Genomic DNA, 138,024 nt, shown 5'->3' on the forward strand with positions numbered 1-138,024 from the left:
GTAATTAATAGAATTTTAGTATATATTTAATATATTATAAGTACATTGCAGCTATTTTACTGTGTTACAAATACATGATTAATATACTATGAGTAGATTCTTGTTGCAGCAGTAGGTGTTATCCTTCTGGTCAATTACAAATACTAAAAAGTACACTGTGAGGTTAATACAAATATACTTTTTTGTATCATACAGTACATAAAGCCTTCTATACTACAGTATTGCAAATGTATTACCAGTACACTAAAGGTGTTTAGGATAATTTACAAATGTTAAAATGTTTTTTCTACACTATAACTTGTTTTTAAAAAGCATTACAGTACATCAGTAAGTAGGAGGGAGATTTAATTCATGAGTTCAACAGATTTAATTTGCACAAGGTTACAAAAAAGCACTACTATAGTTAATTTGTGTTCAATAAAATGTGTTAACAGACACACAAACTAAAATTTAAACTGTTGTGTGAACACAGACAGACATTAGTATTAGAATATACAGGTACAGTATTAGTTCAAACCTGGTGTGTTGATTCTAGCTGTTACACAGAGACTGAAAACAGGCTGAGAGCTACGGAGCCATTATACCACAAGCAAAGTACATAAGATTTAGCAACAACACATTAGACAATATATAAGGTAATATAAGGTAAATATTAAAGATTTAACTTATGCTGATGAAAATAAAATAATAAAGATATGAACTAACGCGCGCAATGATGCAGCTTCCAGCCATTAATTCAAACTAGAAGCGGAGGCCTGTTGGGAGCCAATCAGGAAACAGATGATTGGCTGGTGTGGCGCCGATTTTAGTCTCTGGTTGGCTAGAATAGTTGCAGAGTTCTAACACTGCTGCAGTTTGTGCAAGTGTAGCTTTATGACAGTGAGCGCACAGAAGAGTGAGAGAGTGCAAACATCAATTATCAATTATTAGAGAGATTCAGCGTGCAAAAACGAGTCTAAAAGTGTGCACGCGAGAGTAGTTAACTAAGTATAAGTACATATGAATAAAGTACATTTAAATTTAACTGATAATATACTGAGACTACCATATGTTAAAAATTGTATTCTAATGTATACTTTCTGTACATTTGTACAATGATTATTTCAAGCATATTTTTTTTAAACATACCAAAAATACATTAAAAAAACGAAGTTTGAATAAATATCCTTTGAAAATTAGACCAACTTTTCACTTAAAGTATATTTTAAAATAATATATGTTTGGAAAGTGTACTATAATACAATTATTTTGAAGTATATTTAAAGTTTAATTTCAAAAATTGGTAAAAGCATGATGTTAGTATACTTTTTATATATTAACTGATGGTACAACTTTTTGTTAGTATATTTGCAATGTACTATCAAGGATTTAAACATATTTGTAATACACTAAAGCGTATTTTTTTACTAGGGGGTATAGAATCTAATATACAGGTTGATGAATTTGCAGAAGAGATGAGTGAAATTAGTTAATTCTCTTCAAGTGGAGTAAAGTATTCTAGGTTCTGATCTGACATGGTTAGTTTAACATCTGCATCAATTACATTGTCCGGTTTCAAAGCCTCAATTTTAGGCCTAATATTTAAAATTTTATTATTAAAAAAGTTAATGAAGTCCTCACTATTGCATGATGTTGTTGTGGAGATTTCTTTAGTGGTCTTCTTTTCTTATATTTGTATTAGATATAATTATAACGGTATTAAATAAAAATATAGCATTATTTTTGTTATTTTCTATAAGAGTGGAGAGATAGGTTGATTTAGCTACACTAAGAGCTTTTCTATAGTTCAGGATGCTCTCCTTCAATGCTATTTGAAGTACTAATACTTTAGTTTGACGCCATTTACGTGCTACTGTAAGTTCAGAGCAGTCTGTTTTAAAGTGCACGTGTGGTTGTTATACCAGGGAGAGAGTTTTTTTTTATCTCTAATCTAAATTTTCTGTTAACTGGAGCTATATTATCTAAGGTATAGAGAAATGTCGACTCTAAATATTCAGTCGCCTGATCGAGTTCTGTGGGGTCAGACGGTGATCCAATCAACGTTGGTAACTCTGGGAGAATACTGATAAAACTCTGTTTGGTAGTTGATGTGAATGTACATTTAATACGGTAGCGCGGCGCTGTGCATACATTATTACTATGACACACTTTCATTGAGACAAGATGGTGATCTGAGATAACTTCAGACAGTGGAATTGTGAATAAATTTCGTATACTTAATCTAAAGACTATCAATAAATCCAAAGTGTGACCTGCTTTATGAGTGGGTCCTACTACACTGATTTACTTCTGGATAGAAGAGGGTCTTCTGGATTCTCAAAATGAATATTAAAATTTCACTTCGCACTTTGCAATTAACGTTGTGTCTACAGAAATGACTAGGTTTAAGAGGAAATCCGCAAATTCACAAAGAAATTCAGAGTACGGTCCTGGGGGTCTGTAAATGACTAATAAGCTGACTTCATATTTGTAGCTACGAAACCTAGCTTTTTATATTACTATATAGAACTTCAGATGCATAAAATTTGTGTCCGTGTTTTTGTACGATAGACAGATTATCGTTGTAAATAACTGAGACGCCTCCTCCAATACCAGTTAGCCGAGGCTGGTGTATGTAGCTGTATCCATGAGGACTAGCTTCATTTAAAGCTACATACTCGTCCTGTTTAATCCAGGGTTCTGTTAAACAGAGTATATCTATATAACTCCTGATCCGTAATAATTTCATTAACAATAACTGCTTTAGATGCGAGAGATCTAATATTTAACAGTCCCAGCTTCAGAGAGTTTGTGGTCTGTATGTTAATTAAATTATTAAAACAGACTTTTTGAGACTTTCTTAATTTGTGTTTAGCTCGGGGAACAGACACAGTTTCAATATAGTGAACCATGTAGTGTATCTGGTTTGTACAGTATCATTTCTCTGGAGCAAAGTAGTTGATTGAAAGGCAACTATTCAGTCTCAGTAACATAGTGTGCTGTTAGTTAACAGATTATTGGCCAAACTTCGCTCAGTAATGATGGTGGCATAATTCACTTGTAAACACTTGTAAATCAAACCGAATTCCCCCTTAAGAAATAATAGGAACTTAAATTTTTCATTTTACAGCCCAAAAAAATAAACACATAAAAATAATTAATACAAAATATAAAATAAAAATAAAACAAATTAACCAGCATTTTACCTTTGAAAAAAGTAAAATTAAATCATAAGCTTTTTTGTTAGTGTTTGTATGCGCATGTGCTGTCTGTGTGTGTGTGTGTGTGTGTGTGTGTGTGTGTGTGCGCGCGCGCACGCAGGTGCTGTGTAACTGTGTGTTTGTGTGTGAGGCTAAAGTAAGTGGAGGAATTTGACCCTCCCCTCTCCCTCTTCTGATCTTACAGAGTAACCCTTCGTCCTCTCTTATTTGAGTTTCACACACACACACACACACACACACACACACACAAACGGAAACACTCATTTATTGGAAAAGTTAACAAAAAACATTGCTAATGACACTCGAGTGAGCATAGAGTAAAAATAAAACAAATTAACCTGCATTTTACCTTTAAAAAGAATCGTGACAGAGCAGTGTTTCCATTGATAGTGTGTGTGTGTAGGCGAGAGAAAGGCGGGTGTGTAAAGGTGAGAGGAGGGGGGAACGAGCATGCTGTCCAATGATGCGCGCGCACACACAAAGTGCAGGCTAACACAGAGTGAGAGAAAATGAATCTCTAACCTGTCCAATGAGACTTGCTTTTGTTTTATGCACACACGTGTGTGATAATAATCAGTACACGTCAAAATTTATTTTAAAAAAATGTTTTGTGAAATGCTCGCAAACCACGGCTTGCAATCCGAGGTTTCACTGTAATTATAAAGGTTTAGACAAAAACAACATGCATCATTTTCTGCAGTGGAAAAGTACTCGAACTAGTTACTTTTATCAGATGAGAATGCTTTAATGTAACTGATTACTTTGTAATGACTGTAATTTTGCAATGTTAGTTTTTTATTAATGTTGTAAAAATTAGTTGCGTTAAAAAAGTAACGTCCTCCAACCAGTTAGGCCTGTGCTTTCTTACACTAAATGTGTTTTGCTCATTGGTTTATGTGATATGTAATATGATTTATTATGTATAATATATTTTCAGGTAAAACACCATATTTCCATAACACCACAGCATCATCATAACAGCTTTAGTCCACCATTGACTTAATGAAGAAAAAAAGCAATGAGTCAGTTACATGACTGACTGATATACTGTACAGTGTAACCTCAGATTGCGAGTAACGCAGTTTGCGAGTGTTCCGCATGACGAGCAAAGGTTTTGATACATAGTTCATTAGTGTATTTTTTTTTAACTCTCATAACTGTTCTGCTATTTTGCATAATCAAAAGTCCCAGTTTGTCTTGAAACATAATTTTGTATTGTGAAAAAAAATAATACTTTTATCAACCAAAGACATTTTTATTAATTGCTGACATTCTGAATATTGATTGTGTCATTACTGACATTTGAAATATTGATTGTATTGTTACAGACATGTGGAATATTAATTGTGTCATTATTGACATTTGAAATATTGGCTGTGTTTTTTACTGACATTTAAAATATTGATTGTGTTTTTACTGACATTTGATATATTAATTGTGTTGTGTTTATGAATGGATTGTTGCCCATTTTTCTGACTATGCTGGGTTTCACCAAGGAAGCAAAAATCACAGTAGCTTTTAAACTTAAAAAAAGCCAGTAAAAAACAATATTTGATTAGTTCGATTATTTATTGCTTTATATGCTCAAAATCTGCCCATTTTTTCTGCAAAATGGAAAGGAAGTGCAGAATAATTTATCAGAATGAAACAGGGACTGCCACTAAGTTCAGGGCCTTTTAAATGCTTTTCCAATATTTGTTATTATTTACTCTTTTCATTAAACATGTTGTTGGTAAATAATTAGATTGTCCTGGAAATATACCATTAATACATTATACCATAAATGTACCAACATTTAACAATATCATGTAAATTTTTCAATGTACTAACAAAATATTACAATATATTCCATTTCATTAAGTATTCTTCTTGTTTCCGTTTTATTTTTTTTATTCCTTTTTATCCTTCTAGCATGATCCAGTGTTTTGCCTGTACTCGTGCAACCTGGAAGCACACATGTAAAAGATACCTGCAATGCAAACATACACAGCAAAAAAAAAAACAATAGGAACATTTATGGTATTCATGAAACATGGCCTGTGTAATTAATATTTACATATTTTCCTATACCTACAATGAAGGTAATTAGCATAGCAACCCAGGTAAGTATAAAGGACCAGGAAAAGCGCCAGACAGAAAAGAGCTTTCCCAGAAGGTTATATTATCAAATGTCAAAATCTTAAAAAAAAGTGCTCAACATTGTGCTTTCATGGATTTTTACCTGCACTTTGGGTTGACCGATATATTTTTAGATAAAACACCATATTTCCACAACACCACAACATCATCATAACAGCTTTAGTCCACCATTGACTTAATGAAGAAAAAAAGCAATGAGTCAGTTACATGACTGATATACTGTACAGTGTAACCTCAGATTGCGAGTTACGCAGTTTGCGAGTGTTCCGCATAACGAGGAAAGATTTGGAATAAATTTTGACTTGGAAACGAACAAGTCTTGGTTTACGAGTACCGAGTATCATGTATCCCGTGCTCACAACTGAGCCATCGGTTTTTCTCTCTTTTGTGCTGCTGAATTGTGGGTAATCGCCTCCCCTGCTGGGTCTTAGTGCGCGTCTCTTACTGGTATAATCAGCATCCGTGCACGTGTGTACTGTTTTTTATAACACTGTGACCCCGTCTGTGCGCGTAAAACATCTTTCATTTTGTGTCTGTATGCGTGTGTGTGCAGCCGTGTGATGAATAAAGCAAAAGCAAGTCTCATTAGAGAGATTAAAAATCCATTTTCTTTTTCTGCTCAAGGCTCAGCCTGCTCTTTGACACACACACACACACTCTCTCTCTCTCTGCACTACACAGAAACACTGCTCTGTCGAGATTCTTTTTAAACGTAAAGTGCAGGTAAATTTGTTTTATTTTTACTTTACAGCAGTGATTCCGTTAGTTTGTCGCTCAATCGAGTGTCAGAGAGATTTTTTGTTTATTTTTCCGAATAAACAGTGCTTTCATTGTGAAAAGAGTGGAGGAAGTGTAACTGTGTAAGATGAAAAGGGGGAGAGGGGGGCTTACTTTAGATTTACACACACACACACACATACACAGCGCCTGCGCGAACTACCGGAAAAACTTATCTGTCGCTTCCAGAACGAATTATGCTCGTAATCCAAGGTTCCACTGTATATGTGTGCATGTACCATATATACGTAGACGAATACACTCCATGTGCTGCATGATGTTTTTTATTTTTGTTCCACCAGTGTTCTGCAGTCATTAAAAAGAGAGGCCGCCAGATGACAACCACCCAGAATATAATCCCCCAGGTGCTTCTTGCTGCCTACATTATAACCTTCTTAATCGGCCTACCAGCTAATATCCTGGCAATGTACGCTTTTATTATAAAGCTCATCAAAAAGCCCACACCCACAGATGTCCTCCTGCTGAATCTGACTCTCTCTGATCTCCTCTTCTTGGTTTTCCTACCACTGAAGATGTATGAGGCGGCATCGGGCATGAAGTGGTACCTTTCCCAGGACTTGTGTGCTATCATGTCATTTGTCTTTTTCAGCACCATCTATGTCAGCTCACTGTTACTGATGGCTATTAGTATTGACCGCTACTTGGGAGTGGCTTTTCCATTGACCTACAGAAAATTTCGCAAGATTCTTTATGCCATCTCTGTCAGTTTTTTTATCTGGCTGTTCGGTGGTGCACACTGCACAATTGTGTTTTTTGGCATCTATATGAGACATGACAACAACACTACAAACAATCAAACCTGCTATGAGAACTTCAGCAATGAACAGAAAAAGAAAGTACTTCCAGTGCGCTTGGAGCTTTTTGTAGTTCTATTTTTGGTACCTTTAGCTATATGCATGTTCTGTTATTTTAAATGCATCTGGATCCTTTACCATAAGCCCTGCATTACGAAGGAGAAGAAGCAAAGGGCCATTGGAATGGCGCTGGGTACCTTAATTGTCTACTTGATTTGCTTTTTGCCTTACAACACCTCTCATTTGGTGGGCTTTCTCGAAAATCACAGCCCAGAGTGGAGGTACTACACGCTGCTCTTAAGCACCTTGAACGCCTGCCTTGACCCTATTATCTTCTATTTCTCATCTACCATGTTTCGCAACACAGCTAAATTTTATTTCTGGAAAGTTTTTTCATTTAAGTGCACACTAGGCTTAAACACCCCTCACATCCCTCACACCCCACATACCCCTCACAATTTGAGCATTGAGCGAGATTCTGTCTCTAATCATGACCATGACCATGACAATAGCAGCAACAGAAACTTAAAATATATTACATAATTGTACAATGATTTTACTCTTTATTTTTTAAAGTTCTGAATGTTTTAGCTAAGTTCATGAGCTGAGACACATCCTAATAATCCTAATATATTTTTCTTTCTTTTTGCTTGATTTAATATATATACATATTTATATATAATACAGAGCTGTATTTTTCTAGTCCTAAACCATTTCTCTTTGATTTGCCTTACAGTTACTCTTACAATTGTAGGCCAAAATTTTATGAATTATAACCAATTTTCTTAAAATAATGTAATCTTCAGATGTCAAGCTATATACATTTTCTGACACAGAAAGGTTTTTAAGAAACATCTTTTCTTTTATGAGACCAGAAAACAATTTCACTTTGCGATGAGCTGCATTACAATACACAAATATAGCTATTTCTATTTCTAGCTATATAGGACTTCAAGCACAGTATGATTATGAGATTCTAAGTCACAGTACATTTGCATGGTGAAAACATTTTTTTTTTAAAAAGCCTTTAAAAAAGAAGTTTCTGACATGAAACCATCATGACTCTGGCATTCTGAGAAAACTTTCTACCTTGACCTTTCTACCAAGAACTAGTTAAACACTGGGATAAATTCAATAGCGTATTTTTTTAACTCTCATAACTGTTCTGCTATTTTGCATAATCAAAAGTCCCAGTTTGGCTCGAAACATAATTTTTTTATTGTGAAAAAAATAATCCTTTTATCAACCAAAGACATTTTTATTAATTGCTGACATTCGGAATATTGATTGTGTCATTACTGGCATTTTATGTACTGATTGTGTTTTTACTGTCAATTGAAATATTGATTGTATTGTTACAGACATGTGGAATATTAAATGTGTCATTAATGACATTTGAAATATTGATTGTGTTTTTACTGACATTTGATATAGTAATTGTGTTGTGTTTATGAATGGGTTATTATGCTGGGTTTTACCAAGGAAGCAAAAATCACACAGTATCTTTTAAACTTAAAAAAGCCAGTAAAAAACAATATTTGATTAGTTTGATTATTTATTGCTTTATATGCTCAAAATCTGCCCATTTTGAATGCAAAATGGAAAGGAAGTGCAGAATAATTTATCAGAATGAAACAGGGACTGCCATTAAGTTCAGGGCCTTTTAAATGCTTTTCCAATATTTGTTATTATTTACTCTTTTTATTAAACATGTTGTTGGTAAATAATTAGATTTTCCTGGAAAGAGGTTTTCTAATGGCTTATTTGTGTCCTTCATATACCATTAATACATTATATCATAAAATGTACCAACATTTAACAATATCATGTAAATTTTTCAATGTACTAACAAGATATTACAATATATTCCATTTCATTAAGTATTCTTCTTGTTTCAGTTTTTTTTATTCCTTTTTATCCTTCTAGCATGATCCAGTGTCTTGCCTGTACTCGTGCAACCTGGAAGCACACATGTAAAAGATACCTGCAATGCAAACATACACAGCAAAAAAAAAAAACAATAGGGACATTTATGGTATTCATAAAACATGGCCTGTGTAATTAATATTTACATATTTTCCTATACCTACAATAAAGGTAATTAGCATAGCAACCCAGGTAAGTATAAAGGACCAGGAAAAGCGCCAGACAGAAAAGAGCTTTCCCAGGAAATTATAATATCAAATGTGCTGCATAATAATTTCTTTTTTTTTTCCACCAGTGTCCTGCAGTTAGCAAAACGATAGACTTCCAGATGATAGACCACCGGGTGCTTCTACATTATAACCTTCTTAATTGGCCTACCAGCTAATATCCTGGCCATGTATGCTCTCACCATGAAGCTTACCAAAAAGCCCACTCCAACAGCCGTCCTCCTGCTGAACCTAACTCTCTCTGATCTCCTCTTCTTGGTTTTCCTACCACTGAAGATGTACAGTATGAGGCGGCATTGGGCATGAAGTGGTACTTTTCCTGTCACGTGTGTGCTATTATGTCATATGTCTTTTTCACCACCATTTACGTCAGCTCACTGCTGCTGATGGCTATTAGTATTGACCGTTACTTGGGAGTGGCTTTCCCAGTGACCCACAGGAAATTTCGCAGGATTCTCTATACAGTATGCCATGATTGACAGTATTTTCATCTGGCTGTTCAGTGGCGCATACTGGATGATTATGTTTTTCGTTGTCTATGGGAAAAACACTGCCAAATCGGCTCTGAGCAAAGTTTTCTCAATTAAGTGTAAACTGGGCTTTGACACCCCTCACTATAACAATAGTAGCAACAGAATTTAAAAGAAATATAATTACTTTTCTAATATAAAAATATTTTTTTGCATGTTTTTGTTATTCTGGTATTAAAATTTGCTTTTGACTAACCTTACACTTAGTTCTCTTACTATGAACCAAACCAATTTTCATAAAATGTAACCAAGCTTCTTAAAACAATGTTTTTTTATTTGCCTTTATACCACAGAATTCTCAAATCTGATCAGACTGTGTTGCCTAGCTGAATAACAGGTTTATAATTCATGTACTAGTTCTCATTTTTATGATGAAGCAATAATCAGAGTAATATTCAGATGTATATCTGTGTAAGATTTCAGACACAAGAAAGTTATTTTCTTTAAGACCAGAAAATGATTTCACTTCCAATGCGCTGCATTACACATACACAGATATGGCCATTTACAGTAACTACTATTTATGAGGTTGTTCAAGTCAAACTGCAACTTGTAAAATTCTTGAAATCTCTGATGAGTAGAAGCCTAAAACCGATTGACATTTACAAAAGACTTTAAGCATGATGCGAGTGCAAGATGCAGTAATGCAATTGTACAATGCAAACATATTAAAGAAGGCAGTACATCTGTGAATAACGATCACGGTTGAGGTATCTCTGAGCCCAGTGCAGTCTGAACATCATGAACATTCAGCAAGTTGAACGCCTGATCTTGGAAAATTGACATGTAACTTGTCACTTGCTAAGCAGATGCATCTGTCTGTGAGAACTGTACAGTCATTCACCAACACCACTTGCACATTACAGAAACTCATCTGGGAGTACTCAACTGTAAAAGCTCTGTACAGTCCCTACCTCACTTCAAGCCATTTCTACATGTATGGAACATTAAAGGAGTTCCTACTGTAGGAGGCTGAAGTTTCAGCATGCAGTGTGATCATCGCTACAGCATACGGATGTGACTAGAACTGGCACTTTTGATTGTGTGAACCAATACCCCTTATATCAACCTAAGACTTTTTTTTTTTTTTTTTTTTTTGATGACTGACCCTTGGAATGTTCAGGCAAACATTACATAATTCCCAGCATGTAAAATTTAATATGCATTATTAAAAACCACAGATTAGCTTTTAAATAAAATTTAAAAGCTAATAAAATATAATAAAAAGCCAATAAAAAATGTAATTAATTTAATGTAAATAAAAATTTTAGTTTGATGTCATTTCATTCAGCAGAATAATTTAATTTTGCTTAAAAACTGCTCATTTTAAATGCACATTTATAACTTATTTACATCTTTCTCTTTGCCATTTAAATTTCTACTACACTTACATTTCTCCTGATATCGACAATGTTGTTGTTGCTGAAAGGAAAATGCAGAATCATTGTCAGAGTGAAACTGACATTAATTTCAGGACATTTTTAATGCTTTTCCACTATTTAATCTCATTTACTCTTGTGGCTAATGCTGGTAAATAATTAGATTTTCCTGAATGGGGTTTCCTAATTGCTTATTCTTGACCTTCCTATACCATAAATTTATTGTACTACAATATCGTTTATTCACATTTAGCAATGTACTAATATTAAGAAATATAATTACATTAATAATACAGCAGTTTCCGAACAAAATATTACAGTACATTGTATATTATTTCAGTATGGATTCTTCTTGTCTTTTTGTTTAAATTCCTTTTATCCTTTTTTCATCCAGCAACTTGCCTAAACTTGCATCCTGTAAGCACAAATGTAAAAGATACCTGTAAGGCAATCACAAAAGAAAACAATAAATACAATGATGGTTGTCACAAAACTTGACATGTTTAATTATTACTTACAGAACATATGTTCCCACCTGCAAAGAAGGTCATTAGCATAGCGACTCAGTCATGTATGTAAGACCAGGAAAAGTGCTAGTCTAACATATGGATACATTTATAGGTCAGTATCCACAGTTTAGCAGGCATGCTGATGTGTACAGTCTGAGAGAGAGCATCAACTTTATACCCAGGGGTTGAGGGGAAAGTCCCACAGGGAGTGTTTATACAGATGTGTGATACACTCTGGTCTGGTCTGTTTCCTGGTATATAAGCGAGATATATAGATGGAAAAAAAACATGACAGTTTTAAAACCATTCTTTTAGGGATATATTAAACAAAAAGAAAGGACAAGATATTTTTTTTTTTCAGATAAGGCTAAGCTTAGTAAATCATAACTCTGTATAAAAAGGCAGATAGTTAAAATAAATCTGAATCTAAACATAGATATTGTGGCGTGGGCGGGGGTGGCGCCATTGTAGACCATCAAGGAGGGTTTTATCTATATGTTCACCCTGTTGGGGAAGGGTGTTTGGGTTGGTGGCTTCGGCCAGAATGGAGATAATATATAGAGAATAGAGATAATAATAGAGAAATAACTATAATTACATTTAATTAATAATTTAACTAAAATAAAAAATAGACACGTAATATTGCTTAAAAAACAGCTGTCTAGACAACTTATAGATTAGAAAGAGCAGTATTTTTACAAATCAGCACAAAAAAGTACAGCTGTGAGTATTACTGGAAAGATCACATGACGATGTACAAGCTCTATAGGCATGTATCAGTTCTCTGTAACAGAATAGTTGATTGGATGATCACTATAGATTCTCAGTAGTACCATAGGGTGCGCAGTAAGCACAGGAAGTCATGCTCTGCAGGCTGCCGCCATGGAATGCTCCATGGCCAATTTGACTGATTTACAAATTTGGTTGATACAGTATTACCTGGGACAGAAAACCCAAGGTTGTCCACAAGTTTACACGATGGTCATCTGGCCAGCAACTTATTGAGTGTAAGCCAATTGCCTGAGCAAACAGTTCAACTATAATTTTTCCCCATTTTTCAGAAACATATGTTGCCCTTCTTACAGTATGATTCAACCATTTAGGCCTGTGCTTTTTATGCGAAATGTGTTTTGCTTACATCAGTGATTCAATTTATTACATATAATATATTTTCAGGTGAAACACTTGGCCACCAGTGTGCTTCTCGCTGCCTACATTATAACCTTCTTAATCGGCCTTCCAGCTAATATCCTGGCCATGTATGCTTTCATTATGAAGCTTATCAAAAAGGCCACACCCACAGATGTCCTCCTGCTGAACCTAACTCTCTCTGATCTCCTCTTCCTGTTTATACTAACACTGAAGATGTACAGTATAGAGAAGCATCAGGCATGCAGTAATACCTTTTCTAGGACGTGTGTACTATCATGTCATATGTTTTTTTTCAGCCCCATCTACGTCACCACTTTGTTGCTGATGGCTATATTAGCATTGACCGCGTCTTGGCGGTGGCTTTTCCAGTGACCTACAAGAAATTTCGCAAGATTCTCTAAGCCATCATTGGCAGTATTTTTCATCTGGCTGTTCGGTGGTGCACACTGCACAATTGTGTTTTTTGGCATCTAGGCCTATATGGGAAATAACAACAGCACTACACGCAACCACACCTGCTATGAGAAATTTAGCAATCACAAGCAAAGTGTTGTAATTCCAGTGCGCCTGGTGTTATTTATAGTTCTGTTTTTTATTCATTTAGCTATATCCATGTTCTATTACCTTGACTGCATCTGGATCCTTTACCATAAGCCTTGCATTACACAGGAGAAGAAGCAGAGGGCCATCGGAATGGCGCTGGGTATCTTGATGGTCTACTTGATTATTTTTATGATGAAGCAATGATCAGAATATTTAGATGTTAAGTTGTGTATGTTTTTAAGTAAAGTCTTCTTCAAAACCAGAAAATTATTTCACTTTCCATTATGCTGCATTATACATACACACATATAGCCAAACAGAGTAACCACTATGAGGGGTGTTCAATTAAACTAGGACTAGTGATGAATTTCTGTTTATTAAATGCGTAGAAACGATTGACATTTACAGAAGACTTAGTATTAGTGTCTTCTCTTTTGAGCGCTGATGACGGTTTATCCTCCTTGTGCATTTAAGGGAAGATTACGTTAAATACAAGGTCTGTATACACATGTTCACTCACCTAAGTCACATATGACAAAAAAAATATTACTATATGTAAGATTTATTACTGTTACCGTGTTAAGGTTACACTCAAACTTTCAGGCTGGTCTGAGGTAAGATAATTTAGCTGACAATAGCTGCTAGTTAGCCAAAGAACCCCACCTGTGTACAGTATGAAAGAAGCGGCTAAGATGTCTGAGCTTTTTATCTTTCTCTGTAGAATGTTTGCAGGGTGACGAAGATGGTGAATTGATGAATGAATGCTAAACTGTTAACTGTAGTATTAGCATGACGTAGACATTTAGTTAGGTTGCTAGCATTAGCAACCACATTAACATTAGAACTTTATTAATCTCACTGCTTAAGACAATAAAATGCCGGGGTGTAACAAAACACTGACCCTCTTACAAATATGCAGACCTGCTTACCCCTTCCGTTTTTCACCAACTAGTAATTTACTCCGCGGTCAGATTTCTCCTGCGTTTCTCCTGAGTTATAACAATATTTGACACCTTTCCCCCTTTGGCAAATTTCTCAATAACTTTATCCCTGTCCTGTCTGGTGTGTTCTTTGGACTTCATGGTGTTGTTGCTCCCAATATTCTCTTAGACAACCTCTGAAGCCGTTACAGAGCAGCTGTATTTGTACTGACATTAGATTACACACAGGTGCACTCTATTTAGTCATTAGCACTCATCAATCAATGTCTATGGGCAACTGACTGCAATCAGACCATGGGGGCTGAATAATTACGCACACCCCTTTGCAGTTATTTATTTGTAAAACAATGTTTGGAATCATGTATGATGAAGTGTATACCACTTTGTATTGGTCTTTCACGTGGAATTCCAATAAAATTGATTCATGTTTGTGGCTGTAATGTGACAAAATGTGGAAAAGTTCAAGGGGGCCAAATACTTTTGCAAGCCACTGTATGTTCATCTGTGTCCCCTCTTTCCTTAGTCCCTGTACATTTTCTCAGGGTGTAGGAGTAGACTTAACAAACCTTACACCGTGAATTATCTTCCTGATAACAGTTGTTGTTTTTTTGCACAGTTCTTACACGTAATTTATGTGTAATTTGTGATAACAGCGTTATTTTCTGTTATAGTGACGGCAGTAATGCTGCTAAAAAGTCAACATTGATTGTTCCTAATAAACTGTTTAACTGAACTCGCAAGTGAATCTCAAGGTTTTTTTTGTGTGTCAAATACATTCTCAAATAACCTAAACAATGAAAATATATAAACTTATTTTGTCCTTTCTTGTAACTCTCCTCTCTCATACCTGTCTGATGGCTCATTATGCAGCTCATTATGCAGACCTTTGTCCTCTCAGGTGTGAATCACTGCATTAGTAATGATAAATCACGCCTTCTTGCATAGACCCTTTACACTCAAAAAGTGACTTAAAAATGTTAATCACTATATTGTTTTCTGTGAGCAAGTAAACACATAATTTTGAAGCAAAAACCCTAGTCCACCAGCCCAGTTCTCAAAAGTCTTGTGAACAAATGTTCTGTATGAGTTTCTTGGCCTTATTTCAGCTACTTTTATTTTCACAAAACTTACTAACCATGCATAATAAAAAATGCAACCACATACATTTATTTTGGTCACATATTATTGTAGAACAGTTTGTGCTGATTACAAGAAAAATACAGGTTGGTCAATTATATATTATAAGTAGCCGAAAAAAAGCACAAATATCAGAGCATGTCGAAACATCTCAAGGGGTCCAAAATCACCTCGGACCCCAGAGGGTTAACTGCTGCATGTAAGCTAACCAGGTAGCCCTCTTTAACCAAGGTTGCTCAGGCTAAATTAACTATCAGTCAACACGCCAACTACAGAAAAAAGTACCACAGCTGTACAGATAACTACTAGATGGAAGTATTAATATTTGGGTGACTGTAATGTGCCAGTATGACCCCAGCTATGACAATGCATTTCCTCGGTAATTAGCTTAAAATTAACATGGACCACAATATCAACTAGTCTGACTAAAAAAACAAACAAAAAAAATTATATATATATATATATATATATATATATATATATGCTTTATCCCAAAAGCCATGCTTATTTTATTTTTGATAGTAGCTGTCTCCATGTTTTTCAGGTTACCTATACCCTAGCTTTGTCATTTTTATTTAGTATAAATCCTATTACACACTAAATTGATAGTCTTATTCAGTTTAATATTTGTTATTCAACAAAATCAAATCAAGGCCGTACCCCTACATCCTGACGTTGGGAGATACTGTAATGACCAGCACTGCTCTCAGGCATTCGTCATTCTGGTGGGACAGGCTATTCAGCAATGCACACTACTTGGGGCGGTTGATGTGTGCTTCAAGGCATTTTATATTTTTGACATCAACTATCCAAAGCAGCGTGCTCCTGTAGAGGACTTTTTTAAATGTTGCTATAAAATAGCAAGGCCTAAAAATTCACTAAAATTGGACAGTTTAGGACTGGAAAAATGTTGCCTGGTCTGATGAGTCTCGATTTTATGAGACATTCAAATGGTAAAAAATTGGCATAAATAGAATGAGAACATGGATCCATACCACTGTGCAGGCTGGTGGTGGTGTAATGGTGTGGGGGATGTTTTCTTGGCACACTTTAGGCCCCTTAGTGTCAATTGGGCATTGTTTAAATGCCACGGGCTACCTGAGCATTGTTTCTGACCATGTCCATCTCTTTATGACCACCATGTACCCATCCTCTGATGGCTACTTCCAGCAGGATAATGCGTCTCCGAGATAAACCTTTTATTATTTTTCAAAAACAAAAAATTTATTGAAGGAGTTTTGAAAAATTACACAAATTATATCAAGCTATCACTAAAAATAATGTTTATATGTGTATTAAGAAACATTTTGTCATGAAAATATTAAATTAAAGACTCCCTCTATACCTATTTTTGACTGTCAGCTTCAATTATCATGAAATAATTATGTCTAATTTTATTCTTTTTTGTGTGTTTACTCTACTAATTTATGTAAACAGTTGCATAAAACATCTATTTTCTGTATTATTTGTCATTTTAGTAATTAAAAAATACATTTTGTGTCTGTCCCTACGTTCTGGTCAACTCTGTTAACTTTGTTATAAAAAGGCACAACAATCTTTAAAGCACTGATAAAAAAAAGGATGTGACTTGCTCCAAGTGATGTCGCTTCCTCTGGTGGGAAAATCTGGAAGGCACTGAGGTATGTCATTATTCCTCTCTCATTAATTTGTACAAAATGTGTAGGATACACCAATAGTAGAATAATTATTTGTCAAATCTGTTATTGTGATATTTCAGTAGATCTCTCATTCACTTTTTTAAAAACAATAATATGATGAAAATACATAAATTTCCGTTTTATACATGCCATGTGGTATCTGGTTTGAGGTTAGCATCTTGAGCTAAAGCACAAAATGGTGGAAAATGTCAACTCTGTTATTGTCAACTCTGTTAGTGGTTGACAGATTTTTTTTGTTCGTACATTGATTTTCAGAATAATTTCTAAAAATCTTACAAGTTTAAGATCAGCAAATATTGAAAATATTAAATTTGAAGTGTGTTCTATAAAAATAAATAAAAAGAAAATACTATTTTTTGTCTTCTTTTTCTATTTGAAATGTACCCGTAATTCTAGAATGACCCATGTATGGTTTGCAAAACTTGGAATTTTTTTGTAATAGACCAGTATATTAAAGTAATTTTACTGTTTAATAGACATGGGTAGTTTTTTTTATTATTATTACAGATTCACTGTAAAACATAAAAATAATAATAACCTATTTGTGAGGTAGAATTAACCCAACATTCCAGTTTAAATTAACCAACATCTGGGTAGAACATTTGACCAATTTATGTGGTAGAATTAACCCAGCATTATAGTTAAATATTACCAAGCATTTAGGTTGAATATCTAACCCATTTTACTGGGTTAAACAAAAAAACCATTTTGCTGGGTTAAATTAACTAAGTCCAATATTTACCCAGCAGCATTTTTAAGGTGTATGGTGATGACAGAGGCAGTAATATATTATTAAGGATTTAAAATGTTTTAAACAAGGCCGTACATCTATGAATGATGATTTCAGCTGAGGTGGCTTGGAGCACACTGCAGTTGGTCCCGTGACCATTCAGCCAGTGGAACAGATGATCCTTAAAAAAATCCACATATAACTTGAGGAAGAAATGCATCTGTCTGTGGGACCTGTACACACAATCATTCATCAACACCCCTTGCTCATTAAAGAAACTTTGCTGGGAGTTATTGCTACATCCCTTGTAATTTTGGGGCAATAAAGGATATCCTGAGGGGCCAGCATTTCAAACATGAAGCAGGCAGTTCAATCATGTCTACAACATTCTACTTTGTTATTCAAGCACTAGTGAAATGCTGGGATTTGACTTGAACCAGGATTTTAACTGTTAAAAGTTTACTTTTAAGTACCAAAAACTTCCAACTTTTTTCAGTTCCATATTTCATGTATTGATTGTGGTTTTGTTATAATAAATTAGTTGTTTTTCATTTTTTTTAATTATTGCTAGTTTTGACCAAGGAAGCAGCCCATTTGTTTTTGATGTTCAGGCAAATTTTAGTTAGTTTAGTTCTTGATATTGAATGGCGAATGAAATAAACTGTCAGTAAAAACAATGCAAATAAAAAATATACAACAGTCAGTAAAAAACTGAATAGACTGATCATTTATTCTGCTCTAAATCTGCCCATATTGATTGCAATATAACATCTTATCTATACATCTTTCACTTTTTCAATGTTGTTCTTGCTAAAAGGAAAGTGCAGAATTATTTGTCAGAGTAAAACAGGCAAACCCATTCATTTTAGAACATCTGAAATGATTTTCTACAATTTGTTCTGTGATGTTTACTTTTTTTACATTTACTTTGATGTTGGTAAATAGTTAGATTTTGCTGGAAAGAGGTTCCCTAATTTTTTATTCCTGTCCTTTCTATACCATAAATATACAATGCTATAAGATATAATATCTTTCATTTACATCTAGTAGTGTTCTGACAACATATTCTATTTCAGTACGAATTGTTTTTTCTTTACTTTTCTTTTTTTTTCTTTAAATCCTTTTTATCCTTCTAGCGTGATCCAGCGACTCGCCTGCTCTCGTGCATTCTGTAGGCACACATGTAAAAGATACCTGCAATGCAATCACAAAAGAAAACAATTGAAACGCTGATGGTTATCACAAAACATGGCATTTGTAATTAATGTTTACTTATTTTCCCACCTGCAAAGAAGGTCATTAGCATAGCAACCCAGCCGAGTATGTAGGACCAGGAAAAGCGCCAGTCACCAAAACGCTTTCCCAGGAAGTTCACGGTAACCCCGGTGTAGATCGCCATGGCCAGGAAAATAAAGAGAGCTAAAGAAGATATTAGATTTTATTAGATTAGTGTCTGATGCTCACAATTAGCTCCATGTATCACCCTAAACTAAAATATCTGCAGTCTGAGGTTAATTAAATAAATTTTACAGGTTTAGTGCTATTATTTTCTATTTATTTTTATGATTATTTTCTTCTCTCTTATGTAAAGCACTTTGAATTACCATTGTGTATGAAATGTGCTATACAAATAAACTTGATTTGCCTTGCCTCATAACAGTCTGGCCCTTCTTTGGCTAACTGACCTGAATCATCTATACAGTTAGAGATCTGGATTCCCTGAAGGGTTTTCTGATGGGGTTTGACTTAGATCCATTTCTAAATGTTCATTAAACCCATATTCAGAGTTAGCAACCTGTGCTAAAAAGTTACCTCCTCAACCTGTTCAGTTTGTAGAAACTAACTCAGACTTTTTTAAAAATAGATATGACAAAGAGGGTTTAGTAATACCATGTTCACTTTAAACAGTTGTTATTTTTCAGCTGCTCTGGTCAAGGGGTCTAAAAAGCAGACTATTTGATCCATGTTTTGGTCTTTGGCTGTGAACCGAATCCAGGCCTTCAGCATGGCAAGTGATCAAACTCATCTGAGTTTTTTCCCCAAAGTTTTCATGGGAGCACACAATTATATAGAATGTTTCTTCTTTAGAACTAAGCAGCTCAAACCTAAAACATAACAATGTCCCAAATAAGCACATGGTTTGCCAAGGACACAAAGGAAAAAAAATCCAATGACCCTATGTCCCAGACTCCACCCAATATCACTGCCTGACCTCACCAATGTTTTTGTGGCTGAATGAACACAAATCCACAAAAGCTACACCTCTAAATCTATTGGAAAGCCTTTTCTAAAGTGTAACAGGAAAAAACAATGTATAAAAACCAAACAGGCATGTGATGGTCAGGTGTTCAGAAACTTGTGTATTTCTAATAATCTCTGTATAATAATGTGAGGTTTACATATTTTATCACTAAATAAAAGAGGAACCCTTTATGGGGCAAGATGGCTGTTTTTCTCTTTGAGCAATTTTAAATAAAGAGTGTGTTAAGAGCAGATATGGAACTAACTCGAAACAAAAAACATGATTCCTGCAGCAAAGGAACGACTGAATCTCTCAAATCCAGAGAAGTGGGTGAAGGAAAGAATGCCGGCGATGATTCCTGCGAAGCATGACATCGAAGACAGGATCATGAAGGCCCTTGTAGCGTTCCAGTATGCTACAGCAATCGCAAGAGAGAAAAACAAAAGAAAGGATAAGATTTTATTAACCTGAAGCTTTATATAGTATTTTTAGAACTGGTGTGAAATTCAAAAAGTTGTAAAATTACTTATGAAACCTTTATTTTTAAAAGGTAACTTTAACCCTTAAACCTTCATTTCTTCACATTGAATAAAATTAAATGCTATAGATTAAATGAAAGAAATTGGAACAAACAAGTGCCTAAAGATACAATTTAAGAATTGATTGTTTATGTACAGTAACAACCTCAGCAACCTCATTTCCCCTCTTATCTGTTCCAACCACTCAGCATTCAGCATCACCAATATACAGTACTACTTACCGATCTATATACTAATCACTAATCATGTGTCATCATCTGCACCTGTTTCTTACTCGTTTATGCCCTAAGTTAGATGCTTTTTATGCTTGAGTGATTCATAGTCGGCTAAATAAATAATATATATATATATATATATATATATATATATATATTTTTTTTTTTTTTTTTTTATTAATCAGGATCAGGGACTGGTCTGAAAATGAGATCTAAAAAAAAAAAACATCCTTCAGGATGCCTGAAGAACAACTACTGTACCTCAAGACTACCCTGATTTGATTATTTTCCAATAACATCATGTCCTGAAATGTTTTATTTTTCTTACACCTTAGCAAAATTGCCAATACTTCCAATAATATATATTCTTAAACAATGCCATTTTGTAGATTATATCTATTAACTGTCTTATTTAATTAAATCTAATTGAATAGCTAACTGATCCAGACCGATACTGACTTACCGATACTGTCCGTCTGCATGTAGCACTTGCCCGACATGCAGTAACGCCACAGGCCCTGGTGAGCGAAGCCACCTGATAGCCGATACTGCATCCAGTAATCAGTGGCTGTGGACAGCACCAGGAGGACATTGGCCATGATGGCACAGAAAAGACCTCCTCCCATGAAGCTGTACATCTTAAATGGTGCTCACGACACTACACGCAGATCAGAAGGCAAAGTTAGCAAGCAGAATTTACAGCAGCAAGAACACATATGGCATACACCTGCAGGGGTGTGGAGCTTTACTGCAAATGACGAGCACTTTTAAAAAAAGTAAGTTGGTTACATTATTTTATGGTTTATGTACTGTACTGTATATACATTAGCAGGCAGAATTGAGGTACCAGTGAGATTAGGGTTAGACAAAATAAGAATATATTATGACTATCACTTGTTTAAAAATAAAAAATATTAAGCAGTTTTGGGCTTTATTTTACTAGTAATATTTTAAATATAGAAAAAAATATATAAATATAAAAAAATAAAGTGGCAATATTTTTACAATAGGCAAGTAGCTCAAACCCCACCCCCTTCTATATATGCATATTGAAAATGATAGGCTCTTATTTTTGTAAAAAAAAAAAAAAAAAAAAAAAAAACATTTTATCATTTGTTTCCCTATTGTCTTTTTTTGGGGGGAACCAGCATGTTAAGCATTTTTTTATGAATTATTAACGTTGTTGTCTTACTTAACCAGTGAAAAATAAATAAAACAATTTTGGTGTTTAATAATTAACATTAAGGTGTTTTTAATAAAGTCTTTTTTTTTTAGATCACCTGAATATTTTATTACTACACATAATATGGCTTATTGTATTATGCATAATATGTATTTTTGATATGTATCATTCCACCATACATATCTAGTATTTTATCTAGCTTTATTATTATTATTATTATTATTATTATTATTATTATTATTATTATTATTATACAGATATGTATGCTGTATTTTTTGCTATGTATGCTGGAGATTTTGGAAAATAGAAAAAAAAAATTCAAGATATGGTAAAATATTTAAACACCTCATATTATGTATGTATTTCTTTTTTTATTTATTTATTTTTATTATTTTTTTTATTTTACAGGGTAATTACTCAAAGTGTAAGTATTTTCTGTGTGTTTGAGAAAATTCCAAAGCTTAAGACTGTATAATTAAAGAATAAATAAAAAAAAATCTCTTGACTTTTGTTTAGATTTTGTCAGCAACATGTACTTTCCTATTTGGAGCTAAACGGTAGGTTGAGGGTAGGAGATGAACTCACTTTTTAAATGACCTTAAAATACTATAAGCTGCATCATAGACTCTTAATACTATTAAAACTTACTTACTATTTTAATGTTAAGGAAATATGTTACTGGTAAATGTCATCTACACACCATCTAATCAAATGTCACTGAAATTCCGCAGGAAGTCACACCTAGTGTACGTTCATGTTTGTCTTTAAAACACGTCTACATTTAATTTCTGTCTAGTTATAAAGTAATTTGTAAAAAACTGCAGGTTAAATTGAGATCTTTCGTTTTACAGCGTCACAACCAATCAACAAGGAACGAGGGCTGATTCCTAGAACTGTAATCGCATTAAACAGGAAAAGCAAGGTTCATTCAAGTGGTAAGACATATCATGTACAGACCTAAGATCTGTAACTTTATTTTAGTTTAGTTTAGCTTATTAGTTGAAGTTAACTTTTTAAAATTCCTAGCAACACATATTATTATGTAGTCAATGTTTTGGCACTGTTGAATCGATCTAAAGCCTAGCTTTTTGTGTCTCAGCCATTCTGATGTCTGGAAAAGTTTGAAACATCGTCCATTTGCATCTACAGATAATATCAATTATATGAAAATGATCCTGGCTGGCGTCAATAGCCGGCACAGTAATATTATTTGCATGAACACAGGAAACAGTGGCTATTACATAATAATAATAATAATAATAATAATAATAATAATAATAATAAATAAAGCATAATTTCTTAATTCTGAATATTACACAATTTTGTAAAAACAAAAAATTAACTCTTACCTGAGTTCTTAAGGATAAAAGAAAACTCTAATTTTTAACACAAGGGAAATAAGGAAAGAGGTAAGAAAGAGGAGATGCAGTGAGAAGCTTGCAGTGAGCGTAACACCAAAGAGGACCTCATAGGCCAAATTCCAAAAGGTTATCCCGGCTTTTCTGTCGATGGTGGCAAAAGCCTTTTAAAAACACTCATTTGCCCACACCGAACAAATACAGCTGGGGCCAAGGCCACGTGATGCGCGGTCAGTATATGGGCCTGGGGTCATGGAAGTTGGATGGGATGGGTGTGTGTGATGGCCTCTTTTTTTGTTCTTGTATGGGTTTTTTTCTAGAACGGTGGATGTGCAGAGGCTTGCAGTAACGCTGCTCTTCTGTCAATGCAACATGCTGAAGCTCACACTTTCTTTTAGGATCTGGCTGGAAGTGCTGTTTGAACATGAGGGTGCCATGTTTATAGCAGATATATGAGCAATGATGTGAGTGTTGTGTTTTTAGATCCCCCCTTCACATCTAGATTACTGTACTGGAGGCTATTCTACAACTAAAATCAACACAACTCCAGAAACCTCAAAAATTTATAAATAAAAAAAAAAGTAAAAGTTTACTACCAAGATAAAAAAAAAAAACGCTTTATCCTGCATTCAGGGTTGCGGGGACCTGGAGCCCATCCCAGAAGGCTTACGGCACGAGACAGGGTACACCCTGGACAGGGTGCCAATCCATCGCAGAGCATGGAACTATAGCAGAATTATAGTAAAACTTGTTGTAAATTATTATTATTATTATTATTGTTATTATTATTAGTATATTTCTAGCTACAGTTTTTTCCAGATGTTTTTATAGACTCAAAATCAACGTGAATAGAATTGGCAGAATGAGTATACAGCACACATTTTTAGTACAGGAACGCCTCATTTTTGGGGTTTATACGTTATATCTACACATGTTCAAAATCATACATGCAGCACACCTAATATTTAGTTGAATGTCCCTTAGCAAGTTTCTTTTGGTAGCCATCACCATCTTGGCAGAATTCCTGGCACAGACCCAGCATGGTCCACAAATCTTAAATAACATCAGCCCTTATTTAACTATTCCACATCCAGCTTTGATCTGTGATGGGGATCTTTGTCCTGTTGAAAGACTTAATTTTGTCTAAGTTCCAAACGTCTAGCTGATAATTTGAGGTTATAATGAATGCCGCTGTGTTACTCCTCCTTCTTTATTCATCTATCCCCTTTGTGAAGTGCAGCAGTTTCACTGTCAGCACAATAGTGCCAAAGCACTTTGGGTTGAATGCCGCACCTTTATCCCTCCAAACATACCACTGGTCAAAATGTTTTTTGTTGTCGGCTTGAGCTTGAAGGTGTTGATTCTGGAGCAACGGTGCCTTTCTTGGATGATTTCCTTTCAGTCCACTGTGAAGTTAAAACTTCAGCCTGTGGCTTGGTGGTTCCTGTGTTGTTCTTGATTATCTGTGAACTGGTTTCCTGTCAGTTGAGGGTGACAATTTGAGTCTTATTCCAGACTTTAAAAAAGGTGCCTCAGCCTCCAAATAACTTCTACTTACATACTGTACATAAATTTGAACTGATTTTAAAATCTGCTGTTTTATTTAAAGAAATGGCTCCAAGTAAATCTACTTCCCTTTAATTCTGATCTGGACTGAGCTCTTTGGACTTTCTACTGGGAAAGTTTAATCCAATGAGCGTCGTCAAACAAACCCTTTTTATGTTGCACAGTGAATCTCAGTTTTAGTTAATTATTATCACAAATATAACATTTTTAGCAGCACTGAATAAATAAGCTAAGTGGGTGTGTGTATAATTTTGATTTTCAGGCCTGACTTCGATTCCCGTCCAGGTTCGATTCCCACCTCTGTGTGCATGGAGTTTGCATGTTCTCCGTGTGTTTGATGGGTTTCCTCCGGGTACTCCAGTTCCTCCTACAGACCAAATAGATGCAGATTAGGTTAATTGGCGTTCCCAAGTTGCTTGGAGTGTGTGAGTGTATGTGTGTGTGTGCTCCTGGTGATGTTCCCTAAGTCTCCTGGGATAGGCTCCAGGCTCCCTAGTAAGTGAGTGTCCCCAATAAATAAAATAGTTTACTCCAAATTCTTGGGACTGTATGTGCAAAAATGAAAACATTAAAAATAAAAATGTAATTCCTTTGGCCTTTTTGTAGCCTTTTTTGGCTGTAATCACAGGTGAAATCTGTGCAGACAGATTAAAAGAATAAAACACGTATAAAAAAACATTTGTTTCATTGACTTCGCCCTATTTAGATAAAGATCTCGCAAGTCAGTTAAAGGAAATGAATCACACACGTTATCACCTCCTACTGAATATTATAGGAAGTTCAAGTTTAAGTTCAAGTAGGCTTTATTGTCATTACAACCATATACAGTTAGTACACAGTGAAACGAAACAACGTTCCTCCAGGACCAAGGTGCTACATGCAACATAAACTTACAACATAAATTAACAGAGAGGCCTACTTAGCTGGCTAGCAGAGACAGGACAGAAAGACCTAACATAAATTACAACATAAATTAACAAAAACTAACTAGCTAAGTATAATTACAGGTTTTATAGACAACATAAAGTGCACGTGCAAATGTGCAAACAAGAGCAACAACAAAGTGTCAACCATAACATAACAGAACATAAAATGTGCACTTGTGCAAAAGCAAGTTTTGCTGTTTTTGTTTTTTTATTACTAGCTAGATTTATTTTTTCCTGAAATAAATGGATGATTTTTGCATACACAGAATTATGGGAAATACAGTACATATTCACCATGATATAGAGGTACAAAAAGATACATATTAAGGCTGAGGAATTTATGGTGTTTCTGTTCAGAAAGAGTATTCTGCAAATACTTCATGGAAGAAGCAAGCGGTTTTCAGTAATTGTAAAAAGTATTAATTAATTCTAAATTTATAAACTGGCCCATTGAATCAAAGAATCAAATCAACGAAGATAAAATCAATCAAATTGTAAAAAAAAGAAAAAAAAATTTAATTGCACAGCTTTAATACCTGGTTGTCAATTGTAAAGGCATGAAGACTAGACCATATTACTGGGGAACATTATGATATTTATCCCAGATTTGTTATAATAAATTAACAAAAAAAGACTTTATATGACTAAAACTTTAGTGAAATTATACTTGGCTTAAAAACCTTACATCCGTGGGATGTGTCTGGTTGCAAACTTTACCCATTGCTTCACAGGATATGCAAATATGCAGACATGAGTTGGCTTTTTTAATGTGTTGTTTACAAATCTCATCTTACATGCAGTGAATAAATGGCTGAGTTGTAGGTACTAAGATCTCCATGATTAAGAAGCTTTTAGGTGTTTGTCTTTTTCAGCTTTCGTTATCTCTATTCTACAGGGGTGAGGATGAAGACATTCTCTTTCCTGTTTAAACTGCAACATAGAAAACAGAAAGATGTTTGATCAAAAGTGTCAAAGTTGTAGTACTTTAGGAATCAGCGAGAAGAGGATAATGGCAAGGTAACACACTAGTAAAAAAAACTAAACATAGGAATCTTTGCAAGATTTAAGAAAATAAATAATATAGCATGAAGGACTAGATTTGAATTTAACCTATGAGAGCCAGATTTCATAAGTGCTGAGATAAAGATGAGTTTTAGGCCTTTTCTTAAAAGAGATGTTATCACAAAGTAAGCCTAAACCTTAACCTTAAAAACATCTTTGTTTGCGATTGAGAATTATGGCGATCAGGAAGACTGATGCCGCAAGTCCACACACTACTGGTATGAAGGTAGAGCAAGAATTCATTACAAGAATACAGAAATTGGATTCTAACATGGACATGGATACTAACTTGTGGTAATTTCATTCCTGAGAGTTATTTAATTCAGTTAAACAATAAGTTAAGTCATAACTGATAGCTCATAATTATGAAGTCAGTAACAACATAACTTACATTAGAGCTTTTTTAAAAAAAAAAAAGAAAAAAGAAAACAAAGAAAGAAAACTTTTTTAGGGAAAATGAAAGTGTTATTGATTTGAATAACTGAGCCGCTCCAGGAGTCGGCCATTTACTGTTCATATCTCTGTTGAAACAACCAGTGTGACTGGGAGAAAAGCCATTCAAATTTGTGGAATCCTCAAGTTCAAGTAGGCTTTATTGTCATTACAACCATATACAGTTAGTACTCCTGAATTACCGCCCAACATGTTTTCCAACTTTGTCTCTAGAAACAGCATCTGTGGCCATTAGTGCGCTAATTATAGTACACTGTCTCAGTTGTACTATGTCTACACTTGTCAATTACAGCCAATCCAAGGCATCTGTGAGCTTATATTTGTGATAGAGGGTAGAAAGTGCTTTTTCTAAGTGTGTTGCACTGGCTTGTATGAATAGCCATGTAAAAACATTTGCTTGAAGTCTTCAGTAAATGTAAATCAGTTTTACACCTTGATTTATGAAAATATGTTCCAGTTTGACTTGATTTGGAATGTATTCTGGGAAGCACAGTGTATAAAATCAATCATAAAGACAAAGTTTACCTATCTCTGTGGAAATCACATACTTAATCACTTAGTTAATTGCAAATGTATTGAGAACAATCATATATATATACACACACACACACACATTTGTAATTTTGTACATAATTGAAATTTATCATCATTCTGGCCTAATCTGACGCTCATAATATATATTTATATATAATATACACAGTGCAATTATATACAAAATTTGCAACGTTAAAATGAACACCCTGTGCTTTGTTCTTTTGGAGTTTTTCTCGAGTTATTTGCCATACAGATACTGTACACTGAGTAACTGAATTAAGCATGCCCATATTCTTGGAAAATACACATTTACTTTGGAAACAAGCTGTGCAATTTAGAATCTTAAAAGTTTTATATTGTAAGTCTATCAGTGTCTGAGTTTTCTCATACCAAAATTTCATCTGTTTTCTGTGCTGAAGTTGCAATGTTCACAAAAGGTGTTTACCCAGCAGAGACTGGCATACTCTTACTCAAAGCAAAAATGTATAATATTAATAATAATAAAAAGAAGAATAAATTCAACTACTCATTAAAACAGAAACGTTGTTACAGAAATTAACCATACCATTAAAATATCTGAAAAAAATTTCAGGCACAAAATAAAATTTTAAGTACACCACTGCATACACATACAAAATTAATTAATATGTATTTTATTTAGCATATGTACAAATAAAAAAATCACTTAAAAAATAGTAATAAAAATACAAAGTTCACAAGATAAAAGTTTGTATTAACTGTTTTTCAGCTTATTTCTTAACAAATAAGTTACAAATTGTTCAAAATGTAAGTCAGGAGTGTGTTAACTGACCATTAAGTAAGCTAGCTAACTTGTTGCAATTTTAAATAGTTAAATAAAAAAAAAAACTAAATTAGAATTATTAATGTAGGAAATGATTAAAACGTTGGCTGATGATGGATAGTGTGTGAGGTAGATTTGAAAACTTCCAAACCTCTTGAGTTTCTCACGCGAGTTTAGAACACGGAAAAGTATTATCATCAAGTGTGTTACACTGTCGTGGCCATTCTGACAGGGGGAACCGCTAAAGGCAGCAAGCCCGGACGTTCGCTCGGTGCCTGAAAAGCAAATGACTAATTAAACACAGCAATGCATTGTAAGATTTCCACTTTTTATAATTTTGCTTTGAGAGAAAGACCTTAACATTGAAATTTTGGAGCAACTTCTTAACTTCTTAAAAAATAAGAGTAACAGCTCAAGGGTAAATTTAGCACCTGTTGACACTGGTGATTATAGGCTGGAGGGTGTTTCATCCCTCTGGTCAGCAGGTGGTGAGGTTTGGTCAGATCAGGCTGAATTAAGACAGCCTACAGGAGAGAACACAAAAAGGTTAACACCTGGTTTCTTTAAATTTTTGTAGATCTTTAGGATTTTAATTACCTGCTTATAATTTGTGGTTGCAGCCTAATTCACTGTGTCTACAAAAATTATAATTATTGCACTGTAAAAAAAGTCCTAATTTTACAGAAAAGAATAAAAAATTTTTATAGTAGTTTTCCTCTTTTAAAAAAACTACATACAAATCTCTGTAAAATTAGACATTATCTGTAAATTATTAAGTCAACTGTTATTTTAACTATAATTCCGATACTGAAAAAGTTTTTTTTTACATTTTTAACAGTAAAAAAAAACAATATTTTTACTGTGTTTTCGTAAATTACGTACAACTTCATGTAAAATTACAATAATACATTTTAATTAAATATTAAACTTATTAGATAAAGGTTAATGTTCGTACAAAATTTATGTTTTTCTTTGTAATTTTGAGGTAAATCCTATTAGTTTTATAATACTTTAACACAAGTTCTTGATGCAAGTTTAGAATTTTTTCATGACTTTTAAAAAGATTATCCACAGGAAGTGGCACAGATAAAGCAGCAGAAGTCTCACACTTATATGTAGGCTATAGAATCTTTTATGCCTTCAACAAATGTAAAGGTAATGTAGGAGACTGATACTCAGTGCAGCAATCATGCACACATTGTTAACGGCACAAATATTTTTGTTTCAATTACATTTGTTCTGAAAAATCACCATGGCAATCTGGCCATCAGCTTTCTTAATATAGGCCTGCATATTCTAACACATGGATAATGTATTTGCTGTGTAGCTGTTTTAAAGCAGTGCAAGTTGTGGGGTTTTCAGTTCTACTGTAGTTCCAGTCCACATTTTGGTGATTGTAATGAAATTTTTTTAGCATTTAACTATAACTAAGTAAAGCGGGGGGATGATATGTCGAGGAGTTACATTTTGATATTTTGCTTGTATGAAGGGAACCATAGTGTTACAGTGAAACCTTGGATTACGAGCATAATTCGTTCTGGAAGTGGGCTCGTATTCCAAAACACTTGTAAACCAAATTAAAATTTCCCATAAGAAATAAGGGAAACTCAAACTATTCGTTCTACAGCCTAAAAAAAAATACCTAAAAATAACTAATATTTTAACTTTATCTTTTGTATAACAAACACAATAAATTAAAATATGTTTCACACACACACACGTGGTTACAGTGTTATAGTAAACAGTACACAGGTGCACGGATGTTGATTATACCAGTAAAAGACCCAGCAGGGAAGACAATTACCTACAATTCCGCAGTGCAAGAGAGAGAAAAACTGTTGGCTCAGTTGTGATCACGTGATGCTCAGCGTCAAAACAAGAAGCGTATGCGTGATACATGATACTCGGCTCATAAACCAAGACAATGCTTGTTTTTCGAGGCCAAATATACTTAAAAAAATCTTTGCTCGCCTTGCGGAACACCCGCAAACCGCGTTACTCGCAATCTGAAGTTCCACTGTATTTTTGTACCAAAAACTTTAGTGGAAACCCTTTCACGTTTACTTTCACAGCTAATCAGATGCTGGAGGCGGGAACATTCTAATTTTTAACCTGGTTTCTAATTGGCTGATCAGCAGCTGGAGGCGGGGATATTCTAATTATCTGATTGGCACATTTAAATAAGCGGAACCTGAAGCAAATTACGCCTACTCAGGTATTACAGTAGGCGTACTTATTGCTTAAATACTTATTGCGTAAATGAAATTGCGTGATATGAACCAGCCAATGAAAAAGGGGCATCCTTCAAATGTTTAGCGCGCAGAGGTGGTCTGCAGCCGGTAAACGGTTTCTGTGTAAATTCAGGGGAGTGAAGACCTGATGGTGAGCTACAGGTGGAGAGAAAAACTGTCTTTGAGGGACAGAGGAGGAGACTCTGAAATGGCATTGTGTTTCAGTGGGAGAAAAAAATACCTGCAAACTCAATAAATTATTGTTATTTAAATTCTTATTGTTGTTGCTGTAAAGCTCATTTATTAATATTGCCAAGTTCATCTATCGTAAATCTCAGACGAGTCACAGAACATCTCAGACGAGAACATTACTTCGCCATGTCACTGCTGAGAAGCTGCAGGAATTCACTACACCTATAAGGGTAAAGGAGTCAGATGAACAGGGAGCGTTAGCGGGCTCTTTAAGAACATGTGCATTAGGAATTTCGAGAGAGAGTCAGTGGGTGTACATATATAAGTATAAATATAAGTATAAGTGTCTGACACCATTAGCCTGACTGGGTCAGAGATGACTTATGTTACATTAACAGCTGCGTTTAGAATTTTTTCATGACTTTTAAAAAGATTATCCACAGGAAGTGGCACAGACATTGTGTTTGTATTTTTAAATGACTCATTCCATTCAGTAAATTAATGTAAAAATAAATGTACCATAGAGGTCATCAGTATATATACTAGTATGTTTGTTGAACACCTCTATGTATATGTAGCTGCCTGCTTCTGTGTGATATATACATTAACATTTTCCAGCTCAGATTACTGCCGGTGATGATGAAACTTGCTTAGATTTTTAAATCAAACATTGAACATGGGAGAAGAGGCATCCAGTAGAGAGACAAGTCTACAAAATTATACAAGTATACAAAATAAGTATGGAGTGCAATATAAGACTACTTTGAATCTTTTCATGATGATTTAAAAGGGAACTCCTTTAACCTCGGATCATTTTAAGTCCAATTTTTTACTGTGTAGAGATCCTTTCTGACTTACTTGTCTCACTTACAACGTTTATGAGCCTGTTGGTGGTGAAACGTTATTTACACTGAGCACATGCTTGTCCTCTTGGATTAAATTGCATAAGCTTTTTGTCAATGCTGGTTGTAGCGTTCAAACTTGATACTGGACTAATTATGTTTTATCATACTAAAAAAAAGTTGTTGAAAAGTTCTTGAGTTTCTCTTTAACATATGTAGTTTTAAAGTACAGTGGAACCTCGGATTACGAGCTTAATTCGTTCCGGAAGTGGGCTCGTATTCCAAAACACTCTTAAACCAAATTTAATTTTCCCATAGGAAATAATGGAAACTTAAATTATTCGTTCTACAGCCCAAAAAAATAAATACATAAATATAATTAATACAAAATATAAAGTAAAAATAAAACAAATTAACCTGTACTTTACCTTAAAAAAATGTAAAATTAAACCCCGACAGATAAGGGTTTTCGTTTGTGCACGCAGAGTGTATGTGTGTAAAATGTGCGCGCGCACACACACACACACACACATTAACGGATAGACCGTTTTTAAATCCATTTAAAAATTATCAAGGAACATTCCTAGTCACACTCACGTGAGCGCATACTAACAGGATCACTACTGTAAGTAAAACAACAACAACAAAAAACAAATTAAACAGCTCCTCACCTTTGAAAACAATCGCGACAGAAAGGAGTTTGTGTGTTTATTTGGCAACCTGAGAGGAGGGGGGATGAAGGGGGGCTCGCTCGCGTTTACAGCCCCCTTCTCTCAGGTTGCCAAACAAACACACAAACTCCCTGCCTTACACAGACACAAACACGCGCACTCAAAAACACTGCAAGCACTAAGACCCAGCAGGGGAGACGATAGGTCTCGGCTTTACAGCTCCCCTTCTCTCAGGTTGCCAAATAAACACACAAACTCTTCTCTGTCGCGACTGTTTTCAAAGGTGAGGAGCTGTTTAATTTTTGTTGTTGTTGTTGTTGTTGTTGTTTTACTTTACAGTAGTAATCCCCACACTCACGCGAGTGTGACTAGCGATGTTCCTTGCTAATTTTTAAACGGTTTTAAAAACGGTCTCTCCGTTAATGTGTGTGTGTGTGTGTGTGTGCGCGCGCGCACGCACATCTCACACACACACACACACACACACACACACACAGCGCGTGTGTGTATTCACCCAGCAGGAGAGACGATTACCTACAATTCTGCTGCGAGAGAGAAAAACCGTTGGCTCACTTGTGATGACGTAACGCTTGTTGTTAAAACAAGAAGCGCATGCGTGAAACATGATACTCGGTGCTCGTTAACTAAGACAATGCTCGTTTTTCAAGTAAAGAATTATTAAAAATTGTTGCTCGTCTTGCAAAACACTCGTAAACCACGTTACTCGTAATCCGAGGTTCCACTGTACTTTTTGATTTCAAGTACTTTGTTAATCTGTTTCTTGGGAAACAGAAAACTTTTTTCTTTTGAATCTAAGATCTTAATGTGTTCTTTTTTTCTCTCTTCCAATCCACCCTAATGAACCAGTTGTTTGCTGCCTGTTTGGGAGAAGATTGTTTTTTCTTGGATACACTGGACCATTTTGCTATGTTTTAGATTTTACTTACTCGCACTAAGGCATTAGGATTCTGAACTTAAAGGTAAAGTTATTTGTATGCAAATATTATAAGAACAATAGAGCTTTTTTTTTTTTTTAATGGACCACATTGTATCTTATTTGTAATAAGGTTTCCAGTCCAATTTTAATTAGTCAAGGATATTTTACAGCAATGTTTAAATCTGAGAGAATGTTCCACTGGTATAGAACAGTAGTCTAAATATTTCATTTTGTTTTTTATTTTAGTATTTTACTGTAATGCTATTAAACTGAACTTTCTAATTGTATTTTGCATCATACTTGTACTATACTGTGTAGTAGTTCTTCAGGCCATTTTACAAATATTATAATCTTGAGTTTGTGTTAACACTTTATTGAACATGTGTGTCATAAAAAATCCACTCATGTGAGTCATGAAATTAGTAAAATAACAGGGTTTTTTTCTGATTCATTTGAAAATGTTTAATCTTAAATGTAGGAAAAATCCCTGCTAAATGTTTAATGCTGTTGCTTTATTGAAGGTGTTTAATTGTAATAATTTTTGAAAAAAATTATGTAATGTAAAATAAGATTTTTCTGCTACATGTCTAGTGCTGTATTAATGAAGGTGTTAAATCGTATAAACGGGAAAAATCTGTGAATAAGTGTTTCACTGCTAAACTTATAGTGCTGGTGCTTCAATGGAGTTCTTTAATCGTATAAATTTAGCAAAAATCTGTAAATTAACAGTGTTTTACTGCTAAAGTTCTAGTGCTGTTGCTTTCATGGAGGAGTATAATCGTATAAATTTAGAAAAAAATCCATAAAATATTTTTTATCTGCCAAACTCCTCATGTAAGTTTATTTTATAAATCCTATAAATATAGATTTTTTTTTTTAATATAACAGTGTTTCTCTGTAAAAGATTAAATAATTTCTGTAAATTTAATGTTTTTGAACATAATATGAACTAGAGTATTTTACATTTATTTTATGACTTTGGTTTGGCAGCCATGGCTACCAGTCAGTTTTTTTTTTTTTTTACTATTTTTTTTTTTAACAGTGTGCAATATTTTCCTTTCTTTGGGTGTGTCTATGTAGGCTATTTTATAAACAAATACATGTCATTTCAGAAAGAAAATTATTGGCCTGCTTTAATCAAAGAAAAACACTGGGTTAAGAACTGTCTAGCACATTAGCTAGACATCAGTGCTAAACGTCATGGAAGAATTGTAGGAGGAAAAAATCTCTAATGTCCATGATTGGAGATCACTTAAATGCTTGGTAAAGTTGGATTATTAAAAAGGGACAGGAGCTATGTTTAATAATGATAGTACAGTGGAACCTCGGATTACGAGTAACGTGGTTTACGAGTGTTTTGCAAGACGAGCAACAATTTTTAATAATTCTTTACTTGAAAAACGAGCATTGTCTTAGTTAACGAGCACCGAGTATCATGTTTCACGCATGCGCTTCTTGTTTTAACAACAAGCGTTACGTCATCACAAGTGAGCCAACGGTTTTTCTCTCCCTCGCAGCAGAATTGTAGGTAATCGTCTCTCCTGCTGGGTGAATACACACACGCGCTGTGTGTGTGTGTGTGTGAGATGTGCGTGCGCGCGCGCGCACACACACACACACATTAACAGAGAGACCGTTTTTAAAACCGTTTAAAAATTAGCAAGGAACATCGCTAGTCACACTCGCGTGAGTGTGGGGATTACTACTGTAAAGTAAAACAACAACAACAAAAATTAAACAGCTCCTCACCTTTGAAAACAGTCGCGACAGAGAAGAGTTTGTGTGTTTATTTGGCAACCTGAGAGAAGGGGAGCTGTAAAGCCGAGACCTATCGTCTCCCCTGCTGGGTCTTAGTGCTTGCAGTGTTTTTGAGTGCGCGTGTTTGTGTCTGTGTAAGGCAGAGAGTTTGTGTGTTTGTTTGGCAACCTGAGAGAAGGGGGGGCTGTAAACGCGAGCGAGCCCCCCTTCATCCCCCCTCCTCTCAGGTTGCCAAATAAACACACAAACTCCTCTCTGTCGCAATTGTTTTCAAAGGTGAGGAGCTGTTTAATTTGTTTTTTGTTGTTGTTGTTTTACTTACAGTAGTGATCCTGTTAGTATGCGCTCACGTGAGTGTGACTAGGAATGTTCCTTGATAATTTTTAAATGGTCTTAAAAACGGTCTATCCGTTAATGTGTGTGTGTGTGTGTGTGCGCGCACATTTTACACACATACACTCTGCGTGCACAAACGAAAACCCTTATCTGTCGGGGTTTAATTTTACATTTTTTTAAGGTAAAGTACAGGTTAATTTGTTTTATTTTTACTTTATATTTTGTATTAATTATATTTATGTATTTATTTTTTGGGGCTGTAGAACGAATAATTTAAGTTTCCATTATTTCCTATGGGAAAATTAAATTTGGTTTAAGAGTGTTTTGAAATACGAGCCCACTTCCGGAACGAATTAAGCTCGTAATCCGAGGTTCCACTGTACATAAGAAAACTACTTGTGAGATTAATCTGAAAAAAGATTACAAATTCATAGTGAGCATAAAGATTGGAATTTGAAGCAATGAAAAAAGGTAATATTCTGATGTGTCCTGATTGACCCTATTCCTATGGGAGCATCAGGGTAAGAAGGAAAATACAAGAAGCGGTGTCCCCATCTTGCATAGTTCCCTGTGTATATCCCTCTGGAAGCAGTGTTATGATCTGGGGTTACTCCAGTTGGTTGGGTCTAGACTCAGCAACATTACGTTCAGTTATAAAATGAAGTCAGCTGATGACCTGAATAAATTTATTACATCTATTGAGTGTTCTCCCACATGGCACAGACATATTCCAGGACTTTAAATGTGAAAGAGTGGCTATGGGAGGATGAGAAATAATTTTCATTTGACTTAACCACTAGATTTTGCACCATAATCAAAGCTAAAGGCAGTTGAAAAAAATATTAGTGTGACAATTTAATTACATTTAGCTGCCAGTATATATAAAGAAATTATCTTATATGAGCAGATGAAATTAAAGCTTAAAGAAATGTATAATAAATAGCATTCCAGTTGCTGTTATATTTTTCCCATTTAATATATATACTTAAAGAATACAATATTAGACGGCACCACGAAACGAAGCATGCTAACTTCAAGGTTGCGTTCCCTCAGAAGACAGAGGCACGAAAGCGCAAGATCGAAGCCCTGAAAGGTGCTTATGCACACAGCAACAGGATCTTGGTGCGAGGGCTCACATCCCAACAGAAGGTAACTAGCGCATCTCTAAAAGCGTCCTGGGTGCTCGCAAAGCACAACAAGACGTCATTTGTTTTTGCATGTTGAGCGTTCGCTCTGCACCTCGCTGATGCGCTTATTCACCCTCGTATCCAGATATAACAAATAAGAATTTAGATCGATTGAAATATTTCTGTTCTAAATATTCTCTAGTTCAAACAATCTCAAATGCCAGATGTTTTGGCTTGCGGGCCACATGTGGCCCGGGGGCCGCTAATTGCCGACCTATGCTCTAGAACATCAATAAATATAAACTTACCAAGTCAGCAAGATGTTTGCATAATGTTAACTCTCTCTGCTCACTTTTATTTGCTCTCAGGTACATTAAGATAGTTCAGGAAAAACCTTGTGAACTTACTTTCTTCACTGCTCCTGCGACAGGATACTTGGGATTTCGACCAGTTGCTGCATATGAGGAGTTAAAGACTTAATCAGTTAAAAAAAAAACATGAATGGATGAATTTATAAGACAAAATTGATGAGTAGTTATGTCCCTTACTTTTTTTTTTATGGCAGTAGTAACAGAGGAAGATGAGACCTGTGAGGAGCAGGAGCAGGAGGACAGCACAAGGGATTCCAGCAGCTATCCCAGCAATGACTGCCCCACTAAGGCCTGCGTCAAATACATACAAGTCTTTAAACTATTTTATTGGGGAGTTTTATTAATTGGATATTGACAGTATATTTTTTTTAATCCATGTATAGTTATATTTAATGTCGAGAAGCATTTCAGACAAAGCTTTTATCATTACATTGTCGAAGCTATGTGCAGGGTCCACTAATGGAGGAAATCATCTCTGCATGGAACAGCATCAGTTTTGATACACTATGAGATGTTCAGCATTCTTGTGATCAGCGTATTCACAAGTGCAAGGAAGTCATCGGCTGTTTTTGTTGTTTGTCGTCGGCTGTCAAGTATTTGTTGTCATTTATGCTTTTATGGTATATACATTTTAATATATATATTTTAGCTTGTTATTACAGAAATACAGTAGCATAGTAATATAATCCTGTAAACATTGTGAATCACACACAGATCTACTGCCAAAGCTGCTGTTATGGAAGATTAATTATCACTTTTTTACAGATCAAACTCAAAAGAACTGCTGTGGTATAATGATTAATACTGAATTTAACACACTAGTGTACAGTACAACCATTTAGTTTGTCTTAAAATATATAGATTAACTAAAATGGTTAGATCATTTACAGCAGCAGCAGTGCCTCAAGACTTTTCTCAAATTACTTGCTGAATCATCAACAAAACCACTACAACTAGCTCACAGTGTTTACACCAATAACACGTCTCTTCATCGTTATCACTTCACATCAGAGCACAAAAATGGGCAAGGAAAGTGATGATTAGAAAAACATAGCTGTTCGCTCATTTTAATGAGCGCAGTGTAACCGGAGTTCCCTCTGAGTCCTTCTCTTGGCTGGCAGGAGTGAGATCCAGAGCAACTTACATTTGACATTCATCTGAGCAACTGAGTGTTAAGGGCCTTGCTCAAGGGCCAAGACGTTTAGGATGTAGTAGTGCTTATGGTAGTAAATTTTATGGATTATCTAAGATATTATATGAAAATAACACATCCTGCCGATTTACCCTAATTTGTAAATATTGTCTGAGTCTTACCCTGAATATTTATGGAGATGTTCCTCATGACCTGCATGTTCGTCCTGCTGTTAACCAGAACGCACTTGTAATCGCCGCTCTGGCTTGGCTTAACGTTGGTGAGCTTCAGCGTGCCATTGACACTCGGCAGCGCTTGTCCGTTAAACACCCATGAGACTGATGGAGGCGGTTCACCTTCAGCTCGGCACGAAAGAGACACAGTCTCTCCAGAAACAAAGGCTGCTTTTGTAGGACTGACCTCCAAAACTGGCTGATCTGGTCCATCTGCAGGAGGGAGACAACAAAATGAAAACGTTACGCATTAAGCTAAGCTAGCTTGTTAATGAAGGCAGGAAGCTAGGGTTTGTTGTTGCAAAGCAGGCAACATTGTGCTAACTGGTCCTCAGGTTTGTTAGCTACATTACTGTGTATATTTTTTTTTGTAACAAGTAGCCGTTTTTGTTTTTTTTTTGTTTAGTTTTTTTAAAAAGGCTATTTAAGAAATAAAATGTATTTAGTTAAAATGTATATAGTTATTTAGCTAAAAAAAAATATAGCTATTGTCTAATAAATGACATTTTAATTAGCGATTAGCAAAATATCATACATTATTCAAATCAGTTCACAAAACCCTGTCAGAAAGGTGTTCTTAAAAAGATATTACTTTTTGCTAAGTGTTTTATATAAATGTAATTTGTAATGTAATGCAATTGTTTATTTATAAATTTGTTTGATAGAGCCTTTGTCATGTTTATTTTTAAAGGCTAATACTTCAGTAACTACATACAAATGCTAGCCTTTGTGAGCAAACAAAAAAGTCTCGTTACGTACCCTAACCGTTCAAAGTTTTAGCTAAAGGACAAGCCAAATAACAATTGGCGAGATGTTGTACACAAATCATTAACTTAACATAGGATGGATGCTAAATAGTTAGGTTAACTAGCTAAATGTTAGAGATGCTGATATGCTATCAAAACTGATTTTTGATATGCTACAAAATGTATTTTAAGAATGCTTTAAAAAATGCCCATCAAAATGTCTTTCCTGAAAGGTAGCTGATACATATGAAATGCGCGCACACACACACATAAATACATACTTTCCGCCATATTTGCCACAGATTCCGTGCTTCAAGTTTTCTTTTACTTCCGGTTACACTAAAATGCCTTCCGGTTACACTGAGAAGTTTGTATGTGTATGTGTACATATATTTCCCTAGAATCAGTTCCATACGAATTTACCATGGTATGTACTATAGGATACTATGGTGAACTATACTACGTATAATAACATATCATAGTATTGCCATGATTCTTCAGACATTACCGTGGTAGACACCATAGGACTGTGGCACTGGGTACCAAATTGGCTGGCAAGTATCTAATATGGTACGTTTGTATATACCGTACCATATTAGATATGTTACCACAGACTACTCGTATGGTATAGTACAGGCACTACCATATTAACACAGAAAATATTAAGAGTTTCAACATACATTATGGTAACTAATTAATGTTACATACATACAGTACTGTACAGTGTACTATATAAATATTACCATTATGGCATGTAAACATGTATAATATTTTCTGATTAATATCCTGTGTTGCACAGTGCATGTAGTGTTGTACCAATATATGTACCATGGTAGAACCGTGTTCCCTAGTGTGGTACATTTACTATATCAGCAAATAAGTATTAAATAACTATTCTATGGTAAAGTTTCTTATTGAAGGCTAAATGAAGGCAAACTATTCAAACAAATATTACACTTACCCTATTTAATCCTTAAACAAACAAACAAAAAAAATGAATTAGCCAAGTAGCGTTTGGTGCCTAAAATTTTCTTTAGTTTGTGTCCTTATGAAATAATAAATGCTTACAGCAGCACCTGCATTGTCACTCACTTGCCTAAAAACAACCCATGTATTACAAACAGACTTGTTGATGTGGGTTCTGGCACTGTATACCATCATCTACTAAAAAAAAAAAAAGATGTCATAGGAAAATAAAAGTATTTGGTTTTTATATAATGTAGTTTCACCCTCTTCGAGGATACACTTACACAGCACTTTGACGTACATGCTCCGCGTCACATTACAGTAGGGATTTGCCAGCATTACACTGTAGAGCCCTGTGTCGTTGCGGTGCGGCTGATTTATGGTCAGGCTCTTTTGAGTTATCAGGTACCGAGAGCCGTTCACCAAGTCCATGCTATTATAATACCAGGTTGCAGTCAGAACCGGTCCTTGCGTTGAGCTGTAAGATAGAGTGAACGGCGCTCCTCCCTCTACAGCGTTTTGCGAGACTGCGACCACAGAGACGTCTTTGATGATGTCTGTGAAGGAAAGCCATTTCCAGATGAAAATAGAGGTAGAAAAATCATTAATTTCTTGGCTACCCGTCTAGATAAGTTAAAGCTCTACGCACTATTGTGGCAAATATTTTAGGCTTAAAAATTTCTGTAGCAAGATGTTTTGCTTGGTTGTTAAATTAAGTAAATATAAAAAAAGGAAAAACCCTCTGAGCAACTAGTAAAAAATAAACTGTTTTTACATATGGAAACCAAGTTTTTAAAAACAAATTAACCTTAAGATTTCTACTCACTGTACACTAATAGTGTAAAGTTGACCAAGGCCTCACGAGTCCCGGGCTTCACCACTTGCGCGGTGTATGTGCCACTGTAGCTGACAGGAACGTTCTGGAATGCCAGAGATCCGGTCTCATCCACGGATAAGACATTACTATATGCCGGGGCGATGTCTGGAGGAGTGCTGAGGCCTATATTCCATGTAGCCAGAATCAGCGTCCTGTTTAGCCATGTCACTAGAGGGTTGGTGACACCGCTATATGAAATGCCAAGTGTCAGGTTGGTGCCCACAAAAGCATTAACAAACACAGGTCCAGTGGCCCAGAGGACGAGAGAACAATCGATGCCTGGGATTGCACAAAAAAGAAAGAAAGGAAGGAAAAAAGAAAGATTTTTTTTCACTGAATTGCACAACAGAGATGTAAATCATAAGCAGCTTGTCAATTTGATAAAATTTTGGGGTATTGTATATGAATTAATTTTATTAAAAATTCACATCCAAGCTTAATTCTAATTTAAATGAATTAAGTGTCTGATTGGTTTTAAGCAGCTATATCTCTTAAAGTATTAAAAACTAACCAACTATTGAAACGCAAAAACAATTCCTGTTTTTTTGTTTCTTTAAATGTCATGTCTCAAGCAAAGTGATCATCTTTTTCCTGCTAATCCTCTGCTCCACACTCCAGTCCAGTAGGTAGCAGTATAGCATTATTCACCCATAAACTTAAAAGAATAAGAAAAGGACAGTCGTACAAAACATACGTATTTGCAAAATACTGTATGGAAGCGGTTTTTATTTTCTGAAAAAAGTCTTTGTAATTTTTACAAATATTACAGTATATATAATTTTATGCCATTTAACACAAGTAGTTTACCTAAATACACTTTAAAAGCCTAAATCTATTCTGAATTAAAAACAGACCTATTAAATCAACAAATCAATTGTATTATGCACAATGCTAAAATCCCTGCAGTCTTCAGAGCAAGTCTGAATTCAAACTATTTTTCTTTATCCCAAGATAAATGAAAAAATAATAAATAAAAATTAAATTAACAATTTTAGAAATTAAGCTTCTTTCTTCTAACATTTTACAAACTTTTAGTCTTAGCATTAAAGAAAAGAAAAATTGAGTTCAGTGAGATTATTCTTTTATTCGTTGACAAAAAATTATTCTCTCTCTCTCTCTCTCTCTCTCTCTCTCGTGCGCTCATTTCTAAACTGGTATGCATTTCCCAGATCAGGTGAAGCTGGACCTACATTTGGAACACGAAACCTATTCATGGCCAAAGGAATTTTTTTTTTTTTTTTTTAGTTTGTTAGTTCAAGGGAGCAAATCAGCTTTCCCCCTCGAGCCCCTTATTCCAAGTTATTTATTTTTCTACATAAATGTACGATGTGTACTATGTATTTATGTACTAATGTACATAAATGTGCTATGTACTTGAATGTATTTCTACCTTATATATAACAGACACACCTAGTAAAGTGGAAAAAATTAAATATGCCTCTATAATATTTCTGTTTAAATTGTTTTTTTTTAAAAAGTAAATTACACATTGATTATATTATTAGTAAAATTTAATTTCAGAATATTTTTCTTAGAAAAAAAAAGGGTAATAATTTGCATTTTCCATTGTTGCTAAAGGCTAAGGTGACATTCTTAATGAAGGCTTTTACAGCTTTTATACCTTTTGGTATGTAGCTTTCGCGTGCAAAAATATGTATATAGTTATGCTTCTTCTTCTAGATTTACTGTAAAAGCAGACAGTCTATTTATGTACCTTAAATCTTTAAATAGACAGTATATCCTAGTCTTCTGGTAAAATGCAGTATGCATTTACATTTCTGTTGACAAAAGAGACAACCTACAGTAACATGCCATGTCTTGCTAAGTTTGTACTTAACTGTAGTAAATTTTCTACTTAGATGTTTCTACCAACTCAATTTTTCTAACCCCGCCCCCCAAGCTTGATAGTTGCATATCAATTCTAAGTTAAGTGAATATTAATATTAGAATATTCTAATATAAAGATAATCTGGTATATTTGCTACCTCTCAGTTCTTGCAAAAACAAGTATTGTGTTAAATGCAATTGCGAAACCATGATGAAACTGACTCTCATGAAGACCATCCCAGGAAAGCAAGACCAAAATGTACCTCTGCTGCAGAGAAGTTGTTCATTTAAAGTTACCAGCCTTAGAAATTACCAAATAACAAACAGCACCTCAGAGCCATTATGAAGGCTGTACAGCTCATAAGTAGCAGAGACATCTTAATATCAACAGACCCGAAAATTAGAAGGCGTGTCCAAACCTTTGTCTGGTAGTGTACAGCAAAAAAAAAATTTCAGACAATTTTTTCTTTTACTGCAGACATGTTTTCATAGGTTCACGACAGCCTATTATTAATAATACAATCACAGAAGTCAATTAGATCAATATTTAAAAAAAATATTAAATAAAAAGGTTTTACCATTAAACAACACCAAACACCACTCCTGTAGCACGTTTAAAAATGTTTTCAGTATATAATATGTTTTCACAATAAATAAATTATTTCAAATGATGAGTGTTTAAATAAATAAAATAATATTTAGGTAGTTAAAAGTATTTGTGTAGTGTGACAAACGACGTTTGAAAGTCGTTTCAATATGGTAAGTTCCCACAAACAATTTAAAAAGGCATAAAAAGACCCAAAGATTTGCAAAGATAGGTCACATGACCTGTTTTTCATTCATTTTCATTACTGCATTTCCTGTACAGGGTGGTAGGGGTCTAGGGCTCCTATCCGAGGAGACCATGGGCATGCGACATGGTACATGGTACATGAAACATGGTGCCAGTCCATCTCAGATTAAAACAGAAATTAAACCCTCAACCCTTTGAGGTGCGAGGCCACAGTGCTAAACACTCTGGCACTGTGCTGCCCCGCATGACTAGTGCTTGTTATAATATTTAAGCAAATGTTATGTGGCACCAAACGCTGTTTAATCAAAGAGTTCACATAGGACAGCAGTTTGCAAAGACCATACGATCATATAAATGTTACATACTTTGCATAAATTCATCTTATTTATGCAAAGAATTTAAGAATGAATTCATGTTTCAAAACAAACTTTTATATTTTTACATAATGATTATTTTGTAACTTTACAGTCCCAAAAGGTTTTTATTTATTTATTTAGTCTTATATCATTAGATCTTAAAGAAGCGAAAGCCTTAGACGATTAAAACAATTGTCTAAGCTAAAAACAATTTTAAATTCCATTAACATCCTATTTTAAAAGTGGTTTCTGCGTCTAGTCAAAGGGCCAGTCATTTAAATTTACAGTTACAGCAGTGAAAAATCACAACTCCTAATAGTAAGTATAATTAATTTATATATTATTATTATTTTTTTTTTTCCCCAAACCTTATAATTATTATTAGCTACTATTTTTGGTCTTTTAAAATACCCATAACTTTTTGTTTTATTTATATAAAAAAGTGTGCAGTGATTTATAATAATAATAATAGTAATTATTTATAATTGGAATTTTACTTGCAATTTAACTGAATTAGAATCTAGAACAAAAAAATACATTGAGACAAAGGAGACTCTGAATACAACTTACAAAGTAACTCACCTGTTAAGCTGCATGTGAGCAGAAGAGCCAAACTGGCCACTAAACAATGAGACATTGATGCCCAGAAGTTTGCCCTGAACTAAAGAAAGAACATCATGGTTCAGGATTTTTAAATAAAATAAATAAATAAAAAATAAATAAATAAAATACACCAATGATTTTAGTCTAACTTAAGATGATAACACTTCAAAAGAAACGATGTGAAATGAAAAACAGCCAGGTGAAAAATACCCACGTTTTCTTCAGGCAAGGGCAGATGAGTGCGCCTGATAAGAGCTTCTCCAGCGTATCGGTTACTCTAAGCGACTCTTTAGGAGTGAGTCGAACATGAGAGTCGATTCTCAAACCCGAGAACCGAATCCTTTGTTTGTTGTATTAGTTTGCACACAAGATAAATGTATACTTGATATTAGTTATTATCTAGATACTTATAGAGTATGTGATCACAAAAGTGAGGTATTGTGTAGGGTGGAATATTCTTTAAAGGTGAATCAAATGAATTGTAATTAGAATGATCTGATTCATTCAATTCAATTCAATTTTATTTGTATAGTGCTTTTAATGATTTACATCATCACAAAGCAGCTTTACACAATCAAAAGAACTATGAAATGTGAATGTGTATGAATCAAAATGATATGATTGTCACTGATTGTCCCTGGTGAGCAAGCCTAGGACGACGGCGACAGTGGCAAGGAAAAACTCCCTGAGATGGTAATAGGAAGAAACCTTGAGAGGAACCAGACTCAACAGGGAACCCATCCTCATCTGGGTGAAAACAGATAGCAGGGATTGATGTGCATAATAATATGCGAGACTGGAAGTTCAGTATAAAAAGAGATGTGTAAGATTAAAGTCCAGTTTGTTCCTGGAGGCTCAGGTAGACTGTGAAAAATTTCAGTCCTGAACTATTGAGCGACTGAAGTCACAGGTCCACAGAGAACAGCTGTCTGCATCAGTCGAGGACAGGACCACCTTCATGGAAAAGTGGAACCAACCCCAGTCATCACACGCATTCCAGGCAGACCACAAAGGGCATCCATGTGATGAGATCTCCAACCAGAAGCAGGACTCCAGGATGAGTTAGAGAGGTCCAGCGGGCAGAGGGGGTCTGGATCACTGGCAGCTCAGGAATGACATGTATAGCTCGACAGAGAGATAGGTAGAGGAAAAAGGTAAGAGGGAGAGAGAGAGAGAGAGGAGAGAGCAAAAAAGGAGAGAGCAAAGAGATGGAGAAATAACAGTTAGGTATGGTCACAGTCGAACAATGTATAAGGTGAATGTATATTTAGTGCAGAGTGCAAGCAGAGACTCCGGCAGGACTAACTATGACAGCATAACTAAAAAGGGAGAGCCAGAAGGAAACACAAACATGAGGGCTTCCTGAGATGTAAGGCAACCAATCACCTCACCGTCAGCAAACCTGAGTGATCAATGAGAGTGGGGAAGACAGCATCCAAACATACCAGTTCACCTAATACTCTACGTCCATGAGTCCCCCAGATCTGCTCCTTTACCTAAGGCAAATCTATTTATAAAAATGCTTGGCTAAATAAATAGGTTTTTAGCCTGGACTAAAACACTGAGACTGTGTCTGAGTCCCGAACACTATTTGGAAGACTATTCCATAACTTTGGGGCTGTAAGAAAAAGCTCTGCCCCCTGCTGTAGTTTTAATAATACGCGGTACTGACAAGCAGCCTGCATCCTTTGATCGAAGTAGGCGTGGCGGATTGTAAGACACTAGCAGTTCACTCAGATACTGCGGCGCGAGACTGTTTAATGCTTTATACGTCAAGAGTAGTATTTTAAAATCGATGCGAAATTTCACAGGGAGCCAATGGAGTGAGGATAAGATAGGGGTGATGTGCTCATATCTTCTGGTTCGAGTGAGGACTCTCGCTGCTGCATTCTGGACTAGCTGAAGCTTGTTTAAGCACCTAGTTGAACAACCAGACAGTAAGGCATTACAATAATCCAACCTAGAGGTGATAAAAGCATGAACTAGTTTTTCTGCATCGTTTAGCGACAATATATTTCTTATCTTGGCAATATTTCTGAGGTGAAAGAATGCTATCCTGGTAATATTATCTACATGTGCTTCAAATGAAAGGCTTGAATCTATAATCACACCAAGGTCTTTCACTGTTGCACTTGATGGAACAGAAAGGCCATTTAAAATCACAGTGTGATCAAAAAGCTTACTTCTAGCTGCTTGTGGTCCTATGACTAGAACTTCTGTCTTATCAGGATTAAGCAGAAGGAAATTAATTAACATCCAATCTCTTATGTCCTGCACACATTGCTCAACTTTAGTAAGCTGGTTTTTCTCATCTGGTTTTGCTGAAACGTATACTTGTATGTCATCAGCATAACATTCATCTATGTTTGATGGCAAAAGAATCAAAGAATCAAACATAGTGAACAATGCGTGGGAATGAGAAAAGTGTTACAAGCCTCCATTCAGTAGTTAGTTTATATTATTATTTATTATTTATGTAAGTTAAAAAATATATATTATTTGTAGTAGTATTTAAATTTTTTATTATTTATATTATATTATTTGACATTTATAAATGTATGATTTTAACAAAGATAAAAATGCATCATTTATTCATAATATAACTATTGAGATTGAATTTCAGAAAATTTTAGCACAATAAAATAAAATAATTTTTTTTCACTCCTTTAATTTTCATAGTAAATCAATACTCATCTTGTTAATATTTACTCTCTCACCTAGACCACTTTATCCTTTATACAGGGTAATTTCACACGGGCCGGGAGCCTATCCCACACAGACACACACGCGCGTACATTCCCACACTACGGGCAATTTGGGAATTACCCTAATCTGCAAGTATTTGGACTGTGGGATTAAACCGGAGCACCAGGGGGAAATCCATCAAACATAGGGAAGAACATGCAAACTCCATGCACACAGACCCCAAGGCCACAATGCTGCCTTTTAGCATTATATATAGCATGTTCTTAAATAAACAATGGAAGCAGCTCATATGCTTAAATTGTGATGTATAGTATGGAACATTCTAGAAAACCACACACACTGCTTTATTTTTCACTTTCCAGTGTGTAGGTGTGAGCCCGTATGCAATGTAGCTTCAGATTCCTGTTCTGCATGTCAGCTTGAACCAGTCTCACTATTTCTCTCTTTATCAACAATTTATTTCTGGCCACAAAACTTCCAATCAAATTAAGTTTTTTTTTTTCTTCTTTTTGGATGTTTACCTAAGCAATCATTGGAGTGTGAAAATCTGATAAGATTAGCGGTTTCTGAATAACTCAAACCTTGCACCAGCAATCAATCATATCATGCGGAACCTCTTTCACTTCGACACTTTTTCCACCTATGCTTATGTTTGATGCGAACAATTATTGAACCACTGTACTGCTAAATCATGATTGGCTGACTGGATAATCACAAACATCTAGGGTTACTGGTGTATGATGCTTTAAAATGGCTTTGCTGGGGTAAACAAATTTTTATCATGTCAGCAAGCGTAAAACTTTCTCTAATCTTTGTATGTAAAACCATTTGCAAACAAATAACCCTGATACCTGATATCAAAAGGGAGAGATACAGAAAGTTGAGATGATGTGCTCTGCTGTACTCTATTCAAACATGTTATTTACACATCAGCAGGGTGTCTGAATGTAGTGTATACAACTAAACAACCCTGGTGTACACATCAATACAACAACTAACAGACGGAATACACTGGAATTTTTAGAATACAATGACGTCATTTCATCAGGTGTAGCATTATTAAGAGGTTATGTTGTGCAATGAAAAAAGTAAAGTAAAAACATGACCTATATGGTAACTGGAAAAGGGCAGGTACAAGAAATAAAAGGTACAAGGCAGGTACATGTAATAAACTCAGTGTTTATATATATACAAGATGTACCTCTAGAGGTGAGGAAATGTGACACACAAAACAAACTGAGTTTTATCGGTTTTATTTTCAAAGTTGGATACTGTACAATCAAAAACACAACCAGAGCTCATTTCTTCTGACCTGGTCCGTGCTAAGAGATGCTAACTGTTCCACCTAAAATGTGATTCATCTACATTAAAATGGTGTTGTTGTTGTTTTTTTTTTTTTAAATAAAGAATGTAGGATCAAAGACACCCTGATATCATAAAAATCTGTTGTATGACGGATAAGCCAGCAGCAAACAGAACTGTTTCGTGCTTACATCTTGGGGCTAATTAGGAAAAGTTAACTATGCTGAAAGCACCATAAATTTTCCCTGTTTCAACATCGGCAGTCCGTCAGAGATAAACAAGATCTCTTAGAATTTTAACTATTCCACATTATATAATCAAACAGGAAGCAAAAAGTGATTCTAGGTCAGCACTCTGACTCAACATGTGGAAAAAATGAGTCTCTCTACACCAGACGGTGTAGGTGTATATACAGCAGATAAATTGCCAGAAGGACCAGGAGTTGAAATAAAGATGGTTTGTGTATTCAGAGATGAGCAGACGCTGCGACGGCTGGCTGATCAGAGAGAAGGTGGAGGTACTGTAAGGACCTCGGCGGAGGGTGGAGTTCAAGGAAATTGTGGCGACACCAAAAAAAAATAATAAAGAGAGAGAGAGAGAGAGCGAGAAAAGACCTGGAAATGATAGAGTCACATGATCAGAAAACATGTTAGCGAATTTATTTTATTTGAATGCAAACATCGGTTTCTTAGATGAGATGAGAGGTGAGTGAGATATGGAAGAAAGTTAAAGTTCAGTCTCTTACATGTTCTTTGATTGGATTTATATACTGGCTGGGCCAATAAGTAAATTAATACATAAAATAATTAAATAAATTACTGTTTAAGATGGGTCAAGTTGGTCATACTGGCCAGCAACAAAAAAAAAAAAAAAAAAAAGGAAAAATAGGGACATTTAAGGGATAGTGTGGATTTTTACAAGTCCGTCTTAAATTAACATGAGTACACTGTAAATAATCAGGGCCACACTCCACAACCCTTGTCTCAAAAAGTTGAGACACATGCAGCTTCTGCAGTCCCACACAGCTAAATCGTGTTGGTGCCTTACAAAGTTACTGTGTATTTCTTACAGATGTACACATTTTCGTTCCATATGGCACTTTACATTGTACACGTTGTTCATGTGTGTTGCATTTGGTTACTCAGTGTATTTTAAGTTTCACTGCAGATTCTATATAATTATCATATTTATATCAATATTTCACACTGATACAATCGTTCTAACTTTCTTACCCCAGGAAGTATGCGCACTGCTCCGCCTGCTCCCTCGGCGCTTATATTGTTCCTGCCTCCTTCAGTTTGCTCACCAGCTCCTCTACTGACTCTACTTTCGCCCCGGCCTGCCTCTGGGGAGGATCGTCCACCCGCAGCACCTCCACCCGAGAGCTCACGTCCACTCCCAGGTCACCTGGCTTCATGTTGGTGATCTTCTTTTTCTTGGCTTTCTATATAGTTCATAAAAAAAAAGCTTTAAAAAATCTGAGCCATTATAATATGAAGCTTATAATAATAATAATAATAATAATAAACATAAACAGTACTTTCTTGGGATTATATTCTTTTGAAGTGCAAAACCCAACCTTAACCACCAGATGCTAATCTAGCTATGTTTAAAAATGTGAGGAGGTAAAAAAGAAAAAAAAAAAAAACTCCACTTGACACTTTTTACTTTAAGGAGACAAAAAGCAGACACTTTTAAAAGGTGCTGCTGGCATTTTTTGTTGCAGCAGGGCATCCGGTGCTTAAAAAGTTTCCAGGGAACCCGTGTAACATCATCTGACTTTTTTTTGTCCAGCGGAAATATGTGAAGATGTCTTCTTGATACACGTTATGCATTATATGAAATCTTGCAAAGGTTTTGCCAACTGTGCGTTAACAATAGCCACTACAGGATTAAAGCTTTTTTTTTTTTTTTTACCAGTATTTAGAAGAATTATGAGGTAACATACAGAGGAGACACTATATAGACAAAAGTATTCGGCCAAACTTGCAATGACACTGTATTCAAATACCTCTACGTTAATATAAAGTCGGCGCCCCTTTTGCAGCTTCCACTCTTCTTCGAAGGCTGTCCACAAACGTTTGGAGTGTTTGTGGTAATTTGTGCCCATTCAGGGCTCTGTGTTAGTGCCAGTTAAGTTCCTTCATACCGAACTCATCAAACCATATCTTTATGGCCTTTGTTTTGTGCTCTGGGGCTCAGTCGTGTTGGAATAGAAAACGACCTTCCCCAAACTTCTCCACTGTCCAAGATATCTTGGTGTGTCTTTCTTTCTTTTTAACGCCATGCCAGCTTCTATGGCTATATTCATGGCGAGAGTCTGTTTTTGTTATTCAATAATAAAACTAGATTAGATATTTAAAATAAAACTTTTAAAGAACTTTAAAACTTAATTTGGATTTACTTGTTTTTAAAAGTGTCAACAGAATAAAAAGTTCCTCAAAAGGTGTAGTCAAATAAAATATTTTTGATGGACAGAAGCGATTTACATGATGACCACTGTGGTGAATTTTCTCTTGATAGTAAATATTTGTGTGTAGCTTTTAAGTTTCCTATTCTGCATCATGTACAAGTGACTTAATCCCAACGATTATTAAAGGAAATGTATGTTTTGATACAACATCAGGATTTATTTCATGTAGGTTGTTTATTGGACACTGTTCCCATTCTAATTGCCATTTTCATGTATACATTTATAATTGGTTTTAAATCTGTGAAGAGTAAAGAGCATTGAAACGTTTTTTTTTTTTTTTAGATAATGTTTCTTTGGCAGTTAAGATAAGGATTGCCATTCATTGGGGATAAGGAGCCTGATTGAAACACCTGAATTTAATGATTAACATTTTTGGCTAAATACGTTTGTCCATAGTGTACTTTTAATCACACACATATATACTGCAATATTTTCTAGATTAATCTTGTACTCCCTGTAAGAAGTGTGAAAGAAACCAAGATTCTGTACCATGATGTTAGGCAGTGTGGCGTATCGGGGGGTGTTAAGGCGCAGGTCGGCAGTCACCACAGCAGGCGTGTTAATTTTAATCGTCTCCAGTCCTCCATCGATCTCTCGCACCACTTTCAGTTTCTCTCCCTCGAAGGTCACCTCGGAGGCGAAGGTCCCCTGCAGTAAAGAAATTACATGTTCACTTGTCCTGATGATAAACCCCGTTTCTCTTTATTTCCCTCATAAGCTACAGGCGTACAATTGCTCCGCTCTGACATCTGCTGGAGGATCTACATAAATACATTCAGGCCAAAACAGGGATACAAATACTAAATTGTAAATAGAAAGAATAAAGGTCACAATTTTCTGAAAACTAACACAGAAAATAAGTACTTTTCTTTCAATCAGGTACGACAGGTTCTCTGTACCATACTACATGTTTATGTTTAGTTTCTCCTAGACATTGAAAGATCTTATAATGTGTAATGTGACATATTTCCCATCATATATAAGATTACTGCCATAGTTGAACTGCAAGAAAGACCAATGATATTGTATCTACACTATAAATTTTCACATTGTAGCTGAATGCTCAAATCTGATTGGTCAGACTGTGGAGTGTTTAATTATAAAAGAACAGGCAGTTCTGGCTGAAGATAAAGAAACGATTGTTTATCACAGCATTAACATAAGCAAAAACAAGATCTAATACATCTCTTGGATGTTCAACATTAAGTCAACCCATATATTGTTAAAAAATGCTATGTACACATAAATAACTTATGCACTCTTTCGCAAATTGCTGTGGTATAAAAATAATACCACACCCAAGAGTGTGCTGTTATATGAAAATAATACATCCGTCACATCCCACCACACCAGACTGCATCATTGTTGTGTAAACAGCTCATGCCTACTTCCTTAAATATAAGGCATGTGCATGCACACATGACACACAAAATTAAAATAAATTACTGCCTGGATTTAACTATGCAAATATGCAAGAGGCTTTAGAATGGTTCAGCTAACAAAAAGTTATTTCACCCTAACTGATGAAGGGAGCACGTTCTCATTTTCTAAACAACCCTATCAAAAGACATGGCAAAGATGTTACTCTGATTCAGAAGGTTTAAATCAGCCTGCATCAAGCAAAGAAAAAAGAAAATTGTGATAAGAGAGTGTACGGTGAAAATGTTCAAATTAGCGCTGGAGCGATTCCTCGAGTAATTCGATTACAAAAAATGATCGAGGCAAAACCTTTTGCGTCGAAGCTTCTTTTAATTAAATTTAAAAGCTTGCTTGCTTAAAAGCTATGTTTTTTTTGGCGTGACAGCACACGAAAAATTAAACATGTTTATACTGAATTTTTAAACGATGATTTTTGCAGTTTTTTGTGGAAGCTTGCGGACCTTGCAGTACTTTGCGGAACATTAGCGGAACGTTGGCGGGCAATCGCTGCAGCTAACACCGCATCCCACCGTGTGTCAAACCGCTAGGTGAGGGGTATTAAGCTATTCCTTGTATTATGAATTATGACAAAATTTATTTTTGATAAAATGCTGTATGCATTTAAAAAATAAAAGTTGATTTTTCTGAAAATTAAACCAATTAATCTTTGTTTCTCTTATATATGTACATTGCTGTTTAATTATGCAAAAGTACATTTTATCCGATTACTCGATTAATTTTCGATTATTTATTACTAAAATATTCAATAGCTACAGCCCTAGTTCAAATCAATTTGTTTATAAAAAATGAAAAATTTCACACTCACAGCTGTGTAGCCTTAAAAAAACCACTCATCAGTGAGACTAATCGGGAAAGTAAGGACTGTGGAGCATTAGAAAAAAAAGTCATGTGGTCTGATGAGTCCAGATTGACCCTGCTCCTGAGTGATGGATGCATCAGGGTAAGAAAATCATCATGCCTAGTGCCCACTGTACAGGCCTATGGAGGCAGTGTAATGATCTGGGGTTACTTCAGTGGGTCAGGTCTGGACTTAGCAATGTGACCAAAAAAATGAGGTTAGTCGATGACCTGAATGTACACAATGACAGTCATATTCCATGATGACAATGCCATCATTCATCAGTATCACTTAAATTGTAAAAGTGATTCAGGGAGCATAAAACATCACTTTCACACATTGATCGGCCACCACAGGGCTCACAACTTAATTGAGAACTGAGAATATTAGGGATGTGCTTGAGAATGCTTTATACAGCGGTCCGACTTTGCCATCATCAAATTTGAGATCTTGGAGAGAAATGAATGCGATCCTGGATGAAAATAAAATGTTGCAACATTTTGCATAAGCTGATGGAAACAATGCCACGCTGAATACGTGCCGAAATCAAAAGCAGCTAAAAGCGGTCCAACGCAAAATTATTCAAATCTTATTTGTCAAATTTAAATTTTATTTGTCACGTACACAACCATACACAGTATGATGTGCAGTTAAATGCTTTAACGGCTGTCCGCGAGCTAAAAGAAGGAAAGATGGGATAGAAAAAAGAAGATAGAACGATAGATAGATTTTCAAAGTTAAATTAAAAGTAAGTAATGTAAATTTACAGTTGTAAAAAAATGAAATCTATAACATAAAATGTATAAATTGTTTACAAATAAAAGTGTACATTTTTTTTTCTTCATTTTGGCCAGGCTGTACAAGTATCCTACCACTGCGACTGTGTTCAACAATTTTGTCTTATGTAATAAACAGCAACTACACAAGTAAAAATCTAACATAAAAAAATAATGATATGAAGTTTCCTCATGTTGTAAACAACAGAGAAATTAAGATATTGTGTGTGTGTGTGTAAAAGGGAGAGAGAGAGAGCAAACAAAGAAAAAAAAAAGGGGGGGGGGGGCATATACACACCTGGGGCCAGTCCAACAGAGCAGCCGTCATCTGGCCCGTCTGATTACAGTCATCGTCAATGGCCTGTTCAACAACAAACAGAGATCAGTCCATATAAACCTCACTGTGAGCCACGGCGGGATCATAATCAATATTAATGACTTATTACTCATTACATCATGGAAGAATTAATTTACCCTGCACATGCTGTAAAGATAAAGTCTCTATAATAAACTTGTATACCTGGCGAGAGACCATGCTAGCAATTCCAGGAATTATATTATATGCCATAACACTGTGTAAATGCACACAAAATGTTATAATGTAATGTAATGAACTTGTAAAATATAGCCTTTCGCATCACACGTCATAAAAACACTCACTTTTTCATAAGCCTTGGACCTGCTTTACTTGGAAGCTTAAATATTATGAATGTGTAATGATATGATTCATTGTTGATTTGTTTTAATACTATGAAGGAAGGTGAAATCGGTTTATTGCAATATGTCTGTGATTTTGACATCTCCATTTTGCTTAATACTAGAAAAGAAATTAATTTAATTTATGCTCCAGTTTTATGGCCGGCCACGTCATGATGAATGTTTAAAAGAGAAACAGAGATCATGGTTGTGTAATGTCCACTAAACGTTACAGTCTGACTTGTAAAATCCAGCCAATGACGCGAGATGCTTTAGCTCAGGTGTACTGCGACATCTAGTGGCATGATGATGCAAGTATTTCTGCTCCTTTTCAGAAGCTAGAATGTAAAGCCAAGGACACTTTTGCACTATTAGCACCCAAACCTTACCTGTTTCCCGAGAATAACGAGGGACGCTTCCTCTTTTTTCGCTAACGCAGCAAGGATCTTGGAGACCTGCAGAGGGCCGAGAGACTCGTAGTCCTTTCCGGAAACCTCCACGTGAATGCCGCGGTCTGCCCCCATCGCCAGAGCTGTGCGGATGGTCTCCTGAACACACACACATCAGCAGTGGATTAGTTACACGAGTCTGAGGGAACAGGTGCAATTAGTCTGATGGTTCCAAGAACATTAAAAAGATAAAAAGTTTATTTTTTTTTTTTATTCACTTTTTACTTATAACACTAAAAGTTATTATTTTCCAACATCACATCCTTTATGTTTTGCTGTGTTTAAATTTCAGTGTCATCTAGTTTTCTTTATACACCCGTGTACATTGGTCGCCCAGAAATTACATCGTGACCCTTGTGGTGCAGCTTACTTAGCATTTAGTGACACCCACAACAATCCATAAAAGGTTCTGCTGGGAGGACAGGCTAAAAGTCAAAAGTGGATGCAAGTTTAATTCGCTTCCATGGCAATAAAAACATTTCATAAATATAAAATGGCTGTGTTACATCATTTCCTTCATGGTGCTCTAAATGCCTGACCTACTGGACTAACACCAGGATGATCGAGACTCCAAAACACTTCTGCAAGTCTCTCAGGATAATGGAGTTGGCAAAGTGCTGTAATAAAACATTTCTGATGGTGTGTTTCATATTTAAAATTAATAACCTATACGCTTTAAAAAAATTATGTAGTCATGTCAAGGATTTTCATTAAATACTAAACATTATGTAAATGCTTTAAGATTTAGTAATATATTTGCTTGTATCAAGTTAGATTAAAAGAGCCATAAACATTACTTGGACACTTAGTCAAGGTGTCATGAATGAAGTAGGAATTTCTTCTACTACAGTAATGGAATAAATTGTAGAAGATTATAGTTTTTGTTTATCTGGGATTAACTCTGGTGATCTCTGTGATGAAGAACTACTGATAAAAAAAAAAAAGTTAATAAAAATTTTGGTTACATGTGCCTAATTTAAAGATATTAAAATTCCTTAAACACTGGGATAAGCGCATTAATGGAGCAGAGGATTCTATAGAGGGAGCTGCTCTCATAACGGTGTTCTGTTATACTGCACAGCCATAAATCCTGGTTTAACCTGAACGGCCTCATCAAAAAAATTTTTTTTAACACAAAACGGGTTCAAGTTTAAATATAAAATTATCATCTGCAAGTATTATCTCAGCTGACCAGGTGTTACCTGCACTTGCTGAGGTCCACAGCTCACAGCCACAATCTCATTCACCAGCTTCTTCTCCTTCAGCCTGACAGCCTCCTCCACTGCGATCTCGCAGAAAGGATTCATCGAGTGTTTCACACCATCTGTAACAACGCCGGTGTTGTCAGGCTTCACTCGGATCTGAGAGAACGAGACGGGAAAAGTATAGATCAAAAAAGTTCTCATGCACAGCAATTTTGACATTGATACTTTATTGTTTCTATAGGCACAACTGCAAAAAAACAAATCATTTTATATATATATATATATATATATATATATATATATATATATCTCTAAAGCCACCTTATACCAGAAACTACTGTTATAACAGTACATGCAGCTATTCCATATTTTAATTATTGTGTTGCATATTTGATCATGTCGTATAAAACTGATTGTCGTCTTGTGTCCAAGGTCCAGGCTGACTATGATCATGAGCCGATTTCATCACAAAGTGTGACAATGTTGACTCAGGCAGCAGAGGATCAAAAGAAAAAAAAATCCACTCTGGAAAGCAGATAATGACCTACCTGCAGACTGGAGGAAAATCAAGAGCCAGTAGAAGGATCGAAGAATCACGTAAACAATCATCTATACAACTTAAATGTGGGCTGTGGTAAGGATCACCTGTTTATCATTTATACAATAGGTATGTGTATTAGTTTTTTGTATTATTAATATTCTATGGTGCATTTGAATTCTCCATGCTGATAGTTTTCTATAACAGCATTTCTGATTTTAGAAAACTAATTCTTGGTGTTTACCAGTGGTTGGCATCCACTATGATGCATTATCGCCCTCTTCTGGTCTTGATCTCCCTCATCTCGCTTAGATTAAATCCTAGCCCTGTCACCAAAGAGATCGCCCTCTTCTGGTCTTGATCTCCCTCATCTCGCTTAGATTAAATCCTAGCCCTGTCACCAAAGAGACCGATCAAATACTTTCTTCCCTGCCACTGTTCTCCATTTTTTAACATTGTACTCAACCTTCCCAAATTCCCATTCCGATCTCATTCTCTCTTGTTTTCAGGCTGGGACATCTAATTCTTTCTTTCATGACTTTGTCTTGACTTGTTCTGTGTTTTTGGCTGCTTTATCTGGCACGTCCACACTTCCATTCTTCTCTACATGTTTCTTACCAGGCCCCCTTTGCACCCTTAGTGTTCTGAAGGTTGCATCACTGGCACCTATAGATCTCATGTTCCTCAGCTTCCTCAGAGTCCTCCTCAAAAACAATATCGATTGCCTTTTTCCCCGATCAGTGACTTTCCATTCTGTCACTTGGTTGGGTGTTTACCAACGGTAAGTAAAATGCTATTAAGGTTGCTGTGTCAAATTCTTAGTTTACTAATTAATACTGCCATTTTCCAATTTCTACCCCTTCTCGTCAACATCTACTTTGTCTAAATTTTTTGCTTTTGTTTCATTATCTCACTTCTGTTGCGACTGTTGTTCTGCCTTACTCTATCCTTTTCTCCCCCCTTTTGATCATTTCTATAGTAACAACTTGCATTATTATATCAATTTACTTTATTATGAGGGCAATTAGTAACTGTTGGCAAACTGATGTTGTAGAAACAGTGCTTTAAAAAAAGTTTCAAAGTGATATAAGTCAACTCGCTTCACACACTGATTATTTTCCCATAACCGCACAACATGCACTGTTTATGACTAAATTATTTAGTCTATACTAATCAGGATAAATTGTTCAACAAGTTAATGCATGATTTTAGACGATTTTGTTGCCAGGTTGGCAACGACCCCCTCTAAAGATAGTCTCTCTAGTTACCAATTTCACACTAGACAGAAAGGAAACATATGCAGAGACAGACTGTAAGTATTAGCAATTGCATGACGAATATTTTCTAAAATGTTAATAAGTGTACTCCGAGTTATATATTTTTTAAAACTGTTTAAAAAGTATTAATCGCAATCTGGCAACGCATCTGTATGGAAGTATAATAGTGTCAAAATCCCCCAAAGCAAAATAGCAGGTTGAATTACATGAACTGAAAAAAACGTGTTGCAATAAATATGTTTGAATTTTTCTGCATTGCAATTTGATCTGAATTGAAAAAAATCCTTAGAGCATTTACAATGTTTGAAATTTTTGCCACTGCAATTTATTGTGGTTGTATATTTCAAGTAAAAATGTAATCCAAGCATTTAAAATTCAATGCAAAAAGATTCAAGTTACTAAATTGCAGTTCAAAAATATTTTCAAGTGTTAAAAATACAATCTTCATTATTTTTCAATCTTACAAATTCAGGTCGATAAAATTCAGGTAACAAAATTCAGGTTGCAAAAATTCAGGTAACAAAATTCAGGTTGCAAAAATTCAGGTAATAAAATTCGGGTTGCAAAAATTCAGGTAACAAAATTCAGGTCACAAAATTCAAGTCGCTAAAATGCAGGTCTTTACATCCGGGATATCACAGGCAGAGCAGTGGAGAGCCGATTGCTGCTGTCCGTGCCGCAGTGTACTTTAAAGTGTGCTTCCTGCTCCCTGTGCAGTCTACTTCTCAGAAACTACTTACCGATCGGAACGCAGCCCTCTTAACTAACAGGCCGGGTTGCCAGTTTCACAATAAAGTGTGTATGTGTTAAAATTACTCCTCTGCCGTAAACACTATATTCAAAGCAAAGCCAGCGCTCTTTCATTCACACGCGAGAGCGATGGGTTTCCCGCCCCTGAGCTCGGTAATGTTACAGTCACATTCAGTAACCAGATGTGATTAATTTCCTCAGCAGCAGCAACAACATACATGCTGTTTAGACTTTGTTAAATTTATATTGCTTATAAATAAAGGTAAACACAAAAACTTTGTAATTAAGAAAAACGTAAAGTGTGGATAGTACGGTTTAATGTCAGTCTGATTAAAATATAATATAAATAAATTATATAAATTATTTTATGCAATGCAATTACAACATTTCAGTTTAATATTTAGTATGAAGTCATAAGTCTTCATGTAGTTATTCAAACAGTTAGTAGTATATATGTATATGTGACGGTTTCATATGTGTGTGCATGAGTGAAGTTTGATTTAAGCTTTATACGGCGACTCATAAATACCTGTCGCACTGTGACTTTGTCACATATAACATTGTACATCAATAGCTGCACTGCAATTAACCCCATTTCTATTTTTATTGTAATTTATATTTATTATCTTTATATACTTTTTATATATAGTTTTTGTCCATCATTGCACTAGTAACTCTGGTCAGTTCCCACATTACCCTGTGTATACTGACTGTATACTGACTGTAAGATATACAGTGTGGAGTCTATAACCTGTCTTACTGTTACTGTCTCTATTGCTGTTGGATATCTGGAATTTCCTTCGGGATCAATAAAGTATCTATCTATCTATCTATCTATCGTATATATCTGTCTTTATTCTTTGTCTGGAATTGTCCCTATCAGTTTATTTGCACAGAGTCAGACTTCTGCAGTTACTCTGGTGTCACGCGCTGAACTCATGCTGTTTGACTGCTTCCTAAATTTGTTTCTGCTGCTGTACAGAATTTTTCCACAGACTGTAACATTACCGAGCTCAGGGGCGGGAAACCCATCGCTCGCGCGTGTGAATGAAAGAGCGCTGGCTTTGCTTTGAATATAGTGTTTACGGAGGAGGAGTAATTTTAACACATACACACTTTATTGTGAAACTGGCAACCCGGCCTGTTAGTTAAGAGGGCTGCGTTCCGATCGGTAAGTAGTTTCTGAGAAGTAGACTGCACAGGGAGCAGGAAGCACACTTTAAAGTACACTGCGGCACGGACAGCAGCAATCGGCTCTCCACTGCTCTGCCTGTGATATCCCGGATGTAAAGACCTGCATTTTAGCGACTTGAATTTTGTGACCTGAATTTTGTTACCTGAATTTTTGCAACCCGAATTTTATTACCTGAATTTTTGCAACCTGAATTTTGTTACCTGAATTTTTGCAACCTGAATTTTGTTACCTGAATTTTATCGACCTGAATTTGTAAGATTGAAAAATAATGAAGACTGTATTTTTAACACTTGAAAATATTTTTGAACTGCAATTTAGTAACTTGAATCTTTTTGCATTAAATTTTAAATGCTTGGATTACATTTTTACTTGAAATATACAACCACAATAAATTGCAGTGGCAAAAATTTCAAACATTGTAAATGCTCTAAGGATTTTTTTCAATTCAGATCAAATTGCAATGCAGAAAAATTCAAACATATTTATTGCAACACGTTTTTTTCAGTTCATGTAATTCAACCTGCTATTTTGCTTTGAGGAATTTTGGCACTATTATACTTCCATACATCTGCAAAATTAATCAGCTAGCAAGAACTGCTGGCCAAATGTGAGAAGCATGAAAAACTATAATAATAATAAAACATTTAAGCATTGATGATTTTAAGTTAATAATACTAAATATGAATATACATCTTTTTTTTGTTAACTTTTTGTTCAGAAACGTTTCTATCCGTGCTGACCTTGATTTGAAGTTCTTGCTTCTTAGCAAAAAATAGGCTAGGGTTCAATCTCAAATCACCCGCTACCTGCCAAAACGAGTCCCCTTCATGTTTGAGAAAGCAGCAGCAAATGCGCCCTTCGTAACGCACTAGGTTAGTTTTTGGAATACACCCCGGGGTGAAGTCAGATAACCCGTCAAACAGCTGGGCTATTAAAGTCAATGAAATAAAATAATTAAACATTCACGCATTAAAAACAGAGAAGACGCATACCTTTACTGCGTAGTCAATAACCCGCTTAACTCCGACTAGAACACGACCAGTCATGGTGTTAACCGTCGGAGAGCTTATGAATCACAAACCGGTGTACAGACGTGGTCGGAGGAATATCAGTGCGACACCAAATGAGAGGCAGGCCCATGAAACGAAGGTTAAGCCAATCAAATTCGAGGACGTCGAAAGGACGCCAATCACATGGCGTGACTGTGACTGTAAAATGTGACTGTAAAAACGATTACTACGTGTTTCAGGCTACAGAGTTCGGACAAAACGAGATTCTGGTTCAAGTTCCGAGTCTAGTAACTAGGGTAAAGGTTATCGGTGGCGTTTTTATGCTGTAATGAAAGAAACTGTGGTATTAATTATATAATTGGGATTGATAAAGTGATTAAGAAATAAAACACATGCAGTATTAATGTATACCCCAGCCCGCCCCCCTCCAAAAAAAAAAAAAAGTTTCCCTAATCTAATATTTAGTTCCCCTTTAGGTATTTGGGAAATCGTTACATGACATTTTGGAAGCAATTTCCATTTGTGAAACGTTGGATTTTAAGACAATTTGGGAACTAAGTAAACCACTGTTTTTTTTTTTTATAGGCAAATGACAACTAAGCTTGTTGTAGATTGGTAACTGTAGATATAATAACAGTTTTGCTGCAGTCGGGGGTCCTCAACCTTTCGAATCTTCATAAAATCCTTGATAACATTACAGATTTATTTTTATGAACAGTAATATTTTGTATATTTACAATATAAGGGCTATGGAGAATTTTTAATTTATTCATATAGCACTTTTACCAATGATTATTGTCACAAATGAGCTTAATATAATATAATGAAATTGAAATGAGTTTGAGCAAATATGTATAAATAATGATTATCAGATTGTCCCTGAAGAGCAAGCCAAGGCCGACAGCGGAAAGGGAAAACTTCCTTGAGATGGCAATCTATCACTCAAATGAGGATGCGTTCCCTGTTGATTATAGTACCTTCCTATAGCCATTTGTCATATGGTCTGATGAGTCCAGATTGACCCTATTCCAGGGTGATGGAATGTCAGAGTAAGAAGGGAAGTGCATTAATTGATGCACCCCCCACAAAGGGCATATTTCAGGACTGTGAAAGAGTGATTCTGGTAGCTTAAAGAATTTTTTTCGCACATGACCACACCATAATCAATTTGACTCTGTATGCAGGAAAAGAGTTTGTAGAAATAGTTTAAAGGCTGTACTTCATTCATCATCAGCCATATACACTTCCTGCTCAGAAATCAGAGAGTGAATCACAGATGAGGAATCAAAAAAGTAGATTGGATAATAATTAAGTTTAGTCATAAAATGACTCCAGCGTGTTAAAATTCACTTATTCGCCACTTCAGTGCAGTTATTTTAGCGGTGAAAATATTAACTAATCCCAGTAAAAATATTCAGTTTAGCTTCTTTAATTAATATCTATTGATGTTAATATTGAGCCAGTAGCTTTACATTGAGCAAATAGCGTATTGATAGCTTATTCATTAAATTCTGTCCAGACAGTGTTGCACAATGCTATATAAAAATCTGTCTGGCCAGCCATACAGACAGATTTTTTTTTTCTGAGACTTGTTTATGAAAAGATATCTCTTTCAATAAGTTCGGACAAATGTGCAGAAAAAAAAAACTTAAATAAGAGCTGGATAAATAGCTAAAATGTTGTATTAAAAAGAAAACACACTACATTGTCTCAGAAAAAGTCTCCTTGCATAAGGGGGAACTAAACACTTCAGACAGCTTCCTGATTTAGCCAGGAGACTGATTTTTAATACATTCTTCTTTTGAAGTTTTATTTATAAAATACATATGTATTAGTCTTATAAACTAAATATGGAGAATTCTGAAAGACATAGTTTCTATAGTAGGTCATTTTTCTCTATAGTATGCACATAGTATCTATAGTAAGTTTAAGAACAGTTAAGAAAATGCACAGCCTAGATTACACACTGCGCATGCGCACGAAGAACCCAACGGGCTGATTCCAAACAGTGCTTCACTTCCTGCATTAGGACGCGAACATTACGTGTGAAAATAACGGTTTGTGCGCACTACCTAGTGCACTTAGTGAGAAAAGGAAGCGGATTGGAGAACATCCCCAACGCCTGTCTCCGGTGTTTCTCCGGACTCTCACATGACCCGTGTGTTTGTTCCCGTGATCAGCAGTTCCATAAGAACTGTTCTGGAGTTAAAGGCAGATGGATGTGCTGCAGCAGGTTCTGGACCCCTCCATGAGGTACAGCGTCAGGGTTCTTTTTAAATTAAAATATATATTTTAAATAATAAGTAATTCTTTTCACTTTATTGGCAGGACACTAAAAGTGAATAGGGCTATCATTATTATTATTATTATTATTATTATTATTATTAATAATATTATAGTGCCAGTTTTTCATATTTTTATATATTTTCTATATTTTAAAAAATTATAATCAGTATTAATGCAAATCAAACTTGCCCTCATTATAGATTGCATATACTTTTTACAGAATTTAAATCTTTCTTTCATTTCAAAGGGAAGACTTTCATTCTAAAAAAAACTTTAAGAGAACAGTAAAAAGTTGTTAAAGACAATATTTATCAAGTTTCATTAATCTTTAGCTTAGTGGTTAACCCTGCACCTCCAGGGTCTGGGTTCGAGTCCCGCCTCAGTTCTGTGTGTGGAGTTTGCTTGTTCCCCTCATGCTTATGGGGTTTCCAATAAGACAGTGTGTGTCCTACCACGGTTCTCAAAATAAAAATAAAAAGTGTGTATAAGTAAGAGAAAAATGTGTTTAGATAATAATGAGATTGTGAGATTGTCCCTGGTGAGCAAGCCGAGGGTGACAGTGGCAAGGAAAAACTGCCTGAGATGGTAATAGGAAGAAACCCTGAGAGGAACCAGACTCAACAGGGAACCCATCCTCATTTAGGTGACTTCAATGGGGTCCTAATGTACATGGATGGTTATAAATCTCTAGACTATTTCATGTCATTTTTTGTGAATAGTCAATCAAAAGTAATTAAATATACAGTGTACAATTGTTATTATGTTATTAGTATAACATTATTTGCTTTGTGTGGTTTGTATGGTTTATAAAGGAAAGAGATATGTTGACATAATAATACATAAGTAAAAGACATAAGGAGGTGAGAAAATGGGTGGAGCTAAAAACATTTATCGAAGTTGCTTCTTTATAGTTCTTAATTCTCATATCTTTACATATTTTTTTTATTTGTCTGATTTTCATAGAAATTTTTTTTATCTATAAAATTATCTTAAAATTAAAGCTTTTTAAATAGTTTTTTAATAGTTTTTTTTATATTTATGGGTGTGTTTGAGACATGAGCAGGTGATAAAGTGAGCAAGGCTTAAAGCAATTGATTTAACTTGATGAAAGATTCCTTATTGAAATTTTGTGTTTAGTGACTTTTACTACTATGGTTTAAAATATAGAATTAATTAAAAAAAAATGCATGTGATAAATTAGGCGGAGCTGAATTTATAGTTAATATCCATCTATAAATATCTTTGTAAATATCTTTACCAAAGATATTTATAAATAGAATTTATTTTAACAAATCAGCAAAAATAATTAAATGATATATGGATGTGTTTATTAATGTATTTATTCATGTAACATGCCCAACCTGTTATATTTTGTGTTTGTCATTCCCTTTTTCTAAAAATATAATAATAATAATTATAAAGATATTAATTGTTGAACAGTATAATATGTACTTTTATAATCATGTTTTTGACTTAATTATTTTTAGGCAAACAAAACAAGAAAAGGAATCATTACAGATAACTGAAGGTATGGAGAATTTATATAACAAAATCATAAGTAAATTGTAATTTTTTTGTGCATGTTAGGTTTTTATAATGTGTGTGTGTGCAATGTAATATATACAGTATACCTCAACTTTAAAGTAAGTTGTAAGGATGTGGTTAGAAAGCTTTAGTGTGGTTAGTAGCTAAATTGTAGCTAAATTGCTCAAAGTTTAGTGCAGGTAATAGGCTGAACAAATCAACTGTTTTTATTTTATTAACATAACTTTTACTTGTTGCATTTTTTTGTCAAGGCTAGTGATTGTTTCTGTTTTAATTTTATAAAAGATATATAAGACAAGATCTCAGATTTACAGTGGTGACCAAATGTATTGGGACAAAAGTGAAATACAAGGTAGGATCGAACTTATAAGGGTAGTGACATCAGCAGGTTTGTGAATACACAGTATGTGTCTGTGGTAAATAATCAAGAAGCTAAAGTCATAACAGTTAAATGGCTTAGCCGCCAAAATTAAATTAATTATTTAAAAATAAATAAATAAATAAATAAATGAATAAACCCGGAGTATGGAAGGATTGTCACTTTTCCAAATGTTTTGTGCCAAATGTTACTTGTTGTTTTTATGATATAAAGCATATTAGTCCTTTGATATTAAATAATTAAATCATTTTCCTCTATTAATTATATTCACTTTCAGGATTAATCCTTTATCCATTGGCATTCTTGGGAATTAAACGCACAAGCTTCTTAAATAAATCATCGTCTCCTTTTGTTACAGACACTTCGAGGGGAGGTGAAGGAGCTGCATTTCCTCACACTTCAGCTTTCACTGACCGGAGCGTCCAGTATCAGTTTCTTTCCGACCGCGGCAGCACGCAGGTGTTTTTTTTATTTATTAAATTTTTTTTAAGTGTGCTTTGGGTCTCCAATTACCCCGAAAGCAATCGATCAGCAAAGACAGGGTGGGTGTCCAGCATTCGTTCTGCTCGAGAGGGTAATGAAACTTAGATAGAAAAGGCAGGTTTGCACAGAGTAATCACAAGACACTTAGAAAATTTTAATTATACAAATCATACATTGTAAAATTTATTTAATAAATTAAATGCCGTTTCAGCTGTCCATATTAGTTATAAAATGTACTGTTTTTTGTTATTAGCGTCAGGCTTATTTTTGCATTGCAGACAAAAGGGTGCTGTGTGTTGTGTCTTTTCTAATGAATAAAAGATTCTCTCTCTGTCTCTCTGTCCCCTGTATAAATGCTTCATAAATCTAAGTATTAAAAAATAATAACGCTCACATGACGCATTAAGAACAAGTGCCGTAGGCCGAACAGATGCCGAAGAAAAGGATGCAGTATGCTCTGTTGCAGTTATTGCAGCCGGTCATGTGACTGTGTTTCCTCACTGAGACTGGAAGTGAGCCCAGGTCACATGTCGGTCAGTAAGAAAGTCACATGATAGCACCGAGGCGGGTTGGGGGAGGTTGGGGAAGGAGGGGAACTTACAAATATCTATTCTTCAGGGTAAACTCAATAAGAGTTAGTGCTGTTGTTGAGCCGTGGATTAAATTAGCTCACACACCTCAACTATCTGCATGGTTAAGGCATGACTGCTGACCGCGCTAAGAGACACGTGGTTTCACTCTCAGGGGAGGTTTGGAAATATTAAGTTAAACCTCTGTGGGAATTGGAGGCTAAAGTGGAAGTGGTCTGCTCCACCAGATTGGTCCTAGATTTATAAATCATGTTATTATTTCTTGGGCATCATGTGACGTAATATGTTTTACATCCAAAATCAAACCTTTTCACAGTTTTTTTTTTATACAATTGCTTTTACCTTTTATATTGATTGTGTAAGTCTAATTTAGTCCATTAAATTTAGTCCATTACACAAGGCTTTTTCCTCCCTCTTTTCTCTTGGTTCATGATCAGTGGTAATGTTCTTAAAAATCCTATTTTGCTGACTGCAGATTTTTTTAACAGCTTGTCATGGTGACAAGACACAAGCCCACGTCCAAACCATGACATCACCCATACTTGTTTCTAGGCCGACAGCTCTTTCATGCTGGGAGCGACCGAGTCGATGTCTCAGCACTATCACTTTACACGCTCACTCTCCTAGTTAAGACGAGCCCCAGTTTTCCTGAGAACCTGCAGAGAAAATAGGTGGAATGGTTCGAATTTAGGCATCGTTTAGGCAAAGTTTGCTATGTGTATTTAAGAATTGTATGCTTTCTTTTTCCAGGTAACCTATCAGGTTGTTCAGTTGACTAACCAGTCATTGGTGGGTGGGGCGGTGGGCGTGGTCTCGTCTGCTTCATTCGCTGGAGCCCAGCAGGTACAGAATCAGTGAACATCGAACAGTGCCTGATACACTGGGACTGACAGAGATCCATAAGCCACGCCTCTTTTTTTAGGACTGAGATTTAAAGGCTACTCCGCCTTCACTAGGACTGACAGATCTATAGGCCACATATGTTCACTGGGATTGACAGATTTAAAGGTTATGCCTCTTTCACTTGGACTGAGAGATCCATAGACCAAACCTGTTACAGGAACAGATTAAGATGTCATTACTCCATCAATGATAGACCCGTAGTCCTTAGATCTTAGACTGACAGATCCAGAGGTCATACTAGAAGGGAAAGATTTAAAGGCTATGCCATTGTCCTGCAGACTGAAGGATCCATAGGTCAGACATCTTTCACTAGGATTAACAGATCTAGAGTCCAGTGTCAATAACAGATTCAGAAATCCTTCCTCTGTCAGTGATAGATGCAGAGTTCATGGATCATTTACAAGGATTGACAGATTCAAAGGTCATTCAGATCCAGAGGTAAAACAGATCTACATCATGCCTTTTCACAGATATAGTATAAAGTATACTCCTTTTCACTTGACGGTTGACAGAAATTCATAATCAGAGCTATTACACAGCTATTAACGAATAAAGACTTTCTATATAATAACCGTCCCGAAACATTGCTGATGCAGCACATCTGTTTACATTGCATGTGCTTACAATTACCAACAGCTTGTGTAAAATGCGGCTGCTTTGTCTATGTCAGCTCAGTAGACTTAGTGATAAAAGCAGTGTGTGTGTGTGTGTTTGTGTGAATATCAGGCTGTGATCCAGAGTCCCTTCAGTAATGATGGCAGTCCTGCAGCAGAGACGATCGGAGGCGAGGCACGCTTCTCCTACATCCCACCAGCTGCTGTAAGTGATGCGACAGCCACTGGAGTTTCAGCCCATCCGGCCGAACCTACACGCTCTCACACAGCAGGTGAGCTAGACAGTGTGCACACTGATGCCAAGAGATGTGACAGCAACTGCAGGAACAAGAAATTCATAAAAACAAGACAGTTTGAGATCTAGTCTTTGGCAAGGAAAATAATACTGAACAAAAGAAGCCTGAGAGCAGAGAACTTTTAACCTTAGAACATAAAACTTTATATGCCTTATAGGAAAAAATCCATCACTAAGCACATCACACACATAACAAACATATTTACTGTAGTGTCTTTTAAAGTTGGATGTCCCTTTCAGTGGTTTTATTGGTGATTTTCTTCTTCCACTGCTGCAGTAACTCCTGTGTTTTATATCCAGATGTGAGGATGCCAACAGAGGTAGTTTTAAAGCTGCGTCTTCAGGAACTCTCCTCTGGTCGAACAGACTGCATGTGGGTCCTTAAATTAGAAATACTGAAATGATATACGAGCTCGGTCTCACACAGTTTGCAAAGTACTTTAATCTTGTTGGCGGGCCCAAATATATATATATATATAAAAAAGCAAACAGCACTTTCAGTGAAAAAAAAAATTGGCTTCAGTCTCACAGTACTAATGAGGAATATTTGAGCTATTAATTATTCATATGTGTTAATGAAGGAAGATTGCGTTCAAACATGCAAAATTTGTTTTTACCAACCTGCTGTGAATCCTTGATTCTGATTGGTCAGGGCAGAGGTGAGCGAAGTACACAAATCCTGCATTTAAGTAAAGGTGGAGATTGCCTAGGGCAAATATTACTCAAGTAAAAGTAGAAGTCCTCCATTCAGATGTGTACTTGAGTAAAAGTATGGGAGTACTTAATTTAAAGTATCAAAAGTACAGAGCTTGTATTAGCTCACAGTAGCCTTTTTCATAGAGAACAAGCTCTCTCTCCTTAATTAAAAACATGCTGTTTCTCTCCTTAAGTTAACCCCCTCATGCAATATTAGACGTGTCTCAACGGAAAGGCAAGTCACACACTTACACATAATAGTCAGCAGGGGGTGACATTCCTACTTCAAAGATTACACACCAACACAACACCATGCAGGAATGTAGTTAAGTAGGTGCACAGATATTTGCTGTACTTTTAAGCAAAATACAGTATAAAGTATCTTAAAGTACATATACGTAAAATTAGTTACATCTCACCTTCTCTCAGGCAGATTGCAAAACGCAAGTTTCAACAAATTCACTTTATAATATGTTTTCGCTTCTATTAAAATGGCTGGTTCTCAGGTATGTTTCATTTAAACTGATTTGAAATGTGAACATATTGTATAATTGTTGAAATGGAAGGAGTCTCCAGTGCCAGTGCCTTGTAACAGTCTAAGATAATGGGGTAACTGAAATTAAGAGGAAAAAAAGCTAAAAAGAGAAGAAATACATTAAAAAAATAGCTGTCCTAATATAAGTGATAACAGGAACTAACTTGTAAAAAATGTTTTATTCCCTCCTTTTTTTTGTCTTTTGTGTCATTTGCATTTACAGTATGGAAACCAATTGTTCTCCCTGTTTCTATTACTCCCTTAGGTCAGTTCTACGTGATGAGCGCGCCAGACGTTCTTCAGACGGATGTATCACGTACCATAGCTCCTCACTCTCACCCATATACAGCGTAAGTTTCTGGGTGCTAAAGATAGCAGCCTTGTTTCTGGTTGTATATTTACATCACTCACTACTTCCAAACCTTGCAACAGAATAACTACATATGTTTTTTACATTGGGAAAAAACGATTCAGTTATGTATCATGATTCTGTTTCAATTAATGTATCGCCACTGACTCAAAAATTGTGTTTGTAATACAGTAAAACCCTTAGATTGCGAGTAACGTGGTTTGCGAGAGTTCCGCAAGGCGAGCAAAGATTTTAAATCAATTTTGATTTGGAAAGCGAACAAGTCTCGGTTTACGAGTACTGAGTATCATGTATCAGGCATGCACTTCTTGTTTTGATGCCGAACGTCACGTGATCACAACTGAGTCAACGGTTTTTCTCTTTCTTGTGCTGCGAAATTGTAGGTAATCGTCTCCCCTGCTGGGTCTCTTACTGGTTTAATCAACATCTGTGCATGTGTGTACTGTTTGTATAACATATTATAGTACATATGTAAAGCAAAAGCAAGTCTCATTAGAGAGGTTAAAGATCCATTTCCTCTCTCTGTATCAGCCTGCTCTTTGTGTCTGTCTGCGCACGCATCATTGGACACACACACACACACACACACACACACACACACACACACACACACACACACACACACAGACCCCTTCTACTTTCTCATTCACAAGACACACACACTTACTTTACAGCAGTGATTCGTGTGTCGCTCAATCGAGTGCCAGAGAGATTTCTTGTTTATTTTTCCACACGTGTGTGTGTGTGTGAAAACAGTGGAGGAAGGGTAACTGTGTAAGATGAGAAAGGGGAGAGGGGAGCTTACTTTAGATTCACACACACACATATGAACACACACATATATGTGCCTGCGCACACATACGGAAAGACTTATCTGTCGGGATTATTTTTTTTTTTTTATGTACAGTGGAGGTTAATTTTTTTTTATTTTTACTTTAAATTTTATGTTAATTATTTTTATGGATTTTATTTTTTTGGGCTGTGGAACGAATAATTAAAGTTTCCATTATTTCTTATAGGAATTTTCTTTTATTTGGTTTACGAGTGTTTTGAAATACAAGCCCGCTTCCGGGAATGAATTATGCTCGTAATCCAAGGTTCCACTGTATATATTTTTTATTTACAAATGTTTGAATAGAAGATGGTTGTAGTTCCGCTATATTTCTACATGTGGTGTGCACTCTAGACTAAACTGTATGGAAGGAGCAAATTATTTGCTAAGTTTGTTTAGAATTGTAACAAAATCTAAAACAATTATATTAAATCGGGATATTTATAAAAGATCCATAGGAGATCCATGGGACACATCTGTTACAGGAACAGATTGAGATGTCATTACTATGTCAATGATAGATCCGTAGTCCTTAGACCTTAGACTGACAGATCCTGAGGACACTATAAGTGACAGATTTAAAAACAAGAAGAGGCCATGCCTTTTTCAATAAAACTGAAAGATTAATAAGTCACACCTCTTTCACTAGAACTGAAAGATCTGTAGGTCACACCTCTTTAACTAGGATTAACAGATTTAGAGTCAGTGGATGTACAATAGATTTTTATTCCTAATGCATTTCTTCCTTTGCTGCTGAGTTTTAAGACACATTTTCACAGCTCAGTGCGGCTCAGAAAAAGGTGTTTAATTCACCTCGTTTGTGAACTAAACCATTGAATTTGCCATCAAAAAGAAAAGTTATAATATCGTAACATTATATAATGGTATAACATAAAACATGCATCCAAAACACAACTTAAGGGGCCTGCTTTTTGTCCTTTTTCTGTTTTTTTTTTTTTTTATTGGCCAGGCCTTAAACAAACCAATTTGATATCCCCCATAATGTGATGTCATATTAGAAGAGCCCCACCACCAGCTTGTTGCTCAACTCAGCTGCTATACGGAGAGGCGTGGCTCAGGAGTAGCTTATTTACATAAACACAGAAATGGCACATTCGGTATTGGAGTGAAATGTGGAATCCAGCAGCACACAGGCAAAAAAACACATTAAGATTGTTCTTCAGTCAGAAAGCTTACACGTGTGATGTCACTGATAGTGATGATGATGATGATGATGATGTTACCGCAGTGTTTAGGCAGCTGATCTACAGCTATGGAAACCTTTAAATGAGTTTCATTTAAAACAGTGTGCAGGTTACTGTAAGATTGTGCTCAATTTAGTCTCCAGTGTGAGGGCTTCGTATGTGCTTAGAAAACAAAAATGTAATCCGGTTAACACCTTGTCTGGAGTGACATTTGCTGTGCTTGTGTTTTTTTTCACCTGGGTAACCTTTGTGTCCGTGTATTAAATATAGATTCGATAATGAAATGTTAAATCTTAATGCTCTATTAATGCTTAATGCTCTAATGTTCTATTGTTTTGGGTTCGGGTGAGGTTTCATTTATGCTTAGGGAAATTGATTTTTCTACAGTTCTTTAATAAAGGATAAATACTTAAAGACCCAAGACAGATCTGAGTCAAAATTATTCACGTTGGCGTAAATTATTCAGATTGTTTGTATTTGAGGGAACCTGCAAAATAGGGTTTAGTTAAAGTTGTACTTCAGCCAAGCAGCTTGATATGGATAAACAAAAGCCAACAAAGGGCCCATGAGACCTGTTAGAGTCTAAAAGTATTTAACATATTGCTTTAATGTTCGCAAGCATCTGTTTATTTCGTAATTTCAGATTATTTCATTTTGTACTGGAAAAGGATTGAAACAGGTTTAAGACGTAGTGGCAATGAAATCAGCACGATTCTTGAACTGTCCTTTCTGACATGATATTCTGCTAAACTCACAGTTATAGCATATAAAAAAAAAAAAATGATTTATTTTGTTTTACAAATATATAATAGATATTTTATGTTAAAAAAGAAGAAATACGAATAATTAGAAGACGATAAGAGCCATTATCCGCTCTACTGTATATCTGATCTGTTAAAAGCAAAGTCAAATTGTAGGTATAATTTTGATATAAAATAAGATTTAGATAACATTTAGGAAGGGAAATTATCATATGTGCTAATGTATCTTTGTATAAAATTTCTGGGGTGTCAAAACTTTTGTACTACTAAACTTTAACAAACACAAACACTGAGACGGTTTATAACAGAGAATGCTTTTACATGTCTGTATCTGAATAAAGTCTTACATCGGATGTCTCGTCTTCTAAATTTCTATACAAAACACACTAATGAATAGAGGACCAGTGATATTTAATGTAGGACTCGTGGTGGCTAATTATCACCTCAGTGAAAATGTCTAAACACCCACTGTCACACTGTGCTCCTGAAAGCTTGTCACACATTGTAGCCTGAAGGTTCAAACCCAGGCAACGTTGAATAAATCAATTTAGCATAAAAAAAAAAAACTCGCTAATTTTCATCAGAAAACTAAGTAAGCATTACAGAAGGGTCTGACGCCGTTACCGCCAGCTGTCTGTCTTTCATCAATCAGAAATTCATGATGAAAATTGCCCTCTTGTTATTTAAGGATAGATTATTTAAACTCCAAGCACTTTGTCTCGAGCTGGGAGGAATCCTCGTCGCTGAACCTGAACCTCTTGTTTGCACACTACGTTTGCAGAGTGGTTTATTTAAATACTACTACATCTACGCTACTTGTCGACTCCTAACATCTAAATCCTGATATTGACTCTGCATGTGAGATATTTCCACTATGTTCAGCAAGTGAGAATCGGATATGTTTGCACATTCAGTCAAGCTGACTAGAAATACTATATCCTGATGTCTTTTGTTTGTATTATACTGAAGCTAGCTGAGAACTTGGATTACTTTTTTGATGTAACGAGTAATCTAACGCGTTAGGTCCGCCATTTAAGTACTCACTTATTTAGTTAAATTTTCTATATATTTTCTATATATTATATAAGTTTAATCCGTTATTTAGCAAATTTATGTAATCCGTGAGCCAGACAGCAGTCATTCCCAATCCGTTAGTGTGTGTTTGTGTGTGAAAGTCGTCCTGCAAGCCCCCCTCGGAAAAAAAGCGGAAGAACGGAAAGAAACATGCACACAAACCCCGAGATGGGAATCAAACCCAGATCCTGGTGGTGCAAGATCACAGTGCTATTCACTAAGCCAACCGTGCCGCCCACAATTACATTATTTATATGTATTTAAGTACAGCACATAGACATACAGTACTGGGCAAAGTCTTGAGCCACCTCTGAATTCTTCATATTTAGCATTTTGCAAAGAGCCATACTTTAATTAGCTTTCATTTTCTGTCCACTCTCTGTACCTGAGCAGTTTCAGTGGAATTTTTTCTAAGACACATATTGATCTATGTATTTTTCAAGCATAAAAAAAAAAAAACATCTAACTTAACGCATGAACCAGTGAGAAACTGGTGCAGATGATGACAGATGATCATGCTGGTGATGCTGAATGCTGAGTGTTTGGAACGGACGAGAGGGGAAATGAGGTTGTTGCTGAAGATGTTACATAACAAACAATTTTTTTAATTTATGTTTAGACCCTTTGCAGACTGTCGCAGTAAAACATTTGTTCGTGTTTTTTTCTGAATTTATATAATTTTACTGAATTTAATATAAAGACAAGGTGGTGGATCAAGATTTTTGTGCAGTACTATATAAAGTATAGTGTATATTTATGAAAGTTTTTAAAGTTTCTCGCTGGTTCATGCCTAAAGTTAGATTTTTTAAATGTTTGAATGATTCATAGGTCACTTTATGATGCAACAAACAAAAAATATTCCTCTGAAACTACACAGGTAGAGAGACTGGACTGAAAATGAGAAGCAAAAGGAAGCCTGAAAAACTGTTTCCCAAGACTACATTAAAAAATCTATTCTGTCTTTAGAAGCATAAAATGAAGAAATCAGGGATGGCTCAAGACTTTTGCAGGGTATTTTTATTTTTTTGTATATAAAAATAAGCAGATAGAGTGGGCACTGTGTTTGATGTGAAAATATGATTTTAGGTGACATTTACCATCATGTCATGTACTTTCTCGTTTCTCACTTAGAGCTTGGTATTACAACCTTTGCATTTGTCTCAGGTCTGGATGTTCCCTTCTGTCGCTGATAATACTACATCAGTCTTCAGTGACATACCATCTCCTTGCCCTTTACCTTTCAAAACACAAAGCATCCCTGATATTGAAGTGTTTTTGTCCAGGTCGGAGAAAATGTGAAGTTCTTCCCCTCTACTCCGCCGGCTCGTCCTTGTTCTTGTCCTCGCCTCATTTTAATTAAAGCGTACCTGAGAGAAGATTGCATGCCGAAAACACTCGTGTCATTAGAGCGCATCCGAGCCTCGGGCGCTGCAGTTTTGCTGACAAGAAAGGGCAACGAGATATTTTCCCTCGTTTGGATGTGAATCCGTTGTCAAGGCTGCCATGCTGGTCTGCATATGGATCACTCCCTCTGATGTCTCATAAACCCCTCATATCCACCGGTGCTTTAAACTCGACACCCCTGTTGGCCCCAGAGCGGATGGTGGGCTTTTCTAAAAGCCCTCGATAAGCACCAAGCTGTGCGCGCCAGCTTGTGAATCGAGGTGAAACAGCTCAGGGCTTTGCGTTCTGCTTCCTTTCATTCCTTCAGTATAAACATGTGCTTCTGCTTGCATTTAGATGAAGAAAAGGTCATCGCTGAGTTCTTGACATCTTTTCTTGTCATTTCTGCAGGAAGATGGAAGGGCTGCGCATGCCGAGAGACGAACGCAGAAGGGCGCAACACAACGAAGGTGAGAGAGTTGGTGTGGATTTACTGTGTTTTTTGTTGTTGTTTTTATGCTAGATACACTTGGCTATAGTTTTTGGTCCATTCCACCAAATATGGTTCCAATCTGAAAAGAACAGGGGTTTAAAATTGCTTTTCTCATACAGCAATACTATGGGGCACCACTAGAGGGCAGTATGGACTGACTGTAATTTTTTTTAATGTATGTGTTTTTCTTCTTTTAGCAAAACCCTGCATTCCAGCACTGTTTACTGCATCCTTGTTGAAATCATGTCGCCATCTTAAAGGAATAGTGCTGGGTTGTTCAGTCTGATCGAGGCATAAGAGATTAGATGATTACTGATAACAGACAAGAATTTGGACACAGCTATTCCAATTTTTTCCAAGTTTTATCCATTTTCCAATAATAATGCCAATAAAAAATAAGGAACTCTTTTGTTTTGCTCAGTAATGAGTTATGATGGGGGGAAAGTAGGTATAAAATAATTCGGATTTCTAAAGGAACGTGTGTTATACACCAAGGTCATCAACTGAGCCAAGACTGAAATAAGCACACAATGGTTTTGTGTGATAATATTTCAGCAACTAATATAGATCTGAATTCAGTATATTATTTAAACTGATGAAGACATCAAAAACATAATAACTGGCAAATAACAGATGAAGAATGTGTTAAGAGTTAAAAATTAATTTGGTGTAAAATAACGTAAGGGGCGTTCAGGTCAAACCGGGACTTGTGATGAGTCGCAGTAAAACATTTGAATGGTGCAAACATGGTAAACGAGTGACATTTCCGGCCCAGGTGGCTCGGAGCCCACTACAGTCGTTTACTGTGAACTGTCAGAGAATTAAACGCCTGATCCTTTCAAATCAATAGCTAACTTGTGGACAACTTGCAGCAGAGATGCATCTGTCTGTGGTAACTGAACACACAATCATTCATCACCATATCTTGCACGTTATTTCCATATGTTTGGGCCATTAAAGTATTCCTGAGAGGCCGGCATTTTAAATGTGTAGCAGACAGTCCGATCATGGCAAAACTTTCTACTTTCCACTAGTGAAACGCTCCACTAGTAAAGCAAGTGCCTTAGTGTAACAGCGGATTATATAGAGAAATAAATGGAGTTTTTAGCTGCATAACTGTGAAAAGTCCCGGTTTGACTTGAACGCCCCTTTTAATACAAAAGAAAGTGTTGAAATTTTTATTAGCGGCTATTGAAACCATGTCGAACAGACCAGGAGTATTCCCTTAACTGTATTTTAATAGTTCAGTGAAGCTCGAGCTCGATTTTTCATTTTTTATTTTCTAACCCTTGTTGCTCTCATGAAAGCTTGTGTCAACATGTACACTTTACGAACCAGTGAACATGAAGCTGAAGAACAATTACATCAATACATCTAGACATTATCCTTTTTTTTCTAGGAAACTGTATCTACATGAAGGTGGATTTCTGTAAATGTGTTTATTATTATTTTTCGAAAGAAGAAAATCCAGCTCACATAGTCCTTCTTTCTAATAACGCATGTCTACTCTTCGAGAGTCTTTCCTCGTGGGTCTTTCCAGGCCACATCGCCTTCTCCTCAATGGATTGCACTGAGTTTAAAAACCTTTTCGGGGCCAGTTTTGCACAATTGCTGTCATTTATCACGATAAAGATTCCCATCACGTACGTGATGCTGCAAAAGAAAAGTGCGACAATTTGTGTTAATGCCTTGGACGCTGGTGGACCAGCATCACCTAGAATCAGTCCACTTGTGTCTGTTGTTTTTTCTTTTTCTTTGTTGCTTTTTTTCCTCCATTTGATATAATGTCATCGCTAGTTAGCAAGTTGATATGACTTTGTACAAAGCTCAAAGGAAACTGATCAAATAATTTGTCAGAAAAACACTTTAGATACATTGCTCAGAAGGTTAAATGTGTTTTGACTGGAAACATACTAAAAGCTTCCTGTTTATGCTAGAAGTAGTCACCTGAATGACCTACACAGGGTACTTTTTCCTATGCGTAGATCACTTGACCTTAAGCCCTAACCCTAACCCCTAACCTTTTCTAACTAAAGGTATTATAACAAATGACAAGCAATGGAACAATTGACATATGTGTATTGGTATATGTGTTAAAACCCATAAGGAATGTGTACTATAGTGTACTATGGTAAACTACAGTTCCTAGGGTCCTAGTACCATAGATACATCAGACATTAGAATGGTAGGCACTGTAGAACTTTATAGAACACCAGGGTAGGTACTGTGGCACTTCAGTGGGCACTGTGGTAGTACTATTGTGTGTACTTTAATACTTTGGTGAATACCATGGTACAGGTACTTATTGGCTACCAAAGTTCAGCAGGTATCTAATATGGTATGTTTATACACGCTGTACAGTATGTATCATATTAGATATTTTAGTATGTACTACTGGTCTGCTAGACAGACAGTACCATATTAGATACCTTCTAAACCTTTATGGCCTGTGAGGTACCCTGCAGGGGTATTGACTAAAGTATTCTGTATCAGCCTTACCAGAAGCAATGGCATTAAAGAGGTTAATGTATGTAAATAAATCCATTATGGGACATATAGTATGTTCGACAGCATCCTGGTACATGTTCCATAGTACCAAACTACAGTACATGTACCCTTGTAGTTAAGTATTGATGCCATATTGGTAGAACCATGTACCATATTGTAGTACATGTACTGCATCATCAAATTTAAAGATAAAAAGGTAAAAATTTCTTATGAGCAACTATACTGAAACACATTGCCAGTTCATCCTTACACCTGTTCTGAATTTTCCATTACTCAGTGGAGCGACGTAGACGAGACAAGATCAACAACTGGATCGTGACACTGTCTAAAATCATCCCAGACTGCAACGTGGACAGCACTAAAACCGGAGGGGTGAGGAGCTTCTGTTGTTTCTGTCATTCTAACAGCTTGAGCTCCGAACCAGTGCAATACCAAATATCTACATGCTTTTTTCCCACATGAATTTACCTAACATGTAAGGGCACTCTGGCTTACTGCAATATCTTTTAGTAAATATTGACCTTGAACTGCGTCCAGTTCTTCAGTGACATCATGTGGAGTTGCTGATGTGGTTTTTGGACACAGTGTGACTCGATGTGTCATTCATAATAAACACCCTGTAGATGAGCAGTTATGCGGCTGTTCGTGTTGTAACAGGGTAACTTTGTTTGAGGGATAAGAAGATTCCCAATTTGTTATGAAAGTGTGTGTATAAAAAAAAAAAGATCAGTTAATAATATCATTTGGAGGAAATATGTAACCGATTTGGGATTTGAACTTTTTGTGCCTAGATGGATATTTAGGACAATGTAAGACAATTAATTCCTAGACTATTTGTTTTGTTTATTTCTGTAAGATAAAATATAAAATAATAATAATAATTATAATAATATTATTATTAATAATAATAATAATAATAATTAAAAAAACAACGTAAACTTGCTTCGTTTGGCTTTCCACTGACACAATCACCTTTTGAACGGCTCCTGAACGTGCGCGCAATTTAGGGGCGTGCGCAACATGGTATGCCAAAAATGCATTTGCATTCCCGAGGAAAATTCTTAAGGTGAGGTCGTTCGTATGACAAGGTACCATTGTACTTTTATTTAAAATAAAATCCGTTTTAAGTATGTGTTAATCAATTCATTGCGAGATCTTGCAATGAATTTACTCTTTTTTCCCTTTTATTTTATTTTTTTATATGTATTTTTTTTACTTTTATGTCTCTTTAGGGCACTCAGTAAAATAGACCACCACTGATAATTTAAAAAATTTGCACATTGGCATCATCCAGATTAATTTCTCAAAGATTTTCTCTAACTGCAGCTGTTACCAAATATTCTACTTACAAGGCCAATCTTAGGTGCAAATATATCCACTGTGTTTTTTATTTATTTATTTTTTTATTTACTGAGCTTAAAGAAAGGAACATTATGGGGAAGTTGGGATCAGAGCACAGGATCATCCATAATACATACCGTATGGAACAGATAGGGTTAAGGGTCTTGCTCAAGAGTCCAACAGTGGCAGCATGATCCCATAACCTCCTCATAGCCAACAGAACCCGATATAAACTATTGTTTCTATAGTAACTGAATATGAATGGATCCAAGTGGAATAATAATAATTCATATTAATGCTATGTTATGTTATTTAACAAACACTGTATACTTACTGATATGGTGTTAATACAGACAAGTCCAAACATTTTGGAACAAATATATGTTTTTTTTCCCAGCAATTAAAGAACAGCAATATTGACAGCATTGGGCCTCTGTACACCACCACATTACATTTGAAATGAAACACTGAAAACCTTCAAGAGGTTTGACAAAAGTGTTGCATTAACTGTTCAGGAATTACAGCCATTTTAATACAGACACACAACCATTTTTGGTGGCTCATCAATAATGAAACAAATGTCTGACAAGCAGTTGCATAGCTAGATGTGGCCTGTTCTCTCATAAAAAAAAGAACAGAGTCGAGGTGATGGAAAGAATATTTATAGTTGCTATAATATTAGTGAAAACAAATATAGAGACTCTTCGGTGAAGTTCGAACCAGTGAGTTCCCTTCAAAGAAACTAAAAATTTGACTATATAATGTCTGACAATATTCAAGGATTTTGTAACATATGTATGCTCTGAAGTATATATTATTTACACTCGGGCATTATACAGGTCGTCCCCAACCTACGAAGGAGTTTCGTTCGGCAAGGAAAAGTCACATGTTGAAAAAAAAAAAAAACTTGTACCCTCTCAACTGTAATATTGTGATAACTTCACTGAGATGACAAAAAAAAAAAAAAAAAAAAAAAAACTAGAGATTCCTGATAATGCTGAATACAAAAAATCAGATTGGCTATTATGTTTATTAATCTTCATTCAGGAGCCTTCAGTCTAAATTGTGAAAACCTTAGCGAAAGCCTCTAGTGTTTAATAATCACATTGGCTGAATTCCTTCTCACTCTCCTGAGGAGTGAAACACTTTCGTTCGAGGTGTTATTGGAAAATAAGGAACTTCAGGGTGGTAACAGTAACTATGTTTTGTGTTAGGCCGCATGACTTGTGGATTATTTTAATACAACATATACAAATATTTGTAAAGAAAACCTAAAATAAGTTTAAAGTTTGACGGATGTACAGTAGTTTTTTTAGAAATAACAGATTTTTATGTTTATATGTTTACTTCCTTTCATATTTACTCACTTTCTGTCTCAGAGTAAAGGAGGCATCCTGTCCAAGGCCTGCGATTACATCCAGGAGCTGCGTCAGAGCAACCACAGTCTCTTTGAGAGTCTTCACGAAATGAAGAGAGTCCAGATGGACAACGAGATCCTCCGACAGCAGGTAAGCCCACCTGCCACAAGCTCAGCCCTGCCAACAAAGCTGCCTCGCCAAGATCATGACATTTTAAGGAAGAAATACTTAAAGAAAGCAATATAATAGACTACAACACAAGGCATAACGAGCAATATCCAGAAATAGAGCAAGGCATGCATGAAGTGTTAGGTAGGATAATTAATCTCACGAGGGTGGATCTCTTCTAGGTCTGTGATAATTACACTACTTCACTGAACATCATCTCAATGCGTCATGTATTATTATAGTTGTTTTTAGTTGCAGTGTGACCAGGGTAATGAGGTCACGCCAGTCCAAAAAACATCCAGGGATTAAAATGCCATCTGGGAAGTTGGAGCATGCAGCTTTGCAACTTACTTTTTAAAGGAATAGTTGTGTGAAAATTTTAATTGCTGCCATTTCTTTGTTTGTTTAAATCTAATTCTCCCAAGTAGATGTTTTGCCGTTTGCTTCTTTAGTTTTGCATTATTATTCCGATAAATGCATGACTATATTTTAATTATGTAAACCCACCCATGCTGCTTTTTTAATCGCAAAAAGGATTTCTTGAAAGTATGTGTGTGTGTGTTTGTGTGTTACTTAAAAAGCTGGAATCAATTTGAGGCTGACATTTTACCAAAAAGTTTAACTTTTCTTCAAAATGTTAACATCATACTATATAAGGAAACAGTTTAACCTGTTTTAGTTGATTGAATACTTTTAAACCTCTTGGAAAAAAAAAAAGTGTGAATTAGATTTTTTTATGCATTTATGGAATGAGAAATATGCCATTACAATCTTAATATTAAAACAGAGGAATCAGACGTTTTTGTACCTTTCATTGTTCTTAAATTTAATGCGCGCGTATAAATTCAAATAAAGGCATAGAAGTCAGATTTATACACTTTAAATCAAATTGTATTTGCATTTTTCTCATTCCATAGGCATTACTTAGTAATACCCATTTAGCCGGCCGTACTGAATTCGCCTCCTTTTTTACTGGCAAGTACATTGGTTTCGAAGGAAATATGTTAAAAGGTAATGACTTTCCATTATAGACCACTTTATTCTTCACTATATGTTCAGGTTAGCATAATTATTGTTATCCTAAGTCACATAACCACTAGCTCTTGAACTTTTTCATTCATGCACCGCTTTCTACAGCCTGCCTAGGTTTAGGAACTCCTGACCTTCCTGAAAAGCATCGATTTTGATGTTTAATCAATGCACAAAATAATGGCGAAAAATTGAAATGGTCATAATAGTATCGAAGAAATCCACAATGTACTGTAATACTGTAAATTAATTATTAGTGCAAACATACACAAGCTCCGAGACATTTTTATCAACAGTCGGGGAAATAGATGCGAGTATTTACAGTGACGTTAAAATATTTTTTGCATCGAGTTTAATTGCACGTGACACAGTAACATACTGGATCTCTATATTCAGAAGAACACTCAAAGACTAACAAACTCGATTAAGAGAGAACACAACATTGTGGCATCACACGACATTAAGCACTGCAACAGTGTGTTAAAAAAAACCGCAACAGTCAGGCCCTGGAGGAGCCGTGAAACAGCAAGAATGTCTGAGGGTGGCGAGAAAACTTGGGCCATGCAGAAAAACATTTTAAGAGAGAGAGAGGAAAAAGAGTTTAAATTGTGTGATTGAAAAGTCCAACAGAATGGATGACTCACTGGTCCTGAGGGTGGATTCTATGGTTAGCTCAGTGCACGCTTGTGTGTGTGTGTGTGTGTGTGTGTGTGTGTGTGTGTGTGTGTGTGTGTGTGTGTGTATGTAATCCTACCAACCAATAGCCACAATAATATGAATCCATGTTAATGTGAGTGCTGCTCCTGCCTTTCTGCTGTGGTTGGATGCATAACCCGTTAACAAGCTATGTAATAATCATTATCAAACAAATTAATCAAACGAAACCCACAAACATTCAAATAGTTTGTTTAAGATTGTTGAATGCATTATTTGTTTTATTTCCAACATTACAAAGTTTTGCCAGGCAGTCCGAACACCACAAGAATCATTTGCGCTGCTTTTATAATTTGTGCTGCCTTGTCAAAAAATGCTACCATACCACAAATTGATAGCAGTGCCATTATTTATCAGAGTCTTTAAGAATGTGTTTAGATATCTGAAAACATAATTTGGATCGATACTCTAAGGTAGTGACGAGGGATTCATCACTATGAGCCTGAGAACAAACGGAAGAGTATGGAACAGAAAACGGCCAAGAAAAAAAAAACACGTCAACCAATAGCTGCAAAATTGATGCATACAGTTTTCTGGGATTCTAAGGGGCCAGAATTGGAACCTTATAAGGAGAAAATGTTCTGCAATTAACAGGGCTCATTAAAGTTAGATGCTTATTGAAAAGCTAAAGCCTAAACTTCGGATTAAACGCAGAGGACTTCTATCCAAGGGCGTTGTAATCTTATCTGACGATGTACGTCTACCCACTTCTGCCCACACCATCGACAATTTTGGTCCTCCCTATGGTCCAGATCTTGCTCCACTGGTCTTTCACCTGTTTGCTTCCCTGAAAGCATGCCTACTTCTAATGAACAGGTGAAGACAGTGGTGCATTCGTGAATCGCAATTTTTAAATTCGGGAATGAGGAAACAAAAATCTTGTTCACTGATGGACCAAAGTGTATTGATAAGCAAAGAGATTATGTCAAGTAATTATGTATTTGTCTTTTCCTAAAATTTAATAGTGCAGATAATTTTTGGCTCATCTTTATACTACATACTGTATATACTATAACATACTATATAAATGGAGCATATTTTGATAATTTATTATAACATTTATTGAAGATTTTTTGATAGACAAATATTTCACTCAAATGATGCTCCCAGGCAATAATAAAAAAAAAATTAATGAAATAATACCCAAGCTTGTGGGTCTGAACATATGCAGAAATGTTCTCACTCACTCATCGCCATACCGCTTTGTCCTGTATTTAGGGTCACGGGGGCCTGGAGCCTATCCCAGGAGGCTTAGGGCACGAGGCAGGGTATACCCTGGACAGGGTCCCAATCGCTCGCAGGGCACACATACATACACACACTCACACACCCATTTACACACTATAGGCAATTTGGGAAAGCCAATCAGGTACCCGGAGTAAACCCACCAAGCACGGGGAGAACATGCAAACTCCATGCACACAGAGACGGGAATTGATCCTGGCCGGGAATCGAACCCGGATCCTGGAGGTGCAAGGCAACAGTGGTACACTGGCCCGTGGAAATGTTAAGTTGCAAAAAAATTATAGGTCGCCTTGATCGGCAGAACAAAAGGCATAACTGTAATATGTTCCTTCTTCCTCATTTTTGTGCTAGTCAAGCTAACAAAGAGTTTTTCACTGGCCTCTAAGGTAAAAAATAAAATAAAATAAAAAATAGTTGAATATCATAGTAGTTAACAAACTATTTGTTACGGTCGAAATCATCAAACGATAGAACAAATTGAAACATTGTCCGCAAGTTAAGCTGATATGCAGGGCAATGTGCTAGCAGAAAGATGTGCTAACTTTGCCAAGGAAAGCGCTTTAAAAGCGCTTTAAAGAAGGGTTGTCTGATGAAGGAAATATCAGCTAGCCTCTTTCAAGCTTAACATTTTTACTGGCAACTATATGACCTTATACTATGCCCATGGCTGAACATAAGGAAAGCTAGTAGTATTTTATTTTTCGCACAGTGTTTTGCAGTGGCTAGCTACAAAAATCAGCAAAGTAATGCATACCTTTCTTTTTCAGGTGGAGGAGCTGAAGAACGAGAACGCTTTGCTCCGAGCTGAACTACAGCAGTGTCGAGCTGCCTCAGACGTCACAGACAAGCCCTCGCACTGAGCCTAAGGAGAGAAACGCCTTAGATTTGTCTTTAGCAAATGAAGGACTTTTTTTTTTGTATTTTTTGTATTTCGGATTTTTAACTTGATGGATTTTCGCATATTAACACGGACTGAATGAGGAACAGGACGGTGTTCCAGAGCGACGTTTTTACAAAGCGAAAAGCGCGTCATGCTAAATATAGCAGAAGTGCTGTAGACTGAGCAGTAGAGCTGTAGAACCCGAACCCCTGCTTTAGTTCTTTTTATTTTTGTCTATTTATTAAGCTTGACTGTGAAACCTTTTTACCTGTTAAAGCTTTTTTTTTTTTTTTTTTTAGAACTTTGGTCCATTTTTTGCATTTTGTTATCTATACCTGTGTTGGCAATAGTGTTGGGGGACGTTACTTTTTAAAGCAACTAATTACATTACAAAATTACTGTCAGTAAAAAGTAATTCGTTACATTACAGCGTTACTTTTTGATTAAAGCAACTAGTTCGAGTACTTTTTTTCATTGCAGATAATGAAAACTCCTTTGTAATTCCTCATGCATGTTGTTTTAGTCAAGACCTTAATGATTATTCTACCATAATCACTTCGGGCAATAATCTGTTAATAACTAATACCCCTATCTCACCTACGCCGTTTCATTCGGTGGCCGTAAGTACGGTTCATCATGATTCACTGCGAGTTTTGCCGTTGTGATTAGGTTTCCATCTTTCCGCGCATCGGTCCTCGCATAGTCAAACCACATAGGTGGGATAGGGGTATACCAGCAGGAATAACAGAGGAGGGCGGGACTTGTAGGATGACTTTCATGCACGCACGCACACACACACACACACTAATGGATTGGGAATGACTGCTGTCTTGGATTACATGGATTGTCTGAATAACGGATTACATTTTTAAAAATATAACTAAATAACTGAGTACCTAAATGGCCGACCTAACACGTTAGATTACTTGTTACTTTAAAAAAACTAATCCAAGTACTCTAACGCGTTACTTTGTTACTTTGTACATTGTAACGCGTTACACCCAATACTGGTTAGCAATACTTAGACGTAATTTATTCGGGAAATGTTACTAACTGTGATTATATATTATTAGAACGCCAGTACCCCTGGATTTATGTCCATCCAAAGAAAAAGTCACCAACTTTTCAACTTCATCTCTGTCGACTGCATTTATAACATACAGTATGTGTGATGATCTGAACCATGAATTTCAGTTGTAATAAAAGTTTAATTTTTAAAAGTTTTTTTTTTTTAATTAATAGTATAGATGGTGTCAGGCGTTACACTCCTTCAGTGTTCACGGGAACGACTGCAGTGGACTCTGAGACACCTCACCCGGGATCGTCGTTCATTAAAGTATGGCCTTCTTTAAAATGTTATTTACCATTTAAATGTTTCACTGTGGCAAAGTGTCTCATAAACATACTGTGCTTAAAGACTTCTGTAAATGTCAATCGGTTTTACTTCTTTATTCGAAATTTCACCACAAGTCCTTTTAAGTTACCCAGCTTTTCTTTACCAGAAGAAACCTAGTCACACCTGCAAAAGGAAATGTTAAATCCAGAAATACCTGTATAACACGCACTGGACTCAGGAGAAAGTTTATAAATCCTTTGTTAATCAAGATGTCATTTACAGTATTAATAATACCAGGCAAAACCCACCACCCAAAAATGGAAAATCAAGCAAAATGTCAATAAACAGGCAACAAACAACATAACCTGAGAGTAGCACAATGAACAAAAAGTCTAGGCGTTTACAAGATTCATCAATTACACAACTACAGAAACGGCAATAACATGTACAGAACATGATCCTGGGGTCAAAGGTCATAGAAGGTACAACTGAGGAGAGTGTGACATCTGCTGGCAGGGAGGAATAGCGTCCTGAGTTTTTTTTTTTTTTCTTTGACTGAAGAATTTGTTAAAGCATTTATTTATAAAATTCTCCACATTCCATTAGAGTAGCATTAAAAAGAAATAAAAGTTCTAATTTGGAGTAATTTCTGTTCTTTTATCAGAACCTGGGGAAATATCTGGACGCTTTAGGTTCTTTAGTTATCACACGTATCATACAATGCAGTAGAGAGAGAGAGAGAGAGAGAGATCAGGTTGAATCCTACAGTACTTGAAGAATTTCTTTAATAAAATCTCGGTGGACAAAGAACAAGAGCAAAAAAACAAAACAAATGTAATGAATTCCTCAGGGACTTTAGAAGTAAATTTTCCTTTTCACATAAAGCAAAAAACACCCGCACATAGCCATCTGAAAGGGCATGGTGGTGATGGATAATGAGCCATGTGTAATGAAACTCACTCTCACACCATAATGGGCTAAACTGGCTGATTTGTCGCTAAAAGCTTGCACGTTTCACAAGTATGAAAACGCAGTTTACAACTGAGGGATCTGTTACATTTCTTTACGCCGACGAGCCTTCAGGCAATCTGGCTGCGGTTAGAGCCCTTTCTTTTTATTTAGTCATTTTACTTCTGCAGTATCAGCGAAAGCAGCTTTTTACACATGCTGAGAAGCTTAAAGGAACAGTTTGGCCAAAAATAGTTTTCTTTACTCTCTTCATTCATTTTCTAGAATTGTACATTGGAAGTGATTTAGATGATAATATTGTTCTAGTCGATTTGCATATTTAATTTTTTTTCAATACAGCCTATTGTATTATTTTATCAAACTGTTTATGCACAAATTGTATTACTGATTCGATCTGATTTTTTGTTTTTGTTAAGAATCTGTCTTTTGAAGATTATGCATGCAGTTTGCATGATGGTAAGCTTGAGGCTATAAGCTTTCATTACTTGTTATCGACATTCGCCTTAGAACAGTAGTGCGAAAATGAAAGACGCAAACATCATACATAATAAAAAGATCATGGCTGACTGTACTTTTTGTGGTAAGTGCAAGTATAATAATAATAATAATAAAAATATTAATAATAATAATCCAATTATTAGGATATGTTTTAATGTAAAATATCAATCAAGCTAACAACAAAAATTTATAATAAGGACTTTTATATAAGGAGTTATTAAAATAAATCAATCAATTAATCAGTCACTGAGTTGCTGATTGAGGTCTAAGAGTTAATATAATTATCTACATATCATTATTTACATAAGGGATGGGGGGTCGTTACTACCCAGTAATCAAAACCAGTCAGTACAACCCATGTCTAAATATCATATCATTATAATGATAACACTTACTAACTGTTATAAATGATAATAAAGTGACTCACAGTCTTGATTCAATGTAACAGACAAACCAAGGATAACATTCCTGGCAGCATAATGTTATAGTGGTTAGCACTGTGGCCTCACCCCTCCAGGGTCGAGGTTTCTGTTCCCTTCTTGGAGATGTGTGTGAGTTTGAATTTCCTCTTATGTCAAAGACATACAGGTTAGGCTTATTCGCGTTTCCAGTTTAAGTATGTGAGTGAACGTGTTCTTGTGCCATGCGATGGACTGGCAGCCTGTCCAAGGTTTACCCCTCCTTGTGCCTTAAGTCTAGTCCCCTGACATAGGCTCCATGCTTCTCGTGACCCTGTACAAGATAAGCAGTAAGAATGGGTGTAAGAGACAGAATAATATTCCCCTTGTGTGAGACTTGGTTGCGTCCAACGATCCTCTGAATGTGAGCAGGAACTGAAGGCGCAAGCAACAGCAAGTGTGTAGCCAATGAAAAAAACAACAGTTTTAAGTATATAAAAGCACACCAATGTCTTCACAACAACAAGATGTAGGCTATTTACTAAAACCGGAACAACAATTCGTTCTTTACCTGATCCTTTATTAAAGTCTTATTGAACGCGAAGCTTGTTTTGGGAATTCAATTCCATCCTACTGACACCCAGACATTTATTCACAAGTCATGTTTTTGGGACTATACAGTAGAGAACCCAAATGAAACCCACACAAGTATGTGAAAGCAGTTACTATTGCCAGATCACAGTTCCAGGGTTCCTGACTGAATCCTGAGTTTACTATAAGTAAGGTAAGTAAACTCAGGATTCAGTCAGGAACCCTGGAACTGTGATCTGGCAATAGTAACTGCTTTGACACCTAATTTGACCCAATAAAGTTAATATGCCTTTAATAATAAACATTTAGTTTCAAAATAAAAAAAAAACGTTAAGCTAATATAGATCTTAATTAAACATAACTCATGGTGAGTCTATTTATTTAAATTTAAGACTAGAATTGCTGAGTTATTACGAAGTAATGGACAAATATTAGCCTCAAACACTGGATCAATTTGGGTTTGATAACACCTTTCTGATCTAATCTTGACTGTCAGTTTCCTTTCAGGTAGCTCAGACAGGATTACGCGTTCCATCCTAAGCTCATCATTAGCCGAAAAAAATTCATTTCAGATATCAGGAAAATCTCAGCTTGAATATGTCTATTGTATCAGCGCTAAAATCAGTTAATCAGAATTAGCTCGTAGGTACGTATTATTTCTAGGTTTAGCTCCTGCATTTGTATTTGTATTTGCATTACATTGGCAGACTTCCAAGTAGAACATAATCCGATCCAAGCCCAGAGCTGAGCAGGGCTGCGATTTAAACTTACAATCTACTGAATTGTGATGTTAACTTATTAATTTATGCTGAACAAGCCTGTCAAAGTCTGAAAAACATAGTGGAAATTATTTTACAAAACATCCCGTATATGATTACGATTTCTTTGTCAAAGTCATCTTTCCCACTTATGATGATTTCGAGTTAACACACTGCGAGTTATGCATGTCTGTGTTTCATTATGTTAATTTCCCTTATGTATGAAGACTGCTGGGACACCCTGTATATTGCCTGCTTTGTTTTTGTCTGTTCTACAAGAAGCTTTTTTTTTTTTTTTTTGAATCTCCTGCACTAGTGTCCTTGAAGCAAGCAATAATAAAGCGATAAAACAAAACTTTACAATAAAAAGCACGGAGACGTTTATGTGTTTAGGGCAGTTATAACTGTGGGAAACAGCTGTTTTAATAAAATATGCTTTGTAGGTCTCAGAGTATCTCATTAAAGTAATTATGTTAGGTGCCTTCTGGGCTCAGTTATGTCAGCTGAGTCCCTCATCTACCAACCGTTCACTTGAGCCATCGAGCTGATAAAGTAACAGAACAACCTTTAAAGGACTTCACTGCAAAATTCACCTGAATGTAGGTAAATTCAGTGAAGAATTATTTTTATTAGATATCTTATATCCGAGTATTTCTTTTACTCATTTTAAACTCGAATCTTATTGTTTGTTATTTTAAACATTGCTGTATTTTTTTAAAAAATAAGCTGAGAGTAAAAACTGCCTTTATTCCCCTGTTACACTAATGCTCCTATCTCAGCGTTTCACTAGTGCTTGGATACTATCATGGTAGAGAAGATTTTCTCAGTAAGGCAGGACATTGATCAAGACTCCCTTCTTCATGTCTGAAAAGCTGGTCTACTAAGAACTCCTTAAATGGCCCAAACATGTGGAAGGGTCTTGAAGTGAGGTCAGGTGGTGTGGCAATAATCCCAAGCCAATGTTCCTGTAACATGCAAGTGGTGTTAGTGACCGATTATGTGTACACTTCCTACAGACGTATGCGTCTCTTTATTAAATTGGCAACAACTTATCTCTTGATTTTCAAGGACCAGCCATTCTACTCTCTAAATGTTCATGGGAATTCAATTCAATTTTATTTGTATAGTGCTTTTAACAATTGCCGTTGTCCCAAAGCAGCTTTACACAAGCAAAAGAATTATTTAAGTTTGTATGGAATTTGAATGTGTATGAATCAAAATGGTCAGATAGTCCCTGGTGAGCAAGCCGATAGCGACAGTGGCAAGGAAAAACTCCCTGAGATGGTACAGTAGTAGGAAGAAACCTTGAGAGGAACCAGACTCAACAGGGAACCTATCCCCATTTGGGTGAAACAGAGAGCAGGAATTTATATGTATTCATACTGTGTGTTAGTTGGCAGGCAGTTCAGCACAACAGTTGATGTTAATTCATGTTAATATGGAGTCCAGTTGGTTATTGAAAACTCAGGTAGACTTGTATGAACTATCGAACTGTCAAGTCTTTAAAGAAACAGTTGCCAACACCAGTCGAGGCCAGAACCGTCTTCTAGGTAGCGAGAACCATCACCAGACATGAGACGCATCCCAAAGAGACACATGGGGCATCCATGCGACGAGATCTCCAATCAGAAGCGGGGCACCAGGATGGGTCAGACAGGTCCGGAGGGCAGAGGGAATACCATGTGTAGCTCGACAGAGAGAGGGAAAGAGAGAGAGGGAAGAGAAAGAGCGGGAGAGAGAGCAGAAGAGGAGAGATAACAGTTAGGAATGACTGCCAACATTGGCCAGGATTGTCATTGACAGATGTACAGACGTCTTTCAAATCTTTGCACCATTTAAATGTTTTACTGCGGCTAAAAGTCTCATTACCGTACTGTTCTGCACTTAAAGTCATTTGTAAATGTCAATCACATTTTCGCCGTTTTCATTATAAGTTCCATTTTCATTATAAGTCCCATTTTGACTTGAACACCCCTTGTAGAAATTTTATACTAAGAAATATTACACAACAGCTTTGTTCAAGATATGTTCATTTGCTAAAACATTTAATTATTATTCATTTATAAATAAATAATTATAAATAATAATCTATTCTCAAGAGTTCTCAAATAAATCATTTGCACCATATGTACCATGGCATTTCAGTGATTGCACCTCCAAGCCATGTTACAGCACACTAGATGTCCCTGAAGGCAGCATGCACAGTACATGATCTTGGTACATGTACACGGTCTTGGTGATGCACAGGGACGGCCTTTTTACCGTCAGATTTATTGACAATCTCCTTATAGTGCTGGAATTACTGCGGGAACTTTTTTTTCTTCCATTGTTATTAAAACACCACATCTTTGTATTAGCGAACGCTATTTACTGCCATCGCCTTTTCCTCAAGAGATACCTTATAGATTGTGGCTCTGCTCATAAATTATCTTTACACACTGCCGGAGGAAGAGGCTTGTTTATAATAAACGCTAAATGAAACGACATCAGGGAGAATTACACAGTCTCGACGCAGCTCGTTGCAGCTAAAACAGTTCAGTCTGATACGACGTTAGAGGGTCTGAATAGACGGAGCACGACTTCTGGGTGTCATAAATCTGCTCTGTCATGTCTCAGCTCATTGTTCAGCTCATGCACCTGTCTAAGCTGTCTTTTCTAGTCTCTGCTGCTTTTTTTTTTTTACCCCTGCTTTATTCAACACCATCTCACTTTCACGTTCCTTCATGAGGATTGTGTGCCGTGTTTTTCCACTGTCCCGTCTGTCAGACACCAGTCAGACAGACTATCACACATAGAGAGACATATTTAGGCGTCTATGTGTCCCTTGGTCTGTTTGACTGATCTCTGAACCCATGTTAGGCCTTTAAACTGTTTGTAAGTGTTTACCGCCGCAGGATTACCACAACTACACGGCCTTCAGCTAGGGACCATAGTGTGTCCTTTTAAACACTACAACTACGTGTTAAAAGAAATTCACAAACTTACGAAGCTTCCTGTTATGGTAGTTATTTACTCTTAATAAACTGCAGTTATTTTTTATAAGCAATAATTGAGATGGTTTCATTTAATGCACAAGTAAAACTAGTTATAAAAAGTATATATATACACTTGACATATTCTGATTGAGGGTACTTAATGCTAACTGGTGCTTGCAACATGTGAAAGCCATGCATAAGCTAGCTAACAAGCATGCTATATTGTACAGTTTAGCTAGCTAGTATGTAGCCATTAAGCTTTTTATATCACAATGCAAAGACATAGTGACAATGAAAACAGAATGACCTCATCAAGAATGGTAACCTTTTTTTTCAGATGTGTTGGGAGATTCCCGAAATAAATACATTATGCCACTGAAATTAAACATGTATTATGCTCAAATGTAGCACTGACTGCAAACTGAACTTCCATGTGTTTCTCCATATTGGGAAATGTCAATACTATATTAATCACTAAAGGCTAACTTTAGTAAACTAAATGTGCATAAGAATGAGCTTCTAATAACCAAGATAAGCTCACGGCCCCATACTAAGGTCAGAATAAATGCTCAGCTACATGCTGAGGATGATAATTGTTTAGTCTACTCTATTTTCCCAAAGAACTTTCCTCTGCTTCTACAGTAGCATTTATAGCAGATGCCTATAGGAACAAAAGCTGACCATATATATATATATATATATATATATATATATATATATATATATATATATATATATATATATATATATATATAATTTTTTCCAGACAGTCAACTCCAACAGTCCTCAATAAATAAGTGCTTTTCCCGAAATTTCTTTTCAGAATAAGCAAGGGAGTACAGATGTTTTATAAATCATATTTCAGATGGAGCTTTCACACCTATTAGACTGGTTGCCAAGTCTGAATCTGACAGAAATGTGATGCTTTTCTTTTCTTTTATTTGTTATTTAATTTAGTTTGTTTTCTGCCTGCAATTAAATAAAGCAAAAGGCAAAGAAAATGTTGACTGAAGGAACCATAGCTTCAAATGTAAATGGAAAGCTCAGCCTTTCATCGGTCAAAAATACAATAAAATAATAATAATAATAATAATAATAATAATAATAATAATAATAATAAATCGAAGGCAGGGAGACATCAGAAAAATATATAAATCACCAGAGCACAATTATTTATATATTTGTATACATATATACAATACATACTATTTTTCCTTAAGTGTGTATAATTTTTTTGGCTGATATATAATAGTTTAAATACATAAACAAATAATGGAAGACAATGGACATCTATTTTCTTTTTTACTTATTTATTTATTTATTTATTTTAATTAATCTGTCTAAATCTCCAGAACATTTTTTTTTTTGCACTTTTAGGCTTAGTTTGATCTCGTTGTTCAGTTTATCAGTTTGCATTTACTGTAAGAAAAAAAATCTCCCTTACAACCCAAAACACATGGTTTGTTTGCTTCACTTTGTGTGGTACTATTGATTCAGGATTGAATCACTTTGTCACTGCAATTGAACCAAGCTAGCGTTCGATTGGAATCGGTCTGAAACTACCTCAACAGATGTTAGTCCAACATTCAGAATGTGAATGCTGTATTCTCGCCGACATAAACAAGCCGCTCCAGGGAAAACCTCATCATGGCTTGGTTCTAATGGACTTAAAACTGCATATGTAAAATTTGTACATACTGTAAAAAAGCAGAACATATTTTTATCCAATTTGGGAATTTGAGGAGTTGACATTTGTATACACTAAAAAACAAACAGGGAGAAATGGATCATCATTTTTATATGCTGCGCAATTCAAAATGCTTTTTACTTTTCCTACATCTGTGTTCCCATTTTAACCTTCCCTAAAACTTAAACCTACAGTTAAACAGTTGCAAAAACTACTTCACTTCCTTTTTTGAAAAATTTCGAGGCACTTACCCTGCCTGGGCAAAAACAGGGGAACAGAATTAAGAACCATTCAAGACATTATCAAAACCTGGAAGGATAGTGCTGAACCATCAACTTTATGGAAAAAATGTTAAATAAGAGCATTTCCATAATAAAAGCACTTGCAGTTTGACTCGTCAAAAAAAGGCCTCCGTTTGCCCTGGAGTATAAACATTTAACTTTGGAGCAATAGATAAAAGTCATGAGATCTGATGAGTCCAGATTGACGATATTCCTGAGCAATGAGTGTGTCAGGATTAGAAGAGAAGCGCACAAAGCGATGCACCCATCATGCATAGTGCCCACTGTACAGGCTCAGCAACGTTATGTGGCAATAAAAAGAAATCAGCTGATTACCTGAATGTACTGAATGACCAGGGTATCACTTTTTATGGAGCTTTTCTTTGCTGATGGCACAGGCATATTCCAGGACTTAAATTGTGATTGAGTGGTTTTGGAAACATGTGGAATCATTATTAGGCATGACCTGGGCACCACATTGTGTGATGAAATCTTATAGTGTGTGACTTTTTTAGGGGGAAGCAATATGTGGATATATATATATATATATATATATATATATATATATATATATATATATATATATATATATATATATATACTGTATAAAAGCTTCTATAGTAGTTGTAGGCTGACATTTTGTCTGTGTGGCTTGTGTGCATGGCTTTGTATGGATGAATACAGCCAGGCTGCTTGCTGCTTTTATTTATTCATACAGGTTCATCCCATTATACTCCGACACCTCTCATCCAGAGCTTCAGTAATCACTGTGCAATGCTGCTTTCCTTCCACTATTCTCAAATAAAGAAGCAGCAATTTCACTCTTAACCAAATAGACAAGTGGTCTGGAACAGGATGTGATGTGCTTCAGGGAAAGATACACAGCCAGAATACATGAGTATGAGGAGAAGGCCATTGCTTCACACAGTGCTTGGCTGCCACAAGGCTGGAGAGCAAGGATAGGCTTGAAACTTCCGGAGCAGTTTGGCCATGTAGTGAAGGTGCAGCTAAGACACATATAGCATTTTCACTAAAATCAGCATTAGCTTGGCTGGTTGTACCAGGCCTTGGATTAGAGTTTGTTTAAATTAACTGGAACATGGGTTTGGGACACAGTTGACTGGTTGGGTCGAGGATTTGGGTCAGAGCTGGCTATATGGGCTGCATGACCGTGGGGTTTGGGAAAAGGTTGAATGGGCTCCAGGGTATGGGTCAGAGTCCTGATTGACACCAGAACTTGGGACAGAAATGACTGAGTAATCCATGAGCTTTGGGATATGATTGGCTTTTTGGGGCCAAATGACAATTTTGATAAGTTGAATGCTTGAGAGCTCTGCCCTTTGGAATTTTTTTTTTTTTTCTATTTACTTAATTAGTTGTTTTGCATTTCAGAACCCGGGTCTTTTATGGATCACAAATTTGGCCCAAGGTTGTTTTGTGACAATGTCTTTAAGGCTTTTTGAGTTATGGTTTTTGGACAGGATTTAGGGTTTAACCCCGTGGTTTGGTTTTATGGTTGGGTTTTGGTCAAAGAGTATTTGACAGGTTAGCAGATTTTAGCCATTTTAGTTGATATGCATTTGGGACATGTGTAAGAAAGTCCTGAGTGACTGATCTGATTAACAGTTGAGTCTGAGGCTAATATTTAGAGTTTGCGGATTGTTGGATAGGGTACAGTGTTAAGAGTGTGGCCACAGGTTTTGTACCAGGGTTGGCTATATGGTCTTGTTATGAGAGTACAGTGATTAGGACACTGGGCTACTGTTCAGGTGGTCATTTTAAGGTTTCAACTTCGGCATCCGAAGCCTTGAGGACAACTTTTAACCGTCTAACTGCTCAGATATATAATAATGAAATAAATGTAAGTCGCTCTAGATAAGGGTCTGCCAAATGCCATAAATATTGTTGAGAGTGTAGTTTGGGTGTAAGTGAAGTTTGGGCCCAGGAGGGTAGGTTTCTTGGTTCGGTCCCATGCTTTAAATTGAAAACAGGACTGTAAAGTATGTTTAACTCCATATGGTCACTTGCGTGGTAGAGATTAAACAAATATCACAAATTTACACATGTGCTGAATGTATTTGAACAAATAAATTCAAATAGATAAATAAAAGTACGACAGTGTATAAATGGCAGTAGAAAGTGCACACACGTAATTGAGCAACTCCTGCTGTGTGAATTGAAACTGTGTGTGACAAATGATTTCCTGTCATTTTACAAATAAGTGTGCCTGTTGACCTGATTTCAGTTTTTTTTTTTGCGTCAGATCTTTCCAGTTCCATTACCAACACTCACACTTAGTTGTTGTGGTGGTACATAGTGTGGGAGGTGTGGTGAAAGAGGAAGAGACAGATCCAAGCATGAACCAGAGCTAAACAGACACTTCAGGGGTGAATTAAAGGGCAGAAACATGTGTATTAGTATTACTGGGTCTACAAGAGACAGACAGAGAGGTCACTGACCTAGACCAGAAGAGAGGGAGCGAGGGGGAGTGTAGTGGAGTGGCGCCTGTCAGGGTGATAGCGTGCGTCTCGCTGGTGCCAGCTTCTGTTTGACCAAAAGATCTTTTGTGATAGCGCTGGCGTCCCTTCCTCTGGGACACACGCAGATATAGACAGACACGTACACTCAGACTTAAAAAAATGACAGACACATCCTCAAAAGTGCACCGGTAGACATATACATCGAGCATAGGAAAAATAATCAGTTCTTCGATGTGTGGTAATGGAAAAAGTCTGCACTGATGCACAAAAGGTCATAATCTGACTTTTACATGCACTGCATATTTTTTAAATGCCAACTGTAATAAATATTTCTAATAAAAATGAACTCTACTGGCCAGGGCTGTCAAATACTGAAAGATGTTATCTTAAATTTAATTAGGTTTTTTTTAATTGCATTCAAATGCATTAAAGTATTAATTATTCTATAACATTTGCTGCCACAGATAAAAATGAATAAATAAAACCTTGTAGAGTAAAAATTGTTTTGCTTTCTTGAGAAAAAAAAGGATAAATTTTTATCCATTTTCCCACAGTGGTGCTTTGTAGTCAGTGGTAATTAGCTTGACTTTATATTTCTATTTTTGCTTTAAGTTTTTTCTACCATCCTATTTTTCTACGTTTCCTTTTTTCTCTTGCATCCAAAGCAGAGTTATCATAAATCCTATACAGAATAAGAATAAGTAACATGACCTGGGGTGGCACGGTGGCTCAGTGGTTAGTAGTGCCACTTTGGACCTCCAGGATTGGGGATTGAATCTGGCCTCTGGTGTGTGTTTGTGGCGTTTGCGTGTTCTCCCTGTGCTTCGTGTGTTTCCTCTGAGTAATCCGGTTTCCTCCCACAGTCCAAAGACATACAGTGTAGGATGATTGGTGTTTCTAAATTGCCTGTAGTGGCGTTTTTAATGGGGTGTGTAAGTGTGTGTGCTTGTGCCCTGTGTTAGGATGGCACCCCGTTGAGGGTGACCCCACATTTTGCCCTGAGCTTCCTGGCATAGGCATTAGGCCCACCACAGGATAATGGAAAATGAATGGATGTACTTGAATTTGCTCTTGGATTTTTTTTTTCACTGTAATATCACTTTAAGGGTAGATTTGTTATTTTTTAAATGAGAAAATGTATGTTTACTACAAAAATAAAGCAGTTGATGACTAGATAGATAGATAGATAGATAGATAGATAGATAGATACACTATTTAAAACGTTTACCCACATGAAGTGAAGATTCTACAGGAATCTTTTGATCAAAAAGTTTATGAATTGTGTACATGCGATATTAAACATGCAAATGTATTTTTTCCACACAATTTTGAAAAAGTAGATTATCAAGATCAAGATCATCAAGATGAAAATAGCAGGCCAAGTGCACACACACACACACACACACACACACATACTACAGGCAGTTTGGAAGCACCAATTAACCCACCCTGCATGTCCCAAGGCAGCACTCAAACCCTGACCGTAGAGGTGTGAGGCTACGGTGTTAACCACTACCCACCATGCCACCACACCTTGACACCTTTTATGTATTTATTTCCTAAAGACTTTCATCCAGGTATCCCAAGGATGATTAAAAACCCCTGACCTGTCCAGCTGGGAGGCCAATCCTAACGACCAGCTTTCAGGGTCACAAGGGAGTATGTGTGATCATCACATCTTATCAACTCCCCCTCATTCTCACATTCTCTATCGTCCATCAACAAGCCTATTCAGGTGGGAAACGACTCATGGAGGATATGTTTGGGGTCCCTAAACAACCTTACTCAGACTGAAGAAGCTGCCTGGATGAGTAGCTGTTCATTCTGGCCTGTAAGCGTGTTCATTCCTTCTAGTCTATGAATTACATATGTTCGTATTTCTAATGCAAACATTTAAAATGTACAGGAGTACGGGCAATAATAAAAACCTTATTTGGAAAAGATGCAGCCATGGAAACAAATCATTATCCCATTAAGAGAATGATTTTTAGGGTAATTAGTAATTAAAAGCACAGTTTTGGCAAAAAATTCACCTAATGATCATTGTGTCCATGACAACAGGATATAAAAATTCAATGACCCTATGTTCGGATCTAGCTAGAAGCCATTCAGGGTTATATTTATTGACTGAAGCTTGTCGGGCTATTTCCAGTCAATATACACTGGCAAAAGGTTATCGCTGAATGAGACAGCCTGACGCGTGGACTTTTTCATGACTCGGGATTGAAAGGGAGTGTAATGTAGAGTTTCTTAAACATGACTCAGCACCAGGGTTGACATTTCCTCCAAAATAGGAACATTTATGAGAGTTTTCTATGTATTCTGTGTTCAGTATTTATTTATGTATTAGGAAAAGAACATTGAAACCTGCCCTTTAACTGAGCCACGACTTCCATTGTAGATTTATTCCCAAGGATAACCTGACTGATTTTACTGTGAAAAAACTAACTGACAAAACATAACTGACTGTACAAAGGTTACATACAGTATATTAGAAAGCAATATTACGAAATGACAAATTGAGGTCCAGATGCATCAATTGTCTTTTGGGTAAAGTTTCATCCCCAGGTATAGATGTGAAATATAGAATGGTTAGAATGGTTCCCACATGACCGAGCCTGTCGGACATTGGAGTTCCCCGCTGATCTATGGGAAGCATGGAATGGCCAACAAAAAAAAGGTGATGGAGGTGTCTTAATAGACATGACTTCCTTCAACAAGCCATAAGTCTTTTATGGATGCACATGTGTCTTCTCCACAGCAAAATCCCTAGTGTCGAGTCAACACTTTGCAGTGTTTATGTAGGACCAGTTCAACTCAGATCAACTGAAAGTGTTAAAGCAAGGAGTTTGCTTTGTACAAATTAATACCATCAACATGCAAAAGACAAGCTGCTGTCAAGCTGTTAATATCATCACTAATAATTTCCCATGTTTATCCTTTTTTTTTACACGAGCCTGAAGCACATTTTGAGGCAGAGATAAAATTTTGAATTGCAAAAAAGTGTCAGTCAGAATAAAATCTAATTTACAAAGCAAATACAAGAACAAACAAAGCAAAACAAATAAAATTCACAATAAAGGGGAGAAAGTGAAGCTGTGGCAAGTTTCTAAGTTTAATATTAAAATTATTGTTGAAAATGTAAACAACAAAAAAACACAGTTTGTCTTTACTTATCTATAGCCTGCATAAAATAGTGAAACAAAAAAACCCACAACTAAGGTATCTCTGGAATTATAGGAGCGTGGTACTGTACATGTGGGCGATAAAAAAATAATTAAAATGTAAGTAAATGAATAGTTTTTACAAATGAAATATTAATAGGAATAGAACAATAGATTACTTTAATTTTAAATAAAAAAAGAAATTAATGTAGTTTATTTGTAATGCATTATGTATCTAATAAACTTTGCAATAAAAAAATTATGTATTAAACTTTGCAGAAAATAAGCAAATAAGTGAAGCTGATGGTAGATTATTTTAACATAAAAAATATATAGTAAATATATCAATATGTATATAATTCAAATTATTATAAAAAATTAAAATAAATAAATAAATAAATAAATAAATAAAACACTAGCTACTTGCTACAACCACAATAATAATAATAATAATAATAATAATAATAATAATAATAATGATTGGGATCATTAAATGAACATATTATACTGGAAATTCCACTGGGTTTCCTAAGCACGTGTCTGACTGGAAGGAGAGGGGCAGTAGTTGCGCCATAACGGGGCGTGTTTAACAGGCAAGGCACAGACATAAATAGCAGCTCAGCATGTGAAGTTGTCAGGTAGTCAGGAGACGGAAATCCTGAGAGAGAGAGAGAGAAACAACATTAACCGAAAAGAAGCTTTAAAGAAGAACTTTCTTTTCCCCCTGAAACAGGAACCAAAGTTCTTTACTTGCTTTTAAACGACGACTAAAATCAGTGACGACTAAAAATGAAGCCAATGAGCATCGTGTGCGCCGTTATCGTCATCATCGCGTGCATCTGCATCTCCCAGAGTGCAGCTGTGCCCTTCTCTGAGGTAACACTCCACCTTTAGTTTACCTTAAAATAGCTCACTTATTCAATTAAACACCATAAAATTATTTGCTTTAAAACTTACAAATAATTATATCTATTACATTTAAAAAATTTCTTTAAACTATATTTATAAAGAAATCTAATCATATATATATATCAGTGACGTGCATACACATACACAATTATTTCAATTATATTTAATTTTTTTAGAATTGTTTTACATCATATAAACAATTTTAAAGCATTTAATTACATACATTTAGCATTTTATTAATCAAGTTATTTAACAATTTATTTCTTGACATCGAAAAATGTGTAATTGTTTATGTTTAAGGAAGTAAATCTGTAAATTTAATATATCATATAACCCTAATTTTAATATTTAATGTTTAATTACATAGGCTATATTAATTGTTTTTTTTTATTTAATTAATTATTTATTTATTGTCAAACATTTAAAACCTCAAGTTAACAATTGCATATTTTAAGGAAATTTATTTTATTTAATGTATATGTATACATTAAAACCGTTTTTTTTTATTAAAAAAAGTTTTTATTTAAACTTTTTTTACTTGTCGCATCTTCAATGTAATTAAATTCTGTTTCATTTATTTTGTATATTTTTTCTGTTCCTGATCCTCAGGTCCGACTGGAGGAGCGAGTAGAAACTCAAGCAGCCCAGAGTCTCGATCAGAGTGATACTGCATCATTGGCGAAGGAGACAGGCCCTGAGGTACTAAACATCATTGTGTTTGCTCAACACACGTCCGAAGATGAGCCAAAAAAGCACAATGAGTCATTAATATGTTTCTTTAATTATTTCTTCCAGGTGCTGTTCAGGGCAAAGCGTCAGAGTCACCTCTCCATGTGCCGATACTGCTGCAACTGCTGCAAGAATAAAGGCTGTGGTTACTGCTGCAGGTTCTAATAATGGGGACCATGAGCAAGTTTCCTCAGACATGGGATGGGACGTTAACTTATTTATCCTGCTGGACTGATCTTTTTTCTCTGTAATGTTGAAATTCTTCTGCTTGGACTGAATGAACCACCTGCTGAATGGCTCCAACACTAGGAGCGAATATGCTGATATGTTATTTTCTACACACTGCGTTAATATGCCATGAGACTCTTTTTTGTAGGAATTTTACCCAGAAACTACTTTAAGCTTACTAGCTATACTATTAGCTTTATGCAGCTGCATTGTAAAGGAACATAGACAGCTTTTTTATCTTTTGAATTTTCAGGAAAAGGCTCCAAAAACCGCCTGTCTATTTTCGGCCTGTCTACTTTTGTTGTTCGACACTGCCAACTTACGGTTAATACCAATTTTGCCAAGCATCAGATAAGTTTGTCACAAACTTAATCATGTGATGTTCATGTATAACAAACCAGCTGACAAGTTAATTTGTCTAGTGTAAAAATATAACTTTATCTTGGACTTATTTCTATACTTAGCTAGCTAGCCCATCTTTTTGTGCTAAGAATAGAAATAAGTCTAATGATTGATAAAAGGAAATAACAGTGATGTCCCCTGATTGGAGATAAATTTGAGATTGAGTTTTTATTTAAATTCGCCCTTGTTGACCTAGGGATGTTTTCCAGGATGTGTGTGTTTTTTATTACAGTTTGATGCAGAAAACATAAGTTAATTAAAGAAAACTTTAACTTAGCTACGGATTTGTAAGTAGTTAAGTATATTTTTACATATTGCCTAAGCAAATGCCTACTGTAAATATGTCAAATTTTGATCATTATACTGTAGATGTTTTTTTTAAACAAGTTTGTAATAAACAAGTTTCGTACAAATTCCCTTGTTGTGCTGTTTCTCATGATGGGGAAAACACAATGCTTGTGTGTGTTGGGGGGGGGGGGGGGGGCAACAATCTCAGAGGTGCAGTGTTAGTAATCGTGTTGACTTACTTCATATGGAAATTAAGTGCATGGGTAAGAGTCAGATGTCATCACAGAGTCTCTACTGAGGCTTATCCTTGAATCGTGCTTGACCTTCAGAGCAGCATCCAAAACACAAGTAGACATCATCCAGTGGAAATCAATTTAAAACACAAAACACGCAAAAGGTCAAGACCACAAGGTGGGAAATGCACAAAAAAAGAAAAATAGATCTGTTCAGACAGGGACTAGGAGCTATTCGCGAAAAGAAAATCCAAGGTGATGAGTGTGGTGCGCACATATTTATAGTGTGAGAGGGTAACTCTAACAAGCTTCAACACATAATCATCATATTTGTCATTTTTCAAAATACTTCTAACCGTATCCTAGGAAAAGATTTATTATTAAGAAAATTACCTAAAAAAAACTTGCACCTTGCAATAACTGTTGATCTGTTGCATTTTTCCCCTTTACTTTGAAGTTACCATTACATATTGTTGCTATACAGTGAAAATCATGGGGAACATACTTTTAACTTGACTTTGACTTTAAGCTAAAGATTCTAAACAAATGTAATTCTAGAGTAAAGACTCAGGACATGATTTTGACTGTAAGGTAAAGTCTCGATACTTGACATTACAGTAAGTCTGTAGTAACTACCAGAAACTTTGTTTTTGAAAATGACTTAAATTTGAATTTAAACATGAATTTGACTTAATTGTCAAGAGTTGAAATTAGACTTGACTCAGTTGTAAAGACTTAGTACATTACTTTGACTCTATGGACTTATTGTACAGTAAAGACTCAAAACTTGACTATGTCTATTGGGAAAGACTCGAGACTTGACTAGTGCAAAGGTGGGTAGAGTAGCCAAAAATTGTACTCATGTAAGAGTAGCTGTACTTCAAAATAATATTACTCAAGTAGAAGTAAAAAGTAGTCATCTAGAATATTACTAAAGTAAGAGTAAAAAAAAAGAGTCAAAAACTGTTTGAATAATTATGTCTGATTTATTATTATTATTATTATTATTATTATTATTATTATTATTATTATTGTTGTTGTTGTTGTTGTTATTGTTATTATTATTATTATTTTGAAATTATGTAAGCAGCCAGACAAAATGATACAAAAATTTGTACAAATTATGACATTTCCAAATAATAAAATTAATAAAATTAATTTATTAAAATAAATAAATAAAATTAATATCTTTACAAAATAGCAAATCAAGGAATAACAAACACAAATTTCCTAATCTCACTTTCCTCACAACATAAAGCTTTTAAAACAAATACCTACTTTAGGTAACATATGTATGTTACCTAACTTTAACCCTGTTTATTTCCGGTGTAAGATATACTGTATATTCAGTTGCCCTCCAAAGGACTTAGCAGATAGAAAATAACATTAGAGCATGTACAAGAGGTCTTACTTTACCATAAACTGTGTCCAGCAGAACAAATGTAAAAAATGTATATTTTTTAGCCTCTAGCTTTTAAAATTGCAACATTAAATAAAACCCCTAAACTAACTGCAACATTTTTTCTTCGCTGTCTACCTTGGCAGAAGGTTTTCCTCCCTGCTATGCAGCGTTTGAGTGTAGTAATTTGACCACAATATTGTTATTGCAGTTGATTGGTCAAATGAAGTCATGTAATTATTGTTGCTACGTCTAATTGGTGAAATACGTGGTAGAACCACCGGCTGCATTTCTCTGGCAAAAATAAAGAATATCTAAGGTGTAGCATAAAGGGTTAAAAAAGTAACGAGTCGAGTGTGGCTGAATGTAGCGGGGTCAGAGTAGCATTTATTTTTCACAAATCTACTCAAATAAAAGTAAAAGTATTAGGGAATAGCATAGGGAAAAGACTTAAGACTAGACTTTGACTCACGAAGGCAAGTCTAAAAACTTGACTTTGACTCTAGTAAAACTACTAAAGACTTGACACTTGACTTTTACAGTAGATGGCTAGAGGTTTGTAGACACCTGAATATCAGACTGATATGTTTACCATATTGGTAAAAAAATATATGGTACTGTATGTAACTTAAAGATCAAAATCACAAAAATATTTGCCAAGGCTGACGTCGAAAATACTTGAGTAGCCTGCTCAGAGGCCTGACCTTAATTCCAACACGTAGAACTTATAGCACACTACATATTATAAAATAATTGTTTACAAGTAGCCCATACTGAATATAGCATATGCAGACATCCAGCAGTTTTAATAAAATTGATAAATTTCCATTCTTTTCTTTAAGTGGGATGTCTACACTTGATTTATTAAAGTCCCCAGAGATTACAATGTAATGTATGAACGAAGACAACCTGTTGCTTATAATGCACATCACTTAGGATTATACTACATCTGAGATGAATAGTTTACTGTATTTCAATTGTGGTTCAATTGTTGCTTCCTCCATTAACCCAAATCCACTGTAATTTGTTGGTGATCTGTTTCTATGCTGGTGTTGATTTAATAACAACAGGCAGCAGGACTATTTTGTTCCTGACTTATTGACCAAGTCTTGACAGAGAGTAGACAAACTGTCAGCAAGAATGACTTCCTACCTCTCCATGATTGAATCAGCATGTTCTCAAAAGCGCTCTTCAATTTGACCAGTATGCCCGAGGGCACTGTTCATGATGGTCATCGGTTTGGACACCAGGTAGGCACCATTTTGGAAGAAGCTGGTCATCAGGATAGAAAACCAGAAAGTTAGGGTTATATCAAACCTACTAACTGAAAACTGTTCTGAGGCTTTAATAGGCGTACAAGGCTTAGGTGTTAATGGTTTTCCATGAAACCACCCGACTGTTTTCTTTCAGTCACGGGCTCTTCGTCTGTCATGATTTATAATTTGCATTTAAATCACTGTCGAGGTAAAGCCGCAAAAGCCAACCTTGTGCAAGTCGATACTTCTGAAACTCTTAATGACAATGGATGGAGCAATAAAAAAGGCAAACTTGCGACACAAACTAGAGTCGTTAGTATAAATTAGCATTGTGGTTTCTCCTTGATCACTCTCTCTCTCTCTCATACACACACTCACGCCACTGACTATATCTCTTACAGCCTGCTGAATGATGGATGTTTCCAAGCAATGGCCTCTTTTACATTTACACATTGTTTATTCAGATAGCAGATGCTTACCATAGCACTCATGGGCCCTTAAGCAAGGCCCCTAACACTTGATGGTTAGGGGCCCTGCTTAAAGGATCATGAATGCTATGGTTGCTTGCGTACATATCCCCACCTCCAGATGTCAGGAATGTCATGAATAATAATTGAAGTGGGTGAAAAAAGAGGGCTGTTCCCATGGAGCATTGTACTCGTCCGACAAACATTCTGTGAGTGGAATGCCTGAGAATGCACTGCAGATGTTTTCGTTAACATTCTGCGAGAGGTACGCCTGATCCTTGAAAATGGACGGAAGGAGTTCCTGTGAAGCAGGCTGTCTGGTCATGGGTCAGCCTTACTGAGAAAACTAGGGCAAGTGCTAGAGAAACACTGGGATAAATACAATTGTGTAACAGTGGGTTATATAAAGAAATAAAGATCTTTGTTTTTAGTTTCATATCCCTGTTTGAGTTTCACTTGGGTTTGTGGGCATCTCATAGTTTGCAAAATGATGTATAAACAAACAAACAAGCAAAATTTTTAAAAGTTAAAAATGTAAATGCATAGGTATTCAGCTTACCGTCCAAAAGCATATAATTACTCGAATGGAATACACCTGTGTACTATGTGATCGCAGTATAAATACACCTGTTTCTGGAAGGCATAAAAGTTCTGGAAAAGTGTTTGAAAAAAAAAATAAAAAATCCACCAGTAATTCCATTTATAAAAAGCGGAAAGAATATGGCATAAACCTAAAGAATGCTATACACCAAAAGTCAGTGACTTTCGAAAGAGCAAGAGAATCAACCAAGAGACAAATAATAATCCTGTGCACGATGCTACCATCAGTATGCTTCACTGTGGTGATTGTGTTCGCTGGATAATAAACAGCATTACCAATTTTTTCGTTCCAAAATGTACTACTTTGTGCAAGGGAATTGCATTTCATTTCCTTATCGTAACACTACAAAACGTAGAAAAAGTTCAAAGAGGTGAATACTAATGCATGGCAATGTAACTAGACTGCTGAGCTTTTACTATTTTTAATTCATCAGTAAAGGAATGCAGAAATGAATTTCAGTTTTGGCATCTAAAGTGGTTCCATGATTTTCCACGGTGTTGGCGGAGTTTTTAAATTTTTTTTAACCCTAGTCACATCCAGTGATGATTCGTAACGCTCTGTGCTGCAGCGCATCCTGCTGTTTCGCAGAAATACACCCAGGGGCCGCTTCAGTCAAGGCTTCCTGCTGTCTTCATCGCATTTAATATTCTCAACTCTATTTGAAGTTCTTTTTGCTCGCATCCAGCCGCTCAGGCCTGTACACATTCTCCAGTGAGGCACACCGAATATAGTATGCTTTTTAAAAACTCTTTGCTCACTAAAGCTAACAATATTCAGCCTGATCAAAAAGGACAGGGTTTTCAATCCGCATCCGTCATTGTCATTTGTATGCGGAGTCGTATCTGGTTTTCGGCGACTGGAGTAATTTTGGAAACTACTTCATTCCTGGGACAAACTTATTTTTGCTGTCTGTTCGCTCAGTTTCTTTCTCCTTGAACAGACACATGACTAGGCTATAAAGATTAAAGCGTTTTCGATACATACACCTTGAGATTTTTTTTTCATCCAATGTCATGGAAAGATAGCGGCCGTTTCCATAGATGAAATAAAACCCTGTTTCCTCATGCATAATTTCACACATTGCAGCATGGAGTATATGCACATAAATCATGCTGCGTGGTATTTAGGCTTTCGCCCACGGGAGGCGGGTGTGTTTTTCTATAAAGTTATGCCAGGACTCTTATTACACACAGCACGACAACATGCATCATGCTCTGCTCTGGAGAAGTTAACGGACAATTTTTTAACTTTTAAAGTGTAAGAGCGTAGCTAAGTGAGCATAGCCCAGCGTGTTCGAGAAGCACCAAGGAGGTGCCGGACTGCTCTGTACTTCCCACCTATAACATGCCTTGAATTACATCATCTCATTTCTATAAATTTATCTTGCTTTTGTTATATTAAACACATGCATTCAATAATTTTTTTCAGTCCTGATTGAAGCTCATATCCCAGTTCCTGTTTATTTTGTGTTGCGATGCTTATTAAAGTGGATTTATCTACGCCAGTAGCCCAGACACAGGGTAGAAGCTTCGACCACCATCTTATTTTGCATAATGTCCCCTGCCATTTAAGTATAAGTAATAAATATCATTCAGATCAAATAATTTAATTGTAGATTTAGACTTAGTGAATGATTGTTAGTTCAGAAACTTAAGTTTCTATATAAGCTTGCTCGATATTAACCTTGCATTCAAAATTGGCTTAAATTAAATGTTCATTCTTTGAAGATCATGAAGTCTTGATTTGAAAAATAATAAAGCAAATACAACCTGACAACAACTGAGTGACTGCAGACTGGCTTAAGTGGCAATGATCTTATCACCAGTTTACTGGTACATAATTGATAATCAGTCTTATGGTGTTAATGTTTCGTGGTATTGATGTTATGTGAAGCAGCCCATTGTACTTGGAATAGTAGGAATATATCATTATTTTATGTTGCATTATGTTATGTTATGTTGCACTTGAACCAATTTTGTGATTTACTCCAGGCAAGAATCCAGTCAGATTCATGATTTATTCCTTTCCGCTAGCCATTCCAGATAAGTCATTATGGGATTAGAGCTATTCTAGGCTTGTTGGAACCACCTTTTTCTTCACATAAAATAAATGAATGAATAAATGACTGGAAATTAATTTTAATCAGGTTGCAGGTAACTCCAGGATCAGTACATTTTTGTGTACAGACCTGCTTGTGCCAGCATCCTAATGTTGACCTAGAATGTTTGATGTTTTATTTACAGTAAGAACACACTCTCGCTGATGTCATCTCCTCAAAAGGAAGAACTCTGGTCCTGCTGAGTCCTCTGTTTCTCATCAGGGGACGGTATGTGGGGTGCATGCTCACTGCTGCACGACTAACATCAGCAAAGATTCAAAGGAAACTTGGAAGCTGCACTGCTTTCTATGAAGGATGTTCAAGCCAAACCAGTACTTGTGATTAAATTTCTTGTAACAGAAGGCATAAAAGAAAAAAGGTTTTTGTTTAGAGAAGACGTCAAAGATGAAACAGTGATGAGACACTTACATAGCTGCAGTAAAATATTACAATTTAAAAGTGCGAATAAGGCCGTCTAATCCCAGCCGAGGTGGATGGAGATGTTTTCGTGAACATTCAGAGAGTGGTACGTCTGATCCTTGAAAATCAACAGATAACTTGTTGCGAGAGACGCACCTGTCTGTGGGAACTGTACACACAATCATTCACCAAATTATAGGAACTTGGCTGTTATTTATTGCTTTATCCCCTGTACGGTCCTGACTTTGATGTTTGGGCATTTAAAGGAGTTCCTGGGAGGCCAGCATTTCAGAAGTAAAGCAGGTAGTCTGACTTTTGATCAGAAGGTCCCAGGTTCAATCCCCAACACCACTAAGTTGCTATTCTTGGGACCTTAAGCAAGGCTCTTATCTCTCAACTGCTCAGATGTATAATCAGATGAAATACAAATAACTCTGGATAGACAAATACTGTACGAATGTACATATATAATTTTTTTTTTAATACAGCTAGACCAGGCTGGTTCCAGATGAAAAAGATAATAATACAGAGAGCCTTACTGCAGGCACATGCAGTTCCAAAGGGAATGCGATGTTTTTATACTTTTTATTTTCTTTTTTATCTACAATACTTCAACACAATGTCACTGTACATTCTGAAGTGAAACTGTCTCCTGCATACTACAAGGTAGAAAGATGATCAGATTTTGAGCTGTAACAAACACTGGATGATGACCACCAATGTTTGGGTAAAGTGGGACTTTTAAGCAACTTTTTTTTTTCTCTCAATAGAAATAAAGTATATTGACCATGACTTCTAACTTATACATGAATGTTAAAAGTTCAGATGAGTACACAATGAATCATCCTCAAGACCGCAGAACAGAATGTACAGAAAAGCGAACCTTCTTAAGAGGATGCAAATTAAGCCGTTACGTATTATGCACAGTCAATTCCATCTCAATAAGTGGTGCTTTACAGTACAAAGCAGCTCCGAGCCTCGGCTTGCTTGACATGTACGACAGGGACAAGTCCTAATTACAGGCCTGTTTTGTGTTTAGCATTCATTCCTTGCTGTGTAGTCTGCCGCCCCACATCCTCTTACGTAATCCCGTCAGATTTCTTTCAAGGCTAACAAGAGCGCATCCGAGTATGCAGCCTCAATGCCAAAGCAGCAATAATAAGAGCGTGTTGCATTTTTTCCCCCTGAGCAGTGTCATCACCGTTAATGCACCGTAGCATATAGAAAGCAGCGCCAGATGATATAGGTATGTCCGGCTCCACCGCACGTCTACGATGACTCAGCGACTTGAGTGTGATTTGCATGATCAATAGCAGGATTAGATAGAGGAGAGGTATGTGTATTTGTGTGTGTGTGTGTGTGTGTGTGTGTGTGTGTGTGTGAGAGAGAGAGGTTGGCGAGTTTAAATTTCAGTCTTATATCTCATGCCTCAAGGTCAATACCCAGACTCCACTTTGTTTCTATTGTTATAAATCCTTTACAGTTCTTTTCACACAAGGAGCCCATCAAGGTGCGGTAATTGGTTCCCTTCTATTCATAATATATAATCTTCTTCTGCGTGAGTAAAAGTGAATCATGCAAAACTTTCTACAATCTTTGAATTTTTGATTAAGACTCATGCTACTACTGTATGTTATGCCATCTTCTCTTCTAACGCTTTTACAACCACCTGCCTCATGATGGCATGCCATGTCTCCAAAAGAAGCAACTTTTATGCGGTTTGAATTTTGAGGCTACAGAAAAATTATAAAAATGAAATTAATAAAAGAAGAAACTAGTACCAACCATTTCAACAACTTGTGTGCACCAAACTGATTTATTGAATCCACGTTTCAGAAAGAATTCTTTTATATGAAAGCATACCTTCAATTACAAGCCCCAAAAAGCCTTGAATCAGTCTTGAGTATGCGTGGATTCAAATATTTGAGCCAAGTATATCAATACTCGTCTACTACTGGTTTCTTAACCAAATTGTCACTATAAGACATTTTTGTTTTAATTTCATTTTTTATTTCTTTTAAGCCTTGTCTAAAAGCATTTCTTTTCACCTTGTTTGCTTTCTTCTTCTTAATGTAAGAGCAGAAATGTCTGAATTAAAATGAATTTTAAAATATGAAATTATTATTCCTCTTTGATCTCACGCTCAGATGGTTTTCACACAGTCTCTGACTCGGGGACGAAGCCAACTGTTTATAACATTCTTCATTCTCCTTCCTCCTGTCATCATCCACTCTAGTTCAGAAGATCGTACTACAATTAAATCACGAGGAATAATCAATGGAACGACAAGCCACCCAGGAACCACCACTATCTTTTTTTAGAAAGGTCAGTGCTAAAATAGAGAACTCAATCATATAGCGTATGGCACTGGATAAAAGGTTGAAATCCTTTTGTAAGCCACTTTTGCATGTTTTAAGGTTACATGGAATCACAGAATTCTTATTGATCACAATAATATAACTGATCTCTATTAGTTATGAATGACCTGAGATAAATTATTGTGCTAAAACACATTGCCTTAAATGTTAAAAAATATATGTGCCTCATTAGTTAAATAATCCATTATGTATTTTTTGGGTTATCTATGAACTTGAGATTTAAATTAATTTAAATGGTTTTAAATATTTGTCTGGCCCATTAAAAAAAAAAATAATAATGTAAAGCAAAGGCTCAAATTGTTACACTTGTTTATCCATTGAACACAAGGACATTGACTTTTGTAACCCTTTACCATCCTGCGCAACTTTAGGGTTGGGGATATTTTGTTCTTGTCTTCTTGGTGTTTAGCGGCAGGTGGCCTCCTATATGTTGCATTACCTCCACCTTCTGGGCTTGCTCTTCATCATCTTCCATTTAGTTTAGAGCCACTTTTCTAGTCTCGATACCATTAAGAAACCCACCAAATACTTTCTTCCTTGTACTCTTGCTCCATTTTCTAAAGGGAAAAAGGTTTTGCTTGTGGAAATGATGGATCATCGCTACCACTCAGTTCATGTGTGCTATGCTTGACAAAAATCTAAATGTTGCTGTGCCTTGATTTGTTTATCCACTGAACATAGCAACTTTGGCTTTTGTAAGCCTTTAACATTCTTAAGTCACTACAGTATATCTTTTGGAAAATTTGTCAAACCTAACTTGATCATCTCTACCACTTGGTTGATGTATGTTATGCTAAATGAAGTTGCTGTGTACTTATGTATATAGATTTTTATTTGCCTCTTTAAATACCATTAAAAATAAAATGGATCTAATGGCCACAAAAAAATTGTGCTGTTGTACCACAACCAGATAATGTGGCCCTTTTTCCCCTCCAGATTATTTAAAGATTTGAACTGTCTGGAAGAGGTCTATACTGGGGCATGGTACCGTACAGTACAGTACATTTGTGTTATTACTCCAACAAGAAAGTGAATAATGCAAAAGAAAACATTTGAGGGTGGTAAAGGGTTAACGTGTCAGAACTGATGCTGCATGCAGAGATGATTTTCTTCTTTAGTGCAGAATTTGTTCTGGGCTGATTCCAATAGACTACTGATTTCAGATTAATCCAAAGAAAAACACTGAGTGGTGTCGGTCGGGATTTGAGCTTCTTTTCCTAGTTTAAAAGCCATCATGAATCTGCAATAAAAATTAAAATATATAATTTCCTATAAGGAAAATGCCTATGGATCCAGATCTTTAGGTTCTCAGTATATGTATTTACTTTTTAAAAATCTATAGGTAACAGGTTATGAAACCATATCCAACACCCAGTCTATCAAAACCAAACGGCCCTGGTGCATTTATGTAGAAAAAGAGATCTGTCACTAGGCAACTGCCGGAGATCTTACTGCAACTTTCTCAGACTGCATGCATGGCTGCTGCTAAATAGTCAGAAAATTGTTTTAGTCATTACTAACGTTTAAGTTTGATGCTAGATCTAACAAAGAACAGCAGTGCTATTTTACATTTTCATTTCGTTTCTGCTTGTTTGAGTTTGCAGATTGATTCTGTTCATTACTGCTGTTCGGGTACTTTTTTCATTGAATCTTTATATTTATTTATTTACGTATTTATTTATTTATTTATTTTGTTACTTTTTTGTTGAAAGGATCATGAGCACCCAAGGCTAAACTGGGACCAAAAGCTAATTATTACCAGAAAATGCAATATATAACAAATTGCCAAAAAAAAAAAAAAAAAAAAATCAATAATAAATGACCACAACTAATCAGCCATAACATTGCAACCTAAAACATAAAGCCTACTGTTGTGGAGGATTCTTTTGTGCCATCTTGGCAGTTTTGATCCCTTAGGGCATGACTACACAAGACCTCTAGGTGTGTGCTAAAGTGTCTGGCACCAACAGATCCTTTGGGTGCTGTTGATTGTGGGGTGGTACCTTCATGGCTCAGATTTGTTTGTTGAATTTGGTGCATCCTGTGGATGTTTGATTGAATAGGGATTTGGGGAGGATGGAAGCTGGGCTGACAGTCTTTGGCTCTTTGCCTGCTAAGCCCCGTAAGTGGCAGGTTGTGATGTTCTGGGTATTCTGGTGCCTTTCTCTTATGGCCAGTACTGACATTTTTCAGCAATTGGTGCAACATTGGGTTTCTGTGGGATTGGACCAGATGGTCCAATGGTGACATATACTCACAGGGGGGGCTGGAGACTGGACTTACAGTAGGGCACAAGGCAGGGAACAACCTGGACAGGGTGCCAATCCATCACAGGGCACACACACATACACACACTTACACACCCATTCACACACTATGGGCAATTTGGGAACACCAATTACCTACCATGCGGGAGGAAACCGAAGTACCCGGAGGAAACCAACCAAGCACAGAGAGAACATGCAAATTCCATGCACACAGAAATGGGAATCGAACCTGGCCAGGAATTGAACCCAGACCCTGGAGGTTTAAGGCAACAGTGCTAACCACTACAACACCGTGCCGCCCACAAGCAATTATAATATAAAAAATATTTTACAATAAACAATACAACATACAATACATTCTGTTTTCCACTGATTTTATTCTGCAGAGGTATACTGTACATATTCAGCCAAGACAAGTCGCTGAATTGTTTTCTTCTGCTAATGACTAACAAGGTGTCCATGGCTACACAATTTTCATAAGCAAAACACAAACAATATTTTCCCCCTCCTACAACATACAACCTAATTTTAAACCTGCACTGGTCCATTTCACTTATATAAACACATAAAGTACATCTTCCTACGCGTTCTGACTCTCTGAGCACAATGCAATGTGGAGCTCTTTACCTGTCAAAGAAACATAAAGGAAAGCTTTAACATGAGCCTTTTGTATTCTAGAGCCACTCTGGCTTTAGTGGGTTTTTACAAAGTGTTTCATTTTCAAAGAAATCTCTTTCATTCTCTTTCTTTAAGGTCTCCCCCTTTCTCGCTCTCTATCCGGCATTCAAAACCCCTACTAATGTCTTAAATCCACTCCTGATGGCACGCTCCAAAGCCACTGCCGTCCTCCCTTTAGATTAAGATGGAAGGATCCGGACGGCTCGGCTAGACTCTCTGCTCATTGCCGCATCGATTCGCAAACTGATTACAGATTCGTGCTTTTTTGCTGAGAGGTGCAGAACATCATGAGGAAGGGAGGGTGACAAGATTGGGAAAGAGGGAACTGAGTGTGTGATTCAATTGAGGCTGACTGGTAGAAAGAGAAAGGAGGACTCTGAGCAGGAAAACAGATGCGTAATGCGTTAGAGAAAAGCAAGGGATATTATGTAATCCAGGGGTGTTGAGCTAAAATTGGATATCCAGTAATTACGAACACTTCCTTTATAAAAAAGTGTGGCCAATCAAGTTGTAATGGTTAACCCTTAATGCATAATTGATGGTTGCTGGATGAATAAAACAAGTTGAAGTTAGTGAATTGATATGCAGTGGCGCACCCCTGACTCTGAAAGGACGAGACCCCTAATTTGATCTTTATACCCAAAACAAATACATACTTCACTGTCCAATCATTGTTCCATGGACAATTTTGTTTTTGTCGCCAGTTTGGTCGCTAATTCAAACCATAGGCCAAATGATGAACACAAAAATAGTAGTGTTCTAAAAAAGTTGTTTGTTCCCCATTAAGATTAAGACTGCTTTCACACTAGGCACGATTGCTTCCCCATCCCTATTCCCCTACTGACCTGCTTTCATATTAGTTATATATTAGTCTCATTCCTTGGTACACTTGCACATTTATGGTCTCTGACACAGTAGATAGCAGGGGGTGTGCCAAATTCGTTTGTAATCTACCAATGAATACAAGTAGAAGAGTACAAGGAAGCTAACTTTCACACAGTAGCTATGCCTATTGGTATCTTCAAGGAAATGTCAAAAACAAGCCTCTTGCCTCTAGCATCTACAGTATAGTGAAGTAGTTCAAAGGGGAGGGCTCAGAGTGTGCTGTGCACATACTTAGATATCAGAAAAGACAGGTTGCCCTAATGACATCACATTCTAAATAGCAGTCCAATAAGATGTTTAGAAAAATTTGCCTTTGATATTTAATTAGAACCGAACAACACACTATCCTCATGAGGAACGTTCACATTACACAAATGTTACAGACTTCAGGGTCAAGTATAATTGGATCTATGATTGAGTCCCTAGTGTTAAATTCTCAAATCCTCACAGGCATTTAAATATTAGATATTTCTTAGACCAAGTCAGAAACATCCATATTTATTTATTCTTCAACACTTTCCAACTTTTGTCCTGTCAGTGCAACATGGATGTCTTTAATAGCTGAGTTCCTTTTACTATTTCCTTATGGTTGAATCCCTGCTGGAACATTTCATCCAAGAAGTTAATTTGCCAGCAGAATTGCCTTTTTAACAAAAAAACAGTACTGTAGACTAGAACGCTGGGAAATGAGGGAGAATGCACCCTGGAGAGGACACCAGGTTATCACAGGGCCCCATGCAGGCCCTCATTTACACCTAGGGGCAATTTAGTGAAGCTAAACTACTTATCGTGTGTGGAAACTTAGGGTGAACTAGATTAACCAGAGTACCAGGAGTTAAACCTATATATACCTTATCTCTGTTGCGAAATTGGGGTTCTGGCTAAAAATTGTCATATGTTAATACAAAGAAAGTTTCTTAAAAGAGGCAGTAGACAGCCAAGGGCTTTTGTCAGCTTTGTGTTCATCAAGCCAGTTAGCACTATAGTAAGTCAATTTGTGTACATGAAATCGACTCTCTCAAATGCCCTCCATCTCTTTTGTGATATAAGCAATGAAGAGAATTTGGCACATGTCTATAAGAAATCAGGACAATTCTACACCATATGACATTACATATCATACAAAGGCATAACAAGTATTAGATTTGCTACTATGTATACATGGTTCAGAGGTTGCAGATAATTCACCAGAGAGATCCAGGGAGCGTTGAGGCCACACAGGTGAAGGAATCATTTTCCCAGTTTGTTTAGAGAGGCTGCCAGGTGGAAAGGAGAAGATGGATGGAGCCTTTTCCCCCCGGCTGTCTGCTTCTGATCTGCCAACGCTCAAGGTCAGCCAACTCAGAGTAGAACGAGAAGGTGGGGGTGGTGGTTTGAGAGCGGGTTTGTGTTCAGACCGAGTCAAAAGACGAGAGTTACATGGAAATAAAGAGATGGGAAAGGAGGACCATGTTAAAGTGCTTATGTGCCTTTAATCTTTGCGTTGGTTACTTGCTAACGCTGTGTGTTAGGAGAGCTGGTAAGCATGAAGTTTGAAGTGTGTCAGTTCTGCAGCAGAAGATGCATCCATGAAACAAGACGAGTAAACACCAATCAAACATTTTGTGTAATTTAAAGATTTTGCAAAGGTCAACACCATGTCTGCGTTTCCGTCATGGCTTGCTTTGTGCTTACTTGTACACTTTTTTCCACACGCAATAGCATCAGAAGTGAATCAAATACAAATATGACATAAAACACCAGATGCAGCACCAAACCCTCTGAGCCGGACATAATTTAAATTAGGACTACACAATACAGGATTTTATATTCGCTTTTGAAACACTGGCAACACAATATGTAAATGAGCACACTCCATCTTTCCCTGCTGTGACTGAACATTTGTATGTATAATAAATTAGATGATACCAAATATAAAGTTGCACAAAAAGATAGTTTAGTTAACTGTTCATGGTTCCTGTGATTTAGTTTGCACGATCTAGATAAGTTGCCACATAACCTGAGGAAAAATAAATAAGTACATAAATGAATAAACATTAATTGAAATTAATGTAAAAAAACAACAACAACAACATTCACTTAATTATTTCTGGTGCTTGGGCCTTCGCCAACTCCATTAACTAGCATGCCAGCTAGTTTATTTAGCTTGATTTAGCCAATGTTTTGTACCAAAAGTTGTTAAACTGTGAGGTATGCTTAAATAACTCTGCTTCTGTATAACCTTCCATATAAATCTTAAATTATGTGAAAGAACACAATTTTTCAAGTAAGTTACCCATGCTAAAGTAAGCTAGCTCATTTACACAGATCTAATGATAAAATGCTAGCTTAAAAAAAACCTTAGCAGTAGATATAATATATACTAAAAATATATACTAAAACTATATTATATATACATAAGTATTTGTACTATACTACTTTTTTTTTAAAGAAACTACATAGTTACAGTCTTGAGTGAGCTATTTGCTAATAATACAAAACATTAAACCCACAAATGGTGGGAAAACATGGGTTAAAAGGTCAGGCAGACAATAATGCAAGACAGAATAAAATAATAATAATATTTAAAAAAAATAAGAACTTGAGAGAGTAATGTTTAGAAATAAAATCAATATTAAAATGACAGAACCTCACAAAGCTAAGCGAAGCAGTATAAATAAACAGAAGTAAACAGGAAACAAGCTATAAGAACTGTAGCTAGGAGATTGAGAGCGAGCTAGTATCTGGACTCGATTATGGATCGTGTGGATTCAGCTGTGACTATTGCCACTATTGTACAAACCAGAACAAGAAGCAGGAATCAAAGAAAAAATACCATTTATTAAATTAAAAGTGTGACTGTTAGTTTGTTTTAAGAGATAAAAGAAGGCTAAAACCAGAAAGTCTGATTTGTTTAGCAATATATAGAAAAGAGATGTAATTTGACATAACTCAAGGGATAGTTGGCTGTAAATCATTTAGAGATGATGGGGGAAAAATCGATTCCGTGAAGTATCATGACTCATTTGTGTGGCCAAAATTCATGACCACACTGACTTCAAAATCAATTATTTAAAATAATTTTAAAATTTAGATATGTTTCATTTGAGGCAGTAAAATGTCGCAGTGTCTCTATAGTCCTACAGGAGGCACTACATCCTGGGTGCTAGGATCTAATAACTTGCTATCTGACAAAATCTGAATGGGAAAAAAATTTAATCGGATAGTCAACATGTAGTATGTATAGAATAGTATACAAATCGAATCAGCACCTAGTTCTCATAATAATATGGTATCAAGTGGTCGATAGTCCCATCTCTAAAAGCAGTATGATGTAACTTTTTGGGCAAATCATTCCAAATTTGGCACATTATGAATTTTCTGTAAACCTATATAATTATTATTATTTTTTTTTTTCCAATTTTCTCCCTAATGTAGTCGTGGCCAATTCCTCCCCGTCACTAGGGGGCTCCCACATTAAGGCTACTACTACCACTCAGTCGGGAGGGCGAAGACTATCCCGTGTTTCCTCGAACCGCGTGACGTCAGCCAACCGCATCTTTTCAAACTGCTTGCTCACGCACCGTTAGGGGCGGAGTAACACACTCGGAGGAAAGCGCTAGCTGCTCCTACCGCGTGTGCAAGGTCACAGACACCCCTGATTGGCTGTAGAGCCGTGATTAATGTGGGAGCACGAAGTACCTCTCATCCCTCCCCTCTGAGAGAGCTCGGCCAATCAGCTCTCTCTGTGCCTCCGGCTGTGAGAGGCAACAGCATCACCCGGGGTTCGAACCAGCAATCTCTGGATGATAGGGCGAGCACTTTACCACTGCGCCACTCGGAGGCCGAATTTTCTGTAAAACTAATAATAATCGGTTTATCTGATCCTTCAACAGAATTGAGAAGGTTTTAATCCTAAAGTGTTTTAAAACTTAAATAATTTTTTTGATTGTGTAAAGCTGCTTTGCGACAATGTTAATTGTTAAAAGCGCTATAAAAATGAAATTGAATTGAATTGAATAAAAAACACTTTAATAAACACTATCCAAGCTGGTAACTCCGGTTGTCTTAGTAAAACATGCATTTTATTTCTCATTATAAATCCACACTGCTGGCAAGGCTATCTTTGGGGCTAGGAAATAAGGCCGCATAGTGGCTTAGTGGTTAGTATTGTCGCCTTGTACCTTTAGGTTCAGAGTTTGCATGTTCTCCCCGTGCTAGGTGGGTTTCTTTTGGTTAACACAGTCCAAAGACATGAGTGTGTCTGTGTATGCGTGTGTGTGTGTGAGCCGAATGGTGGTTTGCCACCCTGTCCAGGGTGTACCCTGCCTCATGCCCTAACTGGACCCTATGACCCTATATAGGACAAGTGGTATGAAAAAAAGAATAAATAAATTAATGAATGCACGCATGAAGTAATGAATGAATACACTACACTGGTTCGTGGACATTGTCCTTGATAGACCAATAATGAATAAGCTTTATTTCAGAGTTATGTTTACCATCATATCACCACTTAATCGTTTTTCTTATAACACCATTTTCCTATAATATCATACCAAAAGCTCTTATATTTCTGATTTATTGCTAACGAAAATTATTGTTTATTTATATTTTTATGTTATCATTACAGTTACATTTGATATTGCGGAATTGTAGTTTACTTTTTTTTTTGCCCTTTTTTATCATGTTGAAAAGAAAAGTTTACAAACTGACGCTGGAGACTCCTTCCATAAATGCAAAATATAAATTTTCTTCCAGAAAACTGGCACCCTTTTCTTCAGTCACAGCAGGCATAGAAAATGAATCAACACCTTTCCCACAACATGTTCTAGGAAAAAGTTCAATAGAAAAAGCCTCATGAATTGAAACATCACTATGCAGCACAGATACAGATTTCTCCTCTTTTTAATTCCGTATAGTGAGTTACATTTTCTCTTCTCACTCTCTTTCCCTTCTCAATACTCTCTCTCTCTATCCAATTTTCTGTCTCTTTTTACCCCCCCCCTTCCCCGCCCCCACTTTCCTCTGCCTCTGTTCAATCCCGATTCTGTCAGTTTGCGGCTTGCTCCTCTCCCTCTCAGCCATTGATCACAGTGGCAGCGGTGTGTGTATGCGCGTGGAAGTGTGTGTGCGCCTCTGCAGGGAGGGATATGAGGCGCTGTATAGGGCTTAAATCAAACTTCACTCATGCACACACACATGAGACACTAGCATACACATATATGAAACAGTCACACCTACATATATACTACCAACTGCTCATACAACTACACACACAAACTCACTGCGCACACACACCTATGAGATGTGCGCACAAACACATAGTACATGATAAATGATTCTCAGTGTAAACAGAAGTTATTTTAGTGTAAAAGGAAGTCATTTTAGTGTAGACGGACTAGACGCTTCATTGCTTTAATGATCGTCACTGTTTAATCACAATGCGTATTCAAAACTGGCCACACGCGTGATGATTTGCAAAACAAAAAAAGGAATCTGTGGCTAATGCAGTGGAACCTTGGATTATGAGCACAATTCCTTCCGAAAGCAGGCTCGTATTCCAAAACACTCGTAAACCAAATCCCATGAGAAATAATAGAAACTCAAATTATTCGTTCCACAGCCCAAAAAATAAATACAAAAAAATAATTAAAACAAACTATTAAGCAAAAATAAAACAAATTAACCTGCACTTTACCTTTAAAAAAAAAAAAAAGTAAAAAAATAAAACCCGGCAGATAAGTGTTTTCGTTTGTGTGCGCAGGTGCTGTGTATGTGTATGTGTGTGTGTGAATCTAAAGTAAGCTCCCCTCTCCCCCTTCTCGTCTAACAGTCACCCTTCCTACTCTTTTCACACACGCGCGTACACAACGGAAACACTGTTTTATTGGAAAAATAAACAAGAAATCTCTCTAATGACACTCGATTGAGCGACACATTAAAAATAAAACAAATTAACCTGTACTTTACCTTCGAACAGAATTGCGACAGAGCAGTGTTTCTGTGTAGAGCAGAGAGTGTGTGTGTGTGTCTGTAAAGGCAAAATTAGGAGGGGTCTCTGTGTGTGTGAGGGGGGGCACGGTGTCTAATAACGTCCGCACACAAGCACAAAGAGCAGGCTGAGCCGTGAGCAGAGAGAGAAAATGGATCTTTAACCTCTCTAATGAGACTTACTTTTGCTTTACACGGTCCAATAATGGTTTATTTAAAAAAACACTACTACTATTCAGGGAAAATGAATCGACAAGTGTGAAATCACTACACCCTACTCCCCGCTTCATGTGCAGGGAATGTCTGTTAAGGGAACTTTGCCCTACAAAATTCCACCACTTGGAACACCCTGCAACGTAAATTCGTCCATGCGTTACCATGGTAACATTAGCACCCGGATAGCTGTCACTGCTGCTGTGGAAATTTCACGCTACGGACATTAAATATAGAATACTTATTAAAAGAAAAAAACTGATACCATTATAAAAATATAATGTATTGAAACGTTTGTAACTTATGAATAAATGATTCGATTAATTTACAAGATGTATAGAGATGTATTTATTATTAATATTATTTTTTTACGGATTACTAGCCTATTTAAATTATTGTGTCATATTTATATAATGTCGTCCTGGAAAATAATTAAAATAAATATATCAATCATTTTTCTAGTTCAATTTTTACATGCTCCTGCGATACCTAATGACTGATGGGAAATTTTTCATTCCCTTTTCCGCTAAAGTGAAGATCCGTTGTTCACTCGTTTCCTACAGTTCCCCTTGTTTGTGCGCTTGTCATAGGTGTGTGTGTGCACGGAGAGTTTGTGTGTATGTGTGTATGCAAGTGTTTCATGTGTGTGTGCATGAGTGAAGTTTGATTTAAGCCCTATACACTGCTGCCACTGTGATCAATGGCTGAGAGGGAGAGGAGCAAACCGCACACTGACAGTATCGGGATTGAACAGAGGCAGAGGAAAGGGAGGCAGATCAAACACTTTAATTACACACAAGCTTGTAGGTGGCACCGGGTGCAAGCGGCAGTCGTGTTTCAGGGACAGCAGCGTGGCAAGGTGAAGGCGAGGCGCGCTCACGGGTTTGGCACAAACACAAAGAGACATAAATACCAGTGTCTAAACACATGCACTGGTACACACACTGATCAATATCTGTGTGGGTTTATCTACACACCTATAAACACACACATCCTATCAAAGCAATCTCTTTTATCTAGTGCACACAGGAGTGTATTACCTATGCATATGTTTACCGAGCTGAACAATATGCACGTTCGCTCATGTTTGCAAATTACCTACATTTACAGATTCGTAATGCCAGAAATGATCTTCCATGCACGGATGCGGTGCACACATCTGTCTCAACCAATATGCCTCATCTTCATAAATTTAAGTCCAGCCATGATGGGAAATGAATATACTAAAATGACTTCCCTGAAAGAAAAATTTACTAGCGGTGTATAATATAAAAAGTCATAATGGTGTGCAGGATATTAAACATGAGAGGATTTTGACAATACTGTTGGTGTAATCTACCGTCATGCTGTCATGTTACACACTACAACTGTCATTCAAATTCACTCACAAATGCAGTTTTCCTCTGAACCACTCCAGACTGCTCCTTAATGTTTATCTTTTGCTGATTCTTTTCAGTTACATTAACACAAAACATGTTAACATTCAGTGAGTAAACGAAAAAAAAAAGATTAAATGTGGTGAGACAAGCTTTAAGGCAGTCAAAATCCACTTGAGCTTTTATTCTGAAGCAAAAATGCAATGTAAAAACAACATGAATATTTTTTTTTGTCGTTAAGGTTTTATGCATCCCTAAAGGGACACGTGTAAAAAAAAAAAAAAAAAAAAAACCCGGGAAACACTAGAAAGTTTCTGGTGTACACAAGGACGTTTAAGTTCATGGTGCAAACAAGAACGTTCCTGGTGAGAATGAGAACATTAGAACCAACTTTCTTGTGTGCACCAGATAATTATTATTATATTCCCTTTTATTATATTATTATCCCTGTACAGGCTCAGTTTGTTGCAATATTTTTTTGTTCAAAGAAAAAAACATCCTGTCAAAGATTGATGAGGCAACCTCACCTGCCCAGCCAACATTGTAGGCCAACCAGGAGGCCTATCAAGAGACTCCCAAACCAGAGGATGACAAGGCGGCCCTCCAAGGTCACCCCTCAAGTCCTCTGTGCTCCACAACTCAGCTCAGGATGTCCTTGCCCACATTCCTCCCCAAAGAAGTGAACTTGCTCTTTTGCAGATTCAAAGATTATGCAACATTTTGATCATGCTGGCTAGACAGATCCTATCAGACTACTGATACCTTGTCTAAAATTCTTTGAAAGCCTCAGTGACTAAGTGACAGCAGGAAGTTTAAAAAAGGTTTCCATCAAAAGAATAGCAAGATAATAGTACCCATCAACCATTGCACAACACATGTTCACATGATCATTAAACCTTAAACACTACTGTAGTATTTAACCCTGTTGGGATCTATGATGTCATCGACATCATCTAGCACGTTTTTCTTTTTGCACATGTTTTTGTAAATGAAAACCAAAGTGTACATCAATAGTCAACAGTTTTCTTTCCAAAACGACTAATGTTAAATATTGCTAGTGTTTTTTAAAATAAGGTTAAAAATAAAAAAAAGAAACATATGTCAGACTCTCATCTTCATGTGTGCCAGAGTTCGCCCCCAAGTGTACAGAGCTCCATTCACAGTTACATTTTTATGTAAGTGACTCAATATTTTGGCATTTAAGAGTTGCACATGATTATCACATCAGCTATATTATGAAAACCCAACTTATGTTCTGTATATATACGTATATATATATACACAGGTCTTCAGAAAGCCCTCACACCCCAGAGGGATGATTCAATTACATTTGTTCTAACGTCTGTTATGAGTGGCGGTGCTGCGTGTTGTCAAATCCATGCCATGTTAGTTAGTGCATTTCTGTTCTTGTCTAGTTTACGTGGCTTAGACTTTTTTCACAGGTATTTCACTGTTATTAAAACACTTCATACTCTATCTTTATACTTTATCTACAGTACATGACGGTACCAAACTGAACTTTCACTAATCACTCACTGGTGTGATACCAAGAGTGTACCCATGTTCTGCCTTTAAACAATAGCAGGTGTATTTATAAAAATGCATGGCAGAAAATGCTGACTAAAGAAGGAAATGTGCTGTGATTTAAAATACCAGCGTGAGACAATTTAAAAATAAATAGTAAAGGACTAATTTGATGACAGTATAAATGAGAAGATGGCAATGAAATACCTGTCTAATTGGAGTCTATCATATGGCCAATAAATTGCATGAGTAGCTTTGTGAATTGTCCTTGTTGTGTTTATCACATTAATTACCTGTTTTAATAATAATAATAAAATATATATATATATATATATATATATATATATATATATATATATACACACACACACACACAAGTTATACTTTTATTATTTAGCATCATATAAAACAATGCAGGACAACCTATTAGAACCTATTTTATATGTTTTGTTATATCCCACTCTATCATGTACTGTGAGGAAAAGGGCAAGATTTCCAACTGACCACACTTGCTAATGCCACTGCTTCCTTAACTAGATCGACCAGTTTCAGTCATTACCCAGCTTGTTCTCGGTTTCTATATTATCCAGCTGGGCTCCCACATTCTTACTCACTTAAACAGCAAACGTGCCACGTGTCTGCCTTTCCATATTGCACCAAAAGTGTACAATAGTGCACAACAACATGATGGCCCGGGTCCTCATTTCCATAATCTGTGTTACGTCATGCTGCGGATGGACTCGGCCAGCCTGGGAACAGACGAGTCGTCCTTGATTGATGTCTTCTCACTTTACCAGCCGGCTCAGCGAGTGCTGGCAGCCTGGGCTCCACTTGACTGGATCCACACTCACACACACACACCCACGCCAGGGAGAACATCGCTGTCATTCAAACTAAGCGCTCGGCTGAGTGTATGTGTGTGTGTGTATGTGTGTGTGTGTGCTTGGACGCTTTGCTCTCCAATACTCCCTCCAGGCATGAGCTCCTTCTCACTATAGTGAAACAAAAGGGACTTGGATATGTTACAAAACTGCAGGACGTGGGTGGGAACATAAAACATGCATTAAAGATTAAGTTACAGTACAGCGCAATTGGAAAGTGCGATATTTGAACGGCTCATAAACTTAACTTATGGAGTGTGAAAATATGCTGTTGAGGAATCTAAAAGGAGTGATTTTTTTTAAATAGCGGTTTATGATAAAAAAAAAAAAAAAGAATGTTGTGCAATTTGTGCCTTATTCTGAATGTAGTCAATCAGCTGAGACATGTTTGCTGTCTGAGGCTTGCATCTTTAGTTCTGAATGATGCGTAGAGCTAACAGTCGTCACACATTCGCCCGGAAAGATACCAATTAGCTCAATAACACTACTTCGTAAAAATATGAATAGAAAATTAAATGAACTCACACACACTTTACGGCCAATTTGGAAACGCCAATTAGTCTAATCTGCATGTCTTTGGACTGTGAGAGGAAACCCACCAAACACAGGGAGAACATGCTAACTCTATGCACACAGAGACGGAAATCAAACCCAGACCATGGAGGTGTAAGGCGATAGTTCTAACCACTGTACCATTGTGCCGCCACAATTAAAAATCACTTTCTTAGTGATTAAATTTTTCAGGTTGCTTGAAATGCACAAGAAATCAATCGATCTTCGACTTTAATTGATGATCATCCTATCAATAGATGGTAAGATGTTAAACTTAATAAAAACATGGGAGTGTAAAAGAAAAAACTGGAAAATACAATGCATTCAACCAATCACAGACGTTGCGTCACCATGACATGTAGTTACGTTTCTGGGGGGTTGCACGTCAACCTATGTCAGAGGTAATGGCTTAGGGAACGCAACTACCCAAAAATGTATGCCGTAGACTCGACCCAGACCCAGAAGCATAAATCAGCTACATTATTTAGTCAAAAGTTCGTGCACCTCCGACCATCACAACCATATGCGATAATTTAGTTCCCATTTCACTCAACCACTCAGGCTTTTCACAACCCAAGCTGTATTTATTAACCTCTTACAGTACAAACAGTTATTATTGTTATTATTTATCTTGTATTACTGTGCTTTCTAAATGATTGCGTAACTAAATAGCCTAGCTTGCTACGTACAGTAAATTCAAGTACATTATTTTAGGTGATGGATTTAATAAGGATTGTTTTAACTGTGGTGATGAGGAGGTTGTTTGTCTTTGGTTGTTTGTAGCCTTGGAAGCATCAATCAAAAAAAATCAATCAAATTTGCGCTGCTTGTGTGACTTGATTGTATGCAGACACAGATCAAGTGTCAAATCAGATCACTTACTGTGAACATTCATTAATTTTCTGCCTTTTAATATTAGTTGCATTGCACTGTTGGAATGTTGCCACCAAAATATTTTTAATTCTATCATAAATTTCATGGAGAGAGAGAAAAAAATCCACCATCAACCATGTTGGTTTTTCGCATTTGCCCCCATCTTGAGATGTCATTAGTCAGAATGTACAATATGGCCCTGGATGCCACTTAGCACTTTTCTGAAATGTTTCACTTACCTCACTTACCACATGCCTATTTTTCTATTTGATTATATATGAAAACGTATGAAGACAATCTGGGACAAGCCCAAGCTTTACGTCTATGTGGTTTCTTTTTCACTTGAGACCTCAGTCTGTCCTTCACTCAAACGTTTGGCATGTTTGATGACATTGAACCTAGAAGTAATTCCATTTTAATTATATTACATTCATTTCTGGAAATGTATTTTCTCTTTTTTCTTCTAAAGGCACATTTTCCTTTTGTGTTATATACCCTCCCTTTGAGAAACACAGTTTTAACCGAGATGACATTGTGATCTCAAACAATTTTCTTTTCATTAAAAAAAAGGGCTTGCTAGCTGACATTCATTCATAATGAGATAAATACTCCATAATGTCCAGCGCTGTGCATTCATTCATTTTGTCCCATATATAATCGTCTCCTTCTGAAAGAGATTACACTCAGAGCAAATTCGTGCTTTTGCCTTGACTCAATCATAAAGAGCTTTTTTTTTTTTTTTTTTTTTTTAAAAAGCCTTTTTTTGTGAAATACAAACATAAAAATTGATCCATAACATTAGAAATTTTGGCTTTAAAGGAACTTGGTTTATTGTCTTGAGTGCTGAAGTGTATGTGCATTTGGCTGACCTTATAGGACAGTGAGTAAGGAACAAGAAATGGACCAATAAAAACACAGAGACTTCCATCTTTTTTGGTATATTTGGGTTTTCAAAGAAAAAGACACATCAATATAATGTCTAATTTTTGCATCTCCATCAGATTAGTCGCTGTCCACAAATGCTTTGAAATTCGTCACTGCCAGCAGGGAATACTGTTTCCATGAAGGTGTACTTACATAATAATGTTTAGGATGTAGGTGGTATGTGTCAAAGAAACATCCACATGAATTCCAGGACCCAAAGGTTTCCAGGAAAACATTTCCCAAAGCATCACACTGCCTCTGCCGGCTTGTTCTCCTTCTATAGTGCACCCTGGTGCCATGTCCTCCCCAGGGAAGCGATGCAAATGCACCCAGCCATCCACATGATGTAAGAGAAGCTGTTATTTGTCAGACTAGACCACCTTTTCAGTTGATCTATAGTCGATTTTTGATGCTCAGGTGCTTATCATAGGTGTTCTTCGTTTTGGACGGGGGTCGGCATGGGCACCCTAATTGGTCTGCAGCTGTGCAGCCTGATACGCAACAAACTGCAATGCACCCGGTGTTCTGACACCTTTCTATCAGAGTCAGCATGAACCTTTTCAGCAATTTGAGCTACAGTAGTCTTTTTTTTTTAATCAGACTACATTGCCCAACTTTTGTTCCCCACATGCCTCTTCGCCCATGACCCTGTCACCGGTTCACACGTTTTCCCTTCCTTGGACCATTTTTGGTAAGTGCTGACTACAGCAGACCGTCACACATACCACAAGAGCTGCAGCTGTCTAGTCATCGCAATTTGGTCCTTGTCAAACTTGAGTGTGCTCAAATCCTTGCTCACTCCTGTTAACTATAATAATAATAATGCTCGCTCTGCCAGGCATGGGAGGAGAAGTTTTGGTGGGGCAAAATAACTGGTTAAATAAATGAACAAATCATAATCTGTTGATAATAAACAGTGTTTGTGGAATTGCAGTATAAAAGGAATATCACACTCAAGGTCATGCTGTTGTACTGAATATTAGCACGGCTGTGACATATTAGTGGTAAATTTGGTACAACAGCATTCCCTGTTATGTGATATTGTTTAAATATTATTATTATAATTATTATTATTACTATTATTAAAACTACTACTATTATTATTTAGAAAAGTGTTACAATGTTTCTGTTTACTGTGTTCAGATTTGACGGAAATACAGAGAATAGTATAATTTTATGAACCTGAAAGACTAAAAGTATTAGTCTGCACATTAGTCTGAAGCATTGTACTGCGTGAAACTGATTATTAATCGATCATTGATTAGTTTACTTAATCGATCATTGATTAGTTTACTTACTCGATTATGGAATCCCATCACTAGTACGGCTCATCTTCTCTGACGTCTTTCGTTTTTTCTGCATTTGCGGAAATTTCAGTCAAAGTACCTGTTGGTCAACATCTATTAGCACCAACTCCACCAAAATCCGCTCAGTTCCATTTACTGTAGTAGACACACAAAAAACAACTCATCTGGAGTGGTGAAGAGACTGGGCATTGTGGCATAGGAACCTCACCGCCAACGAGAGGTTTGAGGTGTAATTGCAGAGTGACGCAGACGCACAAGCGCACAGGTATAAATTCTTGCAACGCAAAACACAACTTGTGTAGCAGAAGCATGAATTGAGATTAATATTGCAGGAAGTGGAACATGAACAACATCAAGCAAGATATTGAGACTATGAAGGCAGCAAAGAGAAAAAGGTTTGAGCAAAAATTAATTTGATTAAAAGAGTGTTGCAACACAAAAAATTTGTGCAGCCTGTATAGGAGGAAAGGTGTGTGTGTGTGTGTCACTCTCCTCAAAAATCACAGCTGCACTGGTGGATTGTGGGCAACATTGAATGCAGAAAGAGGGCAGATAAAGTGGGTGGGATCGGGCAAGTTACCAAATTGTGAGTAAATGTTTGGGATTTTTTTTTTTTAAATAAAACCATTTAGAAGAAAGATGTTCAAAATATATAATTTCTATACCATTAGCCTGCTATTTTTGCAAGCTACAGTATATTGTTGCTGTGGTGGTATAATGCTTGTATTTAATAGCGGAGAAGGTCTACACGTCTATACTTCATCTTCGAAAAAGCAAGTAATGTAATAGAACAGGAAGAGATAGAGGGAGAATAGGAGAGACGGAGGCTAAATATTTATATCCTCTAATGCTCTGTGAATGACAGATTCTATATTACACCTGAACGCCATGACAAATCATAACGTGCATTCGCTGCAGTGAACACTTCAAAGATGATGCTCGACGTTTGGGATTTGGCCCCTCAAAAAATGCAAAGGACAAAAAGACAGAGAGAAAGAAGTTACAAGCTATTATTGTGCAAAATAAAAAAGATGCAGTGAGACAGATATGGAACCAAATTAAATATTGATCACAGATAAGCATGAGTGAGAAGAGAGATGTTTGAGACAAAGGGGGAAAAAAACCCACAAAACTGAAAAAAAAAAAGAGGATGGACTGCCACATGAAAGGATGGAGTGAAAAATGTGAAAAAATGGATAAAGGGTAGGGCTGATTGGTTAGCACTCTACTACTGTTGCCCTGCACCCCCATGGTTTGGGTTCAATTCCCGGCCAGGTTTGATTTCCATCTCTGCATCTAAGCATGGAGTTTGCATGTTCTCCCTGTGCATGGTGGGTTTCCTCCAGGTTCTCTGGGTTCCTCCGACAGTTTAAAGACCTGCAGATTAGTGTATATATGTTTGTGCCCTGCGATGGACTGGCACCCTGCCTACACCATCTCATGGGATAAGCTCCAGGCCCCATCAACCCTATCGAATAAAGTGGTATAGACGATGAGTGACATGAGTGATGATAAAAGGTAGAAAAACAATGTACAGTACAAATTGTAAAATTGATTAAAATTTAAAGCAAACACTAAGCACAGTACAGTGCTGAGACTCTTAGCTGCAGTAAAACATCTAAATAGTAAAAACATAGTGAAAAACAGACATTTGTATCGGTGATAATTTTATTTTTTGTTAATTTTCTTTTTCTTACTTTACTTTTAGGAGCTTCTTTGGCACAAACATTTTCTGTATTATATGTATATGTATGCCAAAGCAGCTCCTTCTGAAGTTTATCCAACACTGAAGTGACCAATCTTGTTTCTCTAAAAAAGAAAGTTGTCAAGCTGTCTTGGATAAAATGATTTTATACAATATGTGGCCATCAAATGGCCATTTTCCAGTGTTATACTGACTTGCTTCAAACAATTATAATTTGAAAAACAAATAATACATATTTTTTTGAGAAGTATTGATACTAAAATATGTGAAGCTTTTAGAAGTATATTACCTGCAAAAATTGATGTTCAAGTTAAAGCATTCTGTGCAAAATTAAGATTTTTTTGTTTCCCCAAAAAATCTGTAGTGTCTGTAACCATGTAAAATTCATTTTGCAATATCTTAACAATTTAACATTTTAGAATATTACACTTTTTCAGTTTTATGACTCTACATGTGAAATCTAAATTGGCCAAGTTTCATCTGAATGACGATTAAGATCATAGAAAGATTTGAATAATAATTTAAAAAAAGACACTACAAAAAAGGGCATGATTTTTTGCTTTTTATCTAATAAAAATATAAATGTATATGCATATTAAAAAAAAAAAGTATGGATCTTGAGACGAGAAGCATTAAGTATTATGGAAAATGGTTTTGAGTAAGATAAAAACAGACGTGTAAAAAAAAGTATGAGTGAGTAAAGTAAGAAAAAGAATAAAAGCTCTGATTCAGAAGAGAGAAAACACAGGAAGAGAAGAAGAAAGTTATAAAGAGAAAGAGAGTGGGAGGACCGAGGGACTGAGAGAACAGAGAGTCTGTTAAGTGCAGAAATGAAGAGATGAAAAGAGTTGGGAGAGAAAGAGAGAGAAAGAAAGAAAAAAGAGAGAGAGAGAAAGAGAACAGAAAGAGAGAGAGAAAGAGCCAAGGAGAAGCATTGAAAAAGTAAAAAAGAGAAAGGTAGGATAGAGGGGGAGAAAAACAGACAGGCAGAGAGCAAGGAACTGAAATGGAAAGATAAAGAGATGGAGTGAAGGAGATAAAGTGAGATGGATAGAGAGTAAATCAGATACAGAGGAAGAGCGAGAGTTAAAGAAATAGAGATGGATAAAGATATATAAACATGATAAACAGAGTGGCAAAGGAAAACAAAATGATGGAGTGAGGGTGAGAGAAAAAGGCAAGGGGATTGAGTAAGAAAGACATTTGAGCGGAGAAATGTAGATCGACAGGTGCAGAGTAGGAATGTTTGAGAAAGAGAGAGAGAGAGAGAGAGAGAGAGAGAGGTGAAGAAAGAGACAAGAGATAGAAAAAGGGGTGAAGAGAGATAAAGAGAGAGAGATGTTTGTAAGGATGAATGGATGGGTGTGTGAGAGGCATGAAATGGGGAAGTCGGAGTCGACCGGGCATGTCGGAGGTCAGGGGGGGGGGGAGGATTACAGGAGGAGGAGGAGGAGGAGAAGGAGGAGGAAGAGGAGGAGGTGATAGAGGGATGCTGTGAGTGAAACTGCAGAGGAGGACAAGGTCCATTAACCCTGAGAGCAGCAAAGCCACAGAGAGAGAAAAGCAAGAGACACTGGGACAAATACGCTGGTGGAAAGAGACAATTTTCTTTAATAAAAACGCCAAACAAAATGGAATAAATGTGCAATCAGCATTTTTTATATCAGCATTCTTGTTGTTTAGAATGATCCCTGTTTGTTCAGAGACTATTCGATTAAAGCAGTCCTGTAACACTGGACTGTTTTCTGGTTCTCATGTTCCATTCTGTGTTTTTTCTTACTACAAAACAAAATATATGTGGACTACCAACAAATCCAACCAATCAGGATGTGAAGGCTGTTCTGCAGTTGCCTGTCAATCATGTCTCTCAGAGATTCATATTACTATAATTGAAATGGGATTATGAAATCATAATTATGTTATACATAGAACGTTTAAAAGTCTCCTTGAAAGAAAAAAAAATAGAGAACCATTTAAAGTACTATATTGTAGGAGCAAATATGTAGGCATTAACATTCAAGCAATCAAAACATCAGCAATGGCATATCTGAATGCGGTTTCAAACAAAGCACGATTGATTTGTACTGTGCTACCCTTCTTGTTACTGTCCCCACTGGTCAACTTTCACATTATTATATTTTTCCGTACTGGGGTAGACTTGCGTATTTTCCTTCTCCGATTGCATTCTATTGCATTCTCTGTGTTCAGGTACATTTGGCTTCCATATGGGATTCAGTCTGTGCCTGAGTACGCCGTACCATGCTCGAGATCACCTTTCCCAGAAGACTTGTACACGGTTCTCGAGCCTGGAACGATGTATTCGCACTAATCAAAATGAGCCAGACTTTGGGGTCAAGTGGACTTGGAAACAATCCTGGGGCCTTAATGTGAAAACGCCCTAATAGAGCTAGCTTCCTATAAATTATTCTGCTTGAACAGCGTTCCAGTGCTCTACAAAGAACCGTTCAAAGTTTCCCCAGAGATATGAACAATTACAAATCATCTGGACCACCAACAAATCAAACCAATTAGAATGAAGTGGCATCTCTGCAAAAGTGTCTGTCATTTCACCTAGGGTGACTTTGTGCCTCGCAGCTCCATGGTCGAGGGTTCAATTCCCATCTTGGGGTCTGGAGCTGTTCTACCCATGCTTGGTGGGTTTCTCTGGGTACTCCAGTTTGCACCCCACTGTCCAGAAACTTGCCCATAGTGTGTGTGTCCTGGGACGGATTGGTACCCTGTCCAGGGTGTACTCCGTTTTGTCTCCATAGTCTTCTGTGATAGGATGCAGGCTAAGCAGTACAAAAGATGAATACATAAATCATTCAATTATCTTACCTGTCAATTTAGAAACCCCCGCCCCCTGCACGAAAGCAGTTCCTTGAATGCTTATTTTTTAACAGTTGCATTCACCATACGAGTCCCTGTGAACATTGTTACCATGGAAACAAGAACACGTTAAATCAAGCACATTACTTTAATTGATTTTAAGATTCGTCTCAAATCTTAAATCAGCCTCTTCCAGCCAATCAGTGAATTATATAGCGCCATTATATAAAGTCATCACGACTTTTATATTTTGCATGCTTTTTTTATCCCCAATTATATTACCCTTACTTTTTTTAAATATATTTTTACACATGAATGAGTGAAAGTAAAAATGCTGATGATTACAGAAAAAAAAAATGAATAAGAGAGCTATAAGAGCAAATTAAATATTGATTACAAAAATTAAAGGCTGTATAAAGAAAGGAGCAAAGAAAGATAGAGGCAATGCAAAGCATTAATGTAGCTTTGATTTATAACAAACACTCTTCGGTTACACCAACACAGGTTTGTGTGGATATGAACACCCCAATCTGTGATTCTCTGCACATAAAGCTGTGAACACAATCCTCCAAACAACCAGCCAGTCGCTTAATCCAGCCAGACACTCACGTAGGATGGAGACGACAGAGAACCAGACGCGCTCCCATTGACCACTTCTACCTGATGAAGTTGGACAGGCTTGGACACCGGACATCTGCTTCTTCATGTAGAACATGTCCAGGAAACAATGTCGCTGGAGGACGCGAGAAAGGTCTGAATTGGTAATGAGGGTTTTAGTGACATTTAAAGGAGGACAGGACGTAGGAGTGGACATATGCCAGGCTGCAGGAGGTTAGCGCCGAGACTCCGGACACCTGCTTTGAGTGTCATCTGTCGTTAGTGGGAGGGTGAGGATGATGCGGGAAGGGAGGTCGGAGGACTGGAGATACAAAAAAAAACGCACGGAAAGCAAAACAGCTTTGCCGCGTTTCAATGTCAGTAGAGCTGTTAGCATGCTAGTCAAGGATAACCTTGCAGGAGCCTCGCTTACTGCTCATATTAAACATCAATAACAGGCACCAGCACTGGAAAAAAAATAACTCAGTTTTTGGCTGCAGGATGGAACCTGATTTGGTGTTCTACTGCTGTCGCTCCTCTACCTCTGGGGTTGATGTGTCGTGCATTCTGAGATGCTTCTCTGCTCATCGCAGGTGTAGTAAAGAGTCATTGACTGAGATAGATAGCATTCCTTTCAGCTCAAACCAGTCTGGTCATTCTCCTCTGACCTCTCTCATCAACGAGGTGCGTCCATGAGATCACATGCAGATGCAAATATTTGATGTGAGCAATATTTTACATATAATTGGTTCACTGGATAACTACATTAATAAGCAAGGTGTTAATGATCCTATGAGGGGTGTTCGAGTCAAACTGGTATTTTGGATTGTGCAGAATAACTGAACACAGGTGAAAACTCCCCTTATTTCTCTATATAATACCCTGCTACACTAATGCACTTATCCCAGCGTTTCACTAGTGCTTGGATACCATCAAGGTAGAAAGTTTCTCAGAGCCGTGATCAGACTGCCGGTTTCACATCTGAAACACTGGCCTTTCAGGAACTCCTTTAACTAGCCAATCATGTGCAAACGGCTTAGAGCGAGCTCAGGACTGTACAGGGGATGTGGCAACTAAATACCGTAACTCCCAGCTTAGTGCTTGTAATGTGCAAATGGTGTCGGTGAACGATTGTGTGTTCCCACAGACAGATGCGTCTCTTCTGCAAGTCTGTGACAGGTTATCTATTCATTTTTAAGGATCAGGTGTTCTACTCGTTGAATATTCACATAAATGATTGCAGTGGGTTTCGAGCCAACTCGCCCGGGATCATCATTTACGAACATACGGCCTTCTTTAAAACATTTTCATTATTCGCATGTTTTTACAGCAGCTAAGTCTTCTATCGTCGTACTGTGACTTGAAGTCTTCTATAAAATGTCGATTTACATTTTTATTTAGGACAAAGTCCCGGTTTCACTTGAACACCCCTCGTATATATATTTTTTTAAAAAGCTGTTGCAATAAATAATGCAAATATACATGACTTCTCTACGCTAAGACGTCTTTAAGACACAAATAAAATAAATAGTCTTGTATAAATTGCCAGGATTTAAATATGAAAAAAAAAAAAATTCCGTTACCGAAGGTGTATTTCGCTGCTTTTAGGCTTTCTTTCCGTTAATGAGTGTCTTTGGCAGGTGGAAGGACAAACTGTACCTTGGCACGAGCATGTAACATTTGTTTCACATCTCAGTTCGCTAATGAACTGAACATTTGTGTCTGTGTGTTGGTGTGTGTATGTATTTGTGTCTGTTCAGTATTCTTGTCAGGGCCCCAATCCATGTAACCTCCTTCCACAGCAGTGACACACATTTGGTTTCTGTGGCAAGAAAGATAAAAAAAATATCCACATACAGCAACAGAGCTGCAAAAAAAACTAAACAAAAAAAACACACACACATTCACACACTACAGTAAGTGAGAGGAGTGTGACTCGTGTTTAGAGTGAGAGAACTGTAAGAAAACAATCCTCAATCTGGGTCAAACACACTCTCGCTGTGGATCAGCTAATAGAGCTCGCGGCACCATACATGAGATAACGTTCGGAGACGGGCGAAATCTCATGAAGCACCACCAACATTTTCGCGTTATTAAAGCTAGGGCGTGTCTGAACCTGCTGCTTTGCACAATACGTCTCCTGTGTAAATCTGTCAATTATGGAAGGGTTCATCAGTGCTAATAAGATGCTTTATTTCCCCAGTGCAATCTAAAAATCTCAAAATTCTCCAAAGTGATTGTGTCATGGCTCCCAGGCTGTTAGGAATTTCCAACCAGCAGGATGTTCGTCTGTCGTAAAAGGCCAAGCCGAAACGTATTCCTAGAGCTCGGTACTGAGACATTTATCTAATCTCGCTCTGATTTGCCTCATTTAGGGTTATTAGGGAAGCAGATGGTATGATTTATGATTATTATTATTATCGCATAATTATACTCTCATACATTTTTTATTAAAAGCATTCACTGTGCATTGATAATATCGGCACTGTAAGTCGCGAGCTCTACATCTCTATAAAGCCGGTCGATAAAGGTTTTCTGTTTCTCAGGAGATCTTATTATATATTGGATTTTATATAATGTTTTGTGCCATATTTACATCTGTTAATGTTTGAATCGTGAATTTGGGGCATTTTACAAGCCATTAAAATCCAGGATTTCAGCCAGGCTGGTACAGATGTAGCCCGGGGGAAACAGATTTCATGTCGTTTTTAGAATAGGTGTCTCCTCATATTGACTTTCACAAAAAAAAGAAAAAAGAAATAAATGTAGCTTCATTTTAAATTAATGCACTTTAGGAACCTGTACAGTATAACTACAGCAAATATTAGTGATGGAATTTCTTTAATCTAATAGAAATCATTTTGATTAGAAATACCAAATTAACTGTTTACAATAGCGCTGATTTGATAAGATAGGTGTTTACATGCTTACAACTTTTAATCAGAGTATAACATTTGAGTTCTGCTTACTATGTAGTGTTTAATCTGCTGGAAATATAACAGAAGAAGAATACGCATCCAGTCTTTAGGTTAGGTTAGACTCCCATACTTTTTGGTAAATACCTCCTTCAGCATTATGATTGGTTACAAGAATTCAGTCTTATCTACTGTATTATTGGTTTAATGCTTAATTACATGTAAAATGCAAATCAATCAATTCATTTATTTCAATTTAGTTTTATTTGCATAGCTCTTTTGGTCAAGAATGGCCATTGTCGCAAAGCAGCTTTACAGAATTAAAAATGTATGGAAATAAATTAGAACACTATAAAGGGTATGAACTATAATTATCGTATTGTACCTGATGGGTCAACTAAGGGTGACGGTGTCAAGAAAAAAACTCTCTGGGATTACAATGGGAAAGAAACCTTGAAAAGAACCAGACTCAACAGGGAACCCATCCTCATCCCCAGTTAATGCTACTTCTTTAGCCAGAGAGCAAGTGGATAAAAGTCTAAGGTAAAGACTAGTGTGAGAGAGTTGTTTGTCCTCATGGAGTTTACCTATCAGAAAGGGAAGCAAAATTTCCCTCCACAAAACTCATCATCACCATATCAGTTAATCTATTTATTCCAATACACGAGAAGCGATCAGTTTAAGAATTTACATGGCTAATATTTACTTCCTGAATGGATTATCAAAGCTTTACACCACCACCTTATCCACGCCAGACTATTCCCATTGAGGTGTTTAGATGATGTGGTTTTATTTCGATTATTAGTGGTAGATTTATTGTGTACACACGCTGACAAAATGGCAAAGTAAAGTTCAATGCAAAACTGTCACCTAACTTCTTGCTAGCATTATTACCTTCATGTCAATATAAAAGAAATAAATAACGGTTCTAGCCAGATTCAAACAATATGTCTTATGTACAATATGAGGATAGAGCTATTAATCTCCTAGCAAAAAAAGGCAAGCTAATTACTTGCTAATATTTTGTGAAAGGCATTGACAGGATGTCATCACAATAGGCTAGTCAGTCTAGTTTG

The 138,024-nt window shown here is 36.3% G+C and overlaps 6 protein-coding genes and 1 pseudogene across 8 annotated transcripts; 4 read left to right on the forward strand and 3 right to left on the reverse strand.

Annotated features, from left to right (window-relative positions):
- Positions 1–6,451: 6,451 nt before the first annotated feature.
- LOC128513833 (free fatty acid receptor 2-like) lies at positions 6,452–7,474 on the forward strand. Its single transcript, XM_053487384.1, has one exon. It carries the CDS (start codon positions 6,452–6,454, stop codon positions 7,472–7,474), a length of 1,023 nt encoding a protein of 340 aa, XP_053343359.1.
- A 4,799-nt stretch (positions 7,475–12,273) lies between these two features.
- LOC128513834 (free fatty acid receptor 2-like) lies at positions 12,274–13,401 on the forward strand (annotated as a pseudogene).
- Positions 13,402–18,730: 5,329 nt separating this feature from the next.
- lim2.5 (lens intrinsic membrane protein 2.5) lies at positions 18,731–23,289 on the reverse strand. The gene is made up of 5 exons (XM_053488121.1): positions 23,213–23,289; positions 21,144–21,338; positions 20,192–20,341; positions 18,969–19,103; positions 18,731–18,878 (listed from the first exon to the last, which is right to left on the reverse strand). Exons 2-5 carry the CDS (start codon positions 21,316–21,318, stop codon positions 18,817–18,819), a joined length of 522 nt encoding a protein of 173 aa, XP_053344096.1. The 5' UTR covers positions 21,319–21,338; positions 23,213–23,289; the 3' UTR covers positions 18,731–18,816.
- A 5,346-nt stretch (positions 23,290–28,635) lies between these two features.
- vsig10l (V-set and immunoglobulin domain containing 10 like) lies at positions 28,636–44,698 on the reverse strand. The gene is made up of 8 exons (XM_053488112.1): positions 44,542–44,698; positions 40,933–41,262; positions 40,391–40,663; positions 38,344–38,607; positions 37,207–37,320; positions 37,066–37,112; positions 28,996–29,088; positions 28,636–28,839 (listed from the first exon to the last, which is right to left on the reverse strand). The coding sequence occupies exons 1-8, from the start codon at positions 44,594–44,596 to the stop codon at positions 28,771–28,773; spliced, it is 1,245 nt and encodes a 414-aa protein (XP_053344087.1). The 5' UTR covers positions 44,597–44,698; the 3' UTR covers positions 28,636–28,770.
- A 3,807-nt stretch (positions 44,699–48,505) lies between these two features.
- Positions 48,506–61,319, reverse strand: etfb (electron transfer flavoprotein subunit beta). Its single transcript, XM_053487653.1, has 7 exons — positions 61,200–61,319; positions 56,445–56,603; positions 55,183–55,341; positions 54,396–54,458; positions 51,533–51,691; positions 49,803–50,014; positions 48,506–49,184 (listed from the first exon to the last, which is right to left on the reverse strand). The coding sequence occupies exons 1-6, from the start codon at positions 61,251–61,253 to the stop codon at positions 49,844–49,846; spliced, it is 765 nt and encodes a 254-aa protein (XP_053343628.1). The 5' UTR covers positions 61,254–61,319; the 3' UTR covers positions 48,506–49,184; positions 49,803–49,843.
- Positions 57,615–85,199, forward strand: LOC128514022 (upstream stimulatory factor 2). Of its 3 annotated transcripts, none has more exons than XM_053487649.1 (10): positions 57,615–57,766; positions 64,991–65,031; positions 65,786–65,886; positions 67,251–67,343; positions 68,130–68,289; positions 69,809–69,893; positions 75,580–75,638; positions 78,447–78,541; positions 80,890–81,018; positions 84,792–85,199. In XM_053487649.1, exons 1-10 carry the CDS (start codon positions 57,663–57,665, stop codon positions 84,882–84,884), a joined length of 960 nt encoding a protein of 319 aa, XP_053343624.1. In that variant the 5' UTR covers positions 57,615–57,662; the 3' UTR covers positions 84,885–85,199. The 3 variants fall into 3 exon arrangements, with proteins under 3 accessions (XP_053343624.1, XP_053343627.1, XP_053343626.1); XM_053487651.1 differs by lacking the exon at positions 57,615–57,766 and adding an exon at positions 63,360–63,470; XM_053487652.1 differs by lacking the exon at positions 67,251–67,343.
- A 15,502-nt stretch (positions 85,200–100,701) lies between these two features.
- On the forward strand, positions 100,702–102,696 carry hamp (hepcidin antimicrobial peptide). Its single transcript, XM_053487903.1, has 3 exons — positions 100,702–100,917; positions 101,560–101,649; positions 101,746–102,696. Exons 1-3 carry the CDS (start codon positions 100,831–100,833, stop codon positions 101,842–101,844), a joined length of 276 nt encoding a protein of 91 aa, XP_053343878.1. The 5' UTR covers positions 100,702–100,830; the 3' UTR covers positions 101,845–102,696.
- Positions 102,697–138,024: the final 35,328 nt, after the last annotated feature.

The sequence above is a fragment of the Clarias gariepinus genome, chromosome 26 (genome assembly GCF_024256425.1).
Source record: "Clarias gariepinus isolate MV-2021 ecotype Netherlands chromosome 26, CGAR_prim_01v2, whole genome shotgun sequence".
NCBI lineage: Eukaryota > Metazoa > Chordata > Actinopteri > Siluriformes > Clariidae > Clarias > Clarias gariepinus.

Coding starts and splice junctions, on each gene's coding strand:
- vsig10l (XM_053488112.1), bottom strand. CDS start 44,596: ATGTCTCATTGTTTAGTGGCCAGTTTGGCTCTTCTGCTCACATGCAGC. Junction 40,664..40,932: donor CTTTACACTATTAGTGTACA/GTGAGTAGAAAT, acceptor TTTCCTTCACAG/ACATCATCAAAGACGTCTCT. Junction 37,113..37,206: donor CTACTGCCATAAAAAAAAAA/GTAAGGGACATA, acceptor CCTCATATGCAG/CAACTGGTCGAAATCCCAAG.
- hamp (XM_053487903.1), top strand. CDS start 100,831: ATGAAGCCAATGAGCATCGTGTGCGCCGTTATCGTCATCATCGCGTGC. Junction 100,918..101,559: donor CAGCTGTGCCCTTCTCTGAG/GTAACACTCCAC, acceptor CCTGATCCTCAG/GTCCGACTGGAGGAGCGAGT. Junction 101,650..101,745: donor CGAAGGAGACAGGCCCTGAG/GTACTAAACATC, acceptor TATTTCTTCCAG/GTGCTGTTCAGGGCAAAGCG.
- LOC128513833 (XM_053487384.1), top strand. CDS start 6,452: ATGACAACCACCCAGAATATAATCCCCCAGGTGCTTCTTGCTGCCTAC.
- lim2.5 (XM_053488121.1), bottom strand. CDS start 21,318: ATGTACAGCTTCATGGGAGGAGGTCTTTTCTGTGCCATCATGGCCAAT. Junction 20,342..21,143: donor CATGCAGACGGACAGTATCG/GTAAGTCAGTAT, acceptor CGATTGCTGTAG/CATACTGGAACGCTACAAGG. Junction 19,104..20,191: donor AATCATGTTTTTTGTTTCGA/GTTAGTTCCATA, acceptor TATCTTCTTTAG/CTCTCTTTATTTTCCTGGCC.
- etfb (XM_053487653.1), bottom strand. CDS start 61,253: ATGACTGGTCGTGTTCTAGTCGGAGTTAAGCGGGTTATTGACTACGCA. Junction 51,692..54,395: donor CTCTGTTGGACTGGCCCCAG/GTGTGTATATGC, acceptor TCTTTACTGCAG/GGGACCTTCGCCTCCGAGGT. Junction 50,015..51,532: donor CCACACTGCCTAACATCATG/GTACAGAATCTT, acceptor TGAACTATATAG/AAAGCCAAGAAAAAGAAGAT.
- LOC128514022 (XM_053487649.1), top strand. CDS start 57,663: ATGTTCCTCAGCTTCCTCAGAGTCCTCCTCAAAAACAATATCGATTGC. Junction 57,767..64,990: donor TGGTTGGGTGTTTACCAACG/GTAAGTAAAATG, acceptor AATTATTTTTAG/GCAAACAAAACAAGAAAAGG. Junction 75,639..78,446: donor AAGGGCGCAACACAACGAAG/GTGAGAGAGTTG, acceptor TCCATTACTCAG/TGGAGCGACGTAGACGAGAC.